Source organism: Haliotis asinina, chromosome 1, assembly GCF_037392515.1.
Source record: "Haliotis asinina isolate JCU_RB_2024 chromosome 1, JCU_Hal_asi_v2, whole genome shotgun sequence".
Taxonomy (NCBI): Eukaryota; Metazoa; Mollusca; class Gastropoda; order Lepetellida; family Haliotidae; genus Haliotis; species Haliotis asinina.
This window is the reverse complement of record NC_090280.1, coordinates 5,211,262-5,355,440: the sequence shown is the minus strand read 5'-3', so window position 1 is coordinate 5,355,440 and position 144,179 is coordinate 5,211,262. Positions and strand designations below refer to the sequence as shown.

Genomic DNA, 144,179 nt, shown 5'->3' with positions numbered 1-144,179 from the left:
TGTTGGTTACACCTACTTGGGATGTCGGTCCAGATTTGAAGAGGTCATTATACGACGATGTCGTATTGGCCACACCAGGTATACGCATGAATATCTTTTGAAGGGTGAGGATCCTCCGTTTTGCATCCCTTGTGATGAAATAATCACGGTCAAGGGACACTTATTTTAAATCAGGAACTATGAAGGACCTTTTTAGTGACATAACTTCTCATTTAATTATTGCATTTTTAAAAGAATTGAATTTATTGACTGACATGTAAATAAATAAGTATTTTATGATTGGAAGATAAATTAGTAACTGAGATTGTTAGTGGCTGTATCCTCGAGGGGGGTTGAAGTACCGTAAAATTATTGTCCTCCTGAGAGGGTACGTAAGTCCCAAAACATTTGAAGTCAAATTTAGTCCTCCATCTTTTTAGTCGTAGTATTTCTGTCATTTTAATTTGTGGCTAATCTTGCATACAATCAGCAGCAGCTGAAGGGATGGTGTAAATCCAGCTAGGGACCATGCAGGTAGCAGAAGCACTGTAAGTCCCCATGACCTCTAGTATTGTGACCTACCTTCAGTTGTTGGTGATCTATAGCCTGTTTTTACATTGTACTGTCCGAATGGTGATATTGGTTTTAACTTTTCATGCTAGTTTTAATTCTTATTGTGATACTCTAGCTGTTTTACTGTCCTTCGTTGACAGATTTTCACCATATGCATAAATTTCCTTTTTCCAGGAATGTTCTCGTCACGATATGGCTGCAATATTGCCGATGTGACGTTAAATATTAACTCACTCACTCACTCATTCGTAAAGGTGAGTGTTTTATGCCCCCTAATGTGTTATCAAAGGTGAAAAATAAATCTAGGTATTAATTTGAGTGAACTTATATGATGATCCATGAATAAACAAGACTGGGTCATTACTCTCAAATAACTAACGAAGGTGGAGCGTTATATCTCCATGCTTTAAGCTGCAAGAGTCAGGTCAGGTCACAGAGCTAGATCACCTGCCTAGTCGAGAGACACGTATCATCTGTTTCAGCTCGAGGCCACTGAATACCTTATTCTAGTGCTTCAAACCTACATTTGACGCAAACTGACTGAGCGTGCTTGACATTGATATACGATTCATTTTCAGAGTGGAATAGTACTCTCCCAAGATTCATCAGGAAATACAGAAACGTTCACAGTCACTGGGTTCATCACCAAGATATACTTCCAGTTTTCTACGACAATCTGAAAGCCAACTTAAAGCAGGAACTCACTAGGATAGCATCCTTTCTGAGGACGGCGGGCGTTGAAGGAAGACCACTCTGTGCTTTACGGAACTCGGAAGGGAGGTTTCATAGACGTCCCTCGGGGATACCCATACGTTTCTTCTATTCTAAACAGGAAATGGATATAATAAATGATTTGATAACAAACGTAACCACTGTATTGTCGAAGAGGTTTAGCTTTAATACAGATATTATGAACAAATGGAAAATGGAGATATAGAACTGTAATGCATATCTTCATTCAAGGTACTATTTATCAAGACTTTGGTTCCACTTGCCTGAAAATACATTCCATGGATACAATTCAACATATTAGTATTCAAACTAGCTTATCACTAGCTTGTGATTCCCGTGGTATTGTCATTATAAGTTATCACCATCGTGTCGAGGGAAAAACGGGGTTTCATCAGTCCCTCGTAAGGTTGCATTGATAAAATCCCGTATTTCCCAAGACACAGTGTGATAACGCATTTATCTAGCCGAATGTTTTTTAATTAAATCAAAAGAAAACAATACGTATCGAATATTTTTTGGTGGCAAAATGTGTCCTTGCTGTCATGTTGACACCAGCTGATCGATTGACCTCAATACAGCGCACGTTATACAAAGGCTTGGCATGTTTTTTCACTTCGCATGGTCACCGAGGCGTGACGGGATAATATGACTTGTGTACTCCCTGCTCGTGCAAGGTTTACATGGTATTTCGTCAGAGTCGCGTGAACCAAACAAAACTCGACATTCTCACATGAGGCTGGATACATGTTTTCAACGGTCCATGCATTCTATTCCCTGAATCCACGCTTAACGGAATAAATTCTGCTGTTAAAGGAAATAGATCATTCTGTTGTGTTCACAAAGTCAGCAAGTGAAAATACGAAGAAGACAACAACGGCAGATATTCCAGATAACTAGTGACGTTGTTTACAGATGTCACAGGCACCCGGGGCGAGCCACCTCCTCGTGGTGGGTGCTGGGTAACGCCAGGTGCTCGCCGTTGTGGACCCGGGGCATATTTGGTCCACTAACCTGTTTGCCGTGGGTTGCGGCCCTGTGTTGGTGGAGGACGGGAGTCTGGGGGTTGAGGGCACTTGGATCTTGGAACAGCGTTCCTTTGCTCAACACACCCTTACTTCACCTAGACGGATGGTTGAATGGGCCCGATTCAATCAATTGGCTGGTCCCGTCATGCCCTGTGTTTGACTTTTTATAATGCACGACTCTTTACTTTACTTGTGGAATGATCTCTGTTCACAAAGTTTCAAATAGTATATGAGATACTTACCAAGAGTGTATACACCGGAAACAGTGGCTCAATTTGGTTGATCTAGATCTGCTGGAGGTTTGCTGAACCACATTACATTTCAATATGGGGAAACAAAAAACAGAAAAACAAAACAGCAACTTTCAGAATCAGAATGAATTAGATGAAATTGTCACGAAACTTCTATATTCTGAAAGAGATACTTGGCCTCCATACCTCGTCATGGAAGCTGAAGGCGAACGTTCTTTAGCTTCCTATTCACCATTTCTTTTAGAAAAGGGACTTAAAAGGAAAGCTGGTGAGTTAAAAGAATGTTAAAAAGTGCGTTATGGAGCTCTTCTTATAGAATGTGCTGGAAAAGCACAGGCTATAAATTTGATGACATCAACAAAATTAGCAGATATCTCCGTAACCGGTTCGGCACACAAGACACTTAACTTCAGTAGAGGTATCATAAGAGACCGTGATCGCAGTCTTGCTGATGAATCCAATTGTGTCAGGAGGTGTGATTGAAGCCACACGATTTACATACCGCAAAAATGGTCGTGTGTATCCACCCAATACATATCTCTTGACTTTTGATAGAACGGTTCTACCCACTTCTATCAAAGCTGGCCGCTTATCCTGTAGAACTCTAGATCTCACGACCTTCTCGTTGGTTTAAGTGTCAGAAATTCGGACATGGTCAGAATTCATGTAAAGGCAGAATCACTTGTTTCAGATGTGGTGAAATTGATCATGATGTATATACGTGTACTCGTCCTCTAAAATGCTCTAACTGTGAAATGAACCGTAGGTCCTCTTCGAGTGATTGTAGTGAATTCCACTATCAATCCCCTGTACAAAAAAATTAAATGTGAGCAGAAAATCAGTTACTTGGATGCCATGAAACGGGAAAATCAGTTACTTCTGCCAACACAGCATGGAAATCGTATGCGTCAGTCACTAAAACCGTACGAACTGTCAGCACGACATCTGTACACTGTCAAACGGATCTCACATGGACAAATGGTGAAGCACCAAAACCAGTTTCAAATCCAGAAAGCACAGTTTCGGTTAAACAATCCAGATTAGTATCTACCTCAACATCTGAAACCTCTGCGAAAGTTGTCTAAAAACATAAAATAATGAAACTTCTTAAAAGAAAAATCAAACTGATCGAGTGTCAAAGGCTCTCAAAAACCCCGTGCAGCAGTAAAACAAGTATGGGTTTCTCGAGGATACGGACACAGAGGTATCCCACCATGTGAAAATTAATGACAATGCCAGTGGTCACTCGCCCAAGAAGAAAGGGTGAGCGCTGTTACCAGTTACTGCCCATTAAATGACTAAAATACAACCTAAATAGTAAGGGTCAATTTTAATGATTTACAGCTATTAGTGCAGGATTTTACACCATCAGCTACATGTTTACAGGAGACTTCATTAAGGGAAATTAATGCTTTTATTTTAAGGAGCATAGTATAGGAGACAGGAAGCCAGTAGATTGTTGTTATAACAAAGTAGATAGAAGCAAAGAATTATTTTAACAAGTGATGATGTGCGAGTGGAATTTGGGAGCCCTCATCTCTGTGGATTACTGGTTCAATCTTCATGATGTGGAGTGCCTCGAGTAGCTTCCGGATTTTGTAGTCTGATTGGGTCTTTTCTAGGATTTTGATGTGGTCGGAAATTGGTGATTTGGAGTCCTGTTTTCTAACTGAGGTTTGGAGTCAGGATGAGGGGTCTGGACGTCTCACCGACATAGGTGTCACCACAGTCACATTCAATGTTGTACACTACACTTGCTGGTTCTGGATCAGATAATGGGGAAGATTAAAATGAGATATTTTCTATTCATGATCTCTATACTGCTCTTGACCAGGCTCACGATACTGCTACAGGATCCGATAATATACATCATCAACTCCTGAAGCATTTACCAGAATCATGTCTAGAGATTCGTTTACATATTTATGATGACATTTGGACATCTGGAATATTTCATACTTCGTGACGTGATGCTATCATTGTCCCTATTCCTAAACCTGGACGTGATCATACAGATCCTTCCAATTATCGACCGATCTCTCTTACTAGCTGTATTTGCATAACCATGGAACGCATGATAAATAATGGAATTGGTTGGTACTTGGAAACAAATAACCTCATAACAGATGTACAATGTGGTTTCCGTAAAAACAGAAGTACTGTTGATCACCGAGTGCGTTTTGAATCATTTGTTAAAAATTCTTTAATTAATAAACAATACCCTGTGTGTATCTTTTTTTTTTATCTTGAAAGAGCATAAGACACTACTTGGAAATATGGCATTTCAAAAGATGTACATGGCCTCAGATTGCGAGGCCGTTTGCCTCAATTTATAGCCAACTTTTCAAATGACAGACAATTTCAAGTCCGTGTGGGATCTACCCTGTCTGATTATTACAATCAGCATCAGGATGTTCCACAAGGAAGTATTTTGTCTGTCGCTCTGTATAGTATCAAGATTAACAGTTTATCAAAGGTTGTAACTGATTCGGTCGACGGATCAATATTTGTGGATGATTTTAACTTTTTTTATCGTGGAAAAAATATGCATACTATTGAACGGCAACTACAGTTATGTTTCAACAAATTAGATAAACGGCTTTAAACTTTCAAAATCAAAAACCAAAGTGGCACCTCAAACACAGCTGTCAAGGAGGCTAAGTTCTTGGGACTTTTCGATTCACATCTGACCTTTTTGCCGCATATTAAATCTCTTCAAGCAAAATGCCTGAAGGCACTTGATTAATAAAAATGGTTGTTTCTAATACAAAATGGGGAGGGGATCAAACTACCCTCCTTCACTTATATAGATCACATATAGATTATAGCTCCATTGTATATTGCGGAACCTGCACAAGCAGCCTAAAACTATTAGGTTCTGTCCATGATCAAGGTAAAGGACTTTGTATTGGGTCATCTAGAACTTCTCCTATTAACAGTATTTACGTAGAAAATGATGAGCCTCCTCTTAACCAACGCCGTATAAAATTATCTTTGCAGTATATCACTAAATCATATTCTAGTCAATCGAACCCTGCATATAACTGTGTCTTTCATCCCCTGTATGAGGATTTCTACAATAAGAAACCTTCTCTTGTTCTGTCTCTTGGGCTCAGAATTAAACCTTTCATTTCTGCTGCTTTCATTGAGCTGGCGATATATCTCCTTCCCGACCTCTTTCTTCTCCCCATTGGCAGTTGGTTAGGCCCCGACGTGACCTTTGATCACATTTTAAAAATCAGAAACTACTGAATTACAGTATACACAGGAATATAATCAATATAAATGTAAGTATAGCACTTACAAATCATTCTTTACAGATGGATCCAAGGACTGTGGCGCAGTGGCGCATCCTGTAAACATCCACTTTTAATAGAAATTATATATAATACTATATTCTAATACTTATCAGAGGGGTGCACAAAGTACGAAGTCTAGACTACCAGCTGTCCGACTTTCATTTTGTAGAAGTCGCGGTGGCTGAGCGATGGCTTTGTGTGTTGGCGATTAGGTGCCTGACTCTGAGGGTGTTGGTTCGAATCCCGGATGGGACTCAACCAAAAAAGTACTAGAATTTGTAATTTATTAAGAAAGTGAAATCCCAAATATGACATATGTTGCTTTGACCACTTTTTCAAATGGCATCGTGTAATCATATTATCAGGTTGACACTGGCCCATTGTCTCGGAAATCCCATATTCAAAATCTTGTCATACAATACCTGGTGGATGAAAATATTCTAGATGTGGCCAAAGGACAAGGTATGATAGAGGCCCTTATTGGCCCACAGCATGTCATGATTATCAAAATTTTACAACACGTTAATTTTTTTACTAAAAAGGACTGTAGTAACTGTTGAAGTTGCCTCCAATTGCATTTTTATGTTTTTAGTGTTGTTGGTTTTCCTCTTTGAAGACCTCATATTTTACAATATATTCTAGAAACCTACATTTTCTGATTTTCAGAGTGATAGAAAAGTGTGAGCAAAAGCGTGACCCATCCCAATTTTTTCACCACATATGAAGAGAGTAAATTAGAATGCACACCTAAAAATTGTGGCGGGTCACGCTTTTGCTCACATCAAAATCTTTAAAAAAGTGCATTTTTTCGCTTTTTGAAATTGTCTCATACAACATCTCAAAAAATAAACATTGACATAAAATAACATCTTTAAAAACAATCCATCACATTTACACATCTGTGTCATGATACATTATGTTTTGGATAGTTTTGTGCTCTAAAATACACATATCAAACATCTTTATTAAAATGTTCAATATCATAAGGCACTCGCAAGGCTGATTTATGAGAGGTAATCATTGGCTTTTGGTTGTTGGTCTCTGCTAGAAAAGTAAGAAGATGTCTGAAGATTTTCAGAATACGATCAAGCAGCACTGTAAACATGAGAATCTTTGTTATTATGTCAGAATTTGATCATAGTTTTTCTATCATCTGTTTATCAAACACCTTTGAGTCACCGTCGCTGTCAAAATAACACTGTCATTCAACAGGATTGCCATGTATAAACATGTGAATTTTCAATGAACTTATGTACCTTAATGTTTCCAATGACATATTAGATTTCATTTAACCAAAATGACTACACTTAACTGTATGCAAATGATTTTTTAGCTAGAATAAGAACAGTGTATCAAGGTTTAGCAGATGATGAACACAAGCAGACGTCAAGTCATAAATAGTTGTAAAGTGTAATATAAAAGCTTAAATTCACATTGAGAGTCAAAGGAACATGTAGCCAAGTGGTTGCAATAGTGGACAGTTGGATTTTTTTTGTTTTCAGACATGCAGGGTCAAATCCATGTAACTTTTCTTTCTTTTTTTTCAAAGTTATCAAGTCTACAAAGTTTAACTAAACTGGTTCACATCAAATCCAAATATTGTAATTTTTTGTCTTAAGTTTGGTAATCTATCTTACAACACTGTTGAAACAAGCTTTAATGAACATCATGTAAATCTTTTCTTAAGACACTGACCATTCACCTTTTCAAGTCGGTCTAGTTGCCTTTGTTCCCAATATTTTAAAATTCATATTTTATATATTTTGATCTACTTTAGGTTTATACACTCTTGACAGTGAATTAGAAACTGAGATTGATGACTGTGTGAATGAAGAGTCTTTTGAATACTGACTTTAACACATGCATGGCGTTAATGTGAACCTGCGCTGACAATGAAAGTTCACCCGAAATGGGACCCTTTGAGGTCCAGACCTGTGATTTTTAGTGGAACATGATTGGTTATTGTAACATATGATGATTGAGATGTTAACTGTATATTTGCTAAAATTGGTTGTAAATGCTGACTTGTAACACTTACTAGTTAAAATGAAGCTGTGCCCAAAATGTAGCGTTACCCAAAACAGACCCCTTTGATTCTTAGTATAACATAATTGGTTGTCATGCATACATGTTGTAAAATTGACCCATGGATTACATTTGAAAAGAATGCTGTGAATAATGACTGAGTTTTGGGGACTCTGGTACCAACAGCACAGAACCTGATCTGAAGCTTAGTAACTCAGGTGTCTTAAACAATCTAGATGCTAAGTTATCACATTTGAATGGTGAACAGAAGATAGAACTGGAGGCATTAATTCATGAGTGCTCCCATTTATTTCCAGATGTACCCTCTAGGACAGACTGTATATATCATGACATAGATGTAGGGGAGGCAGTGCTTGTCAAGCAGCATGCCTATCACATAAATCCAATCAAATTAGCTCAGCTTAGAACAGAGATACAGTACATGCTGGACAATAACATCACTGAACCCAGCAATAGTGCTTGGAGTTCACCATGTATCCTTGTACCTAAAGCTGGAGGTGGTGTACGACTGTGTAATACCTAGGAATAGCTAGGTATGTGAGTAAATTTAATTTATTGAAGGGATACTGGCAGATCCCGTTAACAGATAGGGCAAAACAAGTATCAGCATTGGTTACCCCAGAAGGTTCGGATGATGTTTGACTCACTAACACAGCCAAACTCACTATCAACTTGACCAAGAGTGAATTTGTGAAAGCCACAGTAACGTATCTGGGTCATGTTGTGGGACACGATGGAGTCAAACCAGTACAGGCCAAAATACAATCATGTTTCCTGGACCTACAAACAGGAAGGAATTGCTGAGATTCTTGGGGATGGCGGGATATAATCGCCGTTTTTGCCATTTTTACCAGAAACTTTCTCAAGTAGCAGCACTACTGACCAATCTGCTGAAGAAAGACTGCAAATTCATCTGGCAAGAAGATCAACAACAGGCATTTGAGAAGATCAAAGCGATTTTGACTAAAGCAACTGTGCTAGTTGTGCTAGTTGTGCCTGACTTCAGTAAACCCTTCAAGCTCTATGTTGATGCTTGTGACATAGGAGCAGGAGCGGTGTTACAACAAGATGACACTTTAGGGATAGATCATCCTATCTGCTACTTCAGCAAGAAATTTGACAGTCATCAAGGACACTACTCTATAATACAGAAGAAGACACTGGCACTGATACTAGCTCTTCAGCATTTCGAAGTGTATCTGAGCACACCGGTGACGCCAATTCTTGTGTACACAGATCATAATATGTTCCTGTACCAGGGTGCAAATAAGGGTTGAAACCATCATTACAAAATACTTAATTGATCATCTGAACGAAAGTTCTCCCATAGTTTACCCCTGGCGTTTGTACTTGAACCACTCCAGAGTGGAGTGTGCCCATTTAATCTCCTATGATAATACACGGTTTCGGTAGCTGGGTAGAGAGCATAAGATCAGTTTGGGAAATGTTGTGGATGGAGAGATATATAAATAGCATAATGTAAACTAAACGTGTAAAGTAATTCGTACTGCAAGCATGCAGATTAGTGAGTGAGCGAGTGAGTTGAATGTTACGCCACACTTAGCACTATTCCAACTATATGGAGGCGGTCTGTAAATAATCGAGTCTGGATCAGACAATCCAATGATCAACAGCATGAACATTGATTTGCGTAATTGGAAACTGATGACATATGTAAAGCATGACAGCGACCCTGACCACCCGACCCTTTAGTCGCCTCTTACGACAAGCATAGTCGCCTTTGTTTGGCAAGCATGGGTTGCTGATGCAGATTAGTAGTACATGAAACAGGACTATGGATTACTTTCTGTTTGACTAGAATGGTAGATCCTCCTGTGGCCCTGGAACCTAGGTAGTAGTTTGTATCTAGTAGCCCACTGTGGGAGGATTTTTTCTACTGGCCATGTTGTCATGTAGATATTGCAATTTCTAGCGTGCCGAATCTATCGTTCTTTTTCTGCAGTGTTCTTTTCAGTTTGCCAATGGAGCAGCGAATTGGAGTCTTGCTGTTTCCAAGAGCATCGTGTCCTCCGAGCCTTTTGATTTCCTTTTATAGAATCGACTCCATCTGCAGTTGGAACAAGCCACAGTGTGGTTCTGTGGTTTCTGTGATAGGTCACAAAAGCAAATTCCCACAAATGTTTTCCCCAGGAAGCATATCGAATATTGGTGTTGTTTCACTGGCTTTTGATGGCCCTGTTTCTTCTATTGCCTTCTAGTGTAGTCTTTCGAGATCTCACAACGCAGATTCCATAACAATTTCTTGGCGAACAGGTTCTTCCATAGCATCTGGCAGTGTACGACAGACACTTGGTTAAAATTGATCGCTTTTTTCTTTTTTGAAACTCCTGCTAGGTTCCAATCAGAAAGAAATAGTATCATGGGGAGTTCAATACGTTGTACGTTCTCACCTATGGCTTGTCTCTTCCATAAAATCGTTGCATGCAGAGAGAAGTCATTCTAGACCTTTGTTTGCCCAAATTGCTATTGGTTCGTCATCCTTGTTTTGCACTACTACTACTCTGTAGGAAGTCTTGCTGGAGTACTATTTGGATTTTGGTGTGCGCCATCCAAGAATGGAATACGTTTTTCTTTTCCAAAAGGCTTTTCTTTTTGTAGTCCTCTTGCTTTGTCTCTAGACGAATCCATGCATCTGTACACCATTCTTTGGCATTGGCAACATCCAAATGCTATTCCAGTCGTCTCTCGTCGACGCGCAGTGTATAGTACGACCTACTATGTGTTCGGGGACCTCCTCGTACTCCAAAGTGCCAATGCCGGTGGCGTGTTTGGTGTTTTCTTTGTGCCATTCGAAAGCGACTCATTTGTTTGGGGAGAACAACACATCTAGATTTGGATGTAACTGCCACGGCCTATGACCTCGAGATAGTATACTAGTAGTTCTCGTATGTGAGCTTCTATAAAGCTTCTGTAAACCGTAGTGGTCCAACTTCTACTCCGGCAGGTGTAGCGGCCAAAATGTCTACTCAGCATAGAGGACATTCCCGGAATCCGAAATCGGTTGTAGCCTAATTTACAGGACGATCCCACTGATTATCGTCTATGACATTGTTGGTGGTGGGTTGTACTTGGATTACAGATATTCTTCCAGTGCCTGTGTGCGCATACCAGCGCAAGTTCCCTGGGGTCGGTCCACAAGCACCATGCAACGGTCTAGACATTTCGGTAGGTTCTCCCACTGTTTTGCCGGTGGTTTAATGACGAATAACTCTAGTTCTTCGTCCACCAAATCGTTGATCATGGGGGTGCTGGTCACTATGCGAGTACAGCCTCTAGCCTGGACATCTGAAAGGAGCAGTTTTTTCACAGGTGTTCATTGGAACAATCCGCATCCAAGCGGCCACCAATGTGTTCTCGTATTTCTCTGGCTTCGAAATCGGAAACTGCCTGGTTGTAGGTTTGTTTGCATGGTATACCCATTCCAGATCCCAACCCAAGTACAGACGTGGTTGCCTACGCTCCTTGTATTGTCCAGGATGGTGTGTCCCTCACAGTTTATGGCGCTTGCAAGATCTCTTTGGTTTCAAACGTCGTGTCTGTTTTGGAGGTATTCCACGAGACGCTTTCTGTATAGGGTGCCGGAGAAATCCCTTGTATAGTCGATGGAATACAGTCCATAGCCACGTCCCAATAGAAATCATTCGAATTTGGAAATATTGGCTTGTATTTGCTCCATCTGTATTTCCGAGACATAATGCTATAAATATTCCGAATATCAGGTCGTCCACGTGTAGAGATTTACATTGTGTGTTTGCCGCAGAATTAGTTTCTTTCACGACTCTTCGTACAGTGCTCTCTTGTGGAGATGGGACATATTGTAGCGTATGCACGACTTTGCTAGAAAGATTAAGATATACACTTTAAGATATGACCAAGGCAGCAAACTGATGTCTGTGCCTCGAGTGCTCAGACGCGCTTATTTGGTTGGCACATTTCATTGGTTCCCAGTTGCGCAGATTGATGGTCATGCTGTTGATCACTGGATTGTCTAATCGTGACTGGAGTATTTACAGACTGCTGCCATATGGCTGGAATATTGCTGTGTGCAAACTTAAACTCAATCACCCACTGAGTTTCCTTAAACTAACTGAGATAAGTTTTGGTTTGTGAAGTATAACAAATGTGTCTTTGAGTCCACATAGGACAAGTATCTTCAGAAACGTATTATAACCACACCCTACACCAACTGTTAAGAAAACGTGACCTATCCGGCAGTGCATGCCACACCAAACCGTATACACTAATAGCTTTGAATGTCGTTGGGAACTCATTTCTATGGCCAAATGCATGGGTGGGAGGAGTCCAGATTCATGGAAATACAGGAGTGATCTGACAGCTGATAGTCCACTATATTGATTCGATTAGGTGCCTGACTCTGAGGGTATAGGTTCGAATCCCTGATGGGGCCCAACTCAAAAGTACTAGAATTAGTACTCTACCAAGAAAGTGTAATCCCAAATATAACATATGTTACATTTGACCACTTTCTAAATGGCATGGTGTAATCACAGTTTTCGGCCGGGTCAACCGTGCCAGTTAACACTTATCAGAGGGGTACACAAAGTACACAGTCTAGACTACCAGTTGTCCGACTTTCATTTTTGTGGACGTGGTGGTGGCTGAGCGGGTTAGGACTCAACTTAAAAATATTAGAGTTTGGACTTTACCAAGAAAGTGTAATGACCACTTTCTAAATGGCATTGTGTAAAATTGTGTGTAAACCAGGATAAACAAAAAATCGTCTTCTTCAGAGGTCAGTCTGTTGTCAGATCATGTGTACCATTTAAATGTAAAGACAAAGCATTATGTGTGATGGGCAGTCATCAGTATTTAGGAGTATTCTTAACCGATCACCTCGGCTACAACGACATGGCAATAGCCGCATCCAAGTCTGCGAGCAGAGCGCTTGGACTGCTTGTTGCACAATCCAAAAGTCTGGGTGGTCTCCCCTTTAATGTGATCACCAAGTTTTATCATTCCATGTAGACTAAGGCTTAGTGTGATGCCCCACTTACGGTCACTTAGTTGTTTTGTAACCATTAATTGTATGCCTTTGTGTTCCATTCTGATGTGACTGTAGCTCCCCCTCATGGCCTTATTGCTTTCCTTTACCAGCACTTCATTCACTTTATGTTCAGTTCACTAATTACACGTCATGTTAGAGTGACCTCCCTTCTCGTCGTCTGCTCCACGTGAAAGCAGATGTTCAACGTGGCCCATACTCCGGGTTTGTACGGCTATAAGTAAACATAATTCTTTCCTTTCACCGCTGTTCATAGTGATTTATTATAAGATTTTCAACAAGAGGAATGAAAATGTATAAATGCAAACAGATCTTTATGTCACCTATGTGAGGAATATATCTGAATATATATAATTTTGATAGTAACAAACAAACCCATTTTAATTGAAAAAAAAACACCAGGGAGACCAGAGACTGATTTAAGGCTTTAGCACTGACCAGAAGGCTTGGAAGTCAGCAAAATAATGTGGTCGAGGGACTGTGAGACAGACTAGATTCCATGGTCCGATCTGTGATGGAATATGGTTCGCCATTGTGGGGAACAAGTCAACGCCATTCACCATCGGGCTATACGTTTGTATCTTGGAGTTGGAAAGTATACGCTAAACTTGGCTGTTGATTTCTGGATGGACACCCCCTGTGGCCAGACAATGGGCATATGTTGCAAGACTGTGGGCAAGATTCAAAACACGAGACAACGGCGACTAAAGAGAAACGTCTTTTTTATTATTACTCCGATACGTGAAGAAGGGGGAACTGGAACAACAGAATGTCTCAGTTTATGCAGGGGAACAAGTTGGAACATATTATAGCAACCTTTTGACTGCGTGGAAAGCCGCCAACGTGTTAGTATGTTTAATTCAGTTACTCTGGAAGAATATATAGCTACTTGGGGGAAACAGGTCCAGTCCTAGAATTGAGGAAACGGTAGGCAGAAGCTACGTACTTATAGGTCAAGTCTGCCTGCTTCACTGAACCATATTTGAAACGCCCCGTTCAGAGAAAACGCCGAATTGCGTTCAGTTCAGATGTTGCACATTTACGTATCGAAACGCAATGAAAAACCGAAAACCGAAAAACCCCTGGAAAACCGAACTGTTCTAATTGTACGAACCAGCTTGAAGATGAAGATGCACTTTTAATTTGCCACGTCTTTTATGCACAACGTGAAAACCTTTTTAAAATGTGTCAAGATCTGTGGGATAGTTTTAGTGTTTAACCGGGTCGTGAAAAGTTTAATCGTATTTTAAGTTCGCCCGATATTGTTTCTTATACTGCCTCTATTTTAGCCAAACGGAAAGAGATTCTATAAGCTTAATGCTTGTATATAACGCCTGACTTAATATATCATATCATGATTATCATACTTGTCTTTCATCTTCTGTCATTAACTGTTGCCTTTTCAAATGAAACTGAATTGATTGATACATATTCATGTGTAGTGAGTGAGTGAGTTATCATTTAACGTCACGTCGGCAATATTGCAGCCATATTGTGATGAGAACATTCGTGACATAAAACGGAATATATAGACATGTTATGAAGAACCTGTCGACGAAGGACAGTAAAACCACTAGACTATCACAGTTAGTGTTTAAAACTAGCGTAGAAACTTAAAAGCTAATATTATCACTATTTGGACAGTACAATATAAAAAACAGACCATAGATAGCCAACAACCGAAGGTAGATCACCATACTAGGGACCATGGGAACTTACAGTACCTCAGCTACCTGCATGGTTCCTAGTTGGATTTACACCATCCCCTCAGCTGCTGGCGACTGTATGCAAGATTAGCCAGAATTTAAAATTACACATATTCTACGACTAAAAAAGTGAAAGATTAAATCTGACTTCAACTGTTTGGGACTTACGTACCCTCTCAGGAGGATAATAATTTTACTGTACTTCAACCCCCTTCGAGGATACAGCCACTAACAATCATAGTTGCTAATTCAACTTCCAATCATAAAATATTTATCTATTTACAAGTCATGTAACAGGTCTAATTCCTTTAAACACGCAATGATTAAATGATAACTAACATTACTAAAAAGATCCTTCATAGTTCTTGATTTAAAAAAGTTATCCCTTGTGATGGAATATTCAGCACAGTCAAGCAAGACATGCTTGACTGTGATTCTTTCGTCACAAGGGATACAAAACGGAGGATCTTCACCTTTAAGCAAATATTCATGTGTATATCGTGTGTGGTCAATACATCGTCGCATGATGACCTCTTCAAATCTGGACTGACAACCCAAGTAGGTGTAACCAATGTAGGGTTTTATTTCATGTAATTTGTTGATACCTACTTGAGTGTCCCACTTCTTCTGCATCAGATCACGGATGTAAGACCTAATGATAGCTTTATAGTCAGTGTATGGAATAAGAAGTGGCGTCACAGATTTGTTTAGTGCTGCTTTAGCAGCAAGGTCTACCGTTGTGTTACCAGAAATGCCAACGTGGCTGGGTAACCAACAAAAAACGATGTCGTATTGGCCAGTAGCAAGATTATTATACAATTCAATAATATCAATTAAAAGTGGATGTTTACCAGAAATATTTTTAATAGCCTGAAGGCAAGAAAGAGTCGGAATATATCATATACTGTTTATGTTTAGGGTCTCTTTGAATATATTTAAGAGCTGTGAATATGGCGTTAGCTTCTGCTGTAAAAATAGAACTATTATCTGGTAATCTAGAAGATATTGTTCTGGATCCAATGACAGTGGCACAAGCCACTGCGCCACCATCCTTGGACCCATCTGTAAATAAGGATTTATAATTGCTAGGTCTATGTTTCAATTGATTACATTCTTGTTTATATTGTAATTCATTTGTTTCTGATTTTTTAAATGTAGTTAATGTTATGTCGACCTGTCGCCTAACCAATTGCCAAGGAGGAGAAGAAAGAAGACGGGAGGGAGCTATATGATCCAGGTGCAGAAATAAGTGGTTTTATTCTTAAACCAAGAGGCGGAACAAGGGAAGATTTTTTATTGTATAAATCCTCATAGAGAGGACTGAAGACACAGTCATATGCAGGGTTTGACTCATTGGAACATAGTTTTGTGATATACTGTAAAGATAATTTTATACGTCGCTGCTCAAGAGATGGCTCATCAGCCTCGACATAAAGGCTGTCAACAGGTGAAGTTCTGAAAGATCCAAGACAAAGTCGTAGACCTTGGTGGTGGACAGAATCTAAAAGTTTTAGGCTGCTTTTGCAGGCTCCGCCATAAACGATGGAGCCATAATCAAGTTTAGACCGTATCAATGATCTATATAAGTGAAGGAGGGTAGTCTGATCCCCTCCCCACTTTGAGTTTGAAACAACCTTTAACAAAGCCAGTGCTTTCAGGCATTTAGCTTTAAGAGATTTAATATGAGGCAAGAAGGTTAAGTGAGAATCAAATATTAGACCCATTAATTTTGCCTCCTTGACGACTTTGATAGGAGTGCCATTTAAATATAGTTCAGGGTCCTTATGCGGGATATATTTCCTACAAAAGTGTACACAATTAGTTTTCGACTTTGAGAATTTAAAACCATTCTCAAGACACCGTTTATTTATTTTATTTAAACACAACTGCAGTTGTCGTTCAATAGTATGCATATTTTTACCACGACAGGAAATATTAAAATCATCCACAAAAAGTGATCCATCAATCCAGTCATTTAAAACCTTGGATAAACTGGTGATTTTAATACTAAATAAAGTGACGGACAAAATACTGCCTTGTGGGACACCCTGATCCTGATTGTAATGATCAGACATTGTAGAACCCACTCGGACTTGAAACTGCCTGTCTTTTAAAAACTCTTATATAAAAAGAGGCAAACGGCCTCTCAAACCAAACTCATGTAAATCCTTCAAAATGCCATGCTTCCGGGTTGTATCATAAGCTTTCTCAAGATCAAAGAAAATTGATACAGCATGTTGTTTATTGACTATATCATTTTTAACGAAGGATTCCAAACGGACCAAATGATCAATGGTACAACGATTTTTCCTGAAACCACATTGAATATTTGTTATTAGGTTATTGGTTTCAAGATACCAAACCAATCTGTTATTCACCATACGCACCATGGTTTTGCAGACACAGCTAGTAAGCGATATCGGTCTGTAATTTGATGGATCTGTATGATCCTTACCAGGCTTTGGTATTGGAACTACAACAGCATTACGCCATGAAGGAGGAAATTCTCCAGACGTCCATATTTTGTCAAATATATCTAAAAGTGTCAATAGGCATGGTTCAGGTAAGTGTTTCAGTAGCTGGTAATGGATATTATCATCACCCGCTGCTGTGTCATGAGCTTGCTCAAGAGCTGTATGTAGCTCATGTAAGGAAAACACTTCATGGTAATCTTCACCATTATTTCATTCAAAATTAAGGTTTTTCTTTTCCTGTAACTTCTGGTATCTCTGAAATTCAGGAACATAATTTTCTGATGAAGAATTCTTGGCAAGCGTTTCGCCAAGTTTATTGGCAATTTGAGATGTGTCAGTAATCAAACTATCACCTTCTTTAAGATGGTGAACAGCAGATTTCGAACCTTTGCCTTTTATTCTCTGAACCATGTTCCATACCTTGGACACTGGTGTGCGTGAATTAATCCTGGAGACATAGTTCCTCCAGGACTGTCGTTTGTTTTGTTTGAACGTACGACGTGCCTTTGCATTTAGTACTTTAAACTTATTTAAGTTATGGACAGTTGGATGATTTCGAAAATAATTCTCTGCTCTTTTCCTCGCTTTTCTAGCCTGTTTACAGTCTGTATTAAACCACGGCTTCCGTACATGTGGATTTGTAGAGGATTGTGGTATACATACTGCAGCTATCTCATTTAATACGTCAGAAAAACGCTGAAGTTTATCACGTATTTGACTGAAACATGAAGGTTGGAGTTTAGATGAGCACAATGTTTTAAATAAGGACCAATCTGCTTTAGAAAAATTCCATCTTGTGTAAGATGGAGCTTCAGGTGGGGAAATTTCTGATAAAATAGTTGGAAAGTGGTCACTTCCACAGAGGTCATTGTGGACTGTCCAATCAAATTCATGAAGTAGATTCGAGTCTGCAAGAGACAAATTTAGAGAAGAGTAGGTGCCGGTTGCAGGCTGCAGATATGTATTTCAGTCATCATTGTATATACAGAGTTCATTATTGGATATAAAATCTTCCAGTATTTTACCTTTACTGTTTGTATTTGTACCACGCCAGAGTGGGTTGTGGCCATTCAAATCACCCATTATAAGGCACGGTTTCGGAAGTTGATCATAGAGAGATTGTAGATCAGATAGTTGGAGTGCTGAAGAAGGCGGAATATACAAAGAGCATAATGTAAGTGCAACGTGATGAGTAAGTCGCACTGCAACGGCTTGGAGATTAGTTGTAAGAGTTACAGGGCTATGAATAACGTCTTGTTGGACAAGTATTGACGATCCCCCAGTGGCTCTGTCACCCGGAGGTGAAAAATAATGATACGCATCATATTGACGTAACTTAAAAAGATCTGTTTGTTTCAGATGCGTTTCCTGCAGACATATTGCTCGTGGTGCAAAAATCTTGGACCAATAGCTGCAATTCATTAAAATTGGTCCCTCTACAATTCCACTGCACTATATTTGGTGAATGATTCATCACTTTGGTGCATTTATTGGTGATCTACCACGCCTTGATCTAGAAGGCGATAAACTCCCTGTCCGGTGATGGATAAGTTCAGACGTATCCATATCTTCGAGGGACCCAAACTTATTAAAAAGCTGAATCTCATCTTTTGAACCCTTAGCGACTCTATCGCTTTGGTTGATTCTAGTAAGTTTTTGGTTTCCTTTCACAGTTTGTGCGACTTGATGTCCAGGTACAGCTTTTGACTGACACGAATCTGATTTGGAATGAACATTTCGATCAGGGGACTTTCTATTATCTAGCTGAGTCTTTGGACTTGCGGAGTCCTGTGACAAAGGCATAAGCTGAGGCTGAGATGGCGTCATGGCTACAGTCTGAGTAGCAGAGTCTCCTCGTGGTAATAATTCTTGATTTGTGATGGGTTCAGGAGAAGTAGATTTTATCCATGTCAGCTCTGTCTGACATTCAACTGAGAGTGTGGTCGTGGGTGGTCTTATACTAACAGAAGCGTAAGAGTCATTTGGGTAAACAGAGGGAACAAGCTTCTTAGCTTCAGCATAGCTGATATTTTGAGAATGCTTTATTTTATTGACTTCCATCTCCCTCTTCTATATCGGACAATCTTTTGATGAGGAGGAATGCTTTCCTTAACAGTTGACACATTTTTTAAAGTTATTTGTACAGTCTTCTGTAACATGAGATTGCTCCCCACAATAAGCACAAGTAATACGGTTGGAGCAAGAATTTATCCCATGACCCAATTTCTGGCATTTAAAGCACCTCAGTGGATTTGGTATATACACTTCAACTGGAAGATTGCAATACCCAGCTTTGATTGACTTTGGTGCCGTTGGAGAGACAAATGACAATATATATGTGTTTGTGAGAACTACTTCATAATTGTGACGCCTCGTAAAACGTTTCACGTGCGTGACACCTTGATTTTTCAGTTCAACCATGATGTCAAGCTCTGTCATGTCCTCTAAAAGATGATCTCGATCCCTGACAATGCCTTTACTTGAATTCAGTGTACGATGGGTTGACACTAAAACAGGGCATCCAGCCAACGTATCAATTGACAGCAGGTTGGTTGCTTGTTGTCGTTTACTACATTCTATGAGTAACGACCCAGATCTCTGTCTCCTGATATTTTTCACGTCTCCTGCAATACCATACACTGCTTTGGAAACAGCAAACGGATTGAGTGTAATTGTTTTTTTATCCACAGATTCTATCACTAGAAATCTCGGCCAATAGTCTACCTGTTTCAATGATCGATAACTGTCATTTGTGCTTTGGTCATTATCAAGCTGGCGTTTTTTTCTCAGGGGGGTTTCAGGTTCCATGTTAATGTATATAAGATTCATCATCCCAGCTCCCCACCCACCACCGAGTATCATAAAGACAATGCTATCTACAAGTGGATCTCCGACCTGCAGCACCAAGGATACTGGGATGATATACTCCAGCAGAAGGATTAAACAAGTAATCAGTCTACCAGATTGGCCCATGAGCCATCGCCTTCTGGCACCAGCATCTAGGCAAATTTTATCAAATTTGAAAATTCATATATCATACAATATATACTTAAAATCAATTATGTCAACATTGTGTCCAAGCCAAATAGTTATTGAGCAACGAAATATAGTGCTCAGGGCTCGGCATGACCAGCCGACTGGTTGAACCGGGCCCATTCAACCACCCGTCTAGGTGAAGTAAGGGTTAAAGGGGTGTGTTGGGCAAAGGGAGCACGATTACAGGCCCCCAGCGCCCTCAAACCCCAGACTCCCGTCCTCCACCGACACAGGGCCGCAACCCACGGCAAACGGGTTGGTGGACCAAATATGCCCCCGTGTCCACAACGGGGGTGTTGGCGAGCTCTTGGCGTTACCCAGCACCCACCACGAGGAGGTTGCTCGCCACGGGTGCCTATTCATCTGTATATTAATTGGTATATATAAAGTTCAGTTTGTAAAATGACCAAATGACTTTAATTGCTTGTGGCTGTACACTATCCCCTGAGAGGGTATGTAAGAGTCCCATTTCTTTTAAAGTATTTTTCATTGTCTGTGATTTTAATCGTTATATATATATATGTGCACAAATTATTTATTACTTACACAAATTATACACACACGTGTGTGTGTGTGTGTGTGTGTGTGTGTGTGTGTGTGTGTGTGTGTGTGTGTGTATATTATCCATACATACATTATATATATAATGTATGTATGCATAATTTGTGTAAAGCTCAACAACAAGTGAAGGAAATATATAAATCCAGTTGGGGACCATGCAGGTAGCAAAAGAACTGTAAGTCCCCATGGTCCCCTGTACGGGGATCTTATGGCCCATTAAAATGTTGAAGTTTACTATTGATACAAGGGCAGTCCATTCTAAATTGAGAAGATGGCTAATAATTTTGAAAATGGCCGATTGTCAAAGTTGTCCATCCGAATCACTGCCTTCTAGAATATTCTAGACGCGTGCCTATCAGGTCAGGCACCTGCGTGCTGAGTTAAATTTGGATACAAAGTAATAGGACGCATACCTTCTACAATATTCTGTACTAAGGCAATGAAGGTCAGGCACCTGCGAAATGAGGTCATACCTTCGATAATATTCTTTACTAAGGCAATGAAGGTCAGGCACCTGCGAAATGAGGTCATACCTTCGATAATATTCTTTACCGCTATATTGATATTGATGATTTATTATAACTAAATTTGCGGCTGTATAACGGTATACATTGCCAGTTCGTCAATCACAGTACAGACATCCCCTAAATGGTCGCCCTTTTTTCCCTCATTTATACCTCTATACAACAGACAGAACGGAATACGGTTACAGTAAAACTATCAAGAACAGTTGTAAAGGGATGATTCATATCAGTGATACTCGGTAGTTTCTTTGAACACGACACACAGGAGGTGATGGTCATCTTCACCCATATCTTGACTCAGCTGCCCACGACGAACTAGTTAAGAATCCAACATGGAACAGCATGGAAAAACATGGAAGGGTAATACAAGTAGCTGACTGATTAAGACTTGTCCTTTCCCTAAGATGTTTGGTGGTCGTTGGCTGGTTTAAATAATACATACTACAGAATGTGCTTACACAATGCCTTTTTTCAGAAAGTGGTCAAATGCAAGATATGTCATATTTGGAATTTCACTTTCTTACTAAAGTACAAATTCTAGTTCTTTTTTGTTTGAGTCCCATCCGAGTTTCAGTGGATGAGCTCAATCACGAAAAGTACTCTGATTTATTAGGTTAAGTTCGATGGAATAAAAATATCAACATATCTTACAAGTAACGCTATCTCAGCGTCTTGTGTGTTCAATATTCCAGCAATATAACGGCCGGGGGACACCAGCACTAGGCTGTATACAGTGTCCGCATGTAGGGAATCGAGCCCGACCGTCGACGTGACTAGACAAACGCCCTAACCATCAGGCTACCTCATCGCCCCATATATTATATTTGGGTAGTTGTATCTACAGATCCATGCAAAGTGTATTCGGACACTTGACGTAATTTCCGTAGACGTACATGTCAATTTAGCGTCGCATAAATAATTTTCATGAAATCAATTTTCGTAAGATCGAAATCAGATATTTGCACATTTGTGGGGAATCATCTTATGTAGAATCACATAATATCTTTTTGTTTTTATGTTGCTTATTTATCGAATGTCCACAATTTACTCATCATGAGTACAGTGCAGTGAACTCCTGTAACATGGCAGCGTATGGGGTTGTGATTTATGTGTTGACTTTGTCAACACCACATATTGATCCGTTCCTTTATCTACAGAATTTGTTCCATCGAGAGTGATTTCGGGAAATCATATACATGAAGCACTGAAAATAATTTGTCAGAACAGTAATACACTCGTATGGAAACTGTCTCCACAAGCTACGTTCAAGTTCTCTGTGGAATAGATTTTCTTGCACATGGATCCAGTCTTGATTAACTACTACACACAGGTAACGCTCTTGGTAGGCTAGTTATGCTATCGATGTCAGTCAGTACAACCAGCACCTTGAATACACTATAGTTCTAGATCTCCATTCTCCACTTGTCCATGATGTCTGTATCAAAGATAAACCTCTTCGACAATACAGTGGTTACGTTTGATATCAAATCATTTATTATCTCCATTTCCTGTTTAGAATAGAAGAAACGTATGGGCATCCCTGAGGGACGTCTATGAAACCTCCCTTCCGAGTTCCGTAAAGCACAGAGTGGTCTTCCCTCAACGCCCGCCGTCCCCAGGAAGGATGCTATCCTAGTGAGCTCCTGCTTTAAGTTGGCTTTCAGATTGTCGTAGAAAACTGGAAGTATATCTTGGTGATGAACCCAGTGACTGTGAAAGTTGTTGTATCTCTTGATGAGTCCTGCTATAGTACTATTCCACTCTGAAAACAAATTGCAAATCAGTGACAGGCACGTTTGGTCAGTTTGCATCAAATGTGGGTTTCAAGCACTAGAATAAGGATTCGGTGGTCTGGAGTTGAAACAGGTGTCATGTGTCTCGCCATTGCATTGGTGACCAGTCACGTGATCCAGCTCTATGACCTGACTAATGATGTCTCATTGGGCTCCGTTTCATGTGTGTGTTCACAAACGGGGCTCCTTATCTAACCTTGTCTAAATCTTTGGACTTTCATATCACATACATACACACACAGACACACACGCACACACACATAATAATTGGACATGAAGACACTTTATACACGGTAATACCTGAAAAGGCTATATATTTCACCCTCACTAATACCTGGAGACTTAGTTTTCTACCTGGAGTCACATTATAGCAGTTGCAAAATGCATATATTTTTACCTAAAATTATTCAGATATTTCCAACCGAAGTCAATGTTATATTTCGTACATTTTTGTTAAAATATTCACGCTGTAACAGACTTGTTATCGGCACCTTGCGTCACTGACAGCTGTCAATGCTACTGGCATCGCCCATGCCTCTAAATGCCTGACTGAGTATACACTTCAGTGTTTGTACTGACCGCTCCGACCACAACTTAATGGTCAAATATTCACGCGGGTACACGCTGTAAAATTAGAGAGATGTGGATGTGGAAGCGTAACCGCGTACATTACTGGTTATTACCCAACTTTTCCGACAACACGCGGCCAAAGCAATTAGAATCTCTAAAGATGTCTACCAAAATTGAGTAATATGTCGATGGCACAAGTTTTCAAAAGACAGGCAAAGCGTCGTCTCCATTTTAGGGAAACCGGTTATGCCATACAAGAAGAGGGTTCAGCTATATAAGCACCAGGGTCTGAAACATACAGCAGTCTGACCCTGGAACCCTTCAGTTTGTATTAAGGTAAGCCATAGTTACTTAATGCTTTGCTGTTTTCATATTTTTACTTAAAATGCGCCTTACTTGAACAATGAACCTAGTTCTGCGCGTTATCAAAGTCATGTTCTAATCTTGTACCTTGGCCGCGTGGTTATGATTAATGTAACTTGGTATCATTACTACGGTAGTTCTATATGCCGACACTGTAAGATCCATATGCCGACACTTTGTAAGATCTATATGCCGACACTTTGTAAGATCTATGCCGACACCTTGTAAAATCTGTATGCCGACACTATGTAAGATCTATATGCCGACACTTTGTTACTTAGTTATAACTTAAACACACAGTTCGGCTCTATGACAGGCATGGTTTACAAGTAAGGCTTCTATTATTTCTAAACTGTCGCAATATGTGTCCTGGAAGGTTTTCGTTAGCAATGTATATACGTGCGTTTTGTAATTTAGAATACGTACAGGTGACACGCTGTGAGAATGTGTTTTAAGTCGCCACTGTGGCACTGACTGTAATGAGTAGAATTCGTCTTTTCTGATGTAATGGAAAATGTTGAATAACATGACGCACTGGTTCTGTCCATACTTTCTGGCGTCACTTCACTGCCCAGTTTCGTGTACAATTCCTGCCTGACAGACAGAGTTATTAGTTCACTCCAATTCAGATGTTTACCATCGTGTATTGTCGAAACCCAAAACCAAGTCAGTGCAAGTATATGTGTCATATTGTGACTAGTTGCTTTCGTAGATATTGTAATGTTAGGTAACTAAGTGGTAACTGCGTATGTTCAGGAGAAATATTTGAACGTTAAGTTATTCTGACTAAATGCGTACATCATTATCAACGTCTAAGTGAATATATATTTTCCATTTGATATACGCTACCTTTCTTGTCTTCAGGCGATTAAACATTTATCATGTAAACATCCACTTTTAATAGAAATTATTGAACTGTATAAGGATCTTGCTACTGGCCAGTACGACATCATCTTTTGTTCGTTACCCAGCCACGTAGGCATTTCTGGTAACATGGTGACCGATCTTGCTGCCAAGGCAGCTCTCAACAAATCTGTGACTCCACTTCTTATTCCATACTCTGATTATAAAACCACCATTAGAACTTACATCCGTGATCTGATGCAAAAGAAGTGAGACACCCAAGTAGGTATAAATACATTACGTGAAATAAAATTTATATTGGTTACGCCTACTTGGGATGTCAGTCCAGATTTGAAGAGGTTATTTTACGACGATGTCGTATTGGTCACACAAAATATACACATAAATATTTGCCTAAAGGTGAGGATACGTCGTTTTATATCCCTTGTGATGAAAGAATCACAGACAAGCATATCCTGCTTGACTGTGTTGAGTAAACCATCACAGGGCATCAATATTTTAATTCACGAACTATGAAGGATCTTTTTAATAATACAAGTTCTCATTTAATCATTGCAGTTTTAAAGGAATTAGATTTATTAGCTGAATTGTAAATACATAAATATTTTATTATTGGAAGTTTAAATTCGTAACAGTGCTTGTTAGTGGCTGTTTCCTCAAAGGGGTTTCAAGTACCGTAAAACTATTGTCCTCCAGAGAGGGTACGTAAGTCCACAAACATTCAAAGTAAATTCAAACTTTCCACGTTTTTAACCGTAGAATAAGTGTCTTTTTACTGTATGGATAGATTTGTAGTATTTGGATAGATGATGTAAATCCAGCGAGGGTCCATGCAGGTAGCAAAAGTAATGTAAGTCCCCATGGTCCCTAGTGTGGTGATCTACCTTCAGTTGTAGGCAATCCATAGCCCATTGTTATATTGTATTGTCCTCTATAGTTAAACTGTTTTAGATTTAATTACTAGTCTTAAATGGATATATGTGATACATACTAGTGGTTTTACTGTTCTTCGTCAACGGGGTTTTAGTTTCTTATATTCATTCATTCTACAATGTCATAATTACTTGTTCTCGTCACGATATGACTGAAATATTACCGATGTGACGATAAACTCACTCACTGATATACGTTACTATCGTTCACTATCGTGAGTTATTAATTCGGAAAATATCCGGTAGATAGCACGCATTTGGAAGCTACGAAATTTTGTGTATGTGTATCGAAGCCAGTTCGTAAAGAACCGGGTTTTTTTCAGATTTCCAAACTTACAGACATATTCTTCATAACCTTCTATATGGAGCCCGTTAGCAGCTTAATTATTATACTACTTTTTAGTGAGTCCTTTTACATTGTCCGTTTAAAGCACTTCGGTAGGTTTAACGAATAAAGACTAACACTGTAGAATCTCTGCAGCAACACAACGGTCACGGTTCATTAGCATGCCGCCACAATGGTCTGCACAGCCAGTACGCGGATAGATTGTTTACTTGTGACGTAACGTACCGTAGTCAGTCTCAATGCGTTCTAATGATCAGTCACGTAGTACTTTATTTATATAAGTGTATGTCAGTCAATATTTTGAACTGCTTCAAAGATATTTATTTTATATCACGGCTCAGCTGTAACTGTTATGTTAAATTTACCGTACATCGAATAATAACAGTACATGTTAAAGAGCACTTATAAACACATATGTAAAGTAAGGTTTATATGTTGTTCTACCATCCCTCAAGAGCATCGATAACATTTTATATCATTGTGGTTGAATGATTTTGTATGACATCGAATCCATGTATTGAATAAAGAGTCTGACCCTGGAACCCTTCTGTTTGTATTAAGGTGTGAAGATTCCCCCGACTAATTCCCCAATTCTAGGTACGAAGTATCTTGGTGATACTTCAATATTACTTCACCTTTGTCAATACGTGGAACCATTGCATTTCACCCTCACTAATATCCGTAGAGTCATTTTACTTTACCCTTACTAATACCTCGGGAGGTATTTCACTTGATCACCACAAAAACATGAAGAGGTATTTCACTTCACACTCGCCAGTACTTTGAATGTTATTATACTGAATAACATTCTTGTCCAGTTATCATGCTTCGCACTTCCAAAGTTATCTACTTGATATTAGCATGACAACCTGAATTTGGAACAAACCTGTTATTTCGAATTTGGAACATACACGATAATTTGGGACTGAAAGTGCTCCATCATGTGAAGCATCAGTTCTCAGATGTAAAGCTTGGTATTTGGCGCGATAGCTGTTCTCTTGATTTATCTGAATATACTCGAAAAAGTATAAATACACAAAAGTATATATGTTTATCTGTCTTCCACCATGACAATATCAATAGAGACCTCTTTCCTGTTATTAAGAATCTTCACAGCAAGGTCTGATAGTGTCTAGAGTATTGCCAAATATAAATACTGCAATTACTGACATTCGGATGTGCATACAAATACAAGGTTTGTAACACGAATGTACTTTACTCGGATACATGACAGAGAACGAACACAAAGGGGGCAACCTAGTTCAAAGTAAGCGAGCACTCCGGGGTTCAAAGCTATTCTATTCGCCATTATCATAACTATACACCCCTGATGCAAAAGACATACCCTCACAGCAGAATTCAGAAAAGTGCCCCCTTGTCGCCCAAATCATTTCACTTACGTGTGTGACCGTGATGATCAGTTTCTAAGCCTTGCGAGGTTGCGCTGAATTCTCGCTAACTGGTAGAGTAATTTCACTTAACTATCGAGTATGTTCATCAGTCTGAAGCAAAATGAATTGATAAATGTAACTCACACATGCAGTGATCACTTTTAGCAATCTCCAACTGACGTACATTCATAACATTCAACTCTCACACCCCGCTACTCAATAGTCGCTTTTAGCCATCCTCGGCTGATGCATATTCATAACATTCAACTCTCACACCCCGCTGCTCAATAGTCGCTTTTAGCCATCCTCGGCTGATGCATATTCATAACATTCAACTCTCACACCCCGCTGCTCAATAGTCGCTTTTAGCCATCCTCGGCTGATGCATATTCATAACATTCAACTCTCACACCCCGCTGCTCAGTAGTCGCTTTTAGCCATCCTCGGCTGATGCATATTCATAACATTCAACTCTCACACCCCGCTGCTCAGTAGTCGCTTTTAGCCATCCTCGGCTGATGCATATTCATAACATTCAACTCTCACATCCCGCTACTCAATAGTCGCTTTTAGCCATCCTCGGCTGATGCATATTCATAGCATTCAACTCTCACACCCCGCTGCTCAGTAGTCGCTTTTAGCCATCCTCGGCTGATGCATGTTCATAACATTCAACTCTCACACCCCGCTGCTCAATAGTCGCTTTTAGCCATCCTCGGCTGATGCATATTCATAACATTCAACTCTCACACCCCGCTGCTCAGTAGTCGCTTTTAGCCATCCTCGGCTGATGCATATTCATAACATTCAACTCTCACACCCCGCTGCTCAATAGTCGCTTTTAGCCATCCTCGGCTGATGCATATTCATAACATTCAACTCTCACACCCCGCTGCTCAGTAGTCGCTTTTAGCCATCCTCGGCTGATGCATATTCATAACATTCAACTCTCACATCCCGCTACTCAATAGTCGCTTTTAGCCATCCTCGGCTGATGCATATTCATAACATTCAACTCTCACATCCCGCTACTCAATAGTCGCGTTTATCCATCCTCGGCTGATGCATATTCATAACATTATATTCTCCCAAACGCCTTCACAAATCAGAATAGGTGGGGTAGCCTATAGCTTTAAGCTTTCGCTCGTCACACCGGGTTCGATTCCTCACATGGGCACGATGTGTGAAACCCATTCCTGGTGTCCGCTGCCATCATATTCCTGGATTGTAGGTTAAAGTGCCATAAAACTAAACTCACTCACTCACTCACAATGCACACGTTTAGGAACCACCAAGTACTGGACATTTAATCTCTGTAACTGTTTGAAAGTTTAAATCAATACTGGCCCCGATAACAAATGTGAAAATCGGGTCCGTGGAACAAAATGACAATGTGTCATCTGTCTACGTGTGTCTCAACTTTGAACTTTGGTGACGACAGAGGGTGACAGGGGAGATACTATAATTGGATTTGGTAGTTTCCGCCTTGTTTATTCGTTTCTTTCCACAACCTGGTTGGATGGAGTCAGCGCTTGTATACTATCAAAAAAGTAGGGGGACATGAACTTTCAATTTGGATCGGAAGTGTAATTTTTAACAAACGTTTCAAGGACAGACATCTTATGAACGCAACACCATTTCCCTCTATTACCACCCCTAAACACAACGCATGGTATACACATGCACAACGCAGTAGCCCCATACACGTGCATGGGGTCACATTCTTGATTTTAACGTTTCTTTCAAGGTCGGGAAATCATTTAGAACATTAATTTTGACACCCATCTTGCATCACACATTTGCTAGTGTTTGTTTCTAGTCGATTGTTTTAAAATGAAAATCGCATACATGCAAATTACATGTCATACACCAATCATCTTTCAAAAGCGACTACATTCCAAATAACAATGGTTGTAAGGAAGTGGGAATGGTGATGCACTCTCAAAACATTCAATAATACCATATCGACATTGATTGACTCCGATAAATCTCCTAAATGTTTTTAATCGTAAATAACAAATGAAACCTACTTATTTAAGAGTATGTAATTAAGTGTTAACCTTCGAGAGTTGAACAGACAATCATGTAAAACATCCAATGAATGATATGATATCATCGACCGAGTGATCCATGAAGTCGTCATATTGCTTGTGATGTACTGAGTGAGTGAGTGAGTTTAGTTTCATCTAGCGCTCAACACTATTCCATTAATATGGTGGCTGGTTGGAATGTATGACTCCTGGGTTTTGTTACTTGAAGAAGGCATCTGCACTTACTTGAGAAATGACTTAAGTTGATTTGGCATGTGTGGCCTTTGCATCGAATTCGTGTGAATTCAGCCAGTATGGCTTCATATGGATTTCGGATGATAAGGATAGCTCGCTCATATATGTGTACCGTTGGCAGGTGTGTTTTTACCGCAACAACGGAGCCATTTCTAATTCCTTCAGCGGGAAATCCAGATGTCTTCAAGGTCTGATCATGATAAACGGATCCTGTAAAGACACCTGCAACAAAACATGTAGACTAATGATTAATGACGTTAACAGAAATCTGACGTCTGACGTTCATGTGCGTGTGGAGACACTGGTTTTGTACTTGAAGCATACTAAGATACCACGCCACAGTTTCCTGCAGATACCCAGACTCGGATACGCAGACAGCATGAAACACGGCAGATCAGTTCTGGCTCAATCTCAGTAAACACAACACCCATGAAGAGTAACCAACCAACCCCAATATTCGACGTACATTCTTATGACGCTGTCAATGTCAAGTTTACATGTTTCCAGTCTGTGGTGCTTGTTTGTTAGTCTACCTGCATACGGGTGTGCCGAGTAGAAATAGAATATTGATTTGCGAGAATGAATTGATGACTTTGACTGTTAGAGGCATTACCTCTAAAGGGTGTTGAAGTGGTCTAAAATAATTGTTTTCACGTGAAGATATAAGTCCCATTTCATTCAAAGCTCATTTTCATACCACTAATCTTAGAATGTGTCGTATTCTAATGTATCTCTAATTGACTGCAATCGCCTGTGGCTGTATGAATGGTGAAATCCAGCTTCGGTCCACCCATGAACACAAACGATGCTGTAAGTATGGTAACCTACCTTCAGCTGTTGACGATACATAGCCAGTCTGTTTTTATACTAGATTGCCTTTCACTGTTAACATATTTTAGATTTCCATATTAGTTTTACAATTCTATCTCTGATATTCAACGATATTTTTACTGTCCTTCGCCGATAGCTTTTTAAATGGCTCTACTTACATTAGTAGGGTAGACCGGGTCAAAGCGCGCATCCAGGGCAAAGTGACCAAACGGTGTATTTTTAGAATGAACAACAGAGGGAGGTATACGTTGCTATCAGCCAATCACAGATGACGCCATGCATCGTGCTAGCTGGCGGCGTCATGAATAGCAAGCATAAAATCGGTACGTTGGGAAAAAGTTTGAAATTTAGCATTTTCATGTATGAATCATGAGAAATATCACTAACTGACTATTGGACTCGTTACTGACAAAGTTAAAACTTAACATTTTAAGTGAAAATACAACATGAAAGCTTGTGATTCTATAGTTCGCACGCACGTATTATCTCTTCACGTTTATTTCATTTCCATTTCAAAAAGGCATATACGTTGGGGCAAAACGCACCAGTACCGGCGCGTTTTGCCCCTATGCATATACTTCATACAAAAGTTAGTTTTCATACAAAACACATTGATGTAAATACATAAACGAATTGTTCAGATGTTGAAGCATAGTTAAGAAATTAAGTCTTTATTTCTCAGTCTGAAACAATGCTTGTTGATGGCCTGGTATTTGAAGTTAGCGGGGGAAATCTTACAACCCAACTACTCAAAAGAGAAATTGGATATAAATTCAACAAGAAAACATTACGAAAACCAGAGACACAATGTCCTAGTGTTGCAATATCAAATTTATTTTTCTCTGAACCGGACGATGGCACACAGTGGTGTATTGTCTTTTTACTTTTCAGTCTGATTCGATGCCACCTCTACTTTGGGTTGAAGTCAACAGAAGTGATGTTAGATGTGTTCATGGACCATAAAAATAGACCAAAGGAAGATGATGATCCTATGTCAGTAGTTGCATTCGCCAAGAAATACCTTCGTCGCATACCACTCTATGTTGACTTCAAGGAAGCATACGTCTGTCAGGAGTATTCATTGATAGAGGCCTATGTAGATGAACTGCGTATTTAAAGAAAATGATGCGTAATTACAAAAAGGAAAACTGACCAGGGTAGTTATGATGCAGATGCACTGAAGCGAGCTATGGCTGCTGCCAAAGATCGAACATCTATTTCTGCTGCTTCCAAGAACCTCAGTATTCCAAGGAGAACACTATCACGACATTTGAAAGGTCTGGTTAATGACGCAAAACTTGGGCGATACAGACCAACATTAGATGACGCGTACGAACTTGAACTAGTCAATCACATTATTACTATGCAACAAATGTTCTACGGGCTGCATACTAGAGACATTCGGAAATTAGTTTTTTGATTCAGCAGAAAGCAAAGGCGTTAAACATTGCTTTAACCAAAGCAAAAGAAAAGCCGGAGAAGACTGCCAGGGTTATCCAACTTTTTGAAGCGACACTCAGAGCTGTCCATTAGGAAACCAGAACCAACAAGCTTGACACGTGTAGTTGGATTTAACAAACCAGCAGTAGACAAGTTTTATGGACTTTTGAGCGGTGAAATTAATAAACATTCAATTCAAGAGAGTTCCCTATGGAATATGGATGAGAGTGGTCTGACGGTGGTCCACAAGTCAGGACATATTCTTGCGAAGAAAGGTCAAAAGCAGGTTGGCAAAATTGCAAGTGGGAAAAGAGGTAAAACAATGACTGTTGTGTGTTGTTTCAATGCAGCTGGCACATACGTACCCCCAATGATGATATATCCACGTAAGAGGATGGCTCCAACTCTGACGAAGGGAGCTCCTGCTGGGTCGATGGCGAAATGTAGTGGAAATGGGTGGATGAATCAGGATTTGTTTCTTGACTGGTTACGCCATTTCAGAGGCTTTGTTCAACCTACATGCGAGAAGTCATGTCTCCTACTGCTTGTTGGTCACAATTCCCATAAAACACTTGAAGCAATCTGATTTGCCAGAGACAACCACATTTCGATGTTGGTTTTACCGCCCACACAAGCCATCGACTTCAACCTTTGGACTGCACCTTCTTTGGTCCGTTGAAGACACATTTTCACCAGGAAGCAGACAGGTGGATGCTGATGAATCCAGGAAAGACAATGTCAGTGTTTGAAATGGCCCAACTATTCTGCTTACAGAAAAACATCGACGATGCTGGAAGTTACCAATGGTTACCACTGCACTGGTATATGGCCATTCAATCCAGACGTCTTCTCGGAAGAAGATTTCATGACTGCACAGATGACAGACGAACTAAAACCGGAAGCAGATCCAGAGGCAATACAGGATTCGACTGAAGGTCAGACATCCACAGCTGCTACTGTCTCCCAGGAAGCCTCTGCTGCTCAGTCTATCAATGTTGGGTCCACTGCACTCGACCAGCCAAGCCCATCTCATGCAGATGAAGGTCATTTTGTTGAAGCCAGTTGTCTGCCAACAGACGACCGATTTATGGAAGATTCCCGTGCAGCATCGGTGGAAATTAGGGACGCGATACGGGCACTGTCTCCACTCCCTAAGGCTCAACAGAAACGTGTCAGAAAAAGGAGGATTATGTCGTCTGCAGTTGTCACCTCTTCACCTTTTAAAGAAAGGCTTGAAGAAAAGAAACGCCAACCTGACACGAGCACCAAGAGAAAACATTCTAATACCAAAGGAACGACTGCAAAAAGACAGAAGAACAGGAAGCCTTGTTCAACTGACAACAGTGGTCAGGAGAAACAAACATTTTGTTTGTATTGTTACGAAAGGTACACTGACCTACCCAATGAACACTGGCTCGAATGCATCAGCTGGAAGCTATGGTATCATGCTCATGCTGAATGTGGTGATGAAGATGTTTGTGATTTATGTAAATGATTAAGTTCTTTGACAGGCCAGGAGTTCCCAGTTATTTATGTGTTCAATTTAAAGTTCAGATTGTTTTAAACAAATGTTCCTTGTTTAGAAAAATGCATTTCGTGACTTAGCAACAGTGGTCAGGAGAAACAGACATTTTGTAACGAAACGTACACTGACCCCGCCAATGAAGATAGGTCCGAATGCATTATCTGTAACCTATTGTATCATGCAGAATGTGGTGAAGAAGATGTTTGTGATTTTGCAAATGTTGTATTTGCTTTGACACGCAAGGAGCTCCCAGTGGTCTGCATGTTCGGTTTACAGTTCAGACTGTTTTAAACAAATTTCCTTGTTTAGAAACAATCATTTCATATGGTGCACACAAATAAACGTTTCTTTGACCACGTCCTTTCCTTTATTGTGTAAAGCATGGGGTAAACTGCGCACTGGGGGGTACTTTGCCCCGGGAGGCGGGGCAAAGTGACCAATGTTTGAAAAAAACATTTTCCATTCTTAACTAAAAACTTTTGTTGCGTGAAGGAAATAAACTGGTTACTTAAACAATAGATAACCCGTTCCTCTCGTAAGCATCTAAAAATCTTCCTTAACGACATACGGTTTATCACAATTGCCTTACAAACTTAATGGGTGCTCCCTGGTCACTATTGTACCTGCCGATACTTTCTCAAGCACCTGGGGATCATATTGCCATGCTGCTTGCTGGGCGCAGTGAACTAAACACTAAACATTGCCATCATATTCCCTGGGGTACCTTTGTTACAGCTGTGTGAACGGACACAATGTGGATCCCAGTATCTTGTCCACGATACTGGGAAAATGTGCCTCGAGAACCAAACCTAGGTGCCTCCAATAAGGATCGAACCCGGAACGTAAGCGTGCTAGGCAGATGCCTCACCACTGCACTACTGCGCTCATTAGATGATACTACTCGAATGTCAAGACGCACCGCAATAGTACATGGTTAATAATGTGTATATTATTGAAACGTAACCGTTGTGATAAGTATCTGGAATGAATTCGGCATCGTAGCCAATAAATGTACCTGTGAGTTGCTGTAGAAGATGTCGCATCCACGTGTTGCCGGATCCAGGGAAACTGGCCAACGCTGTCACAGGAAGCGTTTTGTTGGACAAGGCAGGAATCGGGCAAACAAGACCCTCATATCGGATAGGACTGACTTTCTTCACACTCACAACTCCCGAGTCCAAGGTCACATTTACGCTGATGACATACAGGACTACAAGACACGCTGCTATGATAAACACGCTATTCTCCATCCCGAACCTGGCCATATCGCTTTCAGCAATTCAACCTGTGTGTCGTGTTCCTGCCAAACAACACAAGTGCAGATGTTGCTCACCACCGACGGATCTCAGATCTTTAAAATTGATCTCCACAAATTGGATTATTTCAACCAGTCCTTGACATTGAGGCAAAGGCGTTAACCTTCTTCATAATGACTCATTCATTTTCATCAAACACAATAGAGGAAAGATCCACAAAACATATTGAGAGTGTTTAACCTAAACGTCAACTATCATGTCGATTGAGGACTCCTTGTGTCTGTACTTGACAAATGTGGAAGTTGATTTGACACCAATAAATGATTCATTTACATGATACGGATTCAGTCTGCCATCAGAATACACCAAGCAATTATATGAATCCGGGGTTAGAGTAGGGGAATCTTGCCGCTTGGTGTAACACTAACTACGATAATATTTTAATACAAAGTTATTGTTATCGTTTAATTGTCTCGTTACAATAATTATGATTTGATATATTTGTGATATATTTCCAGCTTCTTTTAAATAATTGATATTTCAATATTTTTTTTTGAGTTTCCATTTTCTAAATGGTCGTAGTTTAGACATGCTATTACAGTGAGGACATATTGTTTAACCGGCCTTCGACGGCGGCCTCGTTTGTAAATATCTTGTCAGCAAACAACGTCAGGCAAGTCTACCTATACTCCAAGTAATTTCCGCAATGCCAGCTGAAAGAGATTGTATCTTGACACCATTGACTTTTAATTAAATACTATGTGATATCTAACAAGGCAGATGTTGCCGATGTGTGAGACACAGACAGCTGGATGATACTGATAGATCACAGTGTATAGCTTCGGGGCTGCTGTACTCCTTTAGGTCCACCTGCTTCACGTTGGCCTGTTCGATCTTTTGTGAATAACTCACACCGCTGTCTGCACTGCATAATGTGCATGACATCTGCATGTCAGAAATGTAATGAACGTCGATGTAAGAACTCTGACGACAGTGCGTTACACGATGTAAATATATGTTGAGGGTGTGGGTTCGAATCTCGGACAGGTCTCAATGAAGCACAAGTACTAGTATCCGTACTTTACTGAGAAAGTGCAATAACAAATATAGTCTGGTTCATAATTATTGAGAATTTTTCTTCTTACTTTGAGCTATCCTAACACCTCAACTGATTCACTGATACTTAAAACTAAGTAATGGTATAAGGGAGGTAACTCATCTACTCCTACTGAGTATAGTACAATTAGAGTTACCTCCCCTGAATTTGTAGCAGACGTCATTTTCCTCAGCACTGTCAACAATGTCTGCTGAAGATAAAAGAAGGTTGATTTTTGAGTTGTGTAATCAAGGAATTGATGATGTAAATACATTAGCAGAGAGAACAGGAACTCCTCTTTCTACTGTGTATAGGATTAGGAAGAATTTTAAAGAGGGAAAGAATTTTGGGCACCAGAAAGGAGCAGGGGGACCCAGAAAATTGGACTTCTCAGATCGCGTCCGGCTGGGAATTTTAGCGTCTAAAAAGCAAAGGGCAAGCATCTCCAACATCAGGTATGAAATGATAGAAAGGGGATCAACAGTTGTATCAAAATCTACAGTTAGAAGAAATTTGATTGATCTTGGATGGGAGAAAAAGACTGGAATTCCTTCTCCTCTCATGAAACAAGAACATAAAGACAGGCGTGTTGAGTGGTGTTTGGCACATGAAAACTTTGACTGGGAAAATGTGATTTTTACTGATGAAAGCTCAATATGGGTATATCCCAATAATGTGAAAATATGGACAAAGTGTGCGTCAGCACCGTTGTATCGACGACCTAAATACAGCCCAAAGTTTCATGTATGGGGAGGGATATCCTTATTAGGAACGACCCCGCTGTGTGTGTTTGAGGGAAATCTGACAAGTCAACGCTACACTAACATATTAGATAATTTTCTCCTTCCAAGTGCACATGTGTTTTATGGAAATGACTGGATTTTGCAGCAAGATAATGATCCTAAACACACCGCAAAACATGCCAAGCAGTGGTTTCAGGAGAAAAATGTGACTGCACTACCGTTTCCTGCATATAGTCCTGACGTAAATCCCATTGAGAACATTTGGGGGATGATGAAGGAATGTGTGAATCAAAAGGGGTTGACAAAAATTGAAGACATGAAGAGAGAAGTGGTCCGATACTGGGACAGCATAACTCACGAAACACTAACCTCTCTGATAGGAAGTATGCTTACCCGTCTTAGACTGTGCCGTGAAGCTCAAGGAGACTTGATAAAATATTAAATCGTTACCTACACAACATGAAAAGGTCAGTTCACTTTCACAATACATTCAATTTTATCTGATTTGTTCTCGTTTAATAATATGAAATGCTTTAGCTATTCTCAATAATTTTGAACCATACTGTATAACACGTGTTACATATGTTCCCCTCGTACATGGCATTGTGTATTCATAGTTTCTTATCATATCTATTACACTTACCATAGGAGTATACAAAGCCCGTTGCATGCACTACTAGTTAGTTTTCCGATTTCAGTGTTTGTAGAAGGCACGGTGGTTGAATTGATTAAACAGCTGACTTCATTTGCTTGCAGTTGGGTACCTGTCTCTGAGAGGGTGAGTTCGAATCCCGGATAGGTCTCATGCCAACAATAGTACTGGAATCTGTACTTGACTACAAATAACGTATATCTCCTATATAATGTTAGATATGATATATTACGAATAACATGGTGTTCACTATACAAAAAAAAACCCAAATGTCATGTGACTTGAAATGCAGTCACGGAATTTCATTGTTTGATGGTTGTTTTTTACAGAAACAAAATATTTTGTTAAATGAAGAAATAAATAAAACATGTCGATCACAATTTATCACTATTGTCCTTTGCAGACTTTTCGCACCGCTATCTGTGAAAACTGTTGAATGCAATCTTGTATATTTCAAAATGAATAGAAGCTTCCAGTGCGAAATATTGCCGATATACATACCTAAGTTTCAAGCTAACATGTATTTTCATGTCCGTAACACTACAGAATGTGTTCAATAACACGTTTATGTTGCAGGGATCATGTCCGTAACACTACAGAATGTGTTCAATAACACGTTTATATTGCAGGGACCATGTCCGTAACACTAAAGAATGTGTTCAATAACACGTTTATACTGTAGGGACCATGTCCGTAACACTACAGAATGTGTTCAATAACACGTTCATATCGCGGGGAAGGGATCGTAGCACAGACGTGAACATAACTAGCATACATCAACAGAGACTTAAGACAGATGTACAGCTACGATCGTTACGGGTCCCTGGCGCGCTACAGAGTCGCCTCCCATACGCTTGCCACGAACCCGTTATCGTGTAATCGCTTCCCGCTTCGCATTGAGTCCTCCTCCATGTATTCCGGCACCGTATAAGTCTACAATTTGCATGCTACGGAATTTCGTCCATGGCGGGTCATTCTTGTGTCAGGACAAATGAAGGTCAGATTATTTTACATGTCCGAAGGGAGTAAGGCAAGGCTGTATCTTGAGTCCTGTACTAGTCTCCTTGTTTGTTGATGAATAGGCGAATGAAATAATTAATTCAAACACTAGAGGTATCCAGTTGTATATCTAGTTGAAGTTATTTTGCTACTTTTTGCAGACGACGTTTGTTCTTGCTGCAGATAGCGTAAATGGTCTGCCAAAACGTCTTCATAGCCTCCAAAGTTATTGTGAATCATGGGATTTGACAGTTAATATGTCTAAAACTAAAATAATGGTTTTTAGAATGGGTGGCAAATTACCACGAGTAGAAAAGTGGACCTGCAGCGGGATTAATGCGGATGTAGTTTCTGATTATAACTATTTGGACTTGGTTTTTACAAGCCAATTACGTTTTTCACAGAGCCGAATTTCCTTGCTACGATGAATTCCTATGGGCAGTTTACATGCATGGTTTTCTTTACAATATTTGCCCCCCAGATCATGCCAGTGTTGTTATACGGATCCGAGTTGTGGGGATTGCAGCGTCTACAGTGTTTAAAGAGAATACAACATTTAGCGATCAAACAGTTTCTTAACATTAGTGCATGGGCTCCAAATGTTCTAGTTATGGATGAATGTGGAAAATTCCCAGTTTATTTGTCTTCTCTGTTCAGATGTGTCAGATTTTGGCTGAGCGTTACCCGTATATCTAGTCATAGGCATCCACGTAAAGCATATGAAATACTGTATTTACTGGGCATTTATCAGTGACATATGTAGCCAAGTAAGTTGTGTATCATCGCGTCATAAACTGTCACATTCGGATGAACATCGTCATTTTCAGCCGCAACGGTCATGTCCCAGAAATCCAAGAAATATACCCGATCCTGTACGTCCTTGAACTCTTTCTTGTAGATCTGAGTATAAATTGTACCCCAATAATCATCAATAACACCACGGTTATTCTTGTTGTCCTTGAATGCATGAGGGCCTTTGACGAACACTTTAGCTGCTGGGGCACGTGCTAGAAGCGCCTTCACGGATTGAGCAATGCGTCGAATGTGGGTTTGCAGCAACGTCGGCGGGTACGCCGTGAAATGAAGGTAAAGATGAAGGATAACAATGTCACGGTTAGCAGCCGGAAGCTCGTCAATATATACATGCGCTGCTTTGTGTGCATGTCGAAGGACGAACTCTTCAGTGTTTGTGAAAGGCAGCTCATGGGTTGACCAGAACACGGCGTAGTTATATTGCCGGCTGTAGAGGGTTGATGGGTACGGCCATTGATCGTAGTGCCATATTTCCGACGTCAGGCGTAGTGTTAGTCGTTTTTTAAGGTACGTGAACCACTGGCGCAGTGTGGAGTCTCCGTGCAACCACAATCTTCTGTTGCTGAGGCATTTGTTCCAGCTCTCAACAGTGTTGGTGAGGGTGTTAGTGCAGGTTGTGGAGTGCCATCGCCAGTTCAGGAAATAGCCCACCGGTGTGGCTTGGTTCCACGTCGCTGACGGGGGTAGCTCATTACAACTGATCAAACGTTTCCCGTTTTGTCTAGAGTCCTCTGAAACAGATTTCGTAAACTAAATCAATATTCATTTCTGAGTGAGAATGGTGTTTAGGCCAGCAGCTTCTTCTCGGCGTCCTATTTTAGAAGACAACGAACGGTGTACCTTCTTTTGATGTTGGTACCCACTCCCCTGCTTTACCCGCTGTATCCTACTTCCTGTCAACCATCACCCCCGTGTTCCTCTACCGTCTGTCCCATCTGCCTTCTACCTCCTGTTTTCTATCCCCACTAAATGTTCTCCTTCTAAACGTCTTCTCTATGTTTCTCATACTTCTTCCGTTCTCTAAGAGGGCGGTGTGATATCGTCCTTGTTAGGGCGGTTTCTCGTCAAGCCGTGAAAGCCCAGGTTCCTTTCCCACATGGGCACAATGTGTGTTAAGCCCATTTCTGGTGTACCTCGCCGTGAAAGTTCTGGAACATTGCTAAGAGCATATCAACTAAACTCACTCCTTCCTCTACGTGCTTACATGGCAATACATTATCTACATCTTATTAATACCCGTACTATCATACCAGACAACAAATCCTTTTAACTGCCGTTCCAGTGGTCAACAATTAGCCCTGCGTCGTCTGGGTTGCTCTGGATAGCCCTGGCTTGGCCTGTGTTGCACTGAGTTTGCGCGGGTTGCTGTTGAGCTAAATCATTCACTCCAAGTACTCACCAATGACCTTGACCTGGATGGGACTCCTGAGGTTTTGGTGCACGTTGTTCCTAATGAAATACAAATACGTAAAGATTTCTGCCATGTTGAACTTACTATCACACCGCATAAAATAATAATGACACGTTTTATGCTCCGAACTCGACTGCTAAGTGTCGGGCTGTATCTCAGTAAACTAGTTACTCGATGTCTATGTCTTTGATGCAGGTTTCCAGTACTTCAGCCAACTAGCCTTTGGATAACGTTAGTAAGAGCTATCGTTTAGTGAAACCCTCTTTCAAATATTTTGCTTCTTTTACTCGGTAGTCTACGTACTGGGAAAATTGGTTTGAGATGGCTGTAAAAGTACACAAAACATACTTACAAATCAAATACCTTCCTATCATCGGTGTACAGGGGCCATGGCGGCTGTGAAGCTCCAGTTCGCGTCCACTCTGCGCATGTCAGGAATTCCGGGTGACCGCAATACCATGGTAACCCGTGGTTCATGTTGGTAAGGTTGCACACAGCATCGTAGCCCGGAAGATGGGGCGTGTACGCGCAGAGCGTCATCTCATAGGTGTGCCGTCTTTGGAAAATGGCAAACATTTGTCTGACAAGGTACCCTTCCCGGTGAATGGTGTACAGCAACCTGATAGCTTCCCGAGATGAAGCAATTCCAACAACAACGTGAACCCTTCCCCGCCACAACAACCGCACCATACCAGTGTAGCTTCCATTATGATGGTCAATGACGTATCCATTAGCGCATGCGCCCCTGTCTGGTTCCTTTATCCATATTCGGACTTCGTCTCCGCCTCGTAAAATCCTCTTAAAATATCCGTTGTGCAAGGTAATTGATACGTAGAGTATATCATTGACGTAATAATGCGACATGGGTTTCACCGCAGCCGTGGAAAAGGATCCATTAGCTATACCGTTGATATCAACAGCTTGATGTTTGTCCAACCGCAAATCGTGAATATACTCGTCCTCTTCGTATAAGCCACTCAGCACAACATCGTCAAATTCCGTGAATAGATCTTCGTGACGGGGCCTCGGTAGAAAGTTCGTGTGCAATACTTGAATGCTTCGGTCGTGTCCAATATGGCTGACGCCAACAGGATCAATGTAGTCTTTCCTTTTCGTTTCGTCAAAGAAATCGAACTGATCCTGGGAGATCCATCTGTAAAACAATTAAGCGGCTGAATTTGAAAAGTATTTCAGTCACATTATGGGATGTGAGATTTGGAGAAAGCTTCGACGCTTACAACATCACTGGAATAATGGTGGAAGGATAACAATTCGATCTCAGAGGATCCGGGGTTTCTGGGTACCACAATGCCTGGGACTACTGAGAGAACACATGTTTACTGTAGGAATCATTATCCATTGTAGCATATGGACAAATGAATGTCATTTCCTGTCAAGTGTCTGGCCCAAACTAGTGTACATCTATGGGTGGTGAGCGGGGTAAAACACCACAGAAGCAAGTATCTAACAAAGTACTGTTTATAAGACACTAGACCTAACGTAACCCACATTTAACCACCTGAGTAAAGGTTATGAGGCACTGCACATAACTTTGCCCACATCAAACAGAGTACTGTTCATGAGGCGCAGGACCTAACGTTGCCAACATCAAACACATTACTATATACACTGCACTAGACTTAACGTTGCCAACATCAAACAGATTACTATATACACTGCACTAGACCTAACGTTACCAACATCAAACAGATTACTATATACACTGCACTAGACTTAACGTTACCAACATCAAACAGATTACTATATACACTGCACTAGACCTAACGTTGCCAACATCAAACAGATTACTATATACACTGCGCTAGACTTAACGTTGCCAACATCAAACAGATTACTATATACACTGCACTAGACCTAACGTTACCAACATCAAACAGTGTACTAAGAAAGGATGACAGTATATGGATGAAGGTCTTCTTTATTGCTATATTACTCGCTTGATAACGGTGTTAGAACCTACACTCAAATGTCGGTCTCACATCAATAAAGAAGTTGTTCATCCATGTATTGTCGCCCTTCCTCACTGCCCCAGCTTCTAAACGCCCTTCAAAGACGAAAACAGTGTACTGTTTACCGGTATACGGCGCTGGACCTAAACGTTGCACACATCAAACAGAGTACTGTTTATAAGGCATTAGACCCTCGTCCTCCACAATACGCTGACATACCCGACATCCAGCAGCATTGTCCAGAAAGGTTTAGACCGAACTTACCCAGCTTATCATTCGTACCTAAAACGTTAATATGTAAAAACTATTCAAAAAGAACACTAACCGTTCGGAGAAATGCTCTCTCTGTGGTATAAAATCCACAAAACGAATCAAAATCAAAGTTCATCCACAAAATATAGACACGCCTAATGAATAATGTTTACAACTTACAGGAGCCGTAATATCCAGTAGCCCACGAACACGGCGGTGTTTAGTGTCAGCAGGGCGAACAGCACACGAAGGCTTGGTATCTTCTCAACAGTCGCCATTTCACGGAGAAATCTTCCCTATTTCGCCTATTTCCGTGGTAGTTTGCGGGAAAAGCCGAGCAGTGACGATGGCACACGCGGAGCGTAAGCACAGACAATAATGTTTCCGAGTCAACTTGTTTCCAGATGAGAAAATAGGCAAGAAACTGCTTGTGGAAATAATAACATAATAATAGGTTTGGACACGTACTTCAATTGAAAGGTGAATGGTTTGCAACTGAAATTAAATTTCTATTACACATAAACTTGGATCCTTAAATTTCAATTTCTTTGAAGGTCTGTTCACGTAGACACCCGAACTGTCGATTCATGTACATGTATTTCCATCAAAATTACAAGTTGGATACAGCTGTCTGTCACTTCCTGGTTGAAAACCTGATCCTTTTGAGGAAGAAGGATTAATCTGATGTGAGGTATTTCCAGTTGGGTCTCTCGGCGATGACTTTCTTCAGGTAAATAGGCTTACCGACAGAAGGAAGTCAACATTCATAATCTGCATTTGTAAACTAATCAGTCAAATTGTGTAAAGAGACTTCTTGAAGAGATTTAACTTCACAACTTATCTTGTAAAAAACCCATTTCGAACACGCCGTTGCAGATCTGCTTGATTCTGTAAGTTACAGTAGAGGGATTTAATGAATGCAATAGTGGATTCATACATGAAACAATACGTTTGGGTGTGTGTAGTTTCATATTCCTTTATATGTTTGTTACCTTTCGCACACACATACAGAGCGAGAGAGGTGATATGGTCTCGCTTAGTGGTAACGGATATAAAACCTACTGCTGTACTTTAAATTCCCTTTCTGGATCAGACGAGGTACCTGTTGTACGCTATTGGTTTGAATTTCCTACATAGAACTACCCGTGTACATACGGGGTAAAATTGATCTTCAGTAACCTATGCTTGTCGTATGAGGTGCTAAAGGCATCGGGTGGTCAGTCTCGCTGATTCGGTTGACATGTCATCTTATCCCAATAGCGGAGACTGGTGCTCGTGCTGTTGATCACTGGATATGGCCTAAACTCGATTGTTTACAGGCCGACGCCAGATACCTAGACTATTTTTGGGTGTGGCGTAAAACAATATAAACCATGGAACATTGACTATTGTCTGTGTGTCTGACTGATGTATTCACGGTTAAGTGCAGCATGGTATCTCAGTTGACCAACATATAAATCAGGCATGGCGGCTGACGATCTCAAGAGTATAAGCAGAAACACACGCAGTTAAGCACCGATGCATGCAAGTATTACTCACATTTTGACATCACTACAAGACCAGAACAACCATCATGTTCCGACTTCTTAATTCTTTGACTAGCATTTAGGAGTTGGTGTGATGAGCAACAGGGAACGTTCCATGAATATACAACTTCTTTAATATAAGAGGGACGTCAGGTGTAGCTGTTAACACCGTTAGACTTGCTGAGTAACGGTTTTAGAATCTGCACCGAAACGTCGCACATATTACATTAACGAAGTTGCATATACATAGAACTCACTTTGTTGTTCATCAGTTTCCGTATCAATACTGGAGCCACACGGAAAGCTCTCAACCACTTTATAAACAAAAACAAATTGACCACAGAAGAAATCGATAAATATGCATTAATTAGTCGGACATATTCTAATCACTACCTGCACAATGAATGAGACGACAGCTTAAATCTTCCAATGATCGCCTTATCAGGTTAAGACTTAGGTCAGTATGTCCCATATGCAGGAACCCATGACAAGCTCCTCTGAAAAGTGAATTTCTCGTTATGGCCGATTAGGGGTCCAGCCAGTTTAATCGGTGACCATTCCTTGACATGTGACGCATCTGTCGTGTAGTATGGTTGAAGGTATGGTAGTATGGTCCTGGACCCGTGAAGGTTCCTGGGTAGAAGAGCCCTTCAGCAACCCATGCTTGCCATAAAAGGCGACTATGCTTGCCATAAGAGGCGACTAACAGGATCGGGTGGTCAGGTTCGCTGACTTGGTTGACACGTCATCGGTTCCAAATTGCGTAGATCGATGCTCATGTTGTTGATCACTGGATTGTCTGGTCCAGGCTTGATTATTTACAGACCGCCACCATATAGCTGGAATATTGCTGAGTGTGGCGTAAAACTAAACCCACTCATTCAATATTTCCTGTTCCCTAGGAAGGCTCTATTTCCTGAGAGCCTTCGATCGAGGTTTGGTTTCTGAGTGCTGGTTAAGCTTGCTGGTTAAGCTTGCAGCTCAACTTTACTTAACTACCCCGCAAGGAGAAATGTCCGGCCTGCGAATGGGCTTGATTGAAGAAAAACAAACTGACATTACTGAGGGTCCGTGATGTGTTAGGAGGAAACACCTGACGAGCTAATTTTGAAGTTCATGGTGGTCTGATCCCGAACAAGGTACATACTGGCGACTTCTCCTACGTCTACTCCCTTGGTTCAGCTGTGATCGTTGTTGATAAACTTTCTCACAAAGCAGTGGCCAGGCATCTTCCAGCAGCATCTTGGTCGCCTGTGACTGGACGAGTCTGGATCAGACAAAGCATTGACTGAAATTATGGGCAACGATCCACGTTAACAGTGCATGAAAGGAGCAGTTATCTTGTCATGCAAGCCGCACGATTCATCATCCCAATTTCAGTAGACCAGTAGAAGCATGGTGTGGGGCAGACATGCCGATCCTAATTCCATAGGAAGAGACTGGCTCATTCTGACGCATGTGCAGTGTCTCCTTTGCAAAGTGCCATGCCCTCAGTTTGGTGATTCAATAAACACGAAAACAATTAAGTACTTTATTCCTACCATCATTATTTTTACGGACTACAATATGGGTGTGGAAAGAGGTTCGTATCTCCTGGCTTTACACGCAGCCCAGGCTTTTCCAGGGAAGCACTGCATAGTCCAACCCACCAAGAACTTACCAGGAGAATATGAAGACTTACATGCAGCCTTCTGCATTTCCCAGAGTGTCAGAAATGAGGAGCAGTTGGTGGAGAACCGGGTACCAAACCAAGAGCGCCAAGAACATTGGAGGGTCTTACAAAAGTGTACTTGACAGACATTTCTGAGGTGAGGTCTATAAATTTCTCATGATGTCCCTAAATCTTGTCTATCACAATACCATAATTACCAGTCCTCAGGAAATAGTAATTCTTCACCTCTGTTTTTTTCCATGGAAAAACAACAATGTTTATAAGACAAGGTGTTCGTATCTTATCTCATGTTAGCATTTTGTTACTAGCCAGATACCTTAATCCACTGACACCATTTCCTAGGCTCAGGTTATTTCTCCATCTCTCTACAACAGATATTGAGTTTCTTACACATTCTTGAAGGATCCATGACTGAGTGTTGTTAATGCAGCACTTGGCACAATGAACAGTACCTCGAGTATTTAATTCCATGGGGTTTGTCAGCGAAAAATGAAATTTTAGGTTTAAGGGAGGAGTTAAAAAACTTTAAGCAAGATAATAAACTGACCCTGTGTAAGTAAGGGAACTAAATTCTTTCAGTCAGTGTCAGACTGAAATGGCCATCAGTCTTTCCTTCCTGTTTAACGCAACATTGGGTGGAAAGATGGTGGTAGGATCACGTCTGAGGGCATATTTATACACATTGAAAGACCTGTTGACCTGTTGGTCACCCTGTTGATGTTTGGGATTCAGAGTAGAACACAAGGATTAGAGTTGCCATATGTGTGAGTGAGGTAATATGTCTGCAGAAATACACTGAGTGGACAAGTTCTATAAAACAAGCAAAGTAACTAACCAGTTCCAGCAATCCTCACTCACGCAAACATGCACCTGCATGTACAAGTGCATTCACATTGCTATAACAGTGCTTCACCCAGTTTCATCTGACACAGTGTACGTTATATCTATGGAGTAAAACATCAACTCACATGAAAGATTCAGAAAGACATAATCATGAATGAATATGATTTAATGATATCCTCCATATTTACAGGTGTCAGATGAACTGACACACATAAATTACTATATACATATGCATTTGACATTTGTCTGCATGAGAACCAGGGAGGCATCTTTGACTGTTAATGTCCTTCAGCCTTTACCTTCATAAGACACAGCACTGTATTTCACTGTCAGTTGTGTAATAAATTATTGTAAGCATATATTTTGAATTCTTTGAAGCTGATGAAGTAGATCATAGCAAATACATAAACCATCATTCCTACTGGTTCAGTGATACTCTGCATCCTTCTGTGTGGAGAGCGCACTTTCACAGAAATGAATATTCAACATCTTTCATAGCAATAATTCTTGATCCAGCAAAGAAATTTCTTAAAATGATATCCCAGGACACACCACTGACCAGGAATCTCTGCTTTCTGTATGTGTTTCTCAATGGGCCTGCTTGTGTACTGTGTACAGGAAGCCAATGCTGGGCAGAGCATCAACCAGGAATCTTTTTCTAGTACATGTGTTTCTCTGGGGCCTGCTTGTGTGCAATGTACAGGAAGCCAATGCTGGACAGTGCACTGACCAGGAATATGACATCAAACCAGCGGTGGTAGAAACTGAACTGTAGTTCTCCTAGCACCTCTGTGATTATAGATCTGAAAACAGAGGTGGCAATGGTCACTGGTCACTTTGTTCGACACATAGCACAATTTACAATGATCAGGCTGGTGCCTCAAAATAGGTGAGTTATAATTTGGCCGGACTGAGTAGTAAATGCATAATGTGAGCAAATGTCCTAATCATGAACATTTTGTCAACCAATGAGACAAGGCACACAGACATATTTCAAACCTTTGCCTATTTTCATTCAAGGTGCTCAAATGATCAACAGGAAAGGCCAGTTTCTTTACAGTAAAGAGTTTGATTATGTAACAATCATGGTATCTTAACTGGGTGATGCCATGTTTTGTGAGGCCAATGCATGTGACATGAAAAGTGGAATCTGATTAGAGAGATATAGACTGGACAAAACTTATGATAGTCACTGGTCGCACTACCATCGTAAGAAGGTCAGAAATATGCTTATCTGGTCAGTGGGTTGGCAAAAAACAATTACTCTCTTTAAAACTCACCTATATTCCAGTGGCATATTCATTCTCATGAGCAGAACTGAGGACACAAAATACATGCCCTGAAAAACAATTGTTTTTACATGAGTTGGAAGTGACGTCACAGAGGAAAGGGCTTTCAGGGCTGCTGATGGGAAGACACACAGGAACTGTTTTGCAGTGGAATTGAAAACTAAACTAACTGAAATTGAAGTTTCAAAATTTGTATTATGTGGGGAACTAAATGTAATGTTTTTTTGTTAAAATCATGTATTAAGAAGTGGGGAACCAAACATGATTGTTTTCACACTGTGTCATACAGCTAAAACATACAGTTAAACAAACAAATGTGTCTCAGCCAAGAGCTGAGTAATGCAGCTCATCTGGTTTTATTGCAATGTGTATACTTAAATTGTGACACAAATATGAATGTACTGAAATTAAGATATTGCTATATTTTCTTCCACTCTCAAACTGTCCATTTTCAAAATAGATGACAACAGTGCCAACACTGTCTCACTAAAAACCAGATCGTAGTCCATCCTACTGACAAATAGATATTAGAACATCTTGTTACCAGTGCTTCAAACCTCGGAGACTCAAATAGCTTGAGAGTCGAGTTCTAAGGGCCCTTCTCCCCACTGGGGACCCGTGAAGGTCTGAGGTAGAAGAGGCCTTCAGCAACCCATGCTTGCCATAAAAGGCAACTATGCTCGTCATAAGAGGCAACTAACGGGATCAGGTGGGCAGGCTCGCTGGCTTGGTTGACACATGTCATCGGTTCCCAATTGCACAGATCGATCCTCATGCTGTTGATCACTGCATTGGCTGGTCAAGACTCAATTATTTACAGACTGCTGCCACATAGCTGGAATATTGCTGAGTGTGGGTAAAACTAAATTCACTCACTCCCTCTCCCCACTGGGATTCTGAGGCCCCATGAAGCCACAGTAAATTCTCCCTATGTGTGTGATTTCTAACAGTTTGTTATTCTTGTTTTACATGTGAAGCCAGTTTGACATGAGATTTAGTCAGCTGGTCAAATCGGATTGGTATCAAAGTTAGCAAAACGTCATCATTGTGAGCTACAGTACAACATGTGACAACACAGTATGTCGACCTAACAGTCTCCTTACCATAATCTGAGCCAGACACAACACGATGACATTGGAGGACTTGCTGCTTGCTATAGCATAGAAGAACTGAAAACAAAGTTACAAAAGACCTATATTATCAAAGTACTTGAGCCACTTTACCTCTTTCCACACTTGGCATAGGAAAAAACAAGTGGCCGATAAGGACACAGTGAGAGAAGCCAGGGGCAGAAAGGACAGGATGAAGAGATGAATCATGAATCTGTAGTTAGGATATGATATCATGTATCAGCCAGGTCTGTCTCAATGGGTGCCATATTCTGGGAGTTGCCACTTACGATGATTAAGCCCTGCTGAAGACCAGGTCTATAGTGAGTTTTCACAATGTACGTCTTTTGCAACCAAGCTCTTACCTTGTTAATATTGACATGTATAGTTCACTGTCAAAACCTGGTTTGTATACAAATTCCACCTAAATATAACATAACACTAAGTCCCTTAAGCAGCAGGGGCTTTCATCCACCTAGGGAATGCTCACAGCAATACTTGATGCCCCTTTGATGAAACAGTGCACACAATTTTCATTCTCCAAACCTAGGGTGGCAGTAGAAATTTTCATCACCATCGAATTGTTCCAGGAACCTAATCAACTGACTTAACAAGGACAAAGTCACTCCATCCACAAGTCAGACTGTGATTGGGAAGATATATATTTCTTAGAGCTAAATTCTTTAATTTGGAGTTTCACATTTTATGAATAGCTATTAGTCTCTCGAGTTCATTGATAATAGCTGACACAAGCAGAATCAATCGACTGATCAGTCACTCCAGGACAAATATTTCTTGTCAATATGTGTACAATATACACAATTGTGGGAACATCATGATGTCATATATTTCTGTTTTATACATGTGTGAGTTCTGGACACACATTTCTGTGTCATGTAACTCCCAACTCCCTGGATTATGAGAGAATGCCCCCATTTTGTGAAATCCATAGACACTGTCTCCAAGAACAATCATGTGGCAGACTAATGATGACAGCACCCGCTAACAACAAATGCTCACCTTGGTCAGTGTGATGAGAAGTCCTCGTATAGATGTTACAATGATGATGCCCACAAGAAAGAATGAGATTTGCTGTGACCAAAATTTCACCTGAAACCAACAAATGTCAACAGGCCTATACTTGTTGGTTGTTCGACAATCATCTACAGTGAACACTCTGTATTATTCTGTCATTGGAGTTCAAGATCTATAATACCTCATGGTCAACACACTACATGATATGTGGGAGAGATGGGCTAAGTTGTGCTGACCTGTATCCTAGTCCCATCACAACATCACGACATAACGATGTTTACCATAACACATGCCATTTGAAGGAGCCCATGAAGATCCAGGGGGATCAGGTGGTCAGGGTGGCTGACTTGGTTGACACGTCATCGGTTTGCAATTGTGCACATCGTCTGGTCTAGTAAAATTTAACTCACTCACTCACTCACTCACTCCTACGTTGAACTTATGGCAAGAAACAAATCAAGGGGATATAACTCTGGATAGTGTTTGGTGGAAGAATGTTTGGGTTCTGCTACATTTAATCAGAACTAAGTATGTGCTTGATTGCTTTTATACCCAGCTGGCATCACTGTATTGGTAAAGTTTTTGTTTGGCTATTTATCAACAGCCATCCTGAAAATATTGCCAACTACACGTTCTTCTCTGCAATGTAGGATCTTGTTTTAAGTAAACATCTCCTTTAAATTTCATAGGCAAAAAGCATTGTATTCAATACAATAACTTCTCTGACACATTATTCATTCATTAATATGCATGAGTTGTAACTTAAGTTATATTTACAGTAACAGGAAAATGAAAATGTTTCATTTAACTGATGAACTTCCTGCATATGTGGAGACCAGTCAAGATAATGGCTCCACTACTCTAAATCTGAATCAAATGCTCCCTGAGCGAGAACCATACGTCAACATCTGTATGGACAAAGACATGTGACAACTGTGATTGGAAGAAATAGTGTAAGATTTTTATGCTTAAATGCACATCCATCCAGTAATTAAAACTGACCAGTATGCTTATTGTGTGTAGAGATATTTTCATGTAGCTGACACTCGGAGCGAAAATTGAGGTAGATGTGTCCAGATGTGTCATATTGTTGATTGAAGCCAGGCTGTACCCATATGTACATTGAATGGCTATTGACAGTCTTGATGATTTAAGAAAAAAAAAAAAAAAAAAAAAATATGCCTTCAGTGACCCATGCTTGCCATAAAAGGCGACTCAGCTTGTCGTAAGAGGTGACTAACGGGATCGGAATCGGGTGGTCAGGCTCGCTGACTTGGTTGACACATGTCATCGGTTCCCAATTGCGCAGATCGATGCTCATGTTGTTGATCACTGGATTGTCTGGTCCAGACTCGATTATTTACAGACCGCCGCCATATAGCTGTAATATTGCTGAGTGCGGCGTAAAACTAAACTCACTCACTCACTCAAAAAAAAATATAACATTATTTTAGAAGTCTATGGGAAAATGTGGATATGTGTAACCTAATTCCCTGGCCTTAACAGAAAAGGGGCACTGTTGTTATTCTTGTAGACTTGCAGTACTTACATCAACATTGATACCAAAATAGTTCACAGCAATGTCAAAGCCTTTAGTGATCGGATCAACCTTTCCCACACGATCAAAGATAATATTTATCGTTGCCTGAAACAAACATAAGAAACATTATCACACTTTGATCAACCAATAAAGCATGTCATCTGCTTGCAAATACATAACAGACTCTGTACGCAAGCCGAGATACTGCGCAAACCCATAGGTGGTCACAGAAAGATGACATTCTTACTCAAACATATGAGGTAGCGAGGTAAACTCACGGTCTGTCTGTGGTCTAAACTACCAGTTATCGAACTTCCATTTTCGCGGTGGCTGGATAGGTCAGATGGCTGATTGTGTGCTGGCAATCAGGTGCCGAACTCTGAGGGTGTGGGTTTGAATCATGGATGGGAGTCAACCCCCAAAAAGTACAAGAATCTATACTTTACGAAATATGACTTATGTTAAAAATATGTCACTCCCGTCATGTACCAAATTCCTTTGGACTGTGGTAAGTCAGTTTGTAATGAAAGGAGAAAACTTGATCGGATACTGATAGAGGCCTTCATATGCCAAAGAGTAAGTGAGTGCATATGGTTTTATGCCACTTTAAGCAATATTCCAGCAATATCATTCAGGAGGACACACCATATGGGGAATCAAATCTGGATTTACAGCATCGTGAGCGAACACTATAACCACTAAAACCCTACCGCCCACCGCTCCCTTCCCCCACCCCCACCCCCTCCCCCAAAAGAATATTGTACGTTCCACTCCAGTTCCACTGGTACCTACCATGAATATTTTCCACACACAGTACACTGTAAATACATAGCCAAGCACGTTGAAATACCTCCCCTTAAAGGTTTTGGAGTATTCTCGACGTTGCTGCAATGAAATTGAATTCATTATGTACAAAGACAAGAGACATATCTCAAAACTGTTATACAGCTATAAATAACTTGTAAGGGATTCCCTGGCACTTCCATTTTTAATCAAGAAAATTTATGCGGCGATGTGTGCTATTGCGAGGGATAATTGTAACTGTGTTTACATTAGGGCATACATATTATAATGGCAGTGGCTGTGTTGTGACTTGGAATTCACATGCACATGAAATATCTCCTGCTTACAAGGAAATCCAGTTACAAGTTGCTTGTACCCACCACGGCATCATTGAGATCACAAGTCTCCAAGAACAGCTGCCGACTCAGTTCCTCCATAGCGCTTGTCTCTTGCTTCAGTAGGTTCACATCTCACAAGTTTAGGACACAGATTAAAGTATTCACAATTACAGCTTGCACTGTCTTGTTTAGCACCAAACTCAAGTTAGTAATACATGTATTTAAGTAATACGATGGTGGCCTGTAACTGACTGACAGAGTGAACTGGGTTTTACACCGCTTTCAGCAATATTCCGACAATATCATGGTGGGTATGCATCAACTAAGTTAGAGAGCACAACCATGTAATCCCACTAATCGCGTCATATGTGTGATTTGAAGACTGATTCTAGACCCAATCTTCATGGGGAGACACATCCATGGGCTGATGAAGATCAGCTCTAACCTAGATCTTCATGTAGACAGACAAGACTGCATCTTTTTAGGGTTGCTGAATATCATTTCTAACCTAGATCTTCATGTAGACAGACAAGACTGCATCTTTTTAGGGTTGCTGAATATCATTTCTAACCTAGATCTTCATGTAGACAGACAAGACTGCATCTTTTTAGGGTTGCTGAATATCATTTCTAACCTAGATCTTCATGGAGACAGACAAGACTGCATCTTTTTAGGGTTGCTGAATATCATTTCTAACCTAGATCTTCATGGAGACAGACAAGACTGCATCTTTTTAGTTTTGCTGAATATCATTTCTAACCTAGATCTTCATGTAGACAGACAAGACTGCATCTTTTTAGGGTTGCTGAATATCATTTCTAACCTAGATCTTCATGTAGACAGACAAGACTGCATCTTTTTAGGGTTGCTGAATATCATTTCTAACCTAGATCTTCATGGAGTGTGACATGCTGAACATCAGTTATAACTTCAACCTTAATGAGGAGAGTACAGCATGAGTTACTGAAGATCCATTCAAATATAGATCTCCATGAGAAGAGTCAAGCACAGGTTGCTTAAGTTTAATTCAAACCTAGACATTTCCCTCTCATGTGCACACTCACACACACGCACAAACACACGCACACACAGTCACAAAGGCAGTTATAAGTCAAGAGAGGGAGTTCCAACCAGTGTTTGCAATGCTTTAATTTGCAAGGCTTTAAAATCTACAGGTCCTGAATGTAATCTGCAGGCCAATTTTGTTAAAGACAAACCAATAAAAACGAAATAAACTACACCGTACACAGTTTCACAATGTTTCTACAAAATCAGTTAGCAAACCCTATGGCGCAGACGTTTATATTTGTTAAAGACGTTTATATTTTTTAAAGACGTTTAAGAAGTTTATATTTGTTAAAGACATTTATATTTGTTACAGATGTTTATATTTGTTACAGACATTTATGTTTGTTACAGACGTTTAGATTTGTTACAGACGTTTATGTTTGTTAAAAACGTTTAGATTTGTTAAAGATATTTATATTTGTTACAGACTGAAGAAGAAGACTGAAATACCAAGAAGTGAAGTTATCATTACATGATGGATCATGGATGATTCCCAAATGCTGATAAAGGAAAATACAAACATGGGAAAGATTCTCAAAAAAAGACTGAGGATTTACTGAAGGCCACAAGGGCCCACAGATATGTGAAACTGCCAGGACGATAAAATAACAACCAGTGCTGGGCCTCTGGGTTGGTGATTATTTCAAACACTGGGACAAACACTGGGACAAACACAGGGACAAATTTCATTTCAGGAACACTACTCGACACAGGATACTTTCGTTTGAACTGCCTGATGTGACATTCTTCAACATCCCCCACAGCCCTCCTGAACTCTTCGATATGCTGGCCTGACGTAGATTCTCTCGCTCTGCCAGGGCAATCCTACAAAATGAAAAGTGTTTATGCAAATTTTAGCATAATTCCAGCAGTGTTAGGGCACAATAGTCGAGGTATAGTGGTCTATTGTAAAGGGAGGTAATCAATCATCGACATCTGGACCAGCAGATTGCAGCACATGAGATCTCAGTTACTAAATACACAGTGACAAGGTCTGCTAATGAACTCTTCTTGGTTTACCTTTTCTTCTTCATAATGATTATGTCCAGTGTCTGCAGGAGTCGTTTCTCAATACTCTGAATGTCGGTCTCTGTGACATGTCTGCAAGAACACCAGGTAATCTGTTACAGGTCAATCTCAGTAGCAACACTGTTGGTGTCTGTAACACATGTCTGTTACAGCTCTGAATGTCAACCTGAATGTGCAACAGATCTTTGTATGTTTACCAGACAAAGTAGTACATGGATGTATACATCGCTATCTGTATGTATGTTTGACAAGTAGTGCCTGGGTGCCACTATATCTCTACATATGTTTACCTGAATAATGGATGTATATGGCACTATATCAATACATTATTACATATGTTTACCTGACAAAGTAGTGCATGGATGTATAGGGATAGTTTACGGCACCAAACCCTGAAAGCAGCGCCATCAATGTCACACCAATGACTCCCACTCTTCCAATACACTGCTCTATAGAAAATATGCCTGACAACAAAATCATCATCATCATCATCATCATCATCATCATCATCATCATCATCATCATCGTCATCATCATCATCATCGTCATCATCATCAATTATGAATGGTCCCTAAGACAGTGAGCAATCTTTACTTTCTTATACCAAGTGCTGATGAATGCATCCTGTGATTTAGCTGAGTAAACTAGCTTCCTATGAGAAATAACACAGGTGAAGTCACAATGCAGATCATGTATATTCCAAGCTAAGACATATCAGGAATTAATGAAAGTAGAAACATCACTGGCTTGCAGGGATTGGGATAGAGAACTTTGACAATGGGTCAGTTTCAGGATCTTTTTCTGAGTTAAGAATGGGCCAGTGACCTTGTATGAACAGTAAACTTCCAAATTTTAATGAGCCATTTTTCATTCTAATGTGCAAAATGGCCCATGGCACCTGCCTTTCCAAATCCTTGGGCTTGTCTTGACTATTGCTAACTACAAACAACTAGTTTTGACATCATCTCTGAAGACAATAACGACAATCTCTGCTAGTTTAATGGAGGACTGTAATTGTTAAACCTTTGTTAGACACTTACCATGTCTGGGGCTGAGTATGGGGAAGGGGTCGCCGATCTTCCAAAACAGGTAACAGAACCCACACCAGGATCCAACAGTGAACAAAACCCTTATATGGCGCTTCTGTGGCACTGGAAATAAACACATGATAAGATGACATTCGTATCTTTGAGCAGCATGCTTGTTTGTTATATTACCCTACAGTCAACAAATTTTCAAATTGGTTTCTTAACTGGTGAACCTGTGAAGGTCAAGTTTAGAATACTGACCCTCAGTAACCCATGCAAAGGAGGGTCATAAGAGAGGACTAATAGGATCCGGTTGTCCGACTGATTGACTTAGTTGACACATGTCATCGGTTCCCAATTGCACAGATCGATCCTCAAGCTGTTGATCACAGGATTGTCTGGTCCAGACTCGAATATGTACAGACCACTGCCATACAGATGGAATATTGCTGAGTGTGGCGTAAAACAAAGCTCACTCACTCACTGTAAACCAGTGGCTGATGTAATGAGAGTGTTCTAGGTAAAAAACTGGATGAGTTCATCATGTTTAATGCTACAGTCTGCAATGTAACAGCTGAAGGATTCTGACCATTGCTTCCTATGGTTTAGACTGTGATTGAGTATATTTTTATGCCACTTTTAGCATTGGTCAGTTGGTTGGTTTGTTGTTTAATGCCATACTCAGCAAAATTTCAGCAATATGGTAGCGATCTTTAAATAATCTGTGAGTCTGTACAAAATCGAGTCTAGACCAGACAATCCAGTGATCAACAACATGAACATCAATCTGTGCAGTTGGGAAGCGATGACATGTGTCAACCAAGTCAGCGAGCCTGACCACCTGATACCGTTTGTCGCCTCTTACGACAAGCATAGTCGCCTTTTACGGCAAGCGTGAGATGCTGAAGGCCTATTCTACCCTGTACCTCCATGGGTCCAGTGGGTACAGGTACCACAGCTATCCTGTTATGAGGGGTGTGGGTATTGTGATACCTCTTCAAGGGGTACAGGTATCACATCTACCCTGTTATCTTATGAGGGGTGTAGATATTGTGACACAATATCAAGGGGTACAGGTATCACATCTACCCTGTTATCTTATGAGGGGTGTAGATATTGTGACACCCTTACAAGGGGTACCATATAGATTTATGTATAGATCCTGACTTGATTCTAGCAGTTAGAAATACAGCAGTCAACAGAAATGTGAAAGTTTTACAGGTGCTGGCCTCACCAAGGCGGATGTTGCTAATGATGAAGTATGCAATGTAGAAGGGCAGTACAGCAATCAACATTGTCAGTATGGCATACAGGCCGAGCTTCCAATGGAAGAACCGGGAACTGCAACACAGAAAGACAACCAACATCCAACACATTGTCAGTATGGCATACAGGCCGAGCTTCCAATGGAAGAACCGGGAACTGCAACACAGAAATACAACCAACATCCAACACATTGTCAGTATGGCATACAGGCCGAGCTTCCAATGGAAGAACCGGGAACTGCAACACAGAAATACAACCAACATCCAACACATTGTCAGTATGGCATACAGGCCGAGCTTCCAGTGGAAGAACCGGGAACTGCAACTCAGAAATACAACCAACATCCAACACATTGTCGCTCAGGTAAGAATGCCAATCTTGTAAACATACTTACTCCAATATGTCATTAGTCAAGGGAGTTCCATCTCCTCAACAGGAGGTGAGAAGGAGATGTGTGGATATCAAACAAAGGACAATCAGATATCAAAGTGTTTCGTTGCCTCTTTTACCATCAGGAAATACACACCTCATGAATCTTATACTTCAAGTATTTAACAGCCTCAGTATGAGCACTTACCCTGAATCTCATACTTCAAATATTCAATAACATTAAAGCATGTAGATCCAGGGTAGAATATGTCTTCAACCATGCTTGCCACAAAAGGTGACTATGCCTGTCGTAAGAGGCAACCAACAGGATCAGGTGGTCAAACTCACTGGTTTGGTTAATGCATGTCATCGGTTCCCAATTGCACGGATCGATGCTAATCACAGGACTGTCTGGTCCAGACCTGATGATTTACAGACTGCCGCCATGCATCTGGACTATTGTGAGTGTGGTATACAACTAAACTCACTCACTGTCTTTAATAACCTCAACATGAGCACCCATATTGAATCTAATATTTCAAGCATTAGACAACCTCAACATGAGCACCCATATTGAATCTAATATTTCAAGCATTAGACAACCTCAACATGAGCACCCATATTGAATCTAATATTTCAAGCATTAGACAACCTCAACATGAGCACCCATATTGAATCTAATATTTCAAGCATTAGACAACCTCAACATGAGCACCCATATTGAATGTAATATTTCCAACATTAAACAACCTCAACATAAGCATCTACCTTGAATGTAATATTTCAAATATGTAACAAAAGTGCAACATAAACACTTACCTGGAATCCAATACTCCCAAGATTTCAAAGATGATCAGTTCAAACATGGTGCAGGAAAGGGCAAAGGTCACAGAGAACACCAACAGGACAACGGAGTGATGCACCTTGCAACAGAAAAGGTCACTTATAAGCAGACATGAGAGTTATGTCACAAGAAGTAGCATTACAATGCAGAATTTCAACTAATACTTGCACCATGACAAAAAGAGTGAGCAAGTTTAGATATCTGTCAGGTTTGACAATATTCCAGCTATATCACAGAAATAGGCTTCGCACATTGTACCTGTGAGGGGAACTGAACCTGAGTGTTCGGTGTGACAAGCAAATGCTTTCCCCACTTGGCTACACCACTGTCACCATGACACGAAGAACAAAGCAGGAACAAGCTCTGTGTTGTGTGTGTAGCTTTTTGTACCCACCTGCCGCAGGATCCACAGAGTATTTGTAGCTTTACATCATCCTATAATTCCATAAGAAACTATTTAGTTCTGACAGTTAGTAACACTGCAAATGGTTCCACAAACCAATCATAGCATTATGATTGTCACTAGCCCATGACAAAGTATGGAAGTTACAATCTTATCAGCTCTTTGATTGCTTTGCAGATCAGCGCCTACTTTTAAAAAGCACAAAAGTGATCGTAAGTCACCACATGCACAGAGTTGGACCGGACCGCTACTCTTGTCATGAAAACTACCAGGTAGGCTACAAGAAGACAGTTGGAGCACTATCATTGGAGCTATCCATCTTCCGCACTTAAAAATTTCCCTTTCAAACTCACATAACAATAATCCAGCTATAACCTACTACTCTGTAAATAATCAAGTCTGAACCAGATAATCCAGCGAATAAAGGATTTGTTTTCTTATAGAATATGTGTGTTTGTTGTTAAAGGCCATAATAGATACTACCACAGTATGGGGTAATCTTTTTTTCCTCTGGTTTAAGCAATATGCTATCAATATGATAGCAGATGACGCTGGAAATTGGCATCACACATTGTACCCACACCAGCGGCAGATGACGCAGTTTGATTTTGGGGGGGTCGTTTTCATGTTTTTCAAAGGAGATTTTTTCACATTTCATAATTAATTATGTTACAGCTACATGTCAAAATCTGTCAAAAACAGAAAAACTGCATTTTTTATAATTTTAACACAGAAGAGGTGTGTACAAAAATATGATATTTTTATTTATCTTACCTCACACATGAATGTAGCTTTCTGATTGGCTAAGCGCTATTCTATTGTTTTCAATGTACCCCGCTTACAGGCGAATTATTATTTTCAATGTACACCACTGGGAATTCCGAACTCTTCTGGTGCTTCATGGTAGTACTTCTTTGTCTCAATACCATTGAATCACGCACCAAACACGGAAATTACTGATGTTTTGCGATTGAAAATTGATGGAAGGGAGATAACTCTAAATCAAATTACATTATGTCATCTGCAAAAATTTGCCTCACATTCAACAGAAGTGCTTCAAACACTTCAAAATTAAATTTCAGGTGTTCGGTAAGATAAATACGTTGTTCATTGGTCCCTCGCGGTCCATGGGTTCATGTACCCTTAAGGTTAGTTTATGTTCCCCGAGCCGCAGGGCAGCTGACATACTGACATCACAAGTTTCATAATGGTAGTGGTGCAACTTCATGAAATATCTAATAAAAATGGTAAGATGTGAAAAGTTGTTAAGCCTTCGCAACTTATGTTTTATATATTCAGAATACTACAACAGTAATCAACAACATTTCAAGGTAAAACAAGCACATAAAACTCTTTATGGTTGTTTGTTTTATCTTGTTGCTACATTTAGAAAAGGCAACAAAACAATTTTTCCAAAAGTGGTTTTCTCTTTTTTTTAGCAAGCTTTAGGGGAAAATCACTTCCAACAATTAGTATGTCAGAAAAGTAAAGATTTACATCAGTCAGTAAGGTTTTCCATTTCTTTTCAAAGTCAACATCTTATAGTTTCTTCACGTACATGTAGATAATTTTCAAAGTGTCAACACAACTAAAGACTTCTGTCATACCCTTGAAACATAAGTTTACATACACCTGGCATAAACCACAAAGTACATGCACCTGACTACCATGTATCTTGCTTAAATTGGTTATACACAAGGTGCTAAGAGCTGAATAGCACCAATATCTCAGGTTTAAAATACAAAAAGGCACCATCATGGAGTAAAAAGTGGCAGAAAGACAAAACGTCTTTGAATTTACGCCACTTTTAGCATTATTCCAGTAAAGTCATAGCAGGCAAAAACAGAATTGGACTTCACACACTGTGCCCATGCGTGGAAATGAACCTAGGTCTATGGTGTTGAGCTGTTTTAAACTAGGCTACCCGACCATCCACAAACCGCAGAACCTGGGGGCATGTTGGGCAAGCTGGCTAAGGCGCCAGGCTAGTGATCCAGCGAGGTTGAGGTGTTGGGATTGAGCCCACCTGTGACCAGGTGTAAAAGCCTTGGAGTCAACTTTGTGTGCAGACTCTTTCAGTGTTGTCACAACCCCAAGTGTACAGTACACAACCCTGTGCACTTAAAAGAAGCCACGAAATCCGTTGGTATATGACCAGATGGTGGCCAAATGAAAACGTGCCAACACCTAGCAGTAGGGACTTGGAAACTTGGACAAAGTACTGTGACTATGAGTCCCAGTTCACCCAGCTGTGAATGGGTACCTCGTTAGGATGAGAGAGCCTCAGTAAACTCGGCATACCAAGTGGCAGCAAAAGTTGCATACTCCTCGGGGAGTTGAGACTGAAATACAATGTGCTGTTGAAAGTGACATCCAGTGATCAAGGGACAAATACCAGTACCTTGAGCAAGCACTAGTGCATGGATATGTGTGCTACATAAATATCCTACATCATTATCTATATCATAACCTCAAACAACTCAGTGATTCAACTTTGTGGAGAGTGGCACAATGTCACATACATATTTGTCCAATAGAATCCAAACAAGGTACCTCATAGTCCCTGAACAGTTTCTTGAGGAAAAATACCCATCCTCCTCCAAAGAAGAGAATCTGAAAACACAATTCACATAATCAGAACAAACAATCAAAACAACGTGATCACATAATGGGATTTGGAGATTTAAAATTTTACCTGATTATTCCTGGATCATAAGCCAGGGCTTTGTTTACTGGGAGTCAGAAAATAAAATCAATACATTAAACCCCAGATTGTTGAGCGGAGACTTGGTTAACAGATTTCCTGGTCCGCAGTGGGGGCTGGGGCCTATGAATGTAAGATGTTCCCCAGTATTAAAGTATACAGGCAGTTGTCTCCTGGATCAGCACATTCATCTCACGGAATGGATCAGTTATCCAGTGGGGTGCATATTCTTATCTGTGACTATTTGCCTGTGACTTTCTTTCCAACAGTCTTCTCAGCATGTCTGTGCACTGAACTTCTGTTGAGCTGTAAGCTTGTTTTGCTCGGATGCTGACCCCTGGCCTTCAAAAACACCCATAACTGTCTCAGACTCGTGCAGTTTTCCATTCAGTTTTATTGTACATGGATATCATTATAATAATGCACTAATGTCACCAAGTTCTCAAAATATCACAGAAAGATAAATACGACATTGGGAACTTAAAGTTTATCAGGATAACTTTTCAGGGGTTCAAAAATCCCATCGTGCCATGCCCAGGACAAGTCAGTTTTCATTTCAAATAATGGTATCTTACTTGTCCGTGGACTACTAGATAATTTCCACTTATGGTTTCAAACTGGAAATAAACTTGGATTTCATTTCAAATCTGCTCAAAATGTACCTATTATATTTTGTAATAATAGTAATTTTGAGCTATCGTTCTTTGAAATTTATCACTTTTCGATAAATAGTCCAGTAAAACATTAACATCAAACATTGTGTCACAAAATCAGGGCTAGCGGAAAATTAGTCAGGAAAAGTTATTTTCTTGAAGTCACTTGCCCTGTGGCAATTCACTCTCACAAAAAAAAAATTAAACCCTGCTATTAACCCTGCCTGGATCTGCTGTCCCAACTAAACTGATAGTGTCACAAGCAGAGGACCAGATGAGTGAGTGGGTGAGTGAGTGGGTGGGTGGGTGAGTGAGTGAGTGATACGCCATTTTTAGCAATATTCCAGCAATGACATGGCGGTGGACACCAGAAATAGGCTTCAATGATTGTGACCAAGTAGAATATACAATGGGAGTACAAGTATGCACTGAAAAATAATTATAAAATACGAAGGAAAATGGATGAAAAGGTACAGTACTGATTTGAGCATAGAGAGACACCTTTACGTCTTCCTTGTTCTCCTCCCCACAATACTCGACACAACCTAGGGACTTGTGATCCCCAACACACAGAAAACAAAACTGGAGTCCAACAAAACGGTCCAGCGAAAAAACAAAGGATTCAAACACAAATAAACAATCGAAGATATGGAGTGGCCAGGCTGACATTGGTACTTGCTGTAGGCCTGCTATGTAATGGTGATATAGAAGAGCAATCAAATGTATTTAAATATAATTAGATTAATTATAGTTATTGTAGTTTTATGATTTATGGTGAGTTAGGTTGATGCCCCATCAGTATATCTGTAAACGTAAGAATTATATCAAACGCCTAAAATGTTACATTGTAATGGCACACTGAATACCCTTTCCCATAATGTTATGCACAAGTTATCTTCAAATGCTGATTATAATTTTCAGTAGCTATCAAGTGTCAAGGGTATCATATCATTTTCTTTTAAGAACCTTATTAATTACCATTACCTTCTTACTATAGGTAGTGCTCTGATGGGCTCTGGTTAACTAAATTATGACTTATGACTTCAAACCACTGATTGCCCACTGAAACAAGTTGCTTTGCTCTTCTGGTAAGTTGTTGGAAGATACAAGACTCTTTCCCACACTTGCAATACGCTAGCAAATGGAGGAGGAGGAGTTTGTACAGTAGGCTAAAGCTGAAGCAGTCATTATTTGTCACAGACGTTCTCTATCTTCTTGAAACAGGCATTGATCGTGATTTGGTTGTGAGTGAGAGTTGCTCTATGGGGGGCGGAGTGTAGAGTCTTTTTGTTTTTCCAGAGAACTTGTTTCTTGCAGTGAATGCAGTGGCTTGTTTTGCTGCATTTGATAGTAGAGTTATCATGCTCGTGATAGTGCAGTGAGTTGTCAATGCATTGGTGGTGTCTGTCCTTGGCTTCAAGGTCGTTGGTGAGAATGAGTCGAGGTTTGGCCGCTCCTGGGTGAGGACCCATTAGTTGAGTCGGTAGAGCTAGGCCATATCAACGTTTTTGCAACTTCCAATAGATGGGTGGCAGCAAGTAAGACTTCCATGTTCTCTGTCCAACTTGGTCTCGCTTTAGAGCTGCCTTGGATTTGCCTACATTGGACTTGCAATATGAGGAACTTCCGCCTTGTCTCCTGAATGGACAAATGACCCAAACAGAGTTCAGTATATGTGTTCTTACGTCATGTATTATAATCAATGCCAAGCTGAGACATAGTCTAGTCTGTGAATAATTTAAGCAATCATTATCTAATATAAACTGGCTTATTGTTGTATTTTGAGTTTCTGGCCACTAATGAATCATTTTGGTTTACTTATTTATCACGTGAACAACTGCAAAACATATCATGAACTGTAACACAAGCATTTACAGTGTTTGTGTGACACAAAACCACTTGTAACTGCAACAAGCATTACCAACCACAAATGTTTGCTATCCGAAACGTGCTGTGATGACGATGATTTTAATGGTGGTGCATGCACCAAATATAATTAAAAGCAAACAAACATCAATATTATGAACCCGCAAACATTAAGACCACTTCCAAACTTCAGATACGAAATAAACTGCCTATTTCACAAGAAATCACAAGCAAATATGCAGTAAAATCATTTGTCTGCTATTGACAGGCAAAATATGAATAGGAAGCGACGTAACTACAAAGCTCCTTCACAGAGCAGAGCGAAAAGTATGGCTCATCGTATACAAAATCCCCAGACGTGGCAAGCCGCAACAGTTTCACCAATATGATGTGAAATATGCTATTTTTGTACCAATCACCTCATATTTTTGCATGAAATTTGGAGATAAACACAACGTGTTTGCCATCTTGTGGAGCCAACCGGAAGTTTCAAACGAAATATTCCCGTGCTTGAAATACTCAGTAACACCTGGAATTTGGCAAACACATGATGTTTGTCAACACTGTAAACAAAAATGTAAACCAAAGGGTTTTACTGACTGCACTCGTTTACATCGAGTACGAGTACTGCAGTGAAGTGTCATCAGCTTGCCGTTTCAACTGGTTCCCATTGTAGCATCTGGAGTTGCTCATTTGTGTCGTCATTCTAACTTTACATCACAATATGCTTTGAATGACGTCGCCACTGTTGATGACACAACAAAACAATTGTTTGTGAGGTTTCTACATGTCAATATGCAGTGAATAGTCTTGCAGTTTCGAGGAATCTAATACCATTTGATCATCTTTTTCAACCAATCAGATTTCAGAACACAGTGACTTTTGGTTTAAAATAGAGAATATATCCACTATCGTTCAAGGTTAGTAAAAATAAACTTTAAATGTAGTTAAAGTTAAAATTCACGCTCCTCTTTCGTCTTACATCGTCGAAAACCACTGACACCAGGATAAACGTGTAAAAAATTGATGATCCCCAACTCCTTCCCAAGAAAAATATGGGGGACCCCACCTTAAATTTATCAGTCATAAATGAGAAAGTAAGCTCAGTAGGGCATTCGTTGGGTTGGGGAGACAGAAGCAGAGACTAGGGAGATTTAAATATAGGGACGTTTACCAGATGCATATCTGTCCACATTTACCTGAGAAAATAACATGATACAGGAGTCTGCGAAAAAGGACATGTTGAATACGGTGTGTTGGTGTCAATGTAGGTAACCCTAATGCTGTCAGCTCAATATTTGATCAGCGTGTCAGTATCCACGTCAGGCGTCCAACACAGGCGGAGTTCCCAGTGCCATGTTTATAAACTCATTTCCGTGGATGTTATGTTAGAACAATTTTGATTGGTCAGTTGGGTTAACAAATATGCTCGCGAAGAACTTCGATAGTGTTGGTACCAAGGACGATGTGCTTTTATGTGATACAGTCACATAATGACAACAGAAAAATAAGAACAGTTTTTCCATTTTCGTGCAATATCCTTGGTTATTCCCTTTGTTTAATGGGGGATTCCTCTACTTCATAGGTTTGGAAACAACCAATCAGAAATATCCTGTTTGTGAATAAGAAAGGGGAATTCCAGGCTGTTCTGTCTAAACGATTCACTCCAACGGTAGTCAGCGAATAAAGGAGATCCACGAGATTGTTACCGAACAGGCTCATTAGGACAGACACAGTTACATCAGCGAAAAACATTGCAAACGGTATATTGTATGTGATACCGATACATCTACCAACAGCTACGAATCGTTAGATGTAATCATGTATTCGTGTTGAGTTTCATTTCTTGGAATGGCCGACGCCATTTTATTTCCAAGGCCGACATGACTGTGGAACAGTCTTCTCTTTCTCATCGTGTTTCTCAGGTATTTTTTATGCAACTTTCATGTCTTTTGCTAAAATGGTATGTGTCGTATGTAAACTTTGCTTTGGAAATGTCATGAATGCAATATTTGATGCACTTGTATTTTATGAAACTGCATGGGAGCGCATGCTCGCCATGATCATGGATCTATCCTCGAGCTATTAAACTGCGAAGTGGAGATTCCACCTTTCCGATTGCAGAAATCTGAACTAATTTAATAAATAATTCCGTTGGTACCATTTTTGGACAATTAACATGCACAATTTGCCTTCTGCTCTTCCACATTGTGTAATGATACGAGGTTAATGTTCCGTAGGAGGTCGAGGCTCAGGAATAAGTCTGTTTATTCTTCACTTTTAACTTTCGAAATATATTGCATACCTACACACCGTTGATCTTATAAATACAAAACATCTGTTGCTCAGGTACATTTCATGTTACATCAGCAAATCTGTCCTAACGACCCAATGTCGAAACATCCTCGTACTCTGTCCTTCCAAGCCCCGTCCGTCTACCTGTCAAAATTACCGACTGTGAACAGTTCATCTGGCTAATAACTAACTTAGTCCAAGTGGTTTTAGTCAGACCTCAAAAGTTATCATATCTGACATAATAAATGTATGATGAAATGAAGGAAATATTTCTGTATTTTCCTCTGTTGAATAAACAACAAACACACTTTAATTTTCGCGTGACATTGTGCACCTGCATTCCTAAGCCGTCCTCTTGCTAACATTGACTGTCGGTTGGGAAACTGTTGTTGGTATCTTCACAAGGCTATGGATTTGTATCTTTGCTTTGTAACCTACTCCATCTATCATAACCAGACATGACTTTTCTGGGATCAATAACCACGGCCATCCATCCGGACATGATCGCCGACCCTTGATACCATGTTCATTTACACTCTGAAAGTAGTCCCTAAAATTTGCATATCACATGTCTAATTTGCATCAATATCCGCATATAACCCCAGCGGAAACTGAAAATATCCACTGGCTTTATTCTGCTGAGAACACTAACCATTGTATGACAAATGTTTAACCATGGTTAACTGTTTATTGTGTTGCCATGTTTAAGTCAGTCTGACAATGAGTATTTAGAAATATATTTTTATAAAATTTTAAATATATTCAAAGTGAGTGAGTTTAATTTCATGCCACTCTCAGCAATATTCTAGCTACAGGTGGAGGTCTGTAAATAATCGAGTCTGGACAAGACAATCCAGTGATCAACAGCATAAGCACTGATCTACTCAATTGAGATAAGATGATGTGTCAACCAAGTCAGTGAGCCTGACCACCTCATCCCATTAATTGCCTTTTACGACAAGCATTGGTTACTGAAGATCAATTCTAAACCAAATCTTAACAGGTATATATTCACAATTGAAAGACAGACCTGTGTATATTCCATTTATGAACACATAAAGTTGTTAATGTTGCAGTGATATTTACACTTTGCTGGCCAGAAAGCAGAATGTGCACAGTTTTTTTGAAACATATTTTTCTTCAAATTGATTCTTTGTATCCAGAGTGTTTCGAATGTCGAAGGAAATACTGTTAAATTTTTAGTTAGTTTCACATGTAATGAGTAGTGTTCCACTTTCACTCTTCTGAATGGCTTGCACAACTACCACCTTTCCTGCAGCATGAGGACACATGCATCAGCCCGAAAATATTGACAGGACCCAAGTTGAAATTTGATACAGAATTATACAACTGAACCAGTATTAGATGAGCCTCAACCTGACAAACGCCTTCAAGAACATTCCATCTGAAAACTTATGGAAACAGGTTGTTGTGTAATTCATGAAAACTTTAGTTACCTAGTGCAAATCATGCTTCGACTGTTATATCATTCTAAGTATGTGTACAGCTAAGATTCTGAGAATCTGAACCAAGACAAATATAACTTTATGTACAAAACACCCCACACAAGTGCAAGAGAAGAGAACATTTGTTATGTTTACAAATGGATGTATAATCAGCATTTATTCTGTGCATCCTCTCTATACAAGGGTCCAGTACTGAAGAGATTAGTAAGGTATTTACTGATTTAGGCTTACTTCAGGCCTTAGTATTCACTTTCTGAATAAGTTTCAATGTTTGAATTACTTGCCAGTCCAACTTCAGTCATGATTCTGTCAGTTTCATATCTACTAGAATTTACTGTTGCCAGTAGCCATCTTCAGTGGTTTTACATGTTTACACATTCAGACCAGTCCTTGGCACCGATTGTAGACATTCTCTCGTTTATGGCAACTCTTAGCAAAGTTTTTGAGAACTGCATGTTTTGTTTAACAATATATATATGTATGTTACTGATATATTTTTTACATTGGCGGAAATCAGCTCAATTATGTTCAGTTCTGCATGGTACATAGGAAGACGTAGTGCATCATGGCCATGTTGCTTCAACATAGTGTCTGTTCTATAGACAGGGCACGACTTGTTGGATTTTCGCAACTTGGTAGGCCTGCTCACACCCCTGTCACCTTCTGCTTTAATACATTTTAAGGGAGCCACAGAAGAACCAGTATCAAGGCAACTTTTCAAAAAAGCACCAATTTTGGTTGCACAAATCTTTTCCATATGAATAGTAACATTGTAGGCTAACTCCCTTGTCTGGGAATGACCAATTTGCCCAACTTGGACAAATTAAATTAATTAATATTTGCAAACATTCAACAGTTGACTTACAAGTGTCGAGATGGTGTCTTGAAATCAGTTGCTCGATGAGACCTGAGAATCACCGTTTTCTGGGACCCTCATTGGTAGTCGTCCAAAAGGTTTCTAAAGATGGCTTTAAATTTGGCAAAGTGAAAACATAAAGGAAAGTACCATCAGAATTTAATGCAGGCATGGGCCAGTAGGGTATCTTTGTGGTAAAGCATTCGCTCATCACGCTGAAGACCCTAGTCACTACATGGGTGCAATGTCTGAAATCCATTTCTAGTGCCCCCACCAGGTTATTGCTGAAATATTGCAAAAAGCAGCGTAAAACCTGAGTGTTTGAGTCTTATTATAGCTTTGTTAGAATTAAGCATGGCAGTATCCTGTTTCTCATGAAAGGAATACTGAACTGGAAGATAGATCACAGGGTTTCAGTATGGGGCTTGGTTGAGGGGCTGAACAAATGGTTATACATGATAATTGCTTTCAGCTGCTCATAGCAATTTCATGGACAACCAACTGGTAGCTGATTGGTAGTATTCACTCTTCACTTTATTTCTAAGTTATTTCATACTAATTTGTGTTTTATGTTGTGTTGGGACAGTGATCATTCTTACCTCTTCCCAAATCTATGATTGATATTCCATGTAGCAAAGGGTAAGTGAGGTTGGTTTTACCTCACTTTCAGCAGCATTTTAGGAATAGTCCAGCAATATCAGGATACATCAGAAATGGGCATCACACATTGTAAACCTTGGTTTTCGACGCGACGAGCAAACACCATGACCACTAGGCCACTCCACCGCCTCTGTTATTTTCAGATCATTGAGGTTGTAGCTTAACTACTGCTTTAGAATTATTTGTAGAGCTAGCGCAGTGAATGCGTTTGTGACAAGCATGCGGGACGGATAATCTGGAGGAATAGACTTGGTTGGGACAGGTAGATTGGTGATTAAGTATGTGCAATACATGCTGACTGTGGCATGAAATCCATATTGCTACTGCTTAACATGTGTCTCGTGGAGCAATTTAGTTCAGCAAAACACCATCACAAAATGATTTGCATGGGAAATTTGAACTTTTCAGTGTCTAGAGGAAAATCTTTTTCCCTCTTGTTTCAAATAGAATGTTCTTGAGGGCGTTGGGGTCATTTGTGATGTCGTGGCTCATCTAATACTTGTCAAGCAGTACAAGTTCTTAGTTTTGACAAGATGTCAGATCCAGAATGAGGTTGTGATGCTTTTAGCAATTGTTTTAGTGAGACATATTGTAAGGCTAAATCTGTTTGGTTTCAGCGGGGCGATGATGCCAAGACATATGACACTATTAAGGAAGTGACAGGAATCGACAACCCCCAGGTGATACAGGAAGCGATCACTGCATGCAAGAATAACGAAGGATCCTACAAAGTGGAAGATGTTGTTGCTATGCTTCTTGGAGATGATTCTGACCGCCTAGCAAAGAAGCAGGTATGTATAAGTGCTGGCTTTGTTTTTAAGTTTTTAAATGTTATGAAGTGAATAAAATTTCACTTATATTTAAATATGAGCATTGCAAACCCAGTGGTTACTTGCAAATGCAGTGACATAGCTTCATTGTAAAAATTTCATTGCACATGTAATTGACTGTTTTGTCAGCCATGTTGCGTAAAGCACCCCTCCAACTGTGTTTCTCTTCTGTTGTACAGGTTGTGAAGCCATACAGGGATGTTACAGATGCACTGCCACACGTGACCCAGAGCCAGACTACACGGGTGAGCGGTGGTGAGGCCATCCCTAGCACCACACAGAAGACGGAGGGAGCTGGAGCTGCCTCTAGCAAGGGTAAGCAGTCATAGAAAGGTAGCATTAGCAGAGGTAGATAAGATGGTAAGCAGACTTCAGCTGCTTCAGTAAGTACCTCAGGAAGGTAAAGAAATGGGAAACAGTTACCAGTGTTTCCTTTGTGCATTTTTAGGAGGGCTAAGTAAAATGTAAACAAAATGGAAGGGAGATAACTCTATCACTATTGTTTCAAAGATGAAAATAAAAAAATTAAAAATACTCATTTGAAAAACAATGGTGATCCTAAGGACACCAAAATTTCATTATAATTATTGAAAGACCTAAAGTTTTGTTTGCTTCACATTTTTTGGTAAAAAAATGCTTGAATGGAGTTCTAGTGTTAATTGAAGATGTAAAGGTGGCGACAGAAATTTCAGCATTATTGATTATCGTTGAATAGTCTTGTTTGGTTACAGAACACTTGTTGTATAAGTGGTTACAGAACACTTGTTGTATAAGTGCCAGCTTGTTACACAACACCTGTTTCAGATAACCAAAATAATTTCATAAAGATATTCAGAACACGTGTAATAACTTAACATGATACTTGGAAATCTGTCATTGCATTCCCGTTTGGAACAGTGGTGCCCCTTTTGAAATGTTATCATCCTGCTATTTTTGACTGTGAGGGAAATGCTTAGAACTAAAGAAAGTCGATCTCCAGTGCTGAGTGTATTACAGCTAGCTGTATGTTTCCAGGAGTTATTGACCTGACCAATGAGCCCACCACTGACCGTGATGAGTTGCAGAAAGCTATAGCGGCCAGTCTGCAGGACAGCCAGGGCATTCTGGGAGGTCAGGTGACCAGGGAGGAGCAAGACATTAGCAGGTACTCAACATATTCACATGTCTTAATACCATTAGTTCCCCAAGGTCGCAAAATCGTGAACCTTGTGTTATTTTTGTCAGTTATGCAGACATATTTTCATTATTCGTCGTTCAGTTTAACTTGTCTTTAAGCTAAGTGTCTGTTAAATCTGGCATGACGTGAACTTCTAAACCTCCAGTGACATCACTCTATTGTTCTCTTTCTTGCCATATCCCAATGACAATCAGTGAGGGGCATTACTTTAATAACAAAGTCCCTCTGCCCCCGGATATTACTTCAAAGTCATCCCTCAGCCCCGGGATATTACTTCAATATCGTCCATTTGCCCCCGAACTCTGAATTATTACATTTTTGAAGTTTGATATGACCTTGTCTTGCCATCTTTGATTATGATCATTAAATCTGACAAAATCAACCATTTCCAACATGTACAGTGCCGACACCCAGTTTTGAACCAGCATCTCCTTGCTTAATAGCTTGGTGGTTTAATCCACGAGGTCATGACGGATGACTCTGAAAAATGAGATTGTTTCTCGGTATGAACCATATTGTTCCTCGCAAGATGGGTTGTGCAGGCTGTGCACATACAGGTAGTGCATGTGGAGCACATAGATTGTGCGTGCAAGGTGAGGCGTTGGATGCCGATCTCATCCCAGCTAATTTTCATAGTGAATACCAAATATTGATATTGTATCTAAAGTGTATCTCTTCAGTTGGTTTATAAGTTGGATAAAGCATGACCGGGTACATTACAAAGAAGTAAGGCTCTTTCCCCTCAGGAATGTCCTCAGGAAAGCAGTCTTACTTCTTCGTAATACGGACAGGTCATGCTTTATCCTATACATACAAACATGCAATTTTTGTAGGTAGTGATTCTTATGCCAACGTCCCGTCTTACTGAAATAAATGTTACTCCAATTCCTCAATTCTGGGTAAGAAATAGTTGCCCTATATTCATCAGTATATGGTATGATATGGATTTGATTCCCAAATTCCTACTTATGATGGCCTCAGTGATTGTGATCTTCCTTTTTATAAGAGCAGTAAATATGACAACAAATGGTATAGATATACATCGTCTTTAATGCTTACAACACAACGTTTCTGGGCTACTTCTTGCCCCTTCATCAGGTAAATCCACACCATTTGATGTCATGTCACCCATCAGTTCTAAATGCCAATCAAGTAACAGAGCAGTGAATGTTTAGTACATGCATCAAACTAACATAATTAAACTGGAATACTGTACCAAGAACATTGTGTACTGCAGGGTTCTAGAAGCCAGTCTGGCCGAGAGCAAGGCAGGGACAAAAAGGAAACGAGGGGAGGTATGGTTTGTCGACCCACTCAACCCCCATGAACGCAAAAGAACAGAGGGATGGCCAGTAGGACTAAAGAATGTCGGCAATACATGCTGGTTCAGCGCTGTAATACAGGTAACCATCTATTTCCATGGTGACAATTCACATGTACCTGTTGATTAATGGTTTAATGGAGATAATTTGCAGTTCATTTCATATGAAAATTGAGTGGCCCATTTCATTGATGGATGTATTACTTTATTGGACACAGGCTGACCAAAGACTTGATCTGTTCTGATGACGAAGAATTATTAGGGCATCAAGACCTGATTTGCAATGACAGGCACACGTCACATGGAGAAGTTAGAAATATTTTCCTTGTATGTCTGTCTTTGCTACATTAAGACCTGATCGTCAACGGCTGTCTGCGTTAGGTAAGCAGAGAGATGCAGAGATCGGGTACAGTTATCTCCCTTTGACAAGTTTTTTGTTTGTTTGGTTTTGGGATTTTTTATACCTTCCTGACCAAATTAGTGATGTCAGACTCATAGTCTTTGTTCATAAGTACTTGAGCTTGATTGAAATTTTGTTTCCATTTCTTACAGTCACTCTTTCATCTAAGAAAATTTCGACACATTGTGCTGAATTTCAAACTTCCAAATGAAGGGCCTTCTACGTCAACAAATGTAAGTATGCAAACGTTGCCATTATAACTAGAAAGTGTTGGAGGACCCAGGCAGAATCACAAATGAATTTTCATTGTTAGAAATAATAAATTTCAAAGGCTGATTTAGGTGCAGTGACAATGTTTTTCATGTGAGAAGTTATTGGTCAGGCATTGATATGGTACCCATATTTCTATTCCTAATTATAGATATTCATCAAGTGACGAGTTATACGTTTTCTTTAGCATACTCAAAGATGTCTTGAACCCTAAGTATTTGCATATGCCTGTACTTTGTCATGGCCAGTAGGGACAGGGCTGGATTGGAGGAGTACTCGGAGATTAAAGCACTCACTTGTCAGGCCAAAGACCTGGTTGAACAAGTGTTCAATTTGTGAAGCCCGTTTCTGGTGTTCCCTGCAGTGTTATTGCTGAAATATTGCTACAAAACTGAAAAGCAAAACTCACAATTATTCCTTATCCTGACTCGCGCTTATTTGCTTATCTCTATGCAAAGATAGTGGAACACTTGAAATCCCTTGAAATTGGCCTCTTTTGAAGCAGACATACTATCACACTCACCCACAGGAAGCCTCCCCATTTCCTACCTCATCGAATACGTGACCAGCCCTGTTTGTCACTCTTTCCTTCGTCGCCCATTGAGGCGGTTTGGAGTCAACTTGACTCTCTATGCAGCATTTAATATCCTTTTTAATTACTCCTGAGGACGAATATATCGGGGTTCATATATTTCGTATGATGCCCTCGGGTGAAATATCACTTTGTCACAGTAACATGTCATGAACAATGCCATGATGTCACGGTTCTACATGCAGCAAAGGCGGGTAGCCAGCCCAGGTTTGAAAGTAGATTTGGGTTTATTTTCCTCAATTTAACAATTTCGGTAGTAAACAGAATATTATAATCGTGCCCATAACATACTGTGTTTACGATACTCATGCATAAATATCGCTATATCCTAAATGCCAACATTTAGGCACTCATGTCGTAACTATAGTATGACATATGCACTTATTATCCTCCTGGCATGTAATGCGGGGGGATATAGTTGACGCCTTGTGGGTCCGTCCGTCTGTGATAATTTTGTTTCCAGAGCATAATTCAGAGACCGTTCAATATTTGTAGACCAAACTTGATAGATATAGTAATCTCAGCCTATGGTTGTGCCTTTTGCTATTTACAGATTTTCGGCATTTATATTTTTTTTTGTTTTTCCATGGAATATTTTGGTGTTAGTCTTATGGTGGGGTGCACTTCGTTTCAGGGGCAGAACACCAAAACCGTTCAATATTTTTCTGCAAAACTTGGTAGATATATCAGTCAGAACCTGAAGTGGTGCCTTTTGCTATTTACAGGTTTTTGTGATTTCTTATATTCTTGGTTTTCACAGAAACGTTTCGGACTTAGCCTCAAAATGGAGGGATGGTCTTCGTTTCCGGAGCAGAACTCAAAAACCATTCAATATTTTTCTGCAATATTTGGTAGATATATCAGTCTGAACCAACAGTGGTGCCTTTTAGTATTTACAGTTTTTTGTGATTCATTATTTTCTCGGTCTCCATGGAAACGTTTTGGACTTAGTCTCAAAAGTTAGAGGTGTGTTTCATTTCTGGAGCAGAACTCTAAAACTTCATAATATCTGTCTGTAAAGTTTGGCTGATATGTGTTGCAGACCCCAAAGTGGTACCTTTTGGTTTTTAAAGGTTTTTGTGATGTATTATTTTCTTGGTTTCCATGGAAACGTTTTGGACTTAGTCTCAAAATGGAGGGATGGGCTTTGTTCCCAGAGCACAACTCGAAAACCATTTCCAAAAACCATTATCTTTCAACAGATCTTGTCAGATATATGAGACAGATCTTGAAATTGTGACTTTGCTGATTACAGATATATGGCATTTATAATTTTCATGAATTACATGGAAACAACTAAAACTTAGCCTGAAAAAACAATGAGTAACTGTCAGATGATTTGTCTTTTCAAACATGTGGTGGCCAGGGGAATATATCATCTTCTGATGACTCTTGTAGTTGTATAATATCCTCTTTATATTTCAGTCCTTTACACAAAATATAGCAGTACACGTCTTTGGCCTGTATTAATTATCAATATGATATGAAATTGATAAATTTACGTCTTTTTTTATGTCATTGAGCATGTAATTCATCATGTTAGGTTATGTATTCACTAATACAGTTGTGCTCCCGGTGTAGCTTATGGGTCTGTGTGGCTGTTCCGTATTACTATGCCCTACTATGCTCGGTTATTTGTTCTTCTAGTGTTCACTGTGAACTTGGTAAGAATTTTGTACTAATTTCCTGTTAAAATATGTGCTAAAAGATTTTTATGTAGGCTTTCTCAAATAATGTCTGGCAATTTGATTCTTATTGTGTCTGGTAGCCAAGAACTGCTGATACTCAGGTTTATGGTGAATCGCCAGGCGTACCTTGGAGGTGCTGTCAGGATAGCATGGAGACTAGGCCCTAGTCCCAGAAGGGCTTGTCAGAATCGATGTCACCTCAACCAAAGAAGTTGAAGTTATGTACGTCCTCCGAGACTAGTCTTCAACTACTAGATCATTGCTGAAACAACGGACCAGCTCCTCTGTGTAGTCCTTTAGCAATGATATTCCTCCCAACAAACGAGACATCTACGACAAATCTGGGGAAGCGTGGGAATTACCTCGCAACATCTGTATTAGATATTGACGGTATAATCTTCAGTTGAAGAACACCGACAATACGACAAGGATTACTGTCTACCTATGTCAGTACAAACAGCGGGAGGTTTCACGTCTATTCTGTCCTCTGTGCACTTGCTCACATGTGTATCTCCGAGACAAGCGCTACTGCGCAAGATTTCACGATGATCGTTTTGCTGCAACAACGGTGATGTCACATCTGCAGTCTGACTGACTTAGAAAGACACTTCGGAGAATGCGGCTATTGGTCGCAAGTCAGGAAGTTGTCAACAGATGTAAACAACCCTTTCAACATTGGAAAGGCTTCATTGGCAACCCAGATAGCAGTCCACAGCGGTATCTGATTGTCTTCACGAGGCAAAGAGGTCTTCTTACAGCAGATTCAATGTTGTTTATCTGGAGGCCTGTAGCAGCCAGTGGGCTGTAAATAGACTTCACATGGAGGACATCTTGCTCACAACTTATAGTTTTTGCGACACTATATGAAGATGAAACGATTCTGGTACTAACATCTTCATTGCAGATGAAGTTCGTGCTACCTCATCGACTGTTTATGAATATTCAGCTGATTGAAATGTTCCCACAACAACAAGCATTGTGACAATGAATAGATTCAGTGCATATCAATTAGATTCATGGAAATCAGTGCTCATTCATCAATTAGAATTATGAGAGATGTCTACATTGTTTTTGCATTCTGTATCATTATGATGAATGCAAACCTGAGGACAATAAAGATGGCCAGAGATTTTGGTTCTCAATAGTAGGCATGTTCAGACTAAAATGTGTCTTTGATATAATGCGTGAAGAGTGCTGATGCATTTTTTCGCATTAATTTCATGGTTTACAGTACCACCTTTACAGTGGGGGAAGTACTGGATGTACTTACATGGCAACTACAGAATCCATTGTTGTCTGACTACCGATTCTGTCGGAATCTGTAAGCAGGTAAGTGTGAGTCAGGATATGGAAAAAATATGTAATTTTCTTAATAAAATTGATATTTTATACTTACCCTGACTCATGATGTCAAGTTCTCCCTACCATCCCTACTCAGACACGTTGGATTCTCTGCAGTTCTTGTGTTGGGCTTATGGAATTAAGGAGAAAGTGAGAAACGGGGGCTGGTCATGTGACCGATGTGGCGGGAAACAGGTAGATTCCTGTGGGTGAGTGTCATACTATGTCTGCTTCAAAAGAAGGGAACATCAAGGGATTTCAGGTGTTACACTATCTTCACACAGAGGGAAACAAAGAAGCAAAGTGGGTGTTCTTTAAAGGTCACATGCAACAACAAAATCAAACATGATTAAAAGACATTTATCACTTATTCATGATGTATAAAATGCATTGGTGATTGTGAAAAAACAAACAATCGTAAATCAAAAGTGCAATATTTTGTATTTAGCTTTTCCTCTTTCGAAGTCAGTGCGGCTGGGTGTGCAGTCAAGCGTAACATGGCTCTCTCATTGGCCACTGGTGCGTTCGCCAAAACACTTAGCGGGCTCTTTGTTTATGGCTTGTAAGCCTGATAGGTGTTCATTTCAATTTGCAAATGATCAGTAATAGAAGTTTGCATTGCACATTGTCATCAGCAAACAGGCAGGCAGACATATAGGTGTCAATAAACCAGACATTGAGTTTTCTCTGTGACAGAGTCTGTTTGTCACAATAAACATGGTTTGTTAAATGTAACAAGTATACTATTTATTTGTTTATGTTCACAACCAAGATTAGACTACTGCACAGGGCACCATACTCTACGCAGACATACTGTTTCAAGCTCCACATACCTACTCCCTGCGCATGCATTTGAGCACAGCATAGCTGTTAAAACCAATTTTTTCCCCCAGTACTGGGGGAAAATTAGTGAATTGTTTGAACTCTGATTTCATTTTTTTTTATAGTTTGAATTGACATTTTTGATGATTTGCTTCGGAAAGTGCACACCGTATGGTATCAAAATCTGCAAAGTTGTGTTTTACGTTGCATGTGACCTTTAAGGTTTCAGTATATGAAAGATTTGAAGCACAATTGGTTTACACCTCTATACAAAATTGAATACTAAATAAGAATACTAAACCACAGTGGGTTGCTTAAAGTATTGTCATGTTTGTGTCCTGCTAGGAGAGGAGAAACCATCGGTTCATGCACGAGCTGCGTCACCTGTTTGCCTTGCTGGTCGGCTCAAACAAGAAGTATGTGGATCCGTCCAAAGCTGTGGATATTCTGAAGGAGGCCTTCTCCTCCCCAACAGGAGCTAGTGATAGCCAGCAGGTGGGTTTTGTCTTTTCACAGAGATGATTACAGGCAAAATCTTTCCCGGGGAAAGGGAGAGGCCATGTTCTGGTTGTTACTAATATCATGCCTGGGCCAAATGTTTCTGTTGGAGAGCTCTATTCATGATGTTAATGATGTACTTGCAGGACCAGTAAGTTCCTGTTGGAGGGCTTTATTTGTGATGTTAATGATATAGTTGCAGGACTAGTGTGTTCCTGTCGGAGAGCTTTATTTGTGATGTTAATGATATAGTTGCAGGACCAGTATAATCCCGTTCTTGAAGGGCTTTATTAATGATGTTCTTTACGGTGTTAACGATGTAGTTGCAGGACCAATATCATCTTGTTGGAGTACTTAATTTGTGATATTAATGAACTAGTTGCAGCACCAGTATGTTCCCATTGTTGGAGGGCTTTATTCATGGTGTTAATGACATAGCTGCTGGACCAGTATGTTCTTGTTCTTGGAGGGTTTTATTCTTTTTTCTTGTTTAACAAGAAATAAGAAAAACAATGTTTTACATTGACACCCTGAAATTGGTCATGGTCGCCAAACCGTGAAATTATGAGGTGTGTCCTCATTTTAGTATTGCTTGATGTAGTGAAGAATTCTTCAGTGTATGATTTGTTTTGCAGGATGTCAGTGAGTTTCAACATAAACTCCTAGAATGGCTTGAGGATGCCTTCAAGAAGGATAACTCTGACCCTTCATCCACACAGGAAGTGTGAGTCTTGTTATGTTATTGTGTGTACATTGCTGGGACTGCGCCATCTGAAAGCGTCATAAATACTCAACAGAAAGTAATTTCCATGTTATCCTTCAAATGAAAGAGTACCCTTCCCTAGTATGACGTGTGACCTTTGCTTTGGGACAGTGACATGCGTATTTAACGCACAAATTATCTCATACACGCAGTGAATTTTATGCTTGCGTCATTGCTGACACAATGCTACTGGACCCTAAGTTAAGATAATCAGAACATGTAATTTGTTGTTGTTTATAACTACTTAGTTTATTGTTTGCCAGTTAACTGCTCACAGTAGATTAAATACCTGACCTGCTTTACGTTGTATTTTGCCATTATTAAACAATCTTAGTGGATGCCTTGATGGAAGTTTCATCCTGAATTCGACTCCCAAAGGTATGTCTTTGACTCCCTCTCATGACGCCAGAGAGTCATGATGACTCTAATTTTTCATGTCTAGGACGAACTGTTGGGAACTGTTTGCTTTTGAAACACAGAAATCAGCTTCTTTGAAGGCTTTACTCACTTCCACTGAAAGTTAATATGCCTCTATGAAAACTAGCGGATCAGAAAGTTTACCATGTGGAATCTTCTTGTTGTAGTTTTTCCTGTATGCCGAGAGATTTTGAGTTAGTTTAGTTTAACATCACACTCATCAAACAAGTCTAGGCCAGATAATCCAGTGATAACCAGCATGAGCTGAATTTGTATATGATGACGTGTGTCAACCAAGTCAGCAAAGCCTGACCACCCAATCCAATTTGTCGCCTCATAAAACAAGTATTGGTTACTGAAGATTAATTCTAACTGGATCTTCATGGCTAGTATATTTTGAATGTAATTATTGACTGTACTATGTTCAATATTTTTGTTGATGCATCAGTGCATCCCAATTTGCTTATCAAGAGCAAAATGCTGTTGCTGTCCCTACCTCCCTCCCAGTGGTCATACACAGCACTCTGTGTTATAAGAGTGGAATATCAGCACTGGTTCATGAAGGTTTGAACACCTCACTCATTAACCAACGCAACTGAATTCTTTTGTGGTTTCTTTTACAGGAAGGCAGGATGTTCTCAGCAAGAGGATAAGAAGGATGAGAATCCTGTTGTAGATCTATTTTATGGACAGTTCCAGGCAGAGGGATATCACGAAGGCATGTATTGTGGTTTTATGTTGTTCAGATAGTATCCTGCTTATCAACCATAATCAATTCTTGTATAGTTTTAATTGATGAGATTTAACTACTGAAACAAGCATGTATACCAACGAAATCTGTATGGCTCCAATAGTAACGGCATAGCTGTCATATTACCACCCAACCACATCAGTACACTTCCAGTTGATGTAGACCAGACCATGACCTTATCCTGACTTATGCTTAATTGCTTGTCTCCCTCTTCTGTTTGAAAGTTTGTGGAACACTTGAAATCTCTTAAAGTTCCTTTCTTCAATAGAACACTCATCCATGAGTACCCCCCATTTCCTCACGAAGTGATAGCTTCGGCATCTACACTCACTTTACATGGAAATTGCTCATTTACAACAGTCATGGAAGGCTCTTTTGGGAAAAGATAAGTATGACATAACAATTTTATTCAGAAAATTTTTTTGACAGGAAAGGGATTCACCAATGAGGAGACGTTTGGGCAGTTTCCTTTGCAGGTGAACGGGTTTCGAGATATCCATGAGAGTCTCGAGGGTGCAACTGCCCAGGGCGAGATTGAGGCTGTCAGTAGTGACGTCACTCAGAAATCAGGCCAGGAGGTACGTCTTTGATTTCTGTGTCTTTGCCACATCTTCTGAAACCTTCCATAGATATAGTGCATCTTATTTTCCATTCAGGAATTCTGTGACAGAGATCATCATTAGGCACTGCTGCTTTCCTCTGTTGATGATTCTGGGTTTGAATATGTGCTCAGGAGCTCATGTTTTTACCCTATGTTTTATTCTGGGACAGAAAAGGTCTCTAGCATCTCTTTTTGACCGTGCATAAAATAGTTTTGAAATGTGGCTGGGCCAATGACTGCCTGTAACAAGAAACTACCAATCCTGAACAAATACAGCCAGTTCCCCAAACTATAACAGTAACAAAATCAGGAAATGCTGTTTTGATCACAGTATGTGCTATCCTCTGTCCAAATGTTTCCTGGACCAAAGGACCACCAGACTTGTTTAATTAATAAACCACATATTTTATACACTACAGTTGGCTTTTCGCTACATCAGCCCCAAGGCCCAACTTCCCCTGTTTGCCAGTTTCTCTGATGGTGTCAACACAAGAAGCCTCACATGTCCCTGTTTTGCTGTTTCAGCTATGGTTCTCCCGACTGCCTCCAGTATTGACCTTTGAGCTTTCACGTTTCCAGTTCAACCAGCAGATGGGTCGACCTGAAAAAATACATAATAAGATAGAGTTTCCAAAAGTTATCTACATGGACCGGTAAGTAAATGTTTTATGATTGCCTCATCCGTTCGTAAATGGACTGTTGATTCATTAATATCGTGTTGAATGAGGTAACTGATACTGTGCATTACGGTTCCTGTTTTATACTAGCATCTGCACTTCCCTGACTAAGGTATTTGCTCTTTCAGCTCTTTCAGCACCATGCCTGTGAAACTGACCACCTTGTATTTGCTGTCTGTATACAGTGTATGAAACTCCTACAAAAAGACAGGAAGCCACAGGGCTGATAACTATAAAATATTGCCGGCCCTGTTAACTTGTAACCAGCCCTGTATTAAATAGGAAAATGAGATATTGTGTTAGAAGAAAGTAATTAATGAATTACTTGTAGTGAGGTAAACGAAAAGGTGTGCAAAAGCAAATTTAATAAAACAATGACTTGGTGGTCACTGCCATCAGAAAAGAAAGACTTTATTCATTGGCTGCAAGCATTCTCTAGACCAGTCACATTTAGTGTTAGATAAATGGGTAGGTTGATCTGTGGATGTTACAGTTTGATTGATCATGAACTATACAGACCATCATCTAGTTACCACAACTGAATATTATTTTCGAAATATTTCCCGTAGTCAGTGACATGGTCAAATATATACCCTTGGAAAATATATTGACCCACAGGTCCGGCTACAACATAAAGTTGTAAGCCTGCCATGTAATTAGCAAGCAGCGGGCAGCGGGCCCCGGGCAGACGCTATTTCATACACTGCTGCATGTTTGATGAAATTGTTTGAAACATTCATCTGCATTAATCTTTCATCCCAGAAGGTAATGTGCTGGAGAGATCTTGGAAATGTCATCTCTTCTCTTAATTGTGTTCCATTAGTGCAGGGCCTTACCGTAATACAGTGAATGTGATATCTTGCCCCATGTTTGATTGTGCCCGGTTTGAGCATGAGAGTTTCCTGTGTTGTTAAAGGTATATGGAGAGAAACAAGGCACTGACTCGGCAAAGGCGAGAAGAGGCAAGAAAGCTGAAGGAGGAACTCACTGTGCTGCATGCTAAATTGGATAAGTAAGTCAGTCATATGGTTGTGTAATTTGGTCAGGGGATATGTTTAATGATTGAATCAGTGAGTTTGATTAAATCATATGTCATTGAGCTAGATCCAGTGAGATGGATCAGTGAGGGATGAATCAGTAAGTCGGCAAGATGAGTGAGTAAGTCAGCAAGATGGATCATTAATTCAGATGGATCTTTCAGCAAGCCAGAAAGATGGATAGGATATTTGTATAGCGCAGATGTCCTTGCAACTAGTACATGCTGAAGGCGATGAAATGTTTCAGTAAGTCATCGAGATGAATCAGTAAGTCATTGAGATGGATCGGTCAGTCAGTGGGATTGATCAGTAAGCCAGTAGGATGGATCAGTAGGCCAGTAGGATGGATCAGTAAGTCTGTTAGCTGGATCAGTGTGTCAGTGGGATGGATCAGTTTGTGAGTGAGTCTCTGGGATGGGTCAGTAATTCAGTGAGATGAATCAGGAAGTCAGCAGGTTGGATCAGTAAGTCAGTAGGATGGATCAGATGGTCAGTGAGATGCTTGACCTCATGCTTCCCTGCAATCCTATCCCTGTATTCCGGTGCATGTTCCAGGTTCATCTGTTACGGGTCAGGAAGCAAGCGTTTCCCTCTACAGGATGTGTTGTCGTCTGTGCTGCAGTTTGCAGAGAGTAAACCCAGTTCTGCCACTCCACAGTCACACGATGTTGAGATGGAATCACCAAAACCCAACTTGGTCTCAAAGTAAGGAAACACCCTTCGTTTCACTGGATATGTTGTTGTAGAGTAGATCAAGTTATGTCAGATTGTTTGACCTGAGATATGGTGTATTAAGAAACCTACAAAACAGTACACAAAATATGGTCACTACTTAACGCAAACAGGTCTTGTCTCTTTGAAAGTATGAGAAGCCAGTGCTTTCCCCAGTTCACAACAAAATCTTTTTATGTCATCAGTTTATCACTCCTGTTTTTAACCAATACTTTAATTATTCACCCAGATGTTGAGAGATGCTGCTCATCATATCAATCACTGGTTTATCTGATCTTTTTTTGACAATTAAGAGTCCATCGTCATATCGTTCAAATATACATGAAAACAGTCATTGAACAACAAAATTCATGCTACATTTCTCTTTTATGCTCTAGTTGCAGAACAGAATCTCCCAGCTCTCTCCCAGTCCCATCAGTGGATGTGACCATGTCGTCCCCACTATCTCGCTCCCCCGGCAGGCCCCCCAAGCCTCCGCCAGATGTCCCCAGCCCCTCACCCCGCCATGTGTCAGAGAGTGAACTCCAGGTGCTACAAGACTGTCTCAGACGTTGGCGAACTGAGGTGGAGACTGACGTCAGGGGTGAGTATTTGTCTTCTGTAGGTACAAGTGAGTGATGCCAGGAAGCAATACATCACACCTTAAACATGGTTCATTTCATTTTCACATGTCAAGCTACACAACACAGTTCTTCAGACGCAAAGTCTGTAGGCGCAATGACAGAAGGTTTTTCAGTGCTGAGACTAATAGCCAATGTGACATCTGTATGATTTCAAATGATTTCAATTTTTTTCAGAATTACAGGAGAACATTTCTCGCCTTGAAGATCAGGTCAACAGTATGTACAGTGATGATGCTATGCAAAAAGTGAGTACACAATGTATTGCAGATAATGTTGTTTTCATTTTCAGGCATTCAGGTGTTCGATTGTAAAGACAAAGGGATGCCTCGTGTCAGTGGATTCCCAACTGTCAGGATGAATGGATGGTTTGGCTTGCTGAGTTCGCTGAATGTAATGGTACACCTGGAGTGTGGTGTTGCTCATATATATGTCTGTTAGTCTGGTTCATGTTTCTGATAAGCTGCTACTTAAAATCATTTCCAGGTTACCGGAAGGGTTCGTGACCTGGACTACCGGTTGTCTGACTTGTGACAGATGACTGGTCAAGGTCAGACTGAAGCCTCATAGACTGGACCCCAGTCCCAGACATATCCCAGAATGTTGGTACTTCAAACTGATTTGTTCCTCTGCTTGAAGTCCCAGACATATCCCAGAATGTTGGTACTTCAAACTGATTTGTAGTAGTATAGGGAATAGTGATTCTAAAACACTTTCAAGAAATGCCTCTACAAAGCCTTATTTAGTAAATAAGGCTTTGGTTGGGCCCTTAGCTCTTGCTACTATTACCCCTACTACAAAATTACTGTGCCTTGGTAGGAGGTAACACTGTGCCGTACGGTACGATCAATAATTCTTCTCTTACAAATCCCTTACCCGGCCCATCCCTCAAGTAGTACAAGTTAGGTTCGTCGGCTTTTATATCCACTTTATCTATGTTGTAAGTTTTGACTGACCATATAGGATCGGTGGCTCGCTTACGGCTATCGCCCTCATGTTCCCCCGGCTGGTATAGATACCTCACTAGGGCCCTATCTGGTATCTGTTTCTCCTTCCCACGCAATGGAGCGGCCGACTCTGCAACTATTGATTTTAGTTTGATAGCGTCTGCCGGTTTCTTACCGGTGAGACGGGTGACTTCATGGTTGATTGCCGACACCACCTTGGGTAACCTCGTGACCCATTCAGTCGATCGTTTTCCAGGGGTGGTCATCTCCCTAGCATACTGATAGCCGAACAAGCGCTCAGCCAAAGTCCTATTAAATCTCTCAACTATGGCTTGGCTGCGATGGGCTCCGGCCGTGCCACGCCTGACCTTTGTATCGTGTTTGGCTAGCAGTTGTGACACGGCACCCATGAACTCCCGTCCGGGGTCAACTTGCAGCTCTGTTGGCCACGTCAGTGGGCTGCGTTTGTATATGCGTTCAAATCCTCTGGCTACCTGGGCCGAATCTTTCGTGGTCAAGGGTTCGGCTTCCTTGTAACGACTGGCTACATCCACTACGGTTAAGGCATACTTGTACCTCTTGTCGTGGGGTAGGAACAGTAGGTCTGCCTGGTGAATGCTATTAGGTATGTTAATACCGAACCTCCTTCTAGGCACGTAGCGTGGTGCCGGCAAATAGATCTGCCACAGGGCTTGTTTTTCAAGCCACGCTTTGGCTTCCTCCGGGGGTACTCGCGCTAGTTTAGCTAGCTTATCTACTGCGCTAGCTCCTTTCCAGTACCCACGCGGGCTGTAGTAAATAGCCTCAAATTTTTTCATGTCCATACGCGTATGTGTTTATTCCATCAATAGCTATCCAACGTTTCGTGTCCATAGGCGATAGGGACGTCTTGTTTATAGTCAGTCCGTATATCTTATGCCCATCACTTCTAAGTGTGTTCATTTTATGTCTAAAGGTACGGGTCTTGAACAGGGCTTCCTTGAATCTGGCGTGTTTGATGTGTTGTTTCACCACATACTTCTTAACCCCCTTCGCCTTCCGGATCTCACTATTGTCGGCTTTCAGTATGGAGTACATCTTAGGTCTCAAACCTATATACTCGGCTATGGGCGTGCCAGCACACTCGTCCTTCATCTTACCTAGGACCTTTTTATTTACCGTACTGTGTAGGGTATGGGTCTTAGGGTAGTCGCTGGTGTCGTATAAATCGAGGTGTTTTTTCATGTCCTCGTACACGTCCTCGGTTTGAATCTCCATCAGCAGGGAATCCGTGTCAGTGTACAGTACTTCACACCTGTCGCCGTACTGTTTCTTGAGCTCGTTGTAGTAAAAGTCGTACATCAGGTGTTTGGATAAATCGAGGATGCTCATCCCCACGTAAACAGGCCGGTTGAATTTTATGTGGCTTTTCTTCATGTGTAGGGCAACCAGGTTGTCTGTGAATATCTTACTACGGTTGAATGCCGGATTGGCTATCAATTTCCTGAGCTTGTCTTCCTCACTAGATCTAACCAGCTTCACGGTCACGCGTTTCCTCAGGTTCTCCATAGTCTTACCAAACACCGAGTTGTTCATGAGCTTGTAGAGATTTTTCTCAAAATCACTGGTGGCTTTTTTTCGTAGGTCTGTGTTCATTCTGATGTAGGGCTCCATCCATGGGCTCTGGTCGAACATGAGCACCCTGTGTATTTTGGTCAGCCTCATACCCAACGACAGGTACAGCTGTAGGTTGCGATAGTGAACGATGTACTTGGTCTTATTCATTAAGTTAGGCACGAGTTTTTCAACGTCTGTCACACGCCCACCTGACAAGTTATGTTGGTACTCAGACATCCAGTCTGTGTTAACCCTCATACGTTCGGGTGCAAGGGGATAGCTGTTGTGCGATGTGTGTAATTCCTTGGGATACTCTAAGTCAACTTCGAGGATATACCCTTTGTTCGAATCTGGTGCAACCTCCATAACATCAACGTGGGGTACCCATTCGAATCCCCCTGTAGGTAGATACTGGCTCATGGCCCAGCCGTACAGGTTATTTGCGTCGAGGTAGAGAATGTGATTGGTTGGTTTGTTAGGATCGTAACCTTTCACGTATTGATTATTTGCTTTCGCGTATCGTTTGGATGCCATGGAAATCCCACCTCGCAAGCCTTTCTCAATGAATAGGTGCATGTCGTAATCTGTGAGCAATTCCAAATTAACTCCGGTCTTTTTAAGCAAGGCGTCCCACGACAGACCTGGGCTGGTGTAATACCATGCGGGGTCGAGTTTATACTGCTTTAAACAGGTCCGCCTGAACGTTTCAAACACGTCGGCTAACAGCAGTACATCTGTCCTCAAGTACAGGTCGTGATAATCACCCAGGTTCTTACAACCCAGTTTATTCCATACGTTAGTCGCGTGCAAGTAATCATCTCGTGAGACGGACGCCTCATTCAGCTTGCTATAAAAGCAGTCAATAGGGGGTAGTCTGGTCTCGGTGAACTTGGCCCAACTATCCATGTACTCATAGGGGTACACACCCTTCCTCATAAGCAGGGGTCTAGTCTCGGCGTCTGTGTATCGATCGGTGATAGGGAAGGTATTGTTGGCCTTGACCAGACTGTCGAGTGACGACAGGAGGAACTGAAACGAGTCAATGAACCTAAGTCCGTTTAAGCTGAAGGAGATGTATCTTTCCATGTTGTTGGGGATGCACGTTATATTACCATCGATTTTCGCGATGGCCTGCATGATCAAGTGTGAGTCGTACCCTCTCAAGTTGTGAAAGACAACGGGGATGTTTATTGTCTTAGGGTTGATTTTAAGCTTGAGGTTGCACGCGTTGTGAGCGGCGCCTCTATACTTACCAGTTATGTGACAGTGATCTCTCACCGAATCACCGTTAAGTGGTGAGTCGCACACGTGACAGTTAGTGCTACTAGCGTGAGCTAGCCTGTCGGCTCGGGTCATACGCATGGGAGCGATTCTATACAATGCATTCCTAATAATTTTTTCTTCCTCCTGCAAACACTTTAGAAACCTTTCAGCCGCGTCAGGGCCTCTATACACTACCGGAGCTTTAGTTTCCCCGTCACAACGGACGACAATGTATCCAAAACCGCAGGCCTTATGTTCCTGGGTTTTGTGGGTGAAGCTACCCCCACTAGGGGGTGTGGGGGATTCCCCAACCACTAAGGCTTCGAAGTCGGCGTATATAATATAAGGCACAGACATTTGGTTCTTGTGGTTATTGAATTTTAGGATATTGTCACCTTCCTTAGGCATGTCGACTCGTATGGCCGTCTGCCCCACACCTTGGCAATCCTCCCGGTGGGATTCTAATAAATCAGCTCGTGTGAAGCCGTGTAGGCATCGCTCACAGAAGTGTTTTTTCCCTCTGTATGCCGATTGGTCACACAACAGCCTCCTAAAGTGTTTTATCCATGTGTAGTGATACTTGTCACCTTTCTGGATCATGAATATATTGATAACTTGGCGATCCTTCACCGGGCTGACCCTGTGTACTATTGTTGTGTTACCTTCGTGCCCAAAGACATTTATAGCCAGATTATTCTGTTTTTCTACTTTAGTGATCTGAGATATGGGGGTGGGTTCATCTATACCATCCCAGTTGAGCCCATCGTCCTGTGGATAATTAGAAGCCCTGTTCGGATTAGTGTCAGCTGGAAATAAAGCTGACCTGATAGCTAACCTCAGGCAATCGTTTCCTCTATTCTTAACGTTTACTATGGCTTGTTTGTTCTTATAGTAGGGGGGCAAGGCTAGGTATGACCCGCCTCTGAACGGCACGTAGTTAGCTATGTCTAGATAGACGTTATCGATTTTATCTACAGCCCACCCGGACCCCAAGTGTGTGTAGCGTTCTAGGTATTCTCGTATCTGCTGAAAACTATTATCGATTGATGCGTCAATGGTCTCTGCATGTGTGACGACCTCTTGTTGACCTCGGAAGTAAGGCTGAACATACTCAGTGGCCCCTGTGGGGCCCTCCTTATCGAGCGACATTTTCACTGTGATCTGAAACTTGATACTTCCTAGATTATTTAGTTCCTGGTTGACCTTATCAGCTATCAGAGGCTTGATATCTATAATGTCTATGTTTCTATCAACGTGCATGCGCCAACCTCTCAAATAGTTACCTACAGCGCGCTCAGTGCTCACGAACTGTAGGTCAATAGCTCTATTCTGCCGTAATAATTCTAAAAGCTGTGGTTTTCTCATACGGGAATACCCGCCTAAACCCAAATCGTGTGCCTCGGCTTTCAGTTGTTTTACAGTGGGAGGTTTTGCTACGGGGGCATGTGATAACAATGCGGTTAACCCGGCTCTCCCCAGGTTTGAATAACCCGTGTGCCCAAGCTGTTTTGCTTGAGCTTTTAATTGTTTTACCGTAGGAGGGGCTTCTAAACCTAGTAATCTCAACAATGCTGACTTCCGCATTCTAGAATACCCGATAACACCTCTCTGTTTTGCGACCCGCTTGAGCTCGCTTACAGTAGACATCGTGTTTACACCTAAGAGAACTAATGTCTAATTGGTTCACAGTAAGGGGAGGTAACTCTTAAGTGGCTATCTTGAGCAGTCGCCTACGTTCTTTTATGTAGCCTTTTTTATTCTCGTAGATGAGTTGATGTCTGACTACGTTCGCTCCGTGAGCTTTACATAGACAGTAGTGCCCTTTAACCCCGATACCACACACAGAACACGTGTAGTTAGGACTTCCCATATGGAAACAACAGAACCCCTGATTCCTGCATTTCCTACCACAGGCCTCGGTCTTCCCCATAAGTATATATTCGCATCGGTATGGAGCGGGTCTCATGTTTACTTATATAGGTATTTTAGTTTAATTGCTTTGCAACCAACGCAGTAGCTGCTATACCCAACACTATGAAGCCCAGTTCACGATTCATTTGTCCCTTGGATGGTGTGTAGTACTGAGCGAGTGTGGGTTTATTGAGCGGTTCCAATTGTTTACCAGTTAGTAAATAGTATTCTTTCATTGCTTCATCGACATCGTAGAATGTTTTAATGGCATGGTTTTCACGCTTGAGCTGTTCATTAATAAAATCGATCCTCTGGAGGCGTTTTTTAGCGTACTCGGCCTGTGCTCTTTGTAAGTTCTCAGTAGCGAGATCGTGCCGCTTCCTTTCTTCCTGTATTTCAGCCGCGTGATCATCTCGTAGTTTCGAGAAGAGGAAATTACTCCCGGAAAATGCCAGGGCATTCACTAACGCCCCACCGACCATCATAGCTATCGTGGCCATCCCTATATTTATTTCATTATATTATCAGGTATTATTCCTTGTTTTACTAGGATGTCTTTTGTGGCCATCGCCATACCAAGGTTCATTATGAGCATACCCATATCCTGCAGGTTGAAATCTAGCTTGATAGTTGGTTGTTTAAGCACCATTTTAGTCAACCGAGCGTACCCTACGGCTAGACTGGCTACCACTGTGGCGTGGTATGCGTCGTTGACGAACGTTTTCCCCTCAGACATTATGTATATATAAAAATATTTTAAATTATAACATGATATGCGGGTCAATAGTGGGGGATACCCCCACACCCCCACTGTTGGGGGTGGGTGGTGGCTCACTGTGGGAGGGTACCCCCACGTATAACCACGAGATAGCCAAGGCAGCAGTTACACCTACAGCCAACAACAGTCGGGTTGGGTTGGTCACTTTATGTTGGTTACACCACCGTTTTTTACCGGCAGCTACTCTCTTAGGATTCTTCTGTCTGGTTACTGTTGAAGTGGTCTCCACCGTCACTGTTGGGGGTGGGGTATCCTCCACTGGGGTCTCCACCGTCACCTCGGGACTCACTGGTTCCGTCACCTCGGACATCTATACTATTATTATTATTCTTTCTCTCAAATTGACAATGTTTTGCTGTGATAATCGCCGCCGTCACTGGAGCCAACAACATACCATATTTGTGGTACAGCCCGCAGCTGATAGAGCTCACGGCGTGTTCGATAAAAGGGTCCTTCTCGAGGTCCTCCCACAGGTAAAGTCGGCGCTCTGGTGGAATGGGAAGGAAGTGTGATACAATACCGGTGTATATCTGGGTCATAGCCGATCCTATTGTCTTTGTCATTTCTGCTCCGAGCCGGGACTCGTATCTAGCGTACAGCTTATCGATTTCTTCGGCTGACATTTTGTGAATTTTATCCGGAGTGTAGTCTCCAAAGTAATGTTTGGCTTTGCCGCCAACAGCCAACGCCACCAGTTTCTCTCGCTTGGGGGAATCCCCAGTGGGTGTACCCCCCAACTGTTCGAGCAATTCCTCACACTCCATCTTATAATATAACAAGCAAGATTTAGTTTTAACTATATAATACCCGATGCAGACAAAACACAGAGAAATGAAGGTTAAGTTGCACACGACAAATACTTCAAATATCATAGCTTTGCTTAGCTTTGCTTAGCTTTGCTTAGCTTTAGCTTAGCTTTGCTTAGCTTTAGCATACTATATATGCTACTGGTTGGTCGGTTTTTAGAACGAGCTTAGCGTGTTTAGTTTCAGCGAGCTGTTTCTTCACCCGTTCCCGTTCTAATTTACTCATCACATCGTTCTCTCTCAAACACTCCTCGAACGAATCCCTGTCCTTGCAGTGAAATAAGGCCACCCATCGCGTCTGCTCCCTGAGGTCTTTCAACACCGAGTTGAACTTCTGCGTTAGCACCCAGACGCTGTGATTTGCATGCCGGCCGGAGAAGGCCAGGTACGATAGCATGTCTCTCTTTTTTGTTATCTCGCGATTAGCGCTGCAGTCGTCCAGTATGAACAGCGTCGGTTCCCCTTTAAATTTCTCGTGAAGAGCTTTCAACCAGTCCTGCAGGCGTGTTCCAGGGTCGATTTTGTGTACATCCGGGTCCGTCATCACCCAAGGTCGCGTGTACGTTTTATTCATGCTCAGAGTAGGGCACATGATAACAATGTTATCGAACACATCCTTGTAGTAACCCTCCAACATATCCAACACGAAAACGGTCTTCCCACAGCCAGTCTGCCCGCATATGATAGCGCAGTGTGGGTCAGTGGGGAGGTGGGGCAGTTTATTGTTGGGGGGTGTGGGGGGTACCCCCCATCAGTAGATGGCTTGCACGAATCTCCCATTGTCTATATTAAGTTGCGCGTCCATAATAACGTACAGATATAATTTCAACTTACCAGCGGTTTGAGCCTTCTTAGTAATCTGGATGGTTATCCCTTCGCTGCCGTTATCTATACGACGCCCGCTGCCGTGCAGTTTATCATCATCCGTGGATCGCATGTCCAACCATAGGGCATACTTGGTGGTCAGGTATTCACCGATCTGCACGGAGCCGAGGTCCAGGTCCTTTGTTATGTAGTCCCCCACTGGTAGCTTTTTTATCTCATCCCACTGCTGGTGTGGTCTCATACCATGACTGAACAGCTGGTTGGGCACGCCCTCGATGGTAACTTCCACCTTTTCAATCTCGGGGTTGAAAAACTTCTCGCTGTCCCTCCGGAATGGATCGTAATCCTCCACGGGTACGACCAGGATACCTTTCATCGATCGCGCCGGCACGTTCAGGTTGATATTCCACACAGTGTCGCTCTTATCTCGCACGACTGATCTATGCCTCAATACGCGATCGTACAGGATAGCCATCTTCCCAGAGTACTGGCTTCGAACCTGCCTGGCCAGCTCCGGGCTAGTGACCATGTCGAACTCCAGAGAGATGTTGTCTATGGCATAACTGGCCTCATCACCGTTCGGCGTACGCACTACTTTGCTATAGTCGTTAAACGTGAGCTCGTATTCGAGCCTATCACCCAGCGCGGCCTGGTAAAACGGCGCGTGTCCCGTGAGCAACTCGAAGTCTAGCGGCACGCAGAATCGATTTCCGTGTGCTCGAGCGATGGCCTTTTCACCGTCCGATAGCTTGTCTTGCTGGTCTGTCGTGAAGACGTATCCTATGCGCGCCCGGGTTGATTTGCTGATACCCTGGTACACATCATTGACTCGTTCTCTCTCGCTTTTCCAGAGATCCTTGTAGCAGTGAAACACGTCGCTGTCGTCGATGCTCAGTACCTCGTTACCGCTTATCTTGACGGTCGTTTTCTTGATGATAGCTCGACCCACGTTCCGCACTAGCTCGCGTTTGTCGTTGTCGGAGGTCAACGTGATATTGAACGCCAGTCTAACAGTGCCTGGTACAATGAGGTCATTCTCACCAAGGTTTGGAAATCTAACCAGCAGAGTTTGATTCTGGTCTATCTTGCTGGGATTATTGGTGATGGTCACCGACTGTCGCACGGCTCTGGCGCCTAATGGCTCTCTCAATCTTCTGAAAGGATCTAATTTTCTGCCGTACATTGTTATATAAAAGAAATATATTTTTAATACTAATGGATGAAGACATACCTATGGATGATATGTGGGACGATAGTGCCCAGGTATTCAATGATGACCAGGAGACCTCATTCTCGCAAGGTGACGAGCTCCTTAAGGGCGCCGTCGATGATTATTACAACGCAGTTGAAAATAAATCCAAACTCAAGCCGTTGGGAAGGAACTATTCTGATTTTACCCTCAGCAATGGCACGCTGCGTTTGAAGTCTCGCCCGGAGATCGATCTCATGAATAAACGCACTAGAGAACCGCTTGCTTTATCAACATTAGCCGGTAAACATGGAAGTCAGTTGGTCCAAGATGAACTAGGTTTCATAGATTACGGTGGCGCGCGACCTAAGCAGTATCCTCCGAAGTTAGTTCAAGGTCTGGAAGGCATCAGGGACGCCACATCAGATCAAAACATGACTTATGATATTAAAAAGGTGTTGGCCGACTACGAGAACAAACCATTCCCAGGGCTCGAATTTACCGTTCGGGAACTGCGGGGGTTGGATCTGACGATGCAAACCATTCGCGGACATCTCGCGAAAAGCACAGCCAAAATGAGTGAGATAGACGACCACATCGCCTATGAAAAGAAAAAACTCGGTGAAACTGAGGACGAGTCTATGAAAGCCACCATCGAGGAACGAATACGTAATTTGGAAGATGAAAAGCAGACCTGGCTGGAGACAGCATCCTCCTTCAAAGAAAAGCTTCGATCCCAGGTCAACCGTATACGGGAAACCATCAATCAAGTCCTCTACCGAGATACCACGTTAGCAGACAGGATTCGGATATTGTTCCGGGAGCAAGGGATCACCATCGCCAGCATTCTGACTGCATTGGGTTTAATCATATCAACCCTGGTGGTGTCACTGGTGGGAGGAACCCCTGTTGGGCCTGCCGGTGGGGCCCCCACACCCCCCGGCGGTGGTGTTAAAGACTGGATTAAAAAACTCGGGGAAGGCCTAGCTAAACTGGCTGGTAAAGCCGCCGAAGCCCTTCCCGGCATCCTGGGTAGCATCGTCTCGTGGTTGTTGGGCGCTCTGTCTAAAACTGCCATGTGGCTCAGTCAAAACCTGTGGGCAGCCATCGTCGCCGTGGCGGGTCTGGTGTACGTAGCGGCTAAGAAATCTTTAACCAAATAAGTCCCAAAGTTACCCCGCCAACCACTAGGGCTGTTTTATTATCAATATGCTGCTGATAGGAGGTCTGAATAGGGGGGTGTGTGGTGGACACATGAACTTTAGGCTCCGGGGGCGGCGCAACTATACCCGTTTCACGTGGTTGGGTGTGTGGGATATGTGGGGTGTTAATATCGGGGTTGATACCCAACTTTTGATCCTTCGTGGCTATGACTATTTCGTTGTTATAACCCACCACTTTTTTTATTCTCAGTTGCATATCACTCGGAGCCATGTACAACCCCACGCCGAATACGTAATTGACTTTCGATCTGGCGTATTCTAACACGTTTTGGTAGCGTTCGATGGCCCTCGGGAGATCAACTGGAGAATTGATAGCATCCTCAACGTTGGAAACGAATTGTGTCTGAGCGTCGTAAGCAGTTCCCTTACCGAGGATGTTGGAACGCGTCATCGACTGCGCACCCAACAGCGCCCACACGTACGTTCGAATCGAGTCGTTCAAGCGTATTGTACCAGCACGAGTGAATTCTTTCGATGTTTTTGAGATCATTTTAGTCCAGGCTGTGGCTGCATCAGGACTGGTTTGCTTTATACAGCTGACATGGATCTTTTCATTCGTTGTGGGGCCTGTAAATGTATGACGGTTTGGGTTGTATGAACCATCTTTAGAACCGGCCTGATATGTTCCGGACCTGTAGAAGTACACGAGAACTATACCGAGACCATGGTTCACACCAGGAAGGCGAAAGTCTTTATTCGTTGGAATCTCAAACTCCCCACAAATACGTTCATAAGCGCGTCTATCATAGGGGTTATTCGTCATACTCCACGCTTTATCTTGGGGAAGAGGAGCACTTATTTCCTTCAATATTCGTCTCGTTTGATAATAAATATGAAACAAAATAACCGCCTTACTCAGTTCGTCTATACCGTAGTCTGGTGTCACACCCGACCCTGTCGTCGCACACCACACAGCAAAGTTTAGTTGGTTCTGCCAAAACTGCATTGGGTTTTGATTCCAGTTTACCACCGCCTGCGCGTTATTAACGGACACGACATATTTTTCAAAGATATTAATAAAGGTTGTTTTAAACCCCGTACCATCTGCATTCACCACGATTTTCAAGTGTGCTAAATCCATATTATAATATATAATTCATATATTATAATATGTACATAACACTTCCAGGAATAACGAGCGGTGAGGCCGTTCAGCTGACGCACGCGATCGATAACACGTCAGGTCAACTCGAAGTCGCACTCTGCGATATCACCTACCTACCACAATGGACTAACATCAATATCAGCAACAATAAGCTGTTCGTCAGTGGGGCTCGCAGCCAGATAACTGACGGCTACTACAGCGTGTGCTCGCTAAACGACGAGGTCTTCAAACCCCTGGGAGCCGAACTCAAGATGAACGACTCAAACGGTACAGTGGTGTTAATCAACAATGGAAGAAACCCTTTGAGGCTCGGCCGACCATTAGCAAGGATGCTCGGTATGTCTCCTGACGAGATAAAACCAACAACAACCGTCACAGGCACGAAGTTACCCGATCTAGTACCGTACCGAGAGCTGTACATTCATCTCGATCAGGTGAGCACAACGTATAACATTCAAGGAGGTCACCCTTCCACTATACTGAGAGCAGTGCCGGTGAAAACTGAGAAATTCAACGACGGTAGAACCGAGTCGTTTTCACCACGGCAGTATAAGAGATTAACCCAGGGCAACATACCTGAGCTGACAATATCGGTGTTAGATATAAATCATAATCCTGTAAATATAGGATACCTCAGCTTAACGCTACACGTAACATGACCAGCGCACAAGGGCCCGGAGTGAAAAAATGCGTCAATATCGGGATCTCCGACCTCGGAGACACACGCGGTTTCAACGCTCCCGGAGTAGATGGTAAATCGTACGCCTTGCAACTGAAAAACAACATTTACAAACGCGTTGAAATCCCCTCCGGTGGAGCCCTAAGTGATATGATAGATACCACAAGAGCAATAGTCAACACTAAGTACACCCTTGTCAACACCGGTGATAATAATTGGGTAATATACCCATCGTTCGGTGGTAAACTGTTCGACTTAGACGATGTTGAGAGCACTACCGTCGTCAAAAACAAACCATATATGCTCGTCTTCACCGAAGATGACAAGTGGGTGTTGTTACCCGATAACAAATGGTTTCTCAATATTAAACTCGTCTCCCCTTACGTGTTCACGGATAACAAAGACAACCACCTAAACAAAGTCGTGAACAATGGAACCCTGCTCGTGGCTTACGTCCCAACTCAGAGACGTAGTATAGTCGTCAGCCCAGTCAACACTATAGCAGCCCACATGCTATCGAGTAAACCGGCCATGCAAAACGTGAAATTGCAGTTGGTGTCTGAATTCGAAGGCGTGGTCAAGATACTAGAGGATCTACCGGCAAACTCAACATTGTTCATCAAAGTCTACCTAGGGGAACCATCGGGGAATGATGTCGAGATCGTGAAGGGGATCAAACTCGGGTGGGTGAAACGACACCAGTTTCAAGTTTGCAACGTTTACGTGCGGGTGGGTGTCGGCTCCAAGACCAGTCTGCAGGGGGTCAACGTGATCGTGGAAAATAAGATATCACTAATCAATATCTTCCTGCCTGACAACATACACTTCATGGGTATGAAGTTAACCCCTGAATTATTATCAGAAAACCAGTTGGAAATTATATCATAATAATATAATAATGACCAGTCATCATCCCAACACTACGCTTAACGACCTAGGAGACACGGAGGGATTCGATCAGCCTGGTGAGGAAGATGAATTATACATCCTACACTTCAAAGACAACGTGTACAGACGGGTGTCGTTATCAGATTTTAAAGAGCCCAAATGGTTGATCAACTTAACACTCGCCTCACCTTATATAATAATGGACGAAAATGAGTGGGTCACTAAGATTAGGAACAACGGTATCTGGCCCGGGGATTTCATTCCGGAAGAGGGATTAATAATACCTAAAAAAAATGGGTTAACGGCTTTCTTCGAAGATAAATTAACATTTAGTAATCCTGAAATAATATCCCCCCCTTTCACACTCATCATAGAAGTCTTCTTTACAGATTACCGTGGAACCCCCCCAAAAGTACACCAAATTTTACCCGGGGTTTCAATAAGCTGGTATTACGTACACCAATATTGTCGTATTGTTATACAACAGGATACCACGGGCCCTATAAACCACTTAATAAGCCTCAGTGGGGTTTCTATTAGAATAGGAAATTCTATTAGCCTCTCACCTATTGCCCTGACTAGTGATCTAAAACTTGTAGGCTTCAAATACATTAATAGAGTATTAACTGAAACCCAATTAAAATATCTTTCGTAATATATATTATAGGATGGGTCTGTACCCAGTTGTAGAGGAAGTAGCGAAGACGCTGGAAACCGTAGATGGGTTCCGCTTGAGGCAGTTATGTGATGTGAAACGTCAACTAGAACAAGACCGTGACACACGGAAAGCACTATGTAAAAAGTATAATAGAGCTTTCAATATCGTGGACGGGGCTGACACTACCCTTATGGCAACCAGCATGGGACTAGGGGCGGCAGGCGTTGGGTTGTTAACCACCATCGTGGCTGCACCTATAGTGCTAGGTATTGAAATAACGGCTGGGGTGACAGGGTTGGTAGGGTTGGCGCTTAAGTTAGTATCACGCAGACTTAATCGTAAGGCATTGAAACACGACGAGATCAGGGTTCTGGCCGAAGCAAAGCTGAACACAGTGAGTGAGCGAATTTCCACGGCACTCTCTGACAGTAAGATCTCAGAAGAGGAGTTTAGTTCAATCCTCTCTGAACTCAAAAAATATAACGGAATGAAACAAGATATTCGATCCAAGTCTCGTAAGTCTGCTATCAGCGAGGACGAGAAAAAAAAGTACATAGCACAGGGAATACAAAAAGCCCAGCAAGCCTTTATTATGAACACCAAAGAGATCGTAGGCGGTTCACGTTAAACTGTTTCATCGATATAAACATAACATAGGGGCGATAGCCGTAAGCGAGCCACCGATCCTATATGGTCAGTCAAAACTTACAACATAGATAAAGTGGATATGAAAGCCGACGAACCTAACTTGTACTACTTGAGGGATGGGCCGGGTAGGGGATTTGTAAGAGAAGAATTATTGATCGTACCGTACGGCACAGTATTACCTCCTACCAAGGCACAGTAATTTTGTAGTAGGGGTAATAGTAGCAAGAGCTAATGACCCAACCAAAGCCTTATTTAGTAAATAAGGCTTTGTAGAGGCATTTCTTGAAAGTGTTTTAGAATCACTATTCCCTATACTACTTTTGTTCCTCCGCTTGAAGTCCCAGACATATCCCAGGATGTTGGTGTAACAGACTGATTTGTTCTCCTGTTTGAAGTCCCAGGCATGCCCCAGCTTGTTGGTATAAAAGACTGATTTTTTCCCCAGTTTGATGTCCCAGACATATCCCTGACATATTCCAGGATGCTGGTATAACAGATGGATTTTTTCCCCAGTTTCCCTACCACCTGCATGCTGTGCTGGTTCACGAGGGTCAGGCGGCATCAGGTCACTACTGGGCCTACATTTACGACCTGACCAGAGAGAAGTGGCTCAAGTTTAACGACATCACAGTGTCCGAGTCATCCTGGGAAGAGTTGGAGAAGGAGAGCATGGGAGGCTACCACAATGCTAGTGCCTACTGCCTCATGTATGTGGACCGTAGCAGACTGGAGGCGTTGGAAGGTAGGTTGTGGTCCATAGTGCCTAGTTGTGACATTGTTGAAATGATTGTAGTTATTGAAGTATTCCAGATTCAAAGTGATGCTGCAGTCTCATGATGAGCAATTGTGAAAATATATCCAAGAAAGTGAGTGAGTAGGAATGAGTGAGTTTAGTTTTACGCAGTACTGAGCAGTATCCCAGCTCTAAGGCGCCTGTCTGTAAATGATCTAGTCAGGGCCAGACGGTCTAATTATCAACAGCACAAGCATCGATATGCACATTTGGGAACCGAAGGCATATGTCAAGTAAGTCAGCTAGCCTGATCACCCAGTCGCCTCTTGTTACAAGCATGGGTTACTGAAGATCAGTTCTAACCTGGACTTTCAAGGGGCTTAGAAAGACAGTGTCAGTGTCTAATAGGTACTGCAGATTCAGTATTGCTCATATGGCACTGTTCAAAATACTGAATACAGTCAAACCCTGTTGACTCGGACCCCACAGATCTGGAAACCCTGTCTTCCGGACGATTTTATGTGAAACGAAACTTACGTTCATTAATTGTTCTCGCTTAACTGGACCCTGCTCTTTCGGAACCTAATGGCGAATTTTCAAACCATTCCTATAGATTTCCATTGAAAAATGATCCAGTTATCCGGACGGAGAGATCTGTGCATGTGTTTGTGTCACATCAATACCGTTTACAGTCTTAGTCTATCGGAAGGCATTTGGTGTGAATTGATTAATTAGCCATCAAAACACTAGTGACGCTTGTCACTCGGGTTGTTCATTAGGATTTTGCGCATGTGAGGACATCTTATCAGTAACAAAAACACATGTTAAGTAGGATTAAGGTTATGTACACTGTAATTGTACTGTATATAACACTTATAAATCGACCCCTGCTATCTGTCGCGATGTAAGTTAAAAATAGCCAGCCACATGATCCAAGTCATGTGATCCCGTCCGGAAGTTTACTTTCTGCAGACAGCATAAGTTCAACACGATGTCATGTGTTTTTAGGGCATTTAAAATTTAGAAAAAAGAATATGCAGTTGGCAAAATAGAAACTTTCGTCATCGATTTATGTTTTTCATCTAACTTACCATCTGAAACTCCACACGCTACATGATTACATCCGAGACAACCAGACAAATGGTAACCTGCGTTCCGCCTTGCATGTATTATCGGTACACTTATATGTTATGATGATTCACTGTTCTTAATGTTGACTGTTGATTTATTGATATACGTACATGAAAATTTTTTGCTTTCTCCTAATTTTCACATTTTGCTTGTTTGATCTAGTTAACTGGACATCTTGCTATCCGGACGATTTTCGAGTGAAACCCAAACGTCCAGATAAGCTGGGTTTCGACTGTATATCAAAATACGTCTAGAACATTTCAGTGTGGTGTTTCTCAACATTGTGTTCAGAAATAACTTAGCAAGGTCATTCTTTAATCTCTGAGAAATAGTACCAATTGCATCCAGCTTGCTTGTCTCTGACATGTTGTGACCATAACAACAACATAAGGTTTCTATGTGCAGCAGCAGTTTCCAGTGTACTTAGGGTCATAGCAAATTACAGATGAAAGAGTTTGTGAAGATCCAGGTTAGAATTGGTCTTCAGCAACCCATGGTTGTCTGCAGAGGCATTTAACCGGATCTGTTGTTCAGGTTTATATGTCATAGTGACCCAGCTCTGTAGATTGATGCTCATGCTGTTGATCACTTCATTGTCTGTCCAAATGCAAGTAATTACTGACTGCTGCTATATAGTGAAGTATATTGCTGAGTTAGGCATTAAACAACAAACACAACTGATAAAAGAATGAGAGTGATATTCATTGGTACATATTTTCATGAGTGAAGCATTGATATGGTGTACGTCAATGCAAAAATATTGGCTAGACAGATGTTCACTGTGCCCTTGTTGTTCCAGGGAAGCAGCGTACAGAGCAGGTGGAGGCCCTCCCTCCAGACCTCGCCGATCAGGTGATGGATGACAACAAGAAGTTTGGAAAAGAACTGGAGGACTGGGACAGAGAGATGGCACTGAAGAAAGTGGGTGGAGACTCTGAGGTCGCTGACCACAGGATGCGAGGTGACAAGCCAGGTGAGAGAAACATGGGTTAACAGGTGACTACATTCCTCACTATCAAATGAACAGGTACACCATATCAAGGCAGTGTGTCCTAGTTCTTCATGCTGCCAAAATAATTACCAGACTTTAGTTCCCTACATGAGTTGTGTGAAGTCACTGTAAATACGTGGTTTCAACTAAACGTTTCTTGTCTTTAGCTTCTAACATTACAGTGACTGGTTCAGAGCATCAGTTACACTACCCCTTCCCCCAGTCCACAGTTCACAACTATATACTATTGCTATTTTATTTCAGCACAAACAACGGGCACTCAGACAGTACACATGTCCCAACGTATCAACCTGTCCGTTGTCCATGCCCAGCTGGCCATGCAAGACACACTCAGCATTGTGATCAACATGATGGAGATGAGCGGTGCCAAGCCTCCCGGGGAGCTGTTGCAGAGTGTAAGTCACAACTGTCTTGTGTGGACATTGGAAGACATCATTTCTACTCGACTTCAGTGTTGATATACAGACTTTGTTAGCTAAGGTTACTGGCCCATACTGGTTCATACACAGGATTTCTTTCTGTATTTAATCCTATGGGCCTAAATTTTGATTTACCCATTATGTAATTTTAAAGGTTGAATTTATTGACCAGTTACCTTATTGTAGAGTTTTAAAGAAACCTGGTTCTTTTCATTTTATAAAAATATTGCGCGTCTTCATACGTTTAAGCCCAGGGTTTAAATACAGGTATTCCCAGTAGATAGTGTAGAATTTGATTGGCTACTGAATGAATTAGGTAGTAGGAATGTCAACGGTGGTTTTAGCCCAGCAATTGTCATGACAGCAGTTTACTGGAACCCCTGAAGTGTGGTTTTGAATCCAAGGTATGGATTGTGTTTGCAACTATCAAAATGACAAGTCATTCTTTCGCTTTCTTTTCTGAACAAACTCAGGCACACTCACTCACTCTGCCTTACATCCTCTCACATCCTTGCCCAATTCATGAGATTAATCAGTATGTCGGCCTTCCATCTTCAGATCATTATGGGCGAACTGAGGAGTCTGGCCAAGTTGGAGAAACAGTTTCCCAAGAAGCCCCTTGATGACCTGAGGCTGCGGATGGTGAGCCTGTATCTGTTCATGAATGGAACAGATGAGGACACGCTGAAGTGGGTTCTGCTAGAACAGATCACGTTCCTGAATAGGCTGGACACTGAACAGAGGTGAGTAGTAACTATACTGAACAGAAAAGAAACGCAAGTTTCAAAGTAAGCGTTCATGTTTATGTCTTCTATTAAGAAACTTGACAAAAAGACGTAGTTGCATTTCTTTTGCTGTCAAGTATACTAATAAGTCCTGAAAATAGTTGAATATCTCATGTGGGAAGAATCCATCAAGTGACAATGTGGCCTTGTTATAACGTCAAGCATGCTTCAACTAGATGCAAATATTGTATGGCACGAGGCAGTGTTAAACATACGTACAAGACTAATGATAGTCTTTGTGAAAAATCAAAGTCCACAGGTAATGATGTTACAGAGGTTTGGGCATTGAACAATACAGGGCTCAAAGAACACTCTGCAGATACCTGCTCTTTGTCAGTCGTTTTCACGTTCTCAGTATTGCTTGCTTGTTACCCGATTAGACTAATTGGATTTTTGGTGAGAATCCTTTAGTGTTTAGAATTGGTGACTTTACTGAAGATACACAAAGCTATTTAGAAGTAAAACCTCCTTGTGTTGCAGAACGAAGTCTTTACGTGCAGCAGCTCAGGAGATGATGACAAACATCCAGAGAGAGAAGGGCGAGCAGGGTTTAAGACTTCATGAGGTATAACAAAGAGGATAAACATTATGTGTTTCCAGTTTTAAAATGTTATTTTAAGCCATGGTACAATGTATTTTAACTGACCACAGTTGCCATGTTTAGGATGTGGATATTTTGACGTTACCTGCTGTGGTTAAATTCAATGTTGACTTTGGTACTAATATGTAACAGGATGTGACAATAATATGTACACAATCGCTCAGGCACGTAGCTGTGTAAGTGTTGTAAAATTAAAAGTGATGTTCACCTGATTTCACACCACACCACACCACACCACACCACACCACACCACACCACACCACACCACACCTCTCTCTGTCATGCCACACCATACTTCACATGCCACACCATAGTCACACCATGACAAACACCACACCACACTACACCACACTGCTCACCACACACCATACTTCACCACATACCTCACCACAGTCACACCACTCTACGTCACACCACACCACTCACATCACACCACATACTCACCCCCTGCCTCACCATAGTCACACAATGCCAAACACCACACCACACCACTCTCCTCACAGCACCCACCCACCCCACACCACATCACTCCACAGTCACACTATGCATCACCTCACGCCTCACGCCATGCACTCGCCTCACACCATACTTCACCACATGCCTCTCTGCAGTCACACCACACCAAACATCATACCAGTCACCTCAAAACACGCTCTCACCCCACACCACACTTCACCACATTGCCACGCCACAGTCACACCACTCACCTCGCACCACCCCACTCACCTCACACCACACTTGACCACATGCCACACCACAGTCACACCACTCTACATCATACCACACCCTCATCTTATACCACTCACCACACCACACCACACCACACCACACCACACCACACACCATGTGCTCACCCCCTGCCCACCACAGTCACACCACGCCAAACACTACACCACACCACACCACTCACTTCACACCATGCCCTCAGCCACTGCCTCACCACAGTCACACCACACCAAACACCACACCACACCACACCACACCACACACCTCATACAATGCACGCCACACCACTCTCCTCACAGCACACACCAACCCCACACCACATCACTCCACATTCACACCACACACTCACCTCACACCCACCTCACACCATACCACTCACCTCACACCATGCTTCACCACATGCAAACCCACAGTCACAACACACCATTCACCTCACACCACACCATACCAGTCACCTCACCACGCTCTCACCCCACACCGCACTTCACCACATACACCACCACAGTCACACCACTCACCTCACACCACGCCCTAATCTAACACCATGCATTCATACTTCACCACATGCCTCACCACAGTCACACCGCACTACACTTCACCACACATTACACAACACCACATCACACCACACCACACCACACCACACACCTCATACAATGCACGCCACACACCACACTGAATCCATACTGCACCACACACCATGCCACACGATAACACCTGCAAGGCCCTCTTGAAACAACAGGCTGTATGATGAGTGTTCTGTTTCAGGCCTGGCATCGGAAATACCATCAGTTCAGGGAAGTGGTGTACCTGTTTGTTAAAGGTCTAGAAGCCTATTACAAAGAAAGGTAAGTTAATCTTGGTCTGCAAGTCATTTGATACTGTGTTAATGAACACCTATAACATGGATCGGTGCTTGCAATATTGATCACTTTATTGTCTGGTTTGGTCTGTTCCACCTTGCCATGATGTTGCTATAACAATCGGAATGCAGCAGTAGACTGTGTTAGAGTGATATATATCATGTCAGATAGTGATGAACGAGAAGGTGTATGAAAGTGTAATCCCAAATATAACATGTTACTGTGTTCAGTAGTCCGAGTATGACACACTCACTACACACACTATGTCTGTAACATTTTGTTTTGGTGAAGGTCAAGACTACAGCTGTTGTGTTGTGTTGCAGGTTTGCAGAAGCAATGCCTTACTTTAACATAGCGTGGCATTACAACACAGAGGTGATCGAGGGCAAGAGTGAGAACCTGGGGATGAGTAAGCAGCTTGTGGCCTTCTACCAGAGAGAATGTTTAGAGGTGAGTCAGTATCCAGCCAGCATCTGAGAATGAATAAACTGCTTGTGGCCTTCTACTAGAGGGAGTGCTTAGATGTTAGTAAGTAGGTCCAGCCAGGATTGGAGAATGAGTAAATAGCAAGGGAATTCTTTGAATTCTCTGGATCTCTAGTATCAAGCAAAACACTGTTATATTGGTGTCACATAATATGAACCACACTACATTCCCCCATGTGTGGTAAACATCATTTTCCTGTCTTCCAGCATGTTTGAGACAGAACACAATTGTTCTGTACTGGCTGTAGTGATTTGCTTTTTGTTTTCTGGATAATACAACTCTTAACCCTGTTGAGTAATGATACTGAGGAAGTCATCTGTCATTCAAGATTGAGTTGACATGTCATGTTCATTTCCACAGAAACTAAATGCCTGGTCGGCTCAGATGTTTGAAGCCGAGGACGATATCTCCGAGATGTTGACGACAATGATGGATCTGGTGCTGCCTTCTATGCCAGCTCTCTTCCTGTCTGGCTTTTCTGATGACACAGCTTCTGCTGAGGAGATGAGGGAAAGGTGGTGTTCATTCCTGGGGCAGGACCTTGATGGTGAGAGAACTTCTTCATGTCAGTCTGTCATAATAGTGGCAATAAGGTAGCCTAATGGTTTAAGTGTTCACTCGTACCACCTGAGACCTGAGGTCAATTCCCCACATTTGTACAATGTATGAAGTCCATTTTTAATGCCCCCTCCATGATGTTGCTGGAATATTGCTAAAACCAACGAAAAGCAAGACTCACTCTTCACTCAATCTGTCACTCAATCTGTCATAATGATTCTAAGGCTTCAAGGGACAGCCTAGGCCTTCAGCAACCCATGCTTGCCATAAAAGGCGACTATGCTTGTCGTAAGAGGCGAGTAACCAGATTGGGTGGTCAGGCTCACTGATTTGGTAAACACATGTCATCGGTTCCCAGTTGCACAGATTGATGCTCGAGTTGTTGGTCACTAGATTGTCTGGTCCTAAATTGATTACTGACCACCGCCATATAGCTGGAATATTGCTGAGTGTGGAGTAAAACTAAACTCACTCACTCAAGGGACAGCCAAGTACAAATGCAATGATGGAGGACACTTAACTGTTAAATGTCTGAGGCTTACATCACTTCAGGTTCTTGTGTCACATCAGACGTGATATAAATTGTATGTAGAGAGTTTTGGCAATTATATTTTTTTTCAATTTTCATGGTAACAATTATGTTAATCTCAAAAAGATGTGGATTTCATGTCTGGAACATAAGTCAAAAACATCTCAACATCCATCATCAACGCTGCCAGGACAAACATGGATTTCAAACACATGGTCATTGGCTTCAGGGATACAAGGTACATATCAGTGGTTTTGCTTTGCATTTTCAGAATACAAAGTTGAGAAGTTACAGGAGATTCTCTCAAAGTTGTTTGAGCCAGCATCAGAGACACGGTCTGTCAGAACACCATCGGTCCGAATCACAGATATGAATGAACTCTACTATCAGTACAAGTCTATCATGGCCACTGCAGACAATCAGGGTGACCTTGACCTTGTGTTGAAGGTTACATAGAAGACGTGAGATCCTGTAAAGTGTCACCTCCTCTCATCGGCATCTGCCTGTGTTGTGGATGTTGTGAGAACATGGGATGCATAGCACACATGACATAACCCCCTATGTCAAAGATCATCATCATGTATCCTACACTCATCATCAGGGTCAAAGGTCACTCATAAAAGTTCAAGGTCATGTCATTTAAACAGCCATGTGTGAGCTTTAAGAGACCGAACGACAGCCCAGTTGAAGTCATAGGACAGACCAACACATTGTCCAGAAGCTACTTCTGGTCAAGGTGGATGTGGGGTCAAGGTCAGGGTCAGGGAAAAGGAAAATTGTCCTGAAAATTCAGTTGATTCATGTTGGCCAAGGTGAAGAAAGATGTGCGTGTGACTTTGTGGCAGCAACTCTGTTATGTGCTAATTAACCAACATGAAGATAGCTTGTGTTCACTGGTGAACCGCTTCTATGGCATTGCATTAGAGTCTGCTAGAAAAGCCTGTTTATTTGCCAAAGACTACTGCAGAGAAAAAGCTGAGATTATTCACACCAAGACTTCCTCCACCAACGATTACTTAATTACGATTGATATCCACCACACGTCTATTGTTTCTTTGTAAGGAAAGGGTAGTTCTCACTTTGACCAAAGTGTGCTCTCAGGCTCTCTTCCAAGGTGTGAGATGTCTCTTGTGGGAATGTGTGAATCCAGATTGCCAGAATTTCTATATTTAATCATCATCATCATCATCATCATCATCATCATCATCTTTTTCGTCTTCATCATCATCTTCCTCATCATCATCATCATCTTCATCATCATCATCATCATCATCATCATATTCATTGTTGTAAGCATTTTATGGATATTAGAGTTATGGATTTATATGGTCCTTTCAAAATACTTTTTAGTCTTCACTGAAACTAGAAGAAAATATAGTACATGCAGTTCTTACATGAGAGTGGAAGCTGGTGGCTTCTTTTTCACCATCACCAATGTCAGTTATGGAAAGGTCAGCCTGCGGTATTGGATATTTGAATTAGAATCATGCTTGAAGAAAGTCAATTTAGGCCTATACGGTTAGGCTAGATTTTTGTTTGTTGGTTGGTTTGGATATTTCAGCAGAATTCCTGTTCGTTAGGAAGGAAGAGAGTATCAATTTTTGCTTCTAAATTCCGTTTTACATACTGAATACACATCTATGACTGGTCATCACACTGAGACTACTATGGAAATTGATTTTCTCCCACTCCACTTTTGAAAATCATTTAGTAAAAACTAGAGACATGTTTCCTTGACTATGTAGGTTGAAAGTTCAGTTAAATATTTATTTCCTTCAATGCATGTGCTGTGTTGTATCTTCCTGAGATTTCAAGAGCAAATTAGAAGTGAACATTTGATCACCACTGTCAACATCATCATCATCATCATCATCATCATCATCATCATCATCATGTTACATCTGAAAGTGTATGTTCTCCAGGCCCCCTCTCCACAAAGTGGTCTCAGTGGCAGGTTGGTAGCAACTCTCGTACTACAGCATGCAACAAGGGTCGCTCTATGGAAGGAGACTAGAATGAGATGGGATTGTGTGTTTTAGGAATTACATTGAAATGTATATATTCAGGAGTTCACTTTAATACTCGTCTCCCATGTCGGTGGTTCGATCCTACTTACACAATGGTTGTGATTAGTCATCATGAAAGCAGTCTCATTTCTCCTCATTTATCACCTTTAATCACTGTCTGGACAAGTTTTAACCCGTTGTTTATTTTGCTCCCCGTTGTTGCAATCACTCATTTATCAGTTGACATGTTGAAGGCCACAACAAATAGATCCTATGTTAGACAGATAGCTGTTCATTGAGAATCTGACAGTTTCGTAATAATTGTTTTTACTGCATCATCTCCTATAGTTTATAGTTATAGAGACAAAAAGTCACATCTTCTCAAAAACCTGGTTAGAAGGAAGTATGAGTCCATTTTGGATTGACTTTGTTTCACAAGAACATACTCCAAGGCGCACAGGTCACCATGTTGTTTGAAGCACAACTGCTTGCTGTGCCAAAGTTGTGTCCCTTGGATATGTGAGAGGCATCTGATATGCAGGCTTCCTCTGCTCGTGTTAAGGTTTTTCAGCTCTGTGCTTGCCGATGTGGGTAGAAGATCAAATTTAGTGAGATTGTATGAAAAACAATTCCTTCACCTTCACAGTCAGCTGTGTGTCAGTAATTTCAGTCCGAGCAATGTGAATAAAGATATGTTTGGTCCATAAGCAAAAATGGTACATCTCTTCCCTGTTCATGGTTACACACTAATACTATTCGGCGAAAGATAACATCCATGTTTTGTTCATATTACAGTGCTGTCATTGTAGGTTGGATAATATATAGAAATCAGGTGATTCGTAACTTCCTTTGAGTGATGTAAGTGTGCATGTTGAGCAGATACAAACATTTCATGAGGAATGACCCTGAACACGTCATAATGAAGTGCCAGTGTTTGGGTAGAGTCGTATTTCTGTCCACACAGCATTGTCTTGTGATTTTTTTGTTATTTTCTAATCACCAAGTCAGAAAGTATCTTTCACTGAAAACCTTTATCAAGCTTGTTATGTGCCTTTGTTTCTGAGGAGAATTTGTGACAATGTTTCATCATTCACACAGACTATTCCCTTTTTCTGAAAGGTTAAGCTGTGACAAGGTTCTACTTTAGTCCACTACAAACATCAAATCAGGTTGAAAGCACTCTCCTATTACAGGCTATTTCCGTTATTTCAAACTAAAGAGAACGGTTGGGACTTGATATTAATGTTTCTGTTTGTTCATTTTGTGTTTACTTCATCTCAGATATAGATAGGTCAAAGATAGAGTCAGATTCATCCATTGACTAGAGATGTTGCTTCATGAATTTGAACCTCTGCCTTCTTGACGCACTATCCTTAACTTTGAGTCATAGAATAGAAAACAAGTTTGGAAGGGAAAAAAGACTCATCTGCTGTAAAGTGGAACATATTTGATAACTTCTGTGACTTTGCTTTTAAGTATGTATATTTTCTAGGCTCAAACAGGCTCTTGTCTCAGCTTACTCTTTCTCAGCCTGCTGTTGATCTCACACGTTCCTCAGCAGTGTAGATAACAATGTATATATACATATTATTTATGATCATGAACAAAGTTTGAAGTGTATATATATTCTGCAGCATGACATCAGTGTAAATACTGTACCTGGTGGCCATTCTAGGACTGTGGAGGAAGGGAGACCAACTGTCCTCTTCATGTCAGGAAAGGGAGACTTCTGATCCCTGTATGTGAAGAAAGGGAGACAACCCCTCCTCCATATTTGAAGAAAGGGTGACAACCCCTCCATATTTGAAGAAAGGAGACAACCAATCTTCTCTTTTGTTTATTTTGTATATTTTCACAAATATGCATACATTTGTGATCATCACCTTTTTTCTCTTTCGGCATTATTTGTAAGGCCTTTTCCATCTAAGAAAAATACTTAGGTTCTCAGAGAAAGAGAGATGGCTGCTTTTCATGAAGTGCGCTTATTTCCTGAGAGTTACTTTCTTTTCGCTTTTTGAAACTGATTATTCTGCCATGAACAGGTATGTTGGTATTTTTTATAACCTCAGAAATATCTAGCTCTCACATTTGATATTAACTAGGATATATTATTTTTTCGTTTCCATTTAGACTTGCTGATATTTCATTCCATCCAATGGGGGTTTCAAGTGAATTCATTGTCAGTAAGTTATACTGAAAGGCAAAGGTAACATTGATGGTATCTTTGTTAATGTGAAGATTTTCCTAGAAGCACATGTGGCCTGGTCATCAAGGCTGCTGCAACTAGACTGCTGTGTGAATGGATTGCCTTGCTTATACAGCCACGGGTCGGATTGTTTTCGCTATGATGTATGGGGGGATTTACAAGAGAGGTTCTCATCCGTTAGTACTTTCTGTCCATGCCAAGTTGACTGATATCGCTGCATCATTGTTCATAGTGTCATAACCTGAACAATGTAAACAGGTGCTCAGTAACCTTTCAGCCCCTGAATCAGAGGATTTTGAAACTTTTCCCAATTCAGTTAACATAAATCTGTAAGTAAATTCTTTGACAAAATATGTTATGTATGATATTTTGAAAAATTTGGTTACTTTAATTCCTTGTCAGAGATGTACAAAAGGAATTTCTATTAGCTGACTGTCAATGAGCTCAGGAAAGCTGTAAGTAAAATGTTTAGTGTGACTGTTGATCACCATCAATAGTCATTAAATTTTATACAATCTGTTACATTGCCTTTGAGTATGTATTACTGATGCGTGTTATGCTGGCTTGTCTTTGTATAAATTTATCATGTTCATGTGGAATTCGGTATCCAGACCAAGATGAGATAATTCAAGAAAACTGTTAAGTAGATAAATGTATATCCATTTCAAGTGCCAGATGTGTAAAACTGGTAAGATTTGGGAAAAGAAGGCCTTAGTTTAGCAATAATGATGGGTGCAGGTGATTCTTAGCCCTGTTACCATATAGACATACAGACGTACAAGGATTGACACATATTGTATATTTCTATTGTATTGGGATTATTGTGAATCATATTGACAAAGGAAAATGTTTACAAAATGTTCACATCAAAGTAATTTTGATTGAATATTATATGGCTCTCAATTCAGTTAATATGGTTGAGGTAGTATAAGATCCACAGTCATATTGATATGGGTTGACGCTTTCAGGATAGTGCACACAGGTTGTACCGCCATATGGGTGAAATATTGATGAGTGCGGCGTCAAACTAAACATGCACATTGTAAGTAGTTTCAGACATCAGCATATTTTGAGAATGTAAGCAGGTGTAGGGGCAGTCACTTTTGTTATTCGAAGACATTTCACTAACACCATTTACATTTTCCAAATCTAGGTATTTTATGTAAACAACTTGCCTTAAGTAAGCTGCACCCTGAATAAGAACAGTGACATCTACTTTTGTGCTTGTGATGTTGCTTGATGTAGGTGTTCAGTCTCCAAGTTTTACAGTATTTAGGACACTATGGCCCTATAGCACGTTTTACATATAGCTGCAACGGGTGCAATACAAATGAATTAATCATTAATATCACATCCGTAAAGCAGAGGTTTGTACTAGTACATTGCAAGATACTTTGTGACTTTGATTTTGTGTTAACAAGAGAATAGAGAATTTGTCTAATCTGAGTTCAAGGAGTAATATTTCTGAAGTGTTCTTTTCTGATTTTGCATACAACTATTTTGAGACTATTAAGACATTTATCAAAGTAAACACTCCACAGTCTTGGGTTGCCTAGATACCTGTCATGGTTCTTGTTATGATAGTGTCACTTCAACTTCAGTAGTGGTCAATCCTAGTACTGAGTAACCTCGGCATGCAACTTTCAATGATTCTAGCTGTTACCTACATGTAACTTCAACTTGAAACTTTGCACCTTCAACATTGATCTTAGGATGGTTGTACTGCTCTGTCTGTAAGTAGCGCTTATGAAAAGTGCTGATATTGCATTGGATGAGCCCAAATCTCAAAATTTGGTCACTGGATCATGCACCACCGCAAATTGTATCTTGAATCATATCCACCTCTGATATTTTGTATGAATTATGAATCTCAGTAACTAACTTGAGTTAATGAAAGCTCTCTCACAGGCCGTGACAGAGATTTCTTAGTCTGTGATGGAAGTCAAGTTGAGCACATGTCTTGGGACTCTCTGTTTCCTTCAACTATTGGTGGATAGTTTATTTGAATACATTTGGTTTAGAATAATTTGGACCATTTAGTTCGAAAACTCTTGATGAGGCTGGGTTATATGAGTAAGTATGGCCTCTTGGTGTGTTTCGAAAGGTCTATGGTGGTTGATTGCTGTCTTCAGAGACCTGACGAATACGGCTATATCTTTCTCTTGTGTAAGTCTATCTGTGATATGGTTGTTATCAAAAACATTAAAAACGACAAGATTAAACAAGCCAACTGTTCAATAAATCATTATTGTTCATTGATATCACTTTTTGTCTTTGTCTTGTGAGATTCACATTGAATGGGAAAGACATGGCCCTTGGCAGTGTTCTTCATTTGGACGCTATGTAGTTACCTGGAGGGTTTTACTACATGCATCACACATAGTCATGAAATTATTGAGGTATCAACGGGTTAGTTTATCAGCAAACTCGGACTTCTACAGAAGAAAGTGACTAATATGTCTGGGATGTCATTGCTATATTCCATGTACAAACACCGGCTAGTGGAGTGCCCTGTGTAATAAATTCATAACGTCAATACTACAGTCTGTTTCCTCTGACAGTGTACCGATAAAGGCGAAAACGTAAATCGACCAAAGTGAGATTAAGGCTGCGAATCGTCATACTGTTGTCCTGATGTTTGGAAAATTAAATCTCACAATTTTATTCAGTTCGGGATTAAAGTTGTCTAACAACGATCAAATCCTTATTGTTGGGTTGTATGACAAGCGGATATGCACAGTAAATGGGAAACCGAGAACAAGTACGGTTGATCGAAGTTAACTCTCGTCACGTACTGCACGTGTTTCACTGTTCCATTACTTCAAACAGGGAGCCTATATGGAGGTTGTAGAGTATCCCTGCTTCAAAACACACTCAAACACCCAAAATGCTTATCGCCCGAAGGATGTCTCCAGGCGTAACTGTACTGGCAAAGGCTGTCTCTCAACACATCATCAAACCATTTGCCTCGGGCATGCCGTGACCAAAACTAAGCAAGTTCAGTGCAACACGAATTTGTAATTGCATCAAAACCATGTGTCTGGTCGCAGTAAGAGATGCATAAAACGCTGAAAGTATTCTCTTCAGCCACAGTACTAAGAGCCTATAATTTCGGTCAAACAAAAACGACATGAACTTCGACGCTAAAGGAGCTCACAATTAATCCATCCCTTTAACATCCAACAGTTACCAAACAAAATAAAGTCATGGTAGGTTGCAAAGGGTACACTTTATTTTCCTTAAACCACGCCCTTTCAATTCATTTGGAAGATTCATGTTTTGTTGCAGTAGCTGCTCTCATGTAGGTGATGTTGACAGGATGGATGTTTCACTTAGTTCTTTTGTTTTACTTAACCTTTGTGAAATTCTACATGGTGTCTAGGATGTTTCTAAGACACCCCAGTTTTAACCTCTGGACACCAATTATTGTATCAGCACGGGGACTATATAACAGGATGTCATGTTGCTTTTAAAGATTTTAAGCGCATTATTACAGTAAACGAGGAATTATTAGACACCGAATGTTATTTCTTTTGAACATTCCAGAGTTGAATCCTGCAAGCGTACATAGACGAACACGACTAGAACATGATGCCATGTTGTTTGTTCACATTATATTGACGATCATTGATAGTTCTCCCTTCTTATCACACATCGGATGTTAGACAAGGAGCAGCCCGTGAACGCGGTCATCCCTAGGGGCAGGTCGGTGACGTGTAGTCGCAATACTTGGTGTTGTCATTCCAGAGGGTCGACGCCGGACACTGAATGCCGTCGTACGTCAGTCCGCTGGAGCAAGTGACGTATATGTTGCAGCCCCTGCATGACTGGTAATCTCCGTTGGGGACGCCGTCACAGTCTTTCACACACCCTGGACAAAGTGCAATGAATTAGGTTACAAGGATATTGCCTTCTTTTCTGTCGAATGGCTTGTTTTTCATATGTCAAAGTGTCTGAGGTGGAGAAGCTGCGTAATGAATTGCCTACATCATCACACTGTGTCCCAGACGTAGAGGGAGCGAGTGGCCATGTAGCAACTCCTAACGCTACAAATGTATTTGCGTATAAGATTGGTTGCTTGGTCTGTTGCTTTACGCCGCACACAGCAATATTCCAGCTATATGATGTAAGTTGTCGAGCCCGGGGCAGACAGCCTTGTCATCACCAACATGAACATCAACCAAGTCAGCGAGTCCAGGGTTCAACACAAACATAGGGATTAGGGTGCCGTTGTGCCAGGCGTAAGTCTATGTTAAGGTATGGGAGCTACGATGAGAGGTACTGACAAACGTAAGGATGTTTAGTGCCAAAATACGACTGTCTGAACAACAATATATCAATATATACTCACGGTATGGATTGGGCATTAGGACTCCTGTAACAAAAGAAAACAAAAATCTCTTAATAATTTAAATAAGAAACATTGAATGCAGTGGAATACAGTGGATGCAAACATCACCCTGTCTTAACGAAAGCTGGTTACGGTGTCATAAGTAAACAATTCGTTACCTGGCTTTGTTGGTGTTGGTGTTGGCACAGTTGTTGGTCGTGGTGTTTGCGCCGTTGTGGGTTTCGGTGTAGGTGTCGTTGTTGTTCGTGTTGGTGTTGTCGTGGGTTCAGGTGTAGGGGTCGTTGTTGGTTGCGTGGTTGAAGGTATAGTGACTTTCACAGTGGATGAAGGTGTAGTCTGTACTGGTGTAATTGTCGATGCTACAGTGGACGTTGGCGTCGTATCTGAAGTAGAATGTTGGGATTATTCACTGGCCAACACATGAACACGCAGACTAGAGCCAGGATAAGGACATGTAGATAGATGCAGGTTAAAATGGATCCAAATGCAGGGTATTGGCGAGTCTGGACAGGTGCGTGTGACCTGACCAATAGATTGTCATTAAGATCCTTCGGATATTGGCAAACACTTGATTACATCAGGGAGATGACGATGCTTGTTTTCCCGTTTGTTCTACACCATAAATCTCAACATGAATCAATCAGCGTGGACTTACTACCTTGACAGGTAGGGGAGCTTGAGTCACAGAACTTGATGTTGTCGTTCCACACAGTCCCAGGAGGACAGGGGTTGTTGTCAATGATCTGCTTACTGACACATCGGACATAAACTTCACAGCCCTGACAGGACTGGTAGAAGCCATCACCTTTAGTGCTGCAGTCGCTGACACATTCTGTACAGAGGACGATCATGTGATACAGATACATTAAAAACGATGATGAGCTCTGAGGCTCACTGAACGAAGTGAATTTATCAGTATAATATAGAAAACGGTTGGCTTTTATATATTCTGGAGAACGTGTTGTAGGCAGGTGCATTCTGTTTGAATATTGACTTCTTCTGAAAGGAAGTCGTATATATTGCACACCTTCAGAATCTATGGAACTGGATGGCTATAAATGTAGGAGATATTTCAAAATTAAAATATTTATCTCTGCAATCATATATAATGTGATAAAAGCCTGAATTCCCAGACACGATCATTATTATTTCGCTTACTGCCAGTTGAAAGTTGTCCTGGAGCCATTGCTGAAATCATAGAGACATGTGACATCACTTTGAAATACTTTCTGTAAACAAAATACATTTATGTAGGCATAATGCAAACACAGGCGCAAGCGTGTATGCACGAAACGGATTTTCCCAAAGTACCGATCCACGTGTATTGCATTTAAAACTCTATGAAAGGAAGCAAATTCTTGAAGTCTAATCTTATCAGCAAATAACAACGATAGAAAAAATACGAAATGAGTACCACCATTTCAAGCAATAGTGCTGCATTAGACATAGCCATTCCGGAAGGAAACCATGTCCGTTTATCATCGTGGTCCAGTATATGTTTCAGTTTATGGATACGTTATGAATGCAAAGAAAATTGTTAGCCAATCCCATGTCCCCTGCCCACTTGCAATGTATTATTTGTGTGTCTATGTTGTCATATATATGTGAATATTAACACCAACTCCGCTCTCAGTATCACCAATGCACGGGCTTACTGGTTGTAGTGCTTCCTGGCGTGGTGGGACTTGTGGGACCTACAACCAGAGACAGCTACAGTAAGTTGGACAATGGTATGTTTGGTGCTACATATTTGTAACGTCACTACATGCTATCTTACTGCAGCAAAGGTTGTTTGTCAAATGACGTGGTATTTGTTCACATTTGTCAGACAGAGAGAACTACGAGAACAATTTCTATGCTTTGAAAAGCGCAGCCAAATACTTAGCTTGAACACCAAACTGTAATTTTTTTATAAGGACTATACCAACAAGGAGCTTTGCCTTTGACGTGACATCATTTGTCAAAAATATTATAAAGTTTTTAAAGCAGCTGTTACGAAAACACAATGGTATTCTCTTCAAACCAGGCTGTAATGTTGGGCCTTGAAAGAGACCTAGTCCCAGTTTGTGCTGAAGCGGAATTAATATTGAACGCTCTGTGAACGTATGGTGTGTGTTGGAGATAATGGCAGGATTGTGTCAACATGGTCTTCCTACCTTGACAGGTAGGGGAGCTTGAGTCACAGAACTTGATGTTGTCGTTCCACACAGTCCCAGAAGGACAAGGATTGTTGTCAGTGATCTGCTTGTTGACACATCGAACATAAACATCACAGCCCTGACAGGACTGGTAGAAGCCATCACCTTTAGTGCTGCAGTCGCTGACACATTCTGTACAGAGGACGATCATGTGATACAGATACATTAAAAACGATGGTGAGCTCTGAGGCTCACTTAAAAAGTACGTTTGAATATTTGTTGAATTTCTTATTTTCAAATGCAGCTGCATACATGTTCGATTAAACGGACCCAAATGATTGTGTGTAAGGCAGGGTGTGAGTGAGTATGTTTATGCCTCTTTCACGAAGCAGAGACACCAACATTGGGCTCCGCACATGTATATCCCTGTGGGGAATGGAACCCGGGCCTTCAGCGTAACGAGTCAACGCTTCAACCACCAGGCATTGAAGTGGACTTATCAAATTACGCTGGTATACATCGTTAGAAGTACGAAATTATACCTGAAACCAAATGACTGAAACCTTTAGTCTTTTGAGAAAATGACTGATCATTTTAGTCATTTGACCAAATGACTGTCAGTGAACATTGCAGACAGTTGTCCAAGTTGCCGGTTTTACATATGTACTGTAACAGATATACATATTATCAAGTATTGATGATTGATAGTGTATTCCAGTTTCAGCTTCTATTTCATTCTCTGAGTCAACGTCCTCGTTTAGCCATGCAATTAGTTTAACCTTCTCGACATTCACAGTCGGCCAGTTACCACTGAGCACAGCCAAATAGTTTCATTGAGAGTGGGCTATATATTTACGCATGCATAAACACAAGACAAGCATGCATGTAACCTTTCTTTACTGACATTAGAAGCTGGTATGCTGAACAGGAACGATTTGTTTATGGACAGACAACTTCTTTATTGGAATGGCTGTCTCGTTTCGGTGTAAAACATCTGCTTCATAATAGTCTTAACAGCCTCACTACCGAGAAGTCGCATCCGTTCCGATGAAGAAATTGCCCGTCCATACAAAAATCGGTTTTGTTCAGGAGCAAGTGTGCCGCTGAGTATGGGGCTGTATACGGGATTTACTTAGAGTGTCCACGGCACTTTTTATGTTCAACCTTATGGGACTCCTCAGTTTTTGCTCTCCTTTTCATTGGACTTTCTCTTGTTTCAAGTGGTTTTTCAATCGGGTGTCAAACAGTCACTGGTCATGTTTGCCAGGTAATAACAGTCATGTCACGTGGGACGTGACGTAACTTCTTAAAGTGCTATACATATTTTCACCAATCGGCATCTCTAGTACAACTGACATATGCAGAATCAAATCCAGTGTTTGTAATTAATTCCCCACAACATACAGATACACGAGGCAACAATGTATACACCGGTATTTTAATAGCATGTAACATAATGTCATAGATCTTGCAAACTGACAATAAAGTACAGGTGCTGCGATTGTAAGACTGATGATCATCATAAGAATCCTATTAATGACGACCATTTCACTTACCGCCGGTTGAAAGTTGTCCTGCAACCATTGCTGAAAAAAATCATTCTTTATATGAATTTTCATGTTCGCATGTTTCTTGAGTATGACAAGTGTCCTCCACGCACGTGGAGAATATAAGCACAGAGAAAAGAAAACAGCCTGTATATTTTATGGACGTCCAGGTGGTACTCGACTCTGATTTCAACATATATGCCAGAACACTTATGGAATGATACAATGACGTCTTATCTACTGATGCTGACGTGTGATGATGTCCGTTTATGTAGGAAATACCAATATCGTGATGTCTGTCTCTTCTGTTACCACAACACAAACATAAAAGAATCGGTAGCATACATGAATCCTGTTCCAGAAAGCAGGAATACAATCCAGTAACGTCAAACTGGTTGTAGCTATCAACATTCAACTTACATTTGATCTAAAAAAGAATCACAACTTTTTATCCTCACTTCTAGTAGCGTCCATAAACCTTCCACAATTATCTGTATCACTTACGAATTACCTTCAATAAAAACATATGTCTGCAAGCAACGTAAAAACCGATATACCTGTATCAGCCAATCGTTCTAATATTGGCGTGACCTCAATGCTTTCAATTTATAGACTCTATAGTGAAAAACACATGATCTTGTTACAAAAACAATCACCCGTTTTTCTATTTACTGTACTTTACATAAAGGGCACTATTTGAGTTTCTACAAAGCAAGTACTTACTGGTTGTAGTGGTTCCCGGCGTGGTTGGACTGGTGGGACCTACAACCAGAGACAGACATAATGAGCTGTATGCTTAGTAGAACATTCCTTAAATATTCAGCATTTTGTCAGCTTGACTCATAACAGTGAGTGTATGATCTGATGAACAGTGTAATCGGGGAGATGAACAGACCAGATTAACTGGTCAGGCAGTGTCTAAAGGTACCTCAGTAAGTGATAATGTGTTTGGAACATTCAGAGTGACACTCGGCAAGCGCATTATTCCACATGCATAGTATCAGCTGTATTACTGGGTATTTAATACCGGGAGAAACAAATAAAAGAAAACATGACAATTTATAGTTTCCAGTTTTCATCACCATTTTTGTCGGAGAAAATATGCGAATAGATAAAGGAACACAAGGTAGCGTTCCCTACTTTTTCCTTTCGTGTAGGTTCCATAAATGACGGTAGTCTCTACCTGTACCGTATAATACTTTCTTTGAGAAAAACAGGGCAATAATATCTTCTTCTTATGTCTGAAGATGGGTGTTTTCCGTACGGACATTGATATTATCATGAATTTGCCATCTTGATGTTCCTACCTTGACAGGTGGGTGAATTTAGGTCACAGAACTTGATGTTGTCGTTCCACACAGTCCCAGGAGGACAAGGGTTGTTGTCAGTGATCTGCTTGTTGACACACCGGACATAAACATCACAGCCCTGACAGGACTGGTAGAAGCCATCAACTTTAGTGCTGCAGTCGCTAACACATTCTGTACAGAGGACGATCGTGTGATGCAGATACACTATTAACTAATGTGACATAGGTACTGAGGCTCGCTGAACGGAATGAATGTATCAATATGATCTAAAATTGGTTAGAATTTTATATTCTGCAGAGCATGCTACGGACAGGTGGATTCTGTTTGAAGATTAACTGACACAATCTGCACAGAGACCGATAATGTGATATCATGGCCCATTATTGGCCATGATAACAATTTTGGGACACAATTGTTGTTTTTTTTATTACCTAAAAGTGTTTCCAAGTGACCACTGTCCCTGTTACGGGACTAATTTTCAAAGGGAGGTGTTTATGAGAGTTACGTACTTTCCTTATATATGAGCAGATGAGATTGACATAACACCGGATCCATATTTGCTTGGCCGAAATATGCCGCACATTAAAAGAACGTGTGCCAATATGGTTTTCTTTTTATTATTTGTATTAAATTTGAGAAATGACTTACAAATATTGCTGTGGACATAAACTGCATATGTTTCTGTCGGAACTGTTTTGCAATGTATTGTTATCATGTAAATCTGCGTTTGAATATTGTCCCACTAATATGACAGTGGGTGTCAGAGGTGTGGGGTTTTCCTGTGGGATATGTCTCACAATTGGAGTCTTAAGGTGTTAGAGGGCGACAGACGGATCCCCAGGTCTTGTCATGGGTGGATGTGTTGTGGTTAATCTGATAACAGAACTTCTAGCCCAGTATGACCGTTCATATCACCACAGGTTTGACAGCCTGTTCATTGCTTTGAATGTGATGGATGTTCTGACCGACAAGAGCATAGCATACACATGGACGATTCATGCAAACCGTCTTCTGGAAATGTCATTTGAGATATGTCAACTTTATGAAAAGACAGCCAGAGAACAATATGACCAAGCTACAGAGACAGAGTCAGGTCTCACAGTTGTCAGATGGAATGACAACAATATAGTCGATCTTGTCTCAAACACGTTTGGACCCCATCCAGCCCTCATGAGAGCAAAGGGATGATCGAGAGATGAGTCAAAACAACTAACCCTCTGTGACCCGTTACTAAAATCAAACAATGCGAGGAATTGGTCGTAGCGATCGAAAAGTTGCGAAGTATTGCACTGCCATTCGCTTCAAGAAGTGGCGGTGAGCTGTATTCGCTTAGTGTTCGGTTTTCACCAAGTTTCGCATCTTTGTAGAGGTATCCCAGCAAACAGGTACAAGCCGTTGGATCTGTCTGCCATCTTCTGCGGTTATATCTTGCATGAGCTTACGCTCAGTCTTCACTCGCTAGTCCTGGTCGTAGTCCACATCACCTGTCAATCGTGTCCCACCCTTTATCCCCTCCCCCACCCCATAGAGGCCAGATATTATCACGTTGATACCTTTGTTCAGAGCTGGCCAACACACTTTAGTTACGCATCGTGTGTAGTAAAAAATCGTGCGTCACTGACCACATACAGGCCTCCACGACACAGTAACATACAAAGTAACAAAGCTTTGTCCAAACATGCACCCTCACATGATTGCAGAAAATAGCTTTTGTACGTTTGTTTAATTCAATAGCAAGGTCTAATTATGAAACCAAGTCGTTTACAATAAAAGTTCATCTTGTTATCTAGGACTTGTTAATCTATGTGTTCGCTATTTTTGTACCCACTGTCATATTAATGGGACGCTGCAATATTCGGTATCTCGTACCCACTGTCCATTAATGGGACAGTGCAATCATCTCAGCTAAAGAACAAAATAATATTGATTTTCAATCAGCCTTGATTTCGTTCATTTGAAAAAGTAATTTATCATGACAAATTTACTCCGAAAGAAATGAGCTTTAATGGGATAGCAGCACCTTGCCTGTGATCGTGGGTTTCACGACAGTGGTAGATACACGGCATCTCCACTCCGCAACCTCCCCCTCCGTAGCAAACACGTCACATATACTTTAAGCACATACACCGTGACATAACTGGGGTGTTGTTTGTGACTATGAACTGATAGATGCAATTATTAACAGCTAACTGTAGGCAATATTTCGTTTAACTCCATACCTTAAAAGATGAAATACACTCCATGTACTTACGGCCATTGGAGAGCTGCCCTGCGACAACGGCTAGAATAAAATTAGTTATGTATATTTTACATATACACGATGGAACATGTTATGTTTAGTTGGTCTGGTGTTAAACGCCACACTCAGTAATATTCCAGCTATATGGCGGCGGTCTGGAAATATTCGAGTTCGGACCAGACAATCCAGTGATTAACAGCATGAACATGTATCTACGCAACTGTGATACGATGACGTATGTCAACCAAGTCAGCGATTCCTTTAGTCGCCTCTTCAGACAAGAGTGGGTTGTTGAACACCAATGCTGACCCGTATCTTCACGGGTAAACAACACCCGTACCTGTCTTGATACAGTCTAACATTTTTGAATATCTTCGCCTGACATCCTTCTCATTCAGGACACCACGGAAAACACCGGATAGTCGACGTGTCTCAACTGATAGAGATGAAAAATGCACATGTCTGTAATAATGTAACTTGATTTAGAAAATTGCCTATACGGTCCCTTACATGTCTGTGTTGTCGGTGCGTCAGTAGATTGCCCAGCTGTAGTTGCACCTAGAACGATTTGAAAATGAAACTATTACTTATATAAATCATCTTTTCATAATGGGTGATATTCTACCGGAAATATCAAAGTATTCTCCAATCTAACCGTTCCTTGAAAGACGAAACGTGTCACCTGATTGCTTGGTCAAGAATACACCGTTGAGATCAGACCATTAGATTGTTAGAAGATACTTCATAAACAACACGCTAAAAATATTATTCCTGTGATTTTGATATTATAACCCTGTGTGAGACCACAGTTGTAATGAGTGCGTGTATTTGGTTTTACTCCGCTTTTAGCAGTAGTATTCCACCATTAACACGGTAGAAGACACCATGTGCAAGCTTCACATTTTGCACCCCTGTGGAGAATCAAAACCGAGCCTTTGGCGTGACGAGTGGGCACTTAATGTTTAGGCTGTCCCGTCGTCCCACATATATATGTCTGATCCACTAATGTGCAACCGATGATACTGGCCACGTTACACTCACCAGACGCAATGCCACAGCCGTTGAGGTCCATCCTCAATGCGATGTGATTGTTCCACTCCACTGGCCTGACTCGGACATACTGGGCGATGACTGGACATCCGAGACGGTTCGTCACAGGCGTCGTGGAGTCGGTGTTGCCGTCGAATATCTAAAATCCAAAATGTTACAATCGCATAAATTCATGTACACTATCATCTAGTCTCTGAAATACACACTGAAATAAACAGTTAATCGCAGCACCTGAGAAAATAATGTGGCCTTCTGTAGCTCACCTTCTCTGCTCCAGTGCTGTCGGTGACCGTTGTCCACGTTGCGCCATCCAGACTGTACTGTACAGTATACTTGGAGACCCACTGTTTGCAACAGCCGCTGACGGGGTCGGGGTCACGTCCCGCCGTCGTCACTGTCCGCACGACACTGGGCGTGGGAAGGTCAACCTGTAATATGAGTTATAGTGAATGGGGGTTGTTTAGCCGACACTGCAATTTTCCAGCTACATTACAGGTGTCCGTAAATAATCTTTACCAGACAACCCAGTGACTGACCCGCACAGTTTAAATGACATGCACCAAACAATCCAGTAAACATGATTTCTGCTGTTCATCTTTTACGTCAAGCGGTGATTGCCAAGCACTCACTAGGAGTTTCCTGGAGTCCACATAAAAGTCCCATAAAATTGTAGCGTTCAGACATAACATTCCTAGTTTACCTGCAGCCATTGTTTTGTGTCCAAATCGAGGGCGACCCAGGAGCCGACCTTGTAAGCTTGGGGGTTAGGGTCAACGTTGACGCCTAGTTTTCCCCTGTAGGGAGCGTAGTTGTGAGCAGGATCTTTGCTGGAGTAGTCTGTGGATGCCGAGAACGCCGCGTCTGGCAGCGTCGCCGTCAGTGAGTCGTCACATACACCTACATTAAAGCGTGAATTTTATGCTGGTTACGTTATGATCAATTTACACCCTAAACTGCCCGTCCTTTTCAAACTACTGCACATTTTCAAAAGTAAAGTGAATTCTCAATATTTGACCAAACTTTACACCAAGGACATATTTTTTTACACTAACAAAATGAATTTTGAAATTTGCTCTTTTCAACAATAGTGAATCAATTCCTGTGAGAATTCTGATCTGAGTGTCTCTGGAATGTCAAAGTAAGAACATGGTCAGCGTTTGTGTCCTTTGTGCACATGGCATTCATTACGTACGTGGTGTTGTCGCCTGAGGAACAGGAACAGCGGCACCTGAAAAGGGAACTATACATAAAATAATAGTACATCAATGGTCTGTACTGTAAATGTTACTGTTGGTTTTCTTGGGACTATACAAACCAGATGACATTACATTCCCATTCTACCGGGTACCCATTTGAGTGAACAAAAATGTTATATGCTCAAAACATTTGCCGAACTCAACTCCATGTGCACTTCAGTCTGGGCATCACCGGAGCCCAGAAGGATCATCTGAGCTGATGCTTCAACAATGCTTGACCCTTACTGCAGAGTTCCGTGTCAAACCCTCGAGAGTGACATATTTTCGGATGAACGGGTGAACAAAACTGATGCACAATATCATGTTATACAGGTTTGAGTAACTCAACAAACCTGATAGAAATGTCATAATGATCCCTATTTCACATTCAATAAATAGTAATCCATCTAATACACACACCACAATCATCATTCAAAGTAACAGCCTATGTATTCCATACGCATTTAAAACGACTTACCTTTTACGATGCCTGTTATGGCTGCAAAAATAAATATAAGTGGTAAGTAAGCATATGTTTAACACATCTAACGTAAATACGCGACGACTTTGAAATTTGTGTTACAATGCGAAATACGAACATTAGGTACACAGTGTTTGAAGCATATTTTTGGTTTCCTCTGCTATGTTCTTGTTGAAATATTACAAAAGGCGCCGTAAAGCAAAAAACAAATATGTCTTGGGCGAAAACGATATTGATATTATTATCATATTTCCCACCTTTTTTCTGTTCCGTTATGGAATTTAATTCGCTTCAGACTACATGAAATGATTATTTGTCCCCTTTGAAATGATTCTTTTATTTCACATTATCAGGCTATATTCTACATTTTCAGAAACACGAGGAACATCAGTCTAATTGGTTGGCAACAAGTACCAATATTCTGTCTGACGTGACACAATACTGTGACACAATGATATCCACATCGGGGCCAGCAGATTCGTGGATGTTTTTTCTTACATGTCGGGGACCTTCAGAACCCTGACCTGCATGCTTTAAACATACGGCTAAACCATAAACAGTACAGTTCCCATGTTTACAAGAGGACATCAGGCTGACATCATCTTCTCTCTGATAAGGATTTGTCGTCTGTATTTTGCACATCTGTTTTTAATTGTTGGTCAACGTTTCCTCTTTATCCATCATATACTCATGTTTTCGCTACCAATTTAGCTGCCTTGAAGAACGTGTCTTAATCATCGTCTCAAGCCATGAAGATTTGACACTGTTCTGAAACGCGTCTTGTGAGAAGTGCTACGTGTCTGGACTATGAAGGACCTAGTGGCCTAAATGCCACATGGTTTGAGATTGTGGTTATGTGACAAGGACATGCCAAGACCTGACAAAAGAAAAAGAAGATTGTAATGATAACAGACATTTCGACACCTGTTGACATATAGTTAAGTCTGGAAAGGATTGTCGTAAACCCACGTCCATTCTAACAAAATCGTTCCCGTCAATCCCGAGACGGATATTGAGAGCGACGACACACGTCGTGGGGGTAAAAGGTCATCTCTCAGGTCACTGACCCTGACCACGTTGTACAATAAGTCGTCTTGGTTCCTTGAAACCAATGGGAAACCAGGAGTCCCCACAAACTAGACGAAATGTTTGTTTATTATTTGAACATTGCAAATGGAAGCGAAAAAACCGTTCCCATAATCACAGAAAAGTCAGTTGAAATGTCTTAGCCTTACCATCACCTTTGAGAGTAGCGAGAATACCTCCAGCCACAGGCAACACGTGAGCCATCTACAATGGTGTGGACAATCATGCATGACTGAAGCCTGTAGCCATACGCCTAAAAGAACGACTACAACCCTCAGAAAATTCATGGTTGAAATATTATCAAGTTCAACGTTAGCGCATTACTTAGCAGCATATACACCAACGTGCAAATGAAACGTCCCCATGTATATTATACTGGCTATATACGAACAACACACACACACCCCAAAACAAAAACAACAACAACAAAAAAGCAACAATAAAAGAACCAAACAAAAAACAAAACAAAGTAAAAAAAAACCCAAAACAACTATATTTTACAGTTCGGTGGGCTATCATACAGATCAGGCTCACAGAAAATCACTAGTACGTAACGTGTGTTACCGTCTCCAGCGTTAAGTGCTCCCTCGACAGGCGGTCGCTCAGACTGGACAAGTCGTCTGATTTTACGTGATGTGGTACCTGTAGCCATTTCGGGTGCGAGTTGGTCACACAGGTGCTCACTCAAGTCACATACCCGACCATCAGGTCTGCTAGTGTACAGACTGCTTTCTTTTTTTGAAAAAAAACCCCATCTCGATCCGAATTTCGTCGCTTCCACTGACGTACATTCCAGTCTACGACGTCATTGTTCACTCGTCAACGTCATGCCCTCGAACGTTCGGTAGTCACGGATACCATGTACACGAAGACGTCTGCTCACTGTCCATCAGCTGACGTGATGCCCGTGACCTATCTCCTCTGATGACGTCACGGTTACAAATCTGTTCCTCAATTGAAGCATCCCCCCCCCCCACCCCCCCACCCTACCAACTGCTCGTTCCCTCTGGTCTGATATTAATCGAGGCATGTTTGGTTGTTCACACGGGGGTAAGTCATGACAGGGAACAGTTCAGCTCGTGTTTTTGCATGCAGGTACTTTTCTGCAAGTGTGGGAAGTTTTGGCGCTCAAAGTCATTTTTAACGTTTAAGAAATGTAGCAGGCGCTTTACCTTCACATATAATATTAATGTTTGTTTGGGAGATGTGCCCCCAACCAAAATTCACTTATATGGCCACTTAGACGACAATTATAATAATTCTTTATATTTGGGACGTTTCCTTTTGCACGTCAGTGTAGCCAGGTCTGAGAATATACATGTGTACCACTGGCTCATTTGACCTATCACACAAAATTCCAAGTAAGCCAATCTCTTGTTGATAACCTTATATTTATCTCTTATACCGACGTCATTTAGTTATGTAAATCGTGACTGAAATAGAAATGAAATTTCTAGGTTCCTAACTGCACCAGGTCCTATCATTATTAAACAGATCCTCGACGGCTTCGTCATACCCATTCTGATTTTCATGCCAACGATGCAGTGGCCTGCGCTTCTCCTTCTTCCTGTGGTGCTTGCCAGGAAAAATGTTTTGTTTCTCGTTTCTGATGACATGCGGCCAAACCTTGGGGCATATCTTGGACCCGACTTCCCCTCACCTGTCTATCCAGTAATGCACACGCCTACGCTGGATTCATTAGCCAAGCGGAGTCTGCTCCTCAAGAGAGCCTATGTTTCCCAAGCACTTTGCAATCCAAGCAGAACGGCTCTTCTTACGAGTAGGAGACCTGACACAAGCCACATCTACGCCATCGGTCCTTACTTCAGGAAATATGGAGGAAACTTTACCACTCTACCAGAGTACTTCAAGAAGAACGGCTACAGGACCATAGGCATGGGGAAGGTGTTCCACCCAGGGAAGTCTTCGGGTAATGATGATCCTGTATCGTGGACAGACCCGTATTTTCATGCACCTGATAAGTATGCTAAAGATGATCTCATTTGGCAAGCTGTGTCTGAGGAAAGGGAAGCCCAGCAACCTCTTCAAGATTCCCTATTGGCTGACAATGCAATAAAGGTTCTGCAAGAGGTGGCCCCAAAAGCTAAATCAGGTGAGCAACCTTTCTTTGTGGCGGTCGGACTTCACAGGCCCCATCTGCCCTGGAACTTTCCAGCTCGCTTTATGGAATATTACCCTCTTGAGAATATTCGACTCCCTCCTAATTATTTTGCACCAGTGGGGATGCCCACAGTTGCTTGGCACAACTTTACTAACATGGGTAGATACAAGAACATTAAGCCGCTTGGGTTAAAAGACGTTGGGAATATCAACTTTACCTTTCCGCATAACGTTACCTTAGAGTTAAGAAGGGCATACTACAGCTGTATGAGTTTCACAGACTACGAGCTTGGCAGGGTTATAGCTGAACTTGACAATCTTGGCCTGTCAAACAACACTATCATATCCTTCTGGGGAGACCATGGATGGCAGCTTGGGGAACACAGTGAATGGGAGAAGCAAACAAACTTTGAGGATGCTACCCATGCTCCAATGATGATCCACATCCCAGGTCTCACCGACCAGGGCATCGTCACAGAACAGTTCACGGAGTTTGTGGATCTCTTTCCAACACTTGCTGAAGCTGCAGAACTTCCTAAAATTGAGACATGTCCTGAACATTCACAAAATGTTACCCTGTGTACAGAAGGACTCAGTTTGATGCCTCTTGTGAAGAATCCAAACACGACATTGAAGACTGCCGCCTTCTCCCAGTACCATCGAGATGGTGACCCTCTGACGGGGAAAGCTGTGATGGGTTACACAATGAGAACAGACACATATCGCTACACAGAATGGGTCAAGTTTACTGGTGGTAAAAAGTTTGTTACCCATTGGAACAAGTTGGTTGCTGCAGAACTGTACGATCATACAGTCGACCCACAGGAAAACTACAATCAAGCACTGAATGTTACTTATGCTAGCATCAGGAAAGTGCTTAGTGCCAAGCTACGGGCTGGTTGGAGGAAGGCAATACCTGGAGGAGAAACGCTGAGCAATTAAGGAAATGTCACATGTAAAGTATATGGACTGAATAAATATTGTAACATAGCTTTTATCACATCTTTTGTAAAAGAAAGCCCACAATTGTCTCTGATGAAAACAGCTTCGAGTGTGAGATTCTGATAGATCCAGGTGTACGCCTGACCATGCCGAGTTTCATGAACAGTTTAGTCTACCTTAGTTCACCTTGTCACACGTCATAAGTACATGCAAGGGCAAGTCAAGTTGTCACCTTAGAACAGCAACTTCAAAATTCAACATCAACAACACAGTACCTCGCTTTACTGGTCATATCTCTGGGGACCATCTTTGCACCATTATTAAAATCCCGGCTAATTTGTAATGTGGTGAAGTTCAAATTCATAAATGTAATGAAAACTGGTTTTCCAGGAACCTGTCAAATCACCCCCCTGGTATGACGCATCATGACATAGATATACAGTTTTATCTACGTACATTGCAAAACGTATGACTCTATTTTATAAACAGAATGTTCTAACAAGCACACACAAAGATACGCAAATCTCAACATTCCAGGCATAATCTCGGTCACTTTATCTGAGAAGGGAATGTGTCATGTGCAGAATGAAATGTTAACTTTTATCCAGGACTGTTTTTGCTAGGATTTGCAAACTATGTGACGCTTCTCTGTACGCATATTACAGGTCATTCATTTATCTTGATTGCACTCCTGTGATTCGAGACATTTGATTCTGGTACCAGCCCATGTTTGATGGAATGCGACGCAGACAAACTATTTACAGTGTGTGTCAATGTGGCAGTGTGTGTGTTTGTGTGTGTTTGTGTCTCAGTGTGGGACTGCGTGTGTTTGTGTGTGTTTGTGTCTCAGTGTGGGACTGCGTGTGTTTGTGTGGTTCTGTGTCTCAGTGTGGGACTGCGCGTGTTTGTGTGTGTTTGTGTCTCAGTGTGGGACTGCGTGTGTTTGTGTGGTTCTGTGTCTCAGTGTGGGACTGCGTGTGTTTGTGTGGTTCTGTGTCTCAGTGTGGGACTGCGTGTATTTGTGTGTGTTTGTGTCTCAGTGTGGGACTGCGTGTGTTTGTGTGTGCTTGTGTCTCAATTTGGGACTGCACGTGCTTGTGTGTGTTTGTGTCTCAATGTCGGACTGCATGTGTTTGTGTGCGTTTGTCTCTCAATGTGGAACTGCTTGTGTTTGCGTGTATTTGTCTCTCAATGTGGAACTGCATGTGCTTGTGCGGTTCTGTGTCTCAGTGTGGGACTGCGTGTATTTGTGTGCGTTTGTGCCTCAATGTAGGTGTCCGTGTGTTTCTTGTGCCTGTCTCTGCGTGTGTCTCTGTGTTTGACTGCGTGTATTTGTGTGTCTGTGTTTCCCAGTGTGTCTGTTTGGTACTGCATGTTTGTGTCGATCTACGTGTGTTTTTGTGTCTTTGTGGAACTGTGTGATTGTCTGTGTGGTACTCTGCGTGTGTTTGTATGGAAATGTGTGTGTTTCTGTGGAGCTGTGTGTGTTTGTGTGGCTGCGTGGAAGTGCGTGTATTCGTGTGTTGTCTGTGTTTGCGTTTGTGTGTCTGCCGTACACAAATCTCCGCGACCTGAAAGGCATATATTTGCAGCGTGTTGATGGCAGGTGCGTCTTGTATAAAATTAACTATCAGTAATAGTTGTCAGCAGTTGTTATTAAGTCTAATCTTGGTGTTTTCAGTCTGCAACTTGCTCCCACAGAAATAAGATTGATGTCCATGCATGTGGATTATTACAGTTTCATGATCATGTTAAAATGCCTTTTCACAACACTGTGACATGGCCCTTCAAATGTTAGATCAACAAAATCTTTTGTTATCTTTCTTTAAACAAATATTGCTGTATAATATATGCATCGCTATAAGCAATCAAGTTTACATAGGTAACATATACAAAGGAAGGACATTGCCTGACTTTTGAACCTATCACGATGCGTCCACAACGGAGGTGTTTGACGCATTCCTCTGCGCATGTTTTGTAGCTCCGCAGTAAAAATGCCCGGATGACCCGTTATCAGTCATGTTTGCATTGGTAGGTGGTTGCATACGTTGCAACCAGAGAAAGATGCCAGTGATATGATATTAGGCTAAGATTAATGAATTCCGTCTCAGTGTGTCAACGATGTTATAGTGACATCCCTGACGGTATGGCACCTTCATGCCCTCGTTACTCACTCTCCAGCTCTTCAACTAGGTCGGGAAGATTGATGTACCAGCTTATCTCTATAACACATTTGAGTTTGCTAAAACAATTTATAAAATATTCGTGGAACTGTGAAAACGGATGTGTTTGCAGAATCAAATATGTAGTAATTTATGTCAAAATGCCAAGTTACAAAAAGTTAAACACACTGCTAGATTACCTTGACTAATAAACAACCTTTAAACTGATTCAGCATACAAAAGAAAATGGGTGCTTGACTGATGTGGACCAAAAGCTCATCAAAACTGCTAGGTTGTTCTCCTGTGACTCCTTCGACACGATTGGGACACATGTAGACATCAGGAAAAAAGAGAAAAAAACACCAGTGCTAATGTTTTCATGACTTAAAGAAAGCTGAGTTGCTGTTTCTTGCAATAATGAGTGGACCAAATTACTTTTGACAGAATTCGGTTATTTACGTCGATTTCCAGAAACAGATCATGCCTATCTCCGGGAACTACGGGCGCAGACGGTAACATGACACCGTAACGTACACTGAGACTGCAGAAACGCCTTAATACCTACTGGAGTTGAGGCTCACATGTGTAGTTGATGTCGCAATGCCTAAAGTAGTAGAAGGAGATAGCGTAACACCTACGCGAGTTAGAGACAAACTGGTAGTCCATGCTTGAGAATTAAGCTTACTCCAACAAAATACACACTTCTACAGCCCTGGTATCTGCCCTGCTGCTCACATGGGCTATCAGCCATACCCACTCGTTTGCCCTTGTTGAATTTCAGCCGTGGAACTACTGGTTTCAGAATGTTGCACAATCCGTTGCGTGCTGATAACATGATCGGGAAGACTGCAGACAAGTGGATTGGGATAGTCATGAGCTGATATCACTGACGTACTAACTGGATTCATGTGTAGATATGTGCGTACTAAGTCGATTGTAGTATCACTCAACACTGCGGATGACATAGTTAAGGGGGAGAAAGCAAAATCATGACTTGCTGCCTTTGTACCTGACTGAATCTCACCCTCCCATATGTTGAAAGGTGGAAGCTGCATCTTGAATGTCATCTTCATTGATGATGGTATCGCTGGATCAATATTATCATCTTTTAACTTAAACAAGAAACCAGTTTCCCGCAGAAGGAACCCTGGTCGTGCCAGTGTGAACAGTATTAATGGAGGTATGTCGTGGTATGTCGTGGCATGTCGCGGTATGTTGCATTTGTGCACATGATGTACCATCTACACACACTGATGTCCTCAACTGCCCTTCCAGTCACTCCAGTTCGCTTCTCCAATACTGTAAGCAGAATACTGTGGTCTACTATATGGAAAGCAGTTGATACGTATGTTAAAATTGCTGCACTATCTGTGTCGACGGCTCAAAGAACTCAGTACTACATAAGTCTTTATAGGTCGGTAGGAAGACCTCATGGTGTCATGAGGATATTCAAGTTCACATCCAGCTGCAATAACCTCTAAGTTAACACGGAGGTGTTAGAAAACGTGGACATGGGCCCGTAGGTCTTCTGGAACCACTTCTTCGGAAGAACCGTAATCAGATGAGTTTCCCTTGACGAAGGGACCTTAACCTCTGCCATGGACATACCAATCATAGAATGGACATGAAAACACGCCGTAATAGGTAAAATATTTTGAAGATGACGCGTTAACACAGACCAAAGGAGCAGATGCGTTGTAATGCGTGCTGAATTAGCTAGATGACTTCAGCATTTTACGTACGTATGCGTCGAAAAATAGAAAACCAGGATGTTTCCTTTACAATTCAGTTCTTGGTAAGACAGATAACAGTTTAATTTTCCCAGTTTAGGCTGTGAATCCCACCGAATCGATCCAATTCCTACATCCGTAGTGAGTGAGTGAGTGAAAGGCAATTGATATATTGATATCGCTAAAATTCCATATAAAACTACTTAAGATGATCGGCTGTGATTTAGTTAATTGCTTGGGACCAGGGTCTGTTTTCCAGTTAACATCTGAAATTAATAAACAATATTTGCAGGCATTTTAGCCCTGGGCGAAAAATGTTGTAGATGATTTATACAAAAATCTTCCAGATAATACACAAGCATTTGACCTACCGCAACACAGGAGGATAGCTCGTATCATGCCAGCACCTCGTCTTAATCCAACTGTTGCTGAAAATGACACCGTTTCCCAGCACCTTCTATATATAGCCTTGTCAGTTACAAAGCACCCCTATCCCATCGCAATCCGGGTACATCCCCGACATGCTATGGAACAGTCCAATCCCAGTGAGAGGGGCATCAAGTTAGTGTCAGTTTGGATGGCTCGTCATCTAATGAGCGTCATGTTATAATTTATGCCTGCTGCTTCAAATAATTTTGTCAAATCTAAGATCGTTTTAATTAAAAGTGATGAAAGAAATTCCTTGACTGCCAGCGATGAAGGAACAACACCCGTTATGAAAATATCCTATCAGGATGAACGATAACGGTGTGCAAATACTTTGAATATTGCAGATAAGCCAGGTTAAAAGAACATATTTGGCTGGGTAAGGAACGATGACATATATTTTTATTATTTCTTTGGTTAGCCTCGAATATATACAATTAATCGTAGGTGCCATATAAGAACCCTAGCCTTGTCCCAGATGGAGTAAGTGAATGAGTGCAGATTTTAAACCGCATTTGGCAATATTCAGGTACTCTCACGACAGAAATTGGACGCCAGACATCGGAGCTATCTGTGGAAGCCAGTTTTAACTCAGACATTGGTACTGTCGAGCTAACGTCTTTCCACTAAGCTACCCTAACGCGCCATATGCATTTAAAGTATGAATAAAAACGTCACAGGGTCGAGGTTCCCATGCAAAGCTGATTCAGATGTAGGTGCACAGCAAATGGGAGTGAAGTGGTTTCTAAATAGCTTTTAAAAAATCAAATTTTATTGTAGGGGCGGGCGTGTCACGGAAAGCAACAATGTTATGTTAACAAATGTAGTCACAATCCTCATACAACCATCTTGAAATATCGATTTGCCCAGACAAATTCCCACCTTCCTCAAATACCATCCCTCCATGCGACATGGTCCAGAGGGGCGTGTTATTGTCCCGGCATTGTCTTGTCGCCATATTTAAATATTCGTTAGCCGACTGCCCCGTCAGAAGGTGACAGGGTACTTAGGGTGGTGAGTGATTCACCTGTCAAGACGGGGTGTGGGAGTGTTGATCTCGTCCGCGAGGGCGGGGAGGTTTTCTTATAGAGGGAACCATTTTGAATGTCTGGTATCTTTAATACAAAGATCTTCCATCCCGTATAGTATTATTAAGCGACGTGCTTGCACGTATGCGTGTATGCGTGCGAATGTTCAGGTGTGTGACTACTAAGCGGACTAATGATTATTGTTTAGTGCTATCCCGCTGCAATACCATCGTGCAGTTTACACATGGATACCAAGTCAAGATCGGTATTTTAACACCAACACAAGTCACTGAGAAGATTATATATCAAACATGATATTTCAGAAGAAAAAAACGTATCGAAGTCCTGACATTCTAGATGATTTCACAACATTTTCAATGTTCCGTGTCTTGGCGAGAGGGGATGTGGCCCTGGCAGATATGTAATTGATAATCACTTTGAGAGTGACGGAATCAGATCCGAATCGAGTCGAGTCTGATACAGTCAAACCAATGACCACGAACGATGATGAACAGTACTTGGGATGGCTGTGTACATGGTGGTCAGAATGTTCTCTCATCATCCGGAGGATCCCGTCTTACCTGGGTTCAAGGTATAAAGCAAATCGTAATTTCCATATTGATTGTATATATTCTAAAACAGGTGTAAAACCACGGTGCTCGATATTAAATGCCATTATAGATATAATTTGTAATTTAGAACCACCAGCGTCTTATCCTGCCATTGCAGCACAATATTTTTGAATACATGGAGTCAGCTACGCTTAAATTCGTGTCTCTGCCAGGCTTACGCTCTGGGTGGATAGATAGTAACTGGTAACGTGCAAGAGGGCAGTATTGCAAACAATGGCTAGAAAACTACAACATCAATATAACAGAAAAACAGAGCTTTTGATTAACGTTTGTTGCAAAGAGTGCAAATGTGCTTTATAGTTGTTTGTTTGACAATCTTGCAGCCATTTAGACAGATTTCCACGAAATTAACGGTGGCATGAGCTCCAGAAAGACCTACAGACAGGTCAAAAAGGAAAGCGGCTGCAGTGGAATTAAGGTGTCACTCTTTGTGAACCATCAATGTGATCTAGTCAAGGTTATGGGCACACCAACTCTGAACTTTGCTGATGTTATGTTTGCATGTGAAACGCGCCATACTCATGAAGATCTGGGCTAGGAATGCTCTTCATTCAGTAATTTTCAGCTTCTCGTAACAGGCGCCTATCGGGATCGGCTTGGCTCGAACATGCGTAGATCGATTCTCATGATGATCACTAGATTGTCTGATCCAGACAATAATTTAGAGACTTCCTTAATACAAGTGGAATATTGCTGGGTGTGGCGTTAAACAACAAACCAATAAACAGTCGTCACATGCTTCATAATGACAACCAGCCTACAGTCTTGTGGCGTTAAACAACAAACCAATAAACAGTCGTCACATGCTTCATAATGACAACCAGCCTACAGTCTTGTGGCGTTAAACAACAAACCAATAAACAGTCGTCACATGCTTCATAATGACAACAAGACTACAGTCTTGTTGGTGGAAGCTACTCGTTACCAAGAAACGATGTTCAACAAGAGACAGTATCACGCCCAATGAGAATATAATCTGTATAATTTAGGAGAGGATTAGTGATACCACGCAGTCATTCCTAGTGACCGTCGGCATACAGAGACGACACTACAGCTGGAAGATACGTCGGTATGACAGGAGATAAGTTGATGGTGAATATGGTTGTGGCGTGCAACACGTGCGCTGGTGGTATGTACGTGCAACACGTGCGCTGGTGGTATGTACGTGCAGCTAAGTACTAATGTCTTTTGAACATGAGTGAGTGAGGACTTCAGTAATTTAAGTATATGTCAACTTAATATGAGAGTAAAGCTCAATAAAATTATATCCTAGCAACAAAGTCTGGCAACAGTTCTGCACATACATACTTACAGGTCGTGTTTCCTATAAAACTAGGCGAAAAGAAAGATTTATGGATGTCAAGTTCGCGGAGTGTATGCTTGCTCCTTCATCAGGTCATTAGTTGACAGCCATAAAACTTGCCTTCCATATGTGTTCCATTTCTAAATGCCCTTCAAAGATATGACATAAACCCAGAGACAGAGAATCGAGCGAACCCCTGCTTTTGATAATAGTTTCTATCTATATCGGGCGCGAGAAGGAATGGTCGTAGCTTTTTACTTCTCGGGCGAAATTAAGACATATTATCACTGCGAATGTGGTAAGTTTGTGTACCTTGCACCTACACATCCTCACACTAAACAGCAACGTGACAGATGCCAGGGCTTTAACCAGCAAACCTTTCGTGTCGTGCTCCCTACCTATTGCCTGAACATCGCGCAGCCTGACTCGATAGAGATATTTACACCTTTGGTTGCAAACCGTGTCTGACATAAGATGTAAACACCTTTTAAAGGTCGAGCTGTCGCACACACAAACAAGCAGGCTGCAAGTGAGGCATACATCTGTACAGAGAGAAAATTGTAGTTAACGTTGAAACAATTCAAGCAGCGTCAAGTGGCGTGTTAATCTCATAACGGCGGCCGTGAACTTCAAGCACACATTGCCGTGTGGCCCTATCCAAAACAAGCATTTATCATGTCGGAGCAGGTGTGATGTTGAAACTTCATTAGTTTTTAGATGTGAAAATTTGAAAATGTGCGTGCGTGCGTGCGTGCGTGGATGGATGGATGGATGGATGGATGGATGGATGGATGGATGGATGGATGGATGATTTAGAATTATCGCCCTTCCATCGATTTCCATTTGCGAAAAAACATCGGTATCCTGTGCATCATGCATGTTTCAATGTTATTCGAGATAAAGAATGCACTTGTAATGCACCCGGTTTGTACTCTGGGTGCATTGAAATATAATAGAAGAGCGCTCAGCCAATCAGAAAACGACATTTATGTGTGACGTAAAATACATGTGTGTGTGTGTGTGTGTGTGTGTGTGTGTGTGTGTGTGTGTGTGCTACCTACGTACATGTGTATGTGTATATTTACTAAACAGTGGTTTCCCTAACGCTACAAAGTCAGGTTGTTCACCCCCTCAACCTAACAATGCTGACAGCACATGCTGTTGTCACTGTTCAGTGAGCCCCGGAAACAGACATCTCATAGGGCTGCACGGTATTAAAGTTATGCCTATAAACCGTAATACGGAACTGTAACAATTACACATCGTAATGTGTTTATGAGTGTACCAGTATACCGACAAAGATGTATTTGTTCAATTTTAACCCATTCAACACCACAGATAAGACTTCCGTCGACATACCCCTACATTGTCATGGTGAGAAAAAAAGATATAGATCGATGTATTTTCAGGTAATGTTGGTGGTGGTGGGTGGAGATTTGGATTAGGGGATATTTTTATCAAAATGATTGATAATGGGTCCACTTTAAATTGGTGACATAACACAGTATCAGCGTTTAGAAGTGACATAAAAGCTATGAAACGTACATCTAAGTTACTATTTCCATGTTTTCGTGCGACCATATTATGTAAGTCAAGTGACATCACGGCTTTCGTCGCCTCGATCTTCATGCCCGGACACGATGTATAGTGCGAAAAGATTGAATCAACTCCGGCGTCTATTTTTCATCAACGCCGACACTTTAGGCGATAAATCCAGCTCATTCATTTACTCACTCCACTTGATGACGTCATTTGTGAGGAGACACCGGATGACCATATTAAGACAATTTACACGGAAACAAACGATATTTACCGAAGGCAGATGTGTTCGTAAACAAGCGTTCTTCCGTCTCAAGGCAAGTCAAGGCAGGAGACAACGCTGGTTCCGTTTATCAAGTAGGATGGACTGGAACGAGATATCGCTATATTAACAGTAATGATAAACGCTTTGCTGGCCAGGAAGAGGGTAATGGCCGAAAATAGCGCCATCCTTGTTGACAGTCGTAACAACGTTGCATGAACAGCCACAGCAATGCTGGAAGTTAGAGTGAGTGAGTTTAGTTTTACGCCGCTTTTAGCAATATTCCAGCAATATCACGGCGGGGGACACCAGAAAATGGGCTTCACACATTGTACCCATGTGGGGAATCGAACCCGGGTCTTCGGCGTAACGAGCGAACGCTTTAACCACTAGGCTACCCCACCGCCCCGCTGGAAGTTAGAGACAATGTAAGGAAATATTTGTGTCTGGTTTGGTATTAAAGCAAACACTTCAGTCATGTTCATGTGATAAAGATACAAACATATACATTTATAGAATTCAGGTCGTCATAATAGACGAGAATTCTTCTCTGTTTAGGCGACAACCATATGCGTAAGTGTACAATATTCAGATATAATGTCAGCGTTTTTTAAGACGATCTATCTATCTATCTATCTATCTATCTATCTATCTATCTATCTATCTATCTATCTGTTAGATCCATAAGGGCTCTTAAACTTTATAACGTAGTTGGTAATCAAAGTTAGCCATCTTTCGTCAGTGCTGCCATCATGACCCCGTTTGCTATGTATCACTGCTTACTGAAAACAAAACTTTTAGCATCCTTCCTCATTTGTGTGGACCTCGCGGAAAATATCACTTCATGTAGCGAAATGCCCGCCGTCATTAGAACAAAGACCACAATGCTTGCAGCATTTATATATCGTAGGTCATAGGTTTACATCTCCTCCCATACACAGTTATTAAATCTTATATCCGTGATCTAATAGAGAAGAAGTGGGTCACTCAAGTAGGTATTTGAAGTAGATTACATCAAATAAAACCAACTATCGTGTTCTCGTACCGTGGTTATCAGTTCAGATTTTGGAGAGGTCAAGACATATTCATGAATATTTGTTAATAGGTGAAGATCCCCCACGGGAATGAAAGAACCACAGTCAATGATGTCTTGCTTGATTGTACTGTATTGCATCACAAAGGATCAATGTTTCTAAGCAACATCTATGAAGGATCTGCTTACTAATGCTTGCTGAATTAATCGGATTTTAAAAAGAAATTGTTTCAATTGATTTTTTATTATTATGAAGTGTAATTTATGAGTTATCATGAATTTTGGTTGAGTGAATAAGTAGCTGTTATTGTTAGTGACAATACCTCAAAGAGGGTAGAAGTTCCTCGAGAGGGTCTAATTTCATCCAAAGTATTTGACGTCCTCCGAATGTATATTTTATTTTACTGTTTGGCTACCTGAAGTGCAATGACCTTAGTGATGGTGTAAATCCACCTGTGGTCAATGCAGGTAGCCCGTCTAAGTATTGTATTGTTATATGTGATAATATAGTTTACTGTTACATTCTAGTTTTAAATCTCAGTCAGTGATTATCTATTTTTGTTACTGTCCTTCTTTTACAGTTTTTAGTTTGAAATGTATTGTCTAAACAATATGAATGAAAAAATGCCAAAGTGGCTTTAATTAAACTCACTCACTCATTGTAAGCGTTCGGTTTGGAAGTCAGGTATGCAAAGAAATCACACCCGACAGAAAGCATCTGTTGTGTCCCTTTCATTCCAACACGAGAGCTTGATTCAAATACACCACAGTCTGTTCACGAGCTAGTGACTGACTGAAAAATTGAGGGTGTAGCATGCAAATTCATCGACCAGTCAGCTGTGACCAGACCGTGCTGTCTTTGGACCAGGCTCGTGTGACCGGATAACTGTCACTATTTTCAATAAAAGTGTGAATAAACATATTGGTTGCCTTTTTAGAATGTTTACGTCCATTTGAGAAAGACATATATCTTTGTCAGTCTGAGCATAGTACTATTCACACAATAGCCATGTTCGGCGTGTTTTTGTACCATTGTACCATAATACATGGTATAACGAGAACATGCCCGCGTTGAAAGTAAATTCGTGGAGGCTCCATGTACTCTAACGGGAAGCGTCCACGATATGACGGCCCTAGAGCACTGAGGACCTTGTCCTGATCATGGCAAATATCACCAGCATTAGAACAAGTCTTGATTATGTCTCTTTATGTAATTTACATCACTAAGGAAACGAGGTGATTCAGTTAGGTGTCAGTTTAACTTGTGCATAAAGTGATCAGAGATGCATTCTCTGGTAGGTTTTAGGGTATTATGCATGTTTATGTTTTAAGGACACATTTTAACGTAAGTGTCTCAACACATGGCACTTTGCATCAAGCCTCAACATTGGTAGCACATCGGTCGGCACAGGAGCTCTTACTTGCTACGTGGACTAGGTCACTAGGGTGTCAGTAGTAAACTCCATCCCATAAACAGAGTGATTTGTTTTATTATCAGCGCTGTTTTAGAGCAGATGACGGGCAAAGATAAGACCGAACAATTCAAAATATAAAAATGCCACAAACGATTGTGACGAACCTGGAAGTGCGAGGATGTTGGGCACCCATCCACAAAACCTGTAAAATAGTCCAGATGGCATGACTGGAACGAACGTTTATTAAAGTTTCGGGAGGTTTCGGGAAACAAATATGCTTTTCCTGTGACCGTAGGGACCCGCGTTACTGTATCCTGTATCAGAACATGTGTGTATTGTTACATGGATATTCTTCGGGAAATGATGAACACATCCCTTGATGAGACTGGCAACATTCAACACTGGTGCTCTGATCAATACCGATCATGTTTCATGTTCTGCTGTTTGGAATGTTCTGTGTGTTTCATGGTCTTTGTAAGTAGATCTTGTTCTGGTTTATCCTGTCAATTATTAGTATTTATCTTTGTCAGCAATATGCTTCCTTGTTGCATTGGGATGGTGCGATTTAGAGACTTTAGCAAGGGGTCGGCCGATGGAGGCTGTTATGTATGTTAGAAACCTAAAACTGAAACATACAACTTTATGGATGACTACGTTTTGGATTAACAACTCATTATATTAGCAACCTGTTGATTTAAGTCCACAAATCCATTATTACAATTAAAAGGGAAACATATTTCCATTCAGTGCCTCCCGGGACAGGAAATATAGATATAATTAGGTTAGGGGTGGTTTCCACAGTGTTCATGACAATCTAATTGCACACCAGGCAACCTGTGTCTTCTACTTAAAACACGGGGTTTTTTTATATTCGGGAGATATACTGAAACCGGTTGATAACGATGGTATGTTCTCACATATTTCCAATATGTAAAGGCAGCAGCAGTAGTAATTATCCGGTCACCCAGATCATTATAGGTATGTTATGTTGTACTGAAAATATCACATCAGTATCCGTTCATTTACATCAGTCTAAACCAGCGATGGGTGACGTCACAAACACGAAACGTTGGTTCGTGCGAGAATGCAGGGTAAAATCAGTGAACAGGAAATAAACATAACATAATTAACAACTGTATTAAGAACGTAACTAAGTTTACAAAGCAGTACAAATATGTTCTTAGGCATTTCCGTGACAGAACATTGTTTGTATAAAAATATGTCTGTACAGTAATTAAGATAAGAAAGACAGAAGTACTTACAACTGCCCCAAAACCTTCTAAAATTGTCCTAGGCTGAGAATCTTGGAAGAAAAGGGATCCCTACACACCTGCTGGTCTTCGTGTAATGTGAGCTGCCAAAAGACTGTCGATGTATATAGTATAACGGCTCAGGAAGTTTCCATATTGTTCTGTGTTATATGCTGGAAAGGCCTGTGTGGCTGTACTACCACCGTCCCACCACACACAAAGGGTATATTTACTATTCTCATCATAAAACTTGACATGGTATATTACATTACACAAATCTCATTCGTTACTATTCACGTGATAAAACAGTCCATGGAATATTGTCTACATGACACAAATTACATTCTTTCTGTTCACATGATAAAACAGTCCATAAAATATTTACATGATACAAATTACGTTATTCACCATTCACTTGATAAACCTACACGTGAGACACTATCAATATCATATAGTATTCGCATGTTATAGCATTACGTGAGATCTTATTTGCACAATATAATTATTATTATTACATTTATATATTAGATCATTCCTGAAAAGGTACTGCAATATCTGCGTTCAACAAGTTTCGTTCACACCAAAGTCTGACTGTACATCTTTTGGAAGGAATATTAATATTTTCACCGAGGATGCATTATTTCGTGACGAAGGATGGCTTATTTTATGGTTGAGGAAGCACTACTTCTTACCAAGGAAGTCCTATTTGTGATGGTATACATATTGGTCTGGGCTGCGAAGTATCAACGTATAACAACTCTTGTATTTTGTTGATGGATTATCATATGTTCGAATAACCAGTAGATTATGCAAAGAAGCCACTAACACGTAACTCCAATCACCATAATCACATTATCTGGAGGATTATTTCATGCTCGAGTGTAAAATATCTGTGAACATAAATGGTTGCTCGAGTCATCGTTTACTCATGTACAAGACCATCTACTCTAGTTATGCCTCCATACAGCTGGACTATTGTTGAGTGCGACTTAAAAACTTCTCACTCAGTAAACAAATGTCATTATAGCCAAGCCTTTACGTCAAGTCATACCATGGTATTCTTAAAGGTGGAAGTATAACACTTGAACCACGCTATGCATCCACTATACACGGAAACCAGTTCATCTTCAACTGTCACGTGAAGGCGGGCGTCCAAGGTTTGGTTATCTTCAAGGGGGAGATCTCTCAAGCCACTGTCTGCGCAGTCGGAGGCAATAAAGGGCAACAAACCACTGATAGCACCAACTACGAGTGTTCCCATGCAGGGGAGAACACATTTATTCTGACCATCAGGAATGTCTCTGCGACACACTTGTCTCCTTGGACCTGTCAGTCTGGTGGAGAGAAGAGTAACAAAGTCACTTTGGACGTCAAATGTGAGTAGATAGTCTAAAGGATGTGCCATGAGACGTTTAGTGAGATTTAAGACACGGTACTAACAGTCATAAATATATATTGGACATGGAATTTAAGCATATAACCATTAAACATATAATATCATAAAGTCTGCATTGCGTCTGATTTGTGGACTGGGTTTTGTATAAGATTGAAATTGATAGAAACTGTGGCGAAATAGACCGATCCAGTCCGGGCCGACAAGCCTCGCCCACTTCGTTTTTTGAGGTTGTGGGGACAACCTCTGACAATGGCGTCACCTCCGGCGGAACGTACGTAATTGAGAACTGTGCTGATGAATTCTCTTTGTTGTACTTTGGTATCCGTCGTTTGTGAATGATATTTGAAGGGGAAAGTTTTACGTATTTTATTTTTAATATATCTTATTTGACAGACTTTAATTAGCGAGTGAAAATGAGTTATATGACCGATGAAAAATCGTCTCGGCCAGCGGCTGCGTGTTGGAAGCGTATTTTTTGTCGAAATAATTAATCTGTCTGGCATTTCACGTCCGTCTAAGATACTAGCAGGGAAGTGAAACTGAAGTATGTTATTTCTTTTTTTACCTCTAGACTCCCATCGTAATTCTATAATAACCGGGATCACAACCACATGTTCAAGTTGCAGATCGTTTCGGTGTCTATAAATAGATTGTCAACAGTGCGCGAGGAGCCTTCAGTTCAATCTCTTATCCCATGTTCAAATTTAGTTCAATCACTTATGTGAAATCATGGGTTTATACCTTTGAGTAACAAACCAGAAAAATATTTCCATACTAGTAGAAACATACTCAGAAGCAAATATTCAGCAGCTAATCTTCAGTAAATCTCAATAAAATTTCCCTCTTCAAATCTGTACACCATCCTAAAATGACACTTAATATATGGAAATATATTTTTTTAATCATCCTATTCAGTTTATTTTTCTGTGTGTACTTTGTTGTGGAATCCTAATTTACACACTTTCACAATT

The 144,179-nt window shown here is 41.2% G+C and overlaps 6 protein-coding genes across 7 annotated transcripts in view; 3 read left to right on the top strand and 3 right to left on the bottom strand.

Annotated features, from left to right (window-relative positions):
- Positions 1-39,054: 39,054 nt before the first annotated feature.
- LOC137280196 (NXPE family member 1-like) lies at positions 39,055-43,067 on the bottom strand. Its single transcript, XM_067811870.1, has 4 exons — positions 42,963-43,067; positions 40,913-41,713; positions 40,549-40,598; positions 39,055-39,880 (listed from the first exon to the last, which is right to left on the bottom strand). Exons 1-4 carry the CDS (start codon positions 43,058-43,060, stop codon positions 39,084-39,086), a joined length of 1,746 nt encoding a protein of 581 aa, XP_067667971.1. The 5' UTR covers positions 43,061-43,067; the 3' UTR covers positions 39,055-39,083.
- A 3,904-nt stretch (positions 43,068-46,971) lies between these two features.
- Positions 46,972-65,714, bottom strand: LOC137286576 (Golgi pH regulator A-like). Its single transcript, XM_067818522.1, has 15 exons — positions 65,347-65,714; positions 61,478-61,537; positions 58,497-58,600; positions 57,277-57,383; positions 56,055-56,165; positions 55,358-55,478; positions 55,006-55,086; positions 54,704-54,810; positions 52,960-53,048; positions 52,589-52,681; positions 51,806-51,901; positions 50,242-50,331; positions 49,216-49,281; positions 48,104-48,162; positions 46,972-47,626 (listed from the first exon to the last, which is right to left on the bottom strand). The coding sequence occupies exons 1-15, from the start codon at positions 65,386-65,388 to the stop codon at positions 47,482-47,484; spliced, it is 1,371 nt and encodes a 456-aa protein (XP_067674623.1). The 5' UTR covers positions 65,389-65,714; the 3' UTR covers positions 46,972-47,481.
- Positions 65,715-65,958: 244 nt separating this feature from the next.
- On the top strand, positions 65,959-109,040 carry LOC137286571 (ubiquitin carboxyl-terminal hydrolase 25-like). Its single transcript, XM_067818510.1, has 24 exons — positions 65,959-66,072; positions 70,042-70,215; positions 70,434-70,569; positions 71,269-71,398; positions 72,669-72,834; positions 73,305-73,385; positions 78,211-78,360; positions 78,999-79,087; positions 80,167-80,261; positions 80,724-80,872; positions 81,421-81,548; positions 82,489-82,584; positions 83,165-83,314; positions 83,719-83,924; positions 84,139-84,209; positions 98,991-99,219; positions 101,141-101,314; positions 101,597-101,748; positions 102,331-102,515; positions 103,038-103,122; positions 104,653-104,732; positions 105,071-105,197; positions 105,594-105,780; positions 106,592-109,040. Exons 1-24 carry the CDS (start codon positions 66,031-66,033, stop codon positions 106,774-106,776), a joined length of 3,267 nt encoding a protein of 1,088 aa, XP_067674611.1. The 5' UTR covers positions 65,959-66,030; the 3' UTR covers positions 106,777-109,040.
- Positions 109,041-113,742: 4,702 nt separating this feature from the next.
- LOC137286555 (uncharacterized) lies at positions 113,743-133,452 on the bottom strand. Its single transcript, XM_067818483.1, has 18 exons — positions 133,296-133,452; positions 124,881-124,901; positions 124,360-124,395; positions 123,868-124,064; positions 123,431-123,595; positions 123,159-123,306; positions 122,628-122,675; positions 122,130-122,159; positions 119,876-120,049; positions 119,292-119,330; positions 118,578-118,607; positions 117,040-117,213; positions 116,539-116,577; positions 116,042-116,071; positions 115,542-115,715; positions 115,042-115,266; positions 114,884-114,907; positions 113,743-114,403 (listed from the first exon to the last, which is right to left on the bottom strand). The coding sequence occupies exons 1-18, from the start codon at positions 133,321-133,323 to the stop codon at positions 114,228-114,230; spliced, it is 1,758 nt and encodes a 585-aa protein (XP_067674584.1). The 5' UTR covers positions 133,324-133,452; the 3' UTR covers positions 113,743-114,227.
- Positions 127,405-129,079, top strand: LOC137286566 (iduronate 2-sulfatase-like). The gene has a single exon (XM_067818495.1). It carries the CDS (start codon positions 127,500-127,502, stop codon positions 129,030-129,032), a length of 1,533 nt encoding a protein of 510 aa, XP_067674596.1. The 5' UTR covers positions 127,405-127,499; the 3' UTR covers positions 129,033-129,079.
- Positions 133,453-140,896: 7,444 nt separating the features above from the next.
- The window catches only part of LOC137279927 (B-cell receptor CD22-like), a 13,897-nt gene continuing 10,614 nt past the window's right edge, over positions 140,897-144,179 (top strand). Inside the window, exons 1-2 of one of the 2 annotated variants that reach the window (XM_067811859.1) lie at positions 140,897-141,036; positions 142,880-143,188. In XM_067811859.1, coding sequence (XP_067667960.1) covers positions 140,988-141,036; positions 142,880-143,188 — 358 coding nt within the window. In that variant the 5' untranslated portion in view covers positions 140,897-140,987. The remainder of the gene's footprint in view (positions 141,037-142,879; positions 143,189-144,179) is intronic. The other variant, XM_067811851.1, reaches the window with a different exon arrangement.

Excerpts from the sequence above, each read along its gene's own strand:
- LOC137280196 (XM_067811870.1), bottom strand. The coding sequence starts at position 43,060 with ATGGCGACTGTTGAGAAGATACCAAGCCTTCGTGTGCTGTTCGCCCTG. Across the intron at positions 41,714-42,962 it reads TACTGGATATTACGGCTCCT|ATGGATCTCCCAGGATCAGT; the intron begins GTAAGTTGTAAA and ends ATTGTTTTACAG. Across the intron at positions 39,881-40,548 it reads CATCCAGGTCAAGGTCATTG|AGGACTCTAGACAAAACGGG; the intron begins GTGAGTACTTGG and ends AATCTGTTTCAG.
- LOC137286576 (XM_067818522.1), bottom strand. The coding sequence starts at position 65,388 with ATGTCCTTTTTCGCAGACTCCTGTATCATGTTATTTTCTCAG. Across the intron at positions 54,811-55,005 it reads ATCATTATGAAGAAGAAAAG|GATTGCCCTGGCAGAGCGAG; the intron begins GTAAACCAAGAA and ends TTCATTTTGTAG. Across the intron at positions 48,163-49,215 it reads TGTGTCTGGCTCAGATTATG|GGCATGTATTTTGTGTCCTC; the intron begins GTAAGGAGACTG and ends ATTGTTTTTCAG.
- LOC137286571 (XM_067818510.1), top strand. The coding sequence starts at position 66,031 with ATGACTGTGGAACAGTCTTCTCTTTCTCATCGTGTTTCTCAG. Across the intron at positions 66,073-70,041 it reads TTTCTCATCGTGTTTCTCAG|CGGGGCGATGATGCCAAGAC; the intron begins GTATTTTTTATG and ends GTTTGGTTTCAG. Across the intron at positions 102,516-103,037 it reads AGGCTGGACACTGAACAGAG|AACGAAGTCTTTACGTGCAG; the intron begins GTGAGTAGTAAC and ends CTTGTGTTGCAG.
- LOC137286566 (XM_067818495.1), top strand. The coding sequence starts at position 127,500 with ATGCCAACGATGCAGTGGCCTGCGCTTCTCCTTCTTCCTGTGGTGCTT.
- LOC137286555 (XM_067818483.1), bottom strand. The coding sequence starts at position 133,323 with ATGATACGAGCTATCCTCCTGTGTTGCG. Across the intron at positions 122,676-123,158 it reads CGGCTGTGGCATTGCGTCTG|GTGCAACTACAGCTGGGCAA; the intron begins GTGAGTGTAACG and ends AAATCGTTCTAG. Across the intron at positions 120,050-122,129 it reads AGGGCAGCTCTCCAATGGCC|AATGTGTTAGCGACTGCAGC; the intron begins GTAAGTACATGG and ends TCCTCTGTACAG.